The sequence below is a fragment of the Eschrichtius robustus genome, chromosome 15 (assembly GCF_028021215.1).
Source record: "Eschrichtius robustus isolate mEscRob2 chromosome 15, mEscRob2.pri, whole genome shotgun sequence".
NCBI classification, from domain to species: Eukaryota; Metazoa; Chordata; class Mammalia; order Artiodactyla; family Eschrichtiidae; genus Eschrichtius; species Eschrichtius robustus.
In genome coordinates this window covers 25,244,147-25,388,325 of record NC_090838.1, presented here as the reverse complement: position 1 = coordinate 25,388,325, position 144,179 = coordinate 25,244,147, and the positions used below count along the sequence as shown (strand labels likewise).

At 44.9% G+C, this 144,179-nt stretch overlaps 1 protein-coding gene across 1 annotated transcript; it reads left to right on the top strand.

Moving 5' to 3' along the window:
• Positions 1-37,781: 37,781 nt before the first annotated feature.
• On the top strand, positions 37,782-98,994 carry XDH (xanthine dehydrogenase). Its single transcript, XM_068563952.1, has 36 exons — positions 37,782-37,823; positions 44,311-44,368; positions 47,315-47,411; positions 48,715-48,823; positions 51,981-52,107; positions 53,059-53,120; positions 56,394-56,462; positions 56,781-56,867; positions 57,974-58,115; positions 60,325-60,417; positions 60,959-61,110; positions 62,377-62,470; positions 64,138-64,247; positions 66,381-66,565; positions 67,992-68,166; positions 69,563-69,646; positions 71,233-71,402; positions 73,119-73,242; positions 74,931-75,050; positions 75,530-75,626; positions 76,613-76,737; positions 77,463-77,596; positions 78,011-78,098; positions 79,337-79,423; positions 84,429-84,620; positions 84,799-84,944; positions 85,762-85,843; positions 86,352-86,447; positions 87,087-87,215; positions 87,806-87,880; positions 90,041-90,093; positions 91,883-91,997; positions 92,655-92,720; positions 94,180-94,368; positions 95,683-95,859; positions 97,481-98,994. The coding sequence occupies exons 1-36, from the start codon at positions 37,782-37,784 to the stop codon at positions 97,529-97,531; spliced, it is 4,002 nt and encodes a 1,333-aa protein (XP_068420053.1). The 3' UTR covers positions 97,532-98,994.
• Positions 98,995-144,179: the final 45,185 nt, after the last annotated feature.

The following is a 144,179-nucleotide window of genomic DNA, read 5'->3' as shown; positions in this document are numbered from 1 at the left end:
AAAGATTTGCCTCCTAAGTAAAAGGGCAGAGTACAGAAAACCAAAAACCCAAACCCATGCATCAGCACTAAGAGACGATAAGAAAAATAAATAAATAAATAAATAAATAAATAAAATAAAAACACCTATAAATGGCAATGTTCAAGGACAACCATTATAAGAACTGAAATGGAGTGTAAATCTTCCAAACCGGAAAAGAGAAAGAAATGGAATAAGAGAATAAATATGTCACAGGGCTTCCCTGGTGGCGCAGTGGTGAAGAATCCACCTGCCAATGCAGGGGACACGGGTTCGAGCCCTGGTCCAGGAAGATCCCACATGCCACAGAGCACCAAAGCCCGTGCACCACAACTACTGAGCCTGCGCTCTAGAGCCTGTGAGCCACAACTACTGAACCTGTGTGATGCAACTACTGAAGCCCACATGCCTTGAGCCCATGCTCTGCAACAAGAGAAGCCACCACAATGAGAAGCCCATGCACCGCAACTAAGAGTAGCCCCTGCTCCCCGCAGTTAGAGAAAGTCCACGGGCAGCAATGAAGACCCAACACAGCCAAAAATAAATAAATGAATAAATAAAAAGAAAGAAAATAAATATGCCACAAATTCAATATTTTAAAAAAAGAAAAGAGAAAAATATCCTACAAAAGAAAACACAAAGTAAAATGGTAGGAACAAGCCCAAACACTTAATCAACAAAATGTAAATGGCTTAAATATGTTAGTTAATATAGGCTTAGAATGATTTTGAGAACAGTAATACAAAATTCAGCCATGTGCTTTTACAAAAGAGATATCGAAACCTTACAGACATGGTAAGGTTAAAAGTAAAAAGAATAGAAAAAGATGAAACACATAAATCCTAAACAAAAGAAAGCTGGTGAAAATATATTAATTTCAGATAAAATGGACTTTAAGACAAAAAACATCTTTAGGAGCAATGTAGTCTCTACATAATATTTTGAAACCTTTAACACTAGAAAGATGCTTCAACACAGTTTCAAAAACAAAGTAAAAATTTATAAAATTACCTAGAATTACCAAGAGGAAAGGGAGAATTCAGCATCAGAGTGAAATATTTCAATAAAAAATGTGCAATTATTGGGAGGTGAAACAGACAAATGTTAGGGTTGTGGTGAGGGTTAACTGATAAGGTGTATCATTTCACGTGTAAAATTTTGGCTGAGCACCTATTTAGTGTTAGGGCACTATTCTAGACTTTGGGTTAGAGGCATGACACACAGATGTGGTCCCTGATCTCGAGTCAGATTCCAGGACCTGGGGTAGTGTGGAGAAGGTGGTCAGGACACCCCCTCTCCACGGTATGAAATTTGGAGGTATAGTTCACATAGTTGGGACTTAGGTCTTCTTTGGGTCTCATCTGTAGCATTTAGGAACTGCACGTATTGGGACAGTAATTTAATCTCAATCTTTATATAAAATGGGATGCAGTGTGCACCTCCAAGTGTAGGTGGGTGACATGACATAAGGTATTTGAAACTCTTAGCACAATGCTTGGCATAAGTTCTCAGTAATTGATAGCATTTACTATTACTTGTTATTTTTCAAAAAGCTCTGAATCAGCAGTTGCTGCTGAACCTGATGATAAAGTTTTAATAACACTCTGTTTGAAAGCAATGGTACTTTGTGGATGAATATCAGATGGATGAATCTATTTTCCCACAAATCCTAGTTTTCCAGTTTTTTATTCTTTTTAGCTAACTTTATAGTTCTGCACATTTGAGGCCCACAGTAGGCAAACCTGAATGCTATGTTTACTTTTGGCAGTTCTTAGTGTGCTTAGAATTTTAGAGTCAGGGTAATGCAATATGTCTTTTTTAGCATCCTGGTCAGAATGGTCAATGTCTCCTGGCCATGCCTAGACCGTCTAACATGATATTTGCATAAAACTCAGAATCTGAAACCATTAACTCTTTAAAAAAATTCTTTCATCAGTGGTTGCCTGTTTATATGAGCTGCCATTTCATTTTAAGAGATTAGCACCAAATGTGGCAAGGATTCACAACAGAACAGGTCCCAGTGCATTTCTGCTATCTGTCATTTTTAAAATATTTCAATAAATATTTACTAAATTCTTCTTAGATGACAGACACTTTTCTGTGTCAGGCATAGCAGAGAGCACAATCATGAATAAGTCATGATTCCTACTCTGGAGGATCTCACTGTTTAGTGGGAGAAATAAGGCAGATTAAAAAAAAATTACTCTCCCTAAGATCAGGAAAAAGGCAAGGATGTCTACTCTCACCACTTCTACACAACACTGGTCTGGAGATAATAACCAGTGTAATACACAAAAATTTAAAAAGAGAAATAATAACATAAATAATGGAGATGAATAATTAAAACTCTTTATTCTCAGACAACTAAAAACTTCTTTGTATTTTGTCACAGTCTTTGTTTTAAAGTCTAGTTCGTCTGATACAAATATTGCTACCTCAGCTTTCATTTCATTTCCATTTGCATGAAATACCTTTTCCCATCTCCTCACTTTCAGTCTCTGTGTGTCTAGATCTGAAGTGAGTCTCTTGTAGGCAGCATGTACATGGGTCTTGTTTTTGTATCCTTTTGGCCATTCTACCTCTTTGATTGGAACATTTAGTCCACCTATATTTAAAGTAATTATTGATAGGTATGCAATATTGCCATTTTGTTAATTGTTTTGAGGTCGTTTTGTAGTTCTTTCTTGTTCCTTTTTTCTTCTTTTTCTCTCTTCCCTTGTGATTTAATGACTATCTTTAGTATTACGTTTGGATTCCTTTCTTTCGTGTGTGTGTGTGTGTATATCTATTGTAGATTTTTGGCTTGTGGTTACTATAAGGTTTATATATAGCAGTCTCTCTCTCTTCCCATTTATATATATATATACTTATATATATATATATGTATATATGATTATTTTAAGTTGATGACTTCAAGTTCAAATGCATTTTAACAGCCTTGAATTTTTACCACCCCCCATTTAATGTTTTTGAAATCATATTTTACATCTTTTTGTTTTGTCTATCCCTTAACTACTTATTGTAGATATAGATGATTGTACTACTTTTGTTTTTTATCCTTCCTACCAGCTTTATAAATGGTTGATCTACTACCTTTACTCTATGTTTGCCTTACCAATGAGACTTTCCTTTTGTAATTTTTGTATTTCAAGTTGTGGCTTTTCTTTTCTGCTTAGAGAAGTCCCTTTAACATGTCTTGTAAAGCTGGTTTCTTGTTGCTGAACTCTTTTAGCTTTTGCTTGTCTGTAAAACTCTTGGTCTCTTCTTCAGATCTGAATGATGCTCTTGCTGGGTAGAGCATTCTTGGTTGTAGGTTTTTTCCTTCCTTCACTTTAAATATATTGTGCCACTCTTTTCTGGCCTGTAGAGTTTCTGATGAAACTTAAGCTGATAGTCTTATGGGCGTTCCCTTGTATGTAATTAGTTACTTTTCCCTTTCTGCTTTTAGTATTCTCTCTTTATCTTTTGTCTCTGCCATTTTAACTACAGTGTGTCTTGGTGTGATCCTGTTTGGTTTGATCTTGTTTTGGACTCTCTGTGCCTCCTAGACTTGATGCCTTTTTCTTTTCTCAGGTTACAGAAGTTTTCAGCTATTATGTCTTCAAATATGTTCACTGTCCCTTTCTCTCTCTCTTCTCTTTCTGGGACCCCTATGATGCAAATGTTAGTATGTTTGATATTGTACCAGAGGTACCATAAACTGTCCTCATTTTTAATTTTTTTTTTTTTTTTTTTGCTGTTCAGCTTGAGTAATTTCCACTACGCTGACTTCCAATTTACAGATCTTCTCCTTTGTATCATCTAATCTACTCTTGACTTCTTTAGTGTATTTTTAATTTTAGTTATGGTATTCTTCAGCTCTGTTTGGTTCCTCTTTATATTTTCTAATTCTGTTAGAAACTTCTAACTTCTTACTGTGCTCACCCATTCAACTCCCAAGTCCTTTGAGAATCTTTATAATCATTACCTTTATAATCATTATCTTTATAATCATTACTTTATTGGTAGAGTGCTCATTTCCACTTCACTTAGTTCTCCTTCTGGGGCTTTATCTTGTTCCTTCATTTGGAACATATTCCTCTGTTGCCTCATTTTGTCTAACTATCTTTTTTTATTTCTATATATTAGGTGGGTCAGTTATGTTTCCTGATCTTGGAGAAGTGGCCTTATGTAGGAGATGTCCTATGGGGACCTGCAACACACTCCCCTCTGGTCACCAAAGTTATATGTTCTAGGGCTGTGCTCTGTGTGGGTTGTGTGGGCCTTTTATTATAATGGGTTGACTGCTGTGGACACACTGGAAGGCATGGTTGGCCCCCAGCCCAGTTGGTTGCTAGGTCCTGCCTAATGCAGAGGCTGCCAGCTACTGGTGGCCAGGACCAGGTCCTGGCATAGCTGGTTACAAGGCCTGAGGAGTACCATCTTGGTGCTGGCCCACTAGCAGGAGGATCCAGGTATTTAGGTAGCTGCTTGCAATACTGGGGTTTCCAGGGCTCATGCCCACCCACTGGGTGGCAGGGCCAAGTCCTGGGGCTGGGGCTGGCCCACTGGTGGTTGAGGCATGATCCTGAGGTGACTGGCTGAAAGGCCTAAAATGTTCTGGAGCTGGTGTCTGCCTGCTGATGGGTTGGTGGGGTCAGGGCCCAGGGGGTCCAGGAACTAGCACTGGCCCATTTGTGGGTAGAGCTGGGTCCTGGGGTTTCTGGCTCAGGGTCCTGGAGGTCCTAGAGCTGGTGTTGGCCTGCTCTTGGGTGGGTCTGTGTCCCAACAGTGGATAGCTTGGTCCTGAGGGTCCCAGGGCTAGTGCTGGCCCAGTGGTGGGTGGAGCTGGGTTCTGGTCCCTCTGATGGGTGGGGCCATGTCCTGGGGTGGTTGGAGAGCTAATGGGGGCCCATGGTGGCCAGTCTCCTGGCAGGTAGGGCTGTGTCCCCATGCACCCAGTAGCTCATCCTGGGGTGTCCCAGGACTGGTGCTGACTGGCTGGTGGATGGGTCTGGGTCCCAAGGCTAATAAACTAGAGAGAGGATCCCAAAATTGTGCTTACCAGCACTAGTGTCCTCCTGGTAAGATGAACTCCCCAAAATGGCTGCCTCCAGTGTCTATGTATCCAGGGTGAGTCCCAGTTGCCTCCTGCCTCTCCTCTCTGGGAAGCTCTTCAAGGTCAGCAAGTGGGTCTGACCCAGGCTCCTTTCAAATTACTACTTCTGCTCTGGGTCTCAGCGTGTGTGAGATTTTGTGTGCATCCTTTAAGAGTAGAGTCTCTGTTTCCTATAGCTTTCTGGTTTTCTGCAAAGCAAGCTCCTCTGGCCTTCAAAGCCAAACATTTGGGGGGCTCATATTCCCAGGGCAGGAGTCCTGGGCTGGGGAGTCCAATGTGGGGCTCTGACTCCTCACTCCTTGGGGAGAATCTCTGAAATTGTGATTATCCTCCCATTTGTGGGTCACACACCAGGAGGTGTGGGTCTTGACTATACTGCATCTCCCCCCAACTCCTACCCATTTTGTTGTGGTTCCTTCTTTATATCTTAAGTTGTAGAAGATCTTTTGTGCTAGTCTTCCGGTCATTTATATTCATAGTTGTTCTGTAAATAGTTGTGATTTTGGTGTGACTTTGTGAGGAGGTGAGCTCAGGGTCTTCCTACTCTGCCATCTTGGCCACTCTCTCCCACGTATTAACTTTTTAAGAACCCCAAAGGAGAGTATAATACAGACGCTCTACCTGTTTCTCCCCACTACTAAATCCAAACACCTGGTGACATTACCACCAGTTTTCTTCCTCTTCTATGTCTGGGAAGAAGTGTCCCTTCCCCTCCTCTGCAAAGCTAGGTTCCCTATTTGTGCTCTGGATCCCATCCCTTTTTTTTGCCTTATAAGACTGTTTGTTCCTTTATTAGGGATTCTGCCTCCACCTCTCTTTAACCCTTCACTCTCCATTGGATCCACCCAATAAATATTCAACATTTGTATACTACCCTTGTTATTCTCATCTCCTCCAAGAATTGCCCCAATTTTCTGCTTCCTTACTTAACTACACTTCATTCAAGAGCTGTCTGTGTCATGTCCTCACCTCTTATTAATCCTTCAGTGTATTCAGTTTCAGCTTCTGCATCCTCCACTCCATAGAAACCCATTTTCCTAGGTCACTACATGGTGCCAAAGCCAACGGTGTTTTCTCTGTCCTTGTTTTACTGGACCTTTTTGTGGCATTCTAAGCTGTTGGCCACTTCTTCTTTCTTGAAATATATGCTTCCTCTCTTGGCTTCCATGACACCATACTACCCTGGTTTTCTCCTAACTCCCTGGTCTTCTCAGACTTCTTTTCCAGCACCCCTGTTCTTCCTCCCCTCATCTGAACTCTAATACTTTGAGCTCTTCAGGGAGCAGTCCATGGACTTCTTCTCTTCTCCCTTTAAATCCTCATCCCATCCATTCCCATGACTTTTGACATTACTTTATATACTATGACCCTTAAATGAGTATCTGTAGCCCAGACCTTTCTTCTGGGCCTCAGACTCTTATATTTAATGACTTATTTGATATTTCTAATATCAAATGAAATGGCTCACAGGAATCTCAAAATTAACATGTACCAAAGAATCTTTTCATTCCCCTATTCCTGGCCCTTCATCATTCTTCTTCATCTGGGTAAATTTCATTCGGGCAAAACCAGCTCTATCTTTCCTGCTACCTTTCCTCATTCACTGCTCCTCTTCTCCCAACGCACATTCTAATTCATCACAAAATGCTATTGATTTTATATCTAAATCAATAGTCTTGGAATCATTACGGATATGTCCATATCCATCTCCAGAGGGCTACCTCAGGCCACCACCATCTTTTGTTTGATTCCTGCCTAATGTCCAACCTGGTTTTCCTGTTTCAACTCTTGCCTCACTTCAATCCACTCTCCATGTAGCAGTAAAAATGATTTATAAATGGGTGTAGGATAATGTCTCACACTTACACATAAATTGCACCCACCCCCCATGATGGAAAACTATCAATGGCTTATTTCACTTAAAACACAATAAAACCCTTACCATGGTCTCAAGGCCCTGCATGATCTTTCTCCTCACTAACCTCCCCTTGAACTGCTTTTCCACTCACTCACTACACTGATTTCCCTCCTCCCATCAGTACTTCAAGTAACCAATCCCTTTTTCCATCTCAGGGAGTTTTTACAACCTGTGTGCTCTGCCTACAACATTCTTTCCACCACTCTATGCCTGGCTAACTCAGTCAACACTCGGTTCTCTCATCACTTCCTCAGTATGGCCTTCTGTCTGCTTTTCTGTCCCTGACAGCCCAGTGTTTTCCATTGTAACAGCCCAATTTGTAAATATATATTTATTTTTGTGTTTATCGGTTTAATTTCAGTTTTTTTCTAAATATATTTAATCTCTGTGAGGGTAGAGACCAGGCCAGTTTTGTTTGCCACTGTACATCAGTGGGTTCAGTTCCTGGTCCATAGTAGATACTCAATAAGTATTTGTTGAATGAATTTATTGTTGAATATAATATACATAATGATAAGTTCTCCAACTCTAAGCCAGGATCAATCGTCTGTTTTTCTGTGTAACTGTCCCTACTCCCTTAATCTCTAGTACTGGCAGGATGTACCATTTCTTCCTACAAAGTTCTGTTTTAAAGCCCTCTGTATTTGCATTTACAGTGCTACTAATGTCACATGAATGAGAAATAAATCACTGTTCCTATACATTATTGAGATTTGGGGGGCTGCTCATTGCCACCATTTAACCCGAACTACACTGACTGATGGACTCACTTCCTTGAAGTTAGATGTAGCCATTGTTACTAGTTCTGCCAAGAAAATGTGGGCAGAAGTCACATGTATTACATGTATCACTTGGTCGTATCTCTCTAGGCTTCAGAAGTCATACTTCTGGGTCCAAATGCAGTGGGGCGGTAAGGAATCAGGAACAAAATGCAGAGATTAGGTATTTATGACTTGGTGAAGAGAGAATGAGATTGCATGGAAGAAGATATTTTACATCTAATATAAGTGTGCCTTGACTCTCTCATCCAAATCCTTACTTCTGCCTTTGGGCCACCCAGCATTTTCTTGGATAGAAACAGACCTAAGGGTCCTGAAGTCCTGGACGTCAGAGACTTAGTCCCATCTCTGCTTGGCTCCCCACATGTGAAGTGAAGGGACGTTGTGTACTTACTGCAGCCGTGTGGCCTAAGGCAGGCTCTCAGGAGGGGTTCATTCTCCTCATGCCTCCTGGTGGTTGCTGGTGTGTCCCAGTGTGGGATTCAGGAACTCTCCCCTAAGAAGTGCCTAACTGATATCACCAGTTTATTGACAGATGCATCTGGCTGGTAGGTTCTTGGGAGAGTGGCTAAAATACAGTATAAAATACTGCGAAACTCCAACTTCTGCTTCAGGAGACATTTCCTGAATACCTGCTCTATTCCTGGAAATTAACAAACATTTCTCCTTGCAACCACCAGATAAGGAAAGTATTATCTCCATTAGACAGATGGGGATGTTGGTTCAGAGACCATAAGGATCTTATCCATGGGTGCAGAGCTAGTGAGTGAAGAACAAAGGATTTGAACACAAATATTTGAATTTCTCTTTCTCTGTCTCTCTCTGTGTCTGCCTCTCTCTGTATGTTAGTAATGTTGTACATACAACTAAATGTACAACTAAGCTCTTAACATTCCCTTCTCTAAATCTCATCCCTGGAATCTTTTTCTTGAAAGCTCTTCCTACTGGCCTGGTGTTAAAGGACATTTTTCAGTCTCCTGGAAATTATTGCTTTGTGACAAAAATTAGTTCATAGAAGTTTGATGGAAGAGCCCAGAGGGGCAAGCCTTGGGAATCAAAATAGTAAAACCTTCTTTCCTGATTCCTGTTGGTTACTCCAGCACAAGCTGTGCTGGGCTGATGTAGGGAACCAGGGATTCATAGAGCTCCCAGCTGGAGCCACTGGCCCGAGACAGTCCTCTCTGGGTTACTTCATACACGTGAGCCGTCACTGTTGTCCAACTGAATACGGTAACATAATCCAGAAGAAAAGACCAGCTGTGGGGTCCGTCTCCCCAGAACACTTCTCAGAACTAATTGTGGGCTTCCCAAGTTGGAAGGCATGCCATAATTAAGGGGATCTGCTGGGGCAGACACAGGCACCCACAGCTCAGACAGTGCCTCCCATCCCAACTGCTGCTGCCATACATTTTCAGGGATTTTTGTAGGGTAGGAGCAGTCAAGCCTGTGGTCTACCCCTTCCGGTCAGAGCTGACTCGGTTGGGTGCAGTTAGGTTTGCATGATACCATGAGGCCATGGGAGTGGGCAGATGTTCCTGGCTCATCCTCCCTCTGCCTGGGGTTGGCTTTCTTTGAGCTACTTCCTGGTTTCCTTCCTCATCCTCTCCCCAAACCAGTTTCCCCACTTTTCCTTTCTCACTTTCCTTATAATCTTTACTTGTCCATTTCTGGACCACTTCCATCCCTTTAGCAAACACTGTTTCCAAACCCCTTTCAAAATGTTTCTTATAAGAGAGCACCCAGCATTACCCATGACAGATTTCCAGACCATGAGTAACTCCCATTTGACCTGCTGTTTTCTGGAAAGTCCTATTTCACGTAAGCTAGCATTTCTGGTGACTGGGGTTTACTTAAGCCAAACTCACTTCCCAATCCTTGGATTTTCATTGTTGGTTGTTCCTATTTTGTTTTATAAATGTTGAGGGTTTCCTCCCTGACTCCTTATTTGTCCAAATCCAATGTTGATTAGATCTCTGCACTGGTCAGTTACCAGGGTCTACATGAGCTTGTCAGTCATAAGAACAAGGGGGGTGCTTAAGCCGTAATCTCGGGGATCCAGTAGAGAGAAAAGAGCACTGAAACTGGAGTTAAAACCTGGGGTTCAAGTTCAAACTCTGCTGTTCGCTCACTCTCAGATCTATTTCTTCAGATGAAAATGGGGCTTATAACATTATGTAATACTTATGAGGATACCATGAATTGATGTACATGAAAGAGCTGTAGTGCTGTACAAACCGTAGGGCATGATGACGAGTGCAGAGAAGTGTCACGATAAGAATAAGTGTGAGATTATGATGATTTTCTCTCTGGATGGGAGGGAAGCAGACTTAGGTAAAACGTGTGAGAAGAATCAGTGCCTTTCCCTCAGCCCTTTATAGCTGAGCAGAGGTCATTGAGCAAATACTGATTGACCACTACTAGGGATACAAAAAAAGTAACATCTAGTCTGTTTTATGCCGTACTAGAGGTAGACATAAAATACATTGGAAATAGATGAGAGAGCAATGAATTTTCCTTGGTGTGGTTGTGTGTGGAAGTCTGAGGCTATGGCCTTTGGGGAGCTGACTGCATTTAAGCTGAGCTTTCAAGGATTTCATTATAGGGAGAAATGGGGAAAAGGGGTTCTAAGCTGAGGGAGTGAACTGGGAAAAGACATTGAGGTTTGGTGGTGAGTTTAGGGATTGGGGAATAGCCTATTAGCCAAAAGATGGGTTGTGTGGGCTGGGTCCAGATGGGTCCTGATGGCACAACCCTGTATGCTAAGGCAAAGTGGCCTGTGCTGTGGATTCTTGGTCCTTCTCACTGCGCTTGGAATCTTTCTGTTTGCATTGGTTTGAGTTTTAGGAGAGGTTTTCCCTTAGGGTTGTGAGTCTTTGCCACTGCTCACCTACTTTCCCTCCTCTTTAATAATATTTATACAAGCTGTTGGAAGTGCACCACTTTCCAGACTCACTCCCAATATTTGCAGGGAGAGGGTACAAATGGAAGCCCATTTGCTATATGTTTACGTATTTAAAAGTTGTAAACCAACTTAACAAATGTTAAATCAAGAGGTTCTATGCTCCTCACTTGACAAATGCACATTCATAATCACCTTGAAGGCTAGGTTTTAATTTATAGTTTACGGACTCTCCAGCGAACTGCCCTCCCCCGCCTCATAGTGCATCTCCCCTTTCCACCTTGACTTCCCATCCTCAGCTCTGTCCCACCCTGTGATGGTCTTCTCTCAGGCAGATGAGTGGATAAGGCAGCTCACAAATCCAAGCTATGCCCACTGTCCCCAGGAGTCACCCTCCGGGGACCTCAGGTTGTACATATCAGGAGCCAAGGGGTGGTCATACTAAGAGCACAGCTCTCCTTTGCAGGAATAGACCAAGGAAAATGGCCAGATTGGGCCTTGGAGTGAGCTGAGGCCATTTGGTGGGAACCCAGGTACTTAGGGTATGCTATAAAAGGGGGAGTGATATAGGCTATGAGTGGTTACTTTCCTTAGGCCTAAAGGACCTCTCAACCCGTGCGGAGGGGAATAACCACAGGAAAAATGGAGAAGCGTCCTTTAAAGGGCAGGCCCAGGACAGGGCCACCTCTTGCTTGGGCCTCAGGGTGGGGCTGTGATGAGCAGCTCCTATCCTTGGTGAGTCCTACTTTCAGGGTTACTGGGCTGACTTTGTAGGCGCACCCAACCTTGCCGGCAGGAAGACTTCTTGTCACCTCCATCTCCCAATAGATCTTTTAAGGGAGTCAAGTCTATGCATTGGTGGACAAGAGTCTGACAACATATTTCATAATGCCATACAATGTTATGACCATTTCAGAGGCTTACTAAGGAGAGGATTACTCAAGGATACTCTATATTAGGAAATCCTGGTCCAAACAGTTACATGAAAATGATAAGCATAAAATAAACTAAAGCACTTCTATCATCTGATATTATTTTCCTTTCCTTAACACTCTGGCTACACTGATGTTGCACAAGAGTTGGGAGTGTCCTGATAGCAACGCACAACTTGCTCAGAGATGAGTGAGGCTCAGAGGACATGAATATAAAGCACTGCTGCACACTTGAGCAGGCTATGCCATTGGAAAGAAGGATGCAAAAACAAAAAACAAAAAAGTCCAAGTATTATCCCACATCATAATACCCTAGTATGACAGAGCTGGAAGAATACGTGGAGTTTTATAGATAGGAAAGGGTCTTGCTGAAAGTGTCAAGGAGGAACAGATCCTTGGTTGTCACCTGAGTCTCTTGTCTCTTAGACTGAGACTCTTTCCATGGCTTCATCTCAACACAATGTTTGGTTGCCAAAATTCTCTAGATCAGTTGAATGAGGGCTCTGTTTCATAACAAAGGGATGGGAAGCTAGAAGATTTTGCCTTGGAAAAAGATATTCTTTTATTTTTTTGGAACAAGTTCACAAACTCTGCTCACAGACCCACCATTGAGGCACTCTGATTTAGCCTCCAGGCAAGGTGGTTCATGCATTTCCTGGGAGCTGCTACTTCCCTGGCACCCAGACATGGCTACTGGGGCTGTGTGATTCATTCACAAGATCCTTGTCACCGGAAGTAGGAAGTTCCTACTTCCATATGAGATTCTCAGAATAATGGTGATGATTAGATAGCGGTGATGAATAGGGGACATTTAATATCACTGATAGTGATCAAGACTGAAAAATTATAGTTGCCAGGTCACTAAGGACTGTTAACTATTCTGGTCTGGCTAATCATCTGGTTCTAGAAGATGTCCAAGAATCACAGAGGTAGGAAATCAGACTAAGAGGCCATGGAGTGGTCCCTGAGGTAACTTCATCATCCTTGGGAACCACTCTATTTTTCCTCCCTTTGGGTGTTCTGTCTTCCTTCTTGTCTCCTTATGTCCTAAATCTATCAGGCCCACAAGTATCACCTATGGGGGGTTAAAACTTTTCCCGTCCAGGTTCATGTTCCCTTCATGCTCCAGGAAGCTACCAAGCCACCAAAGGATACTGTTTTCCAGAAGCTTCCTTGTTCTCCTAGAGAAAAATGGCCAAGTCCAAGTGTCAGGTAGACCCTGCAAGAAGGCTCCTGCCTTTGCCCTTCTCTGCACATCCTGGGCCTGGGATTCTGGAGGAGTGGTGACAGTAGTCACATGGCCTGTTTCATCTGCTTCTCTCCTGGTAGAGTGAGGCTGGGACCTGGGACCTTTTTCTTGGTCCCCAGCGAGTCAATTGTCAGATGGGTGACAGCTAAGATTGCACTGACTTCTTACTGTCTGTTTCTTCTCTCTCCCTAGAACTTTTTTACACTTTACATTTCCTTTGGGATTATAGAATCCCTTAAGATTCTTGTACTCTGACATCTTGTAGTCTGACAATTTCTGTTCACTGGGTGATCTCTGTCTATGAAGCACTTTATGGGGACTGTAAGAATAAAGACAGAGATATAAACCATCTCTGTGTATTTTCAGAAGACAGACCTGAACGGCCCCAAGCCTGCTTCTGCCATACTGCACACCATTCTCCTTGTTGTTTCATCCCCTACTCTACTCCTCTGATTCTCTCAAGGTCAAAGTTTCTCACTGCTGATACCTCTTCAGTGTTAAGTGAGACTTTTATCAATGAAGCAGTTTCTCCCCTGCCTCCAGCCCCTATAATAGGTGGTGTTGAGCTAGGAAAGCCTAGTCTCTGCTCTCTATTGCTTTCAGAAGATTCTAGAATCAGAGGAACTTGGGTTCAAATCCTGGTTCCCCCTTACCAGCCATGTGAATTACATAACCTCTTTGAGTCCAGACAGCTTTTTCATATAGAAAACAAGAAATGATATCTATCTTATAGGGATATTGTAGAAAGTAATGGAGATCCATATAGAATGCCTAATTTAGGACTTGGCATATATTAGTGGCTTCATAAATCTTTGTCTTCTTCAAAATGTCTCCTACTAGGGAGGTGATTTAACTTTGACCAGTAGACTAGCCTTAGGACTGTAGGCCTTCCGTTGCAGCATTTATAGCAAGAACTATATAGTCTCCTAAAAGACCTTAAGGTTACTTTCTAGATCAGTGAGGAGATGTGGTCGTCTTAATTTCTCCAGTCATCACAAAATGTACTAAAATAAAGCTAACAGTATAAGAAATCTCCTTAACTCACTCAATGAGAATCGCTCAGAGTGCTGTGATGTGGATGCAGCATTATAGCTCATGAGATTACAATTCACGCTTCAGGAAAATGGCAAATATTATGCCATGAAACTTTGGGATTACCCACAAATGGCTAAAATCTCAAATATCAATCCACAAATGCCAAGGATCAACTAGCTTTCAAGACTCTGGAGAGAAGGGTAGACTTCTTCCAAAAGTGCAAGAAAGGATGGAAGGGAAGGTCCCATCAGCAGTGGACAGCATCGGCCAGGCATGGATAAGACCACCAGGAAGGACTCGTGCAGAAGGGAAGACTCTATGCAGCAGATTGCTCCAGTTTCCTTTTCCTCTCCTTGAGCACTGGGAAGACTGAACTTAGTCTCGAGACCAGGTCTGAGGTGGCCAGCTTGCTCTATGTCCCTGATTGCTTCGGGGACTATGCTCCCTTTTTGGGCTGTATGCCTTGGGATGTAAACAGTAGTTTAATGGATTTTTTTTTAAAGCAGGAGAGATGGTGTTCCTTCTTTTTTAAAGGAAAAACAAAGCAAATAGCATCATTAGCAACACTATGTTCCTGTGGAGAGTTCTGGTTCAAGGACTGATTTAGAATGGGAACAGCAGGTGATCTTCCTATACACTCTTGCACCCTGACTTGACTTCCCAGAGGCTACTGCATTAAAACTAGGGAGGCAGCCCTGGGAGGTCTGAAGGAAGTTCTCAAGTTTTCAGATCATAACTATTTAAAAAATATCAATATATATACGGGACTCCCCTGGTGGCGCAGTGGTTAAGAATCCACATGCCAATGCAGGGGACATGGGTTCGAGCCCTGGTCCGGGAAGATCCCACATGTCACGCAGCAGCTAAGCCCGTGCACCACAACTACTGAGCCTGCATGCCACAACTACTGAAGCCCATGCGCCTAGAGCCCATGCTCTGCAACAAGAGAAGCCACCGCAATGAGAAGCCTGCACACTGCAACGAAGAGTAACCCCTGCTCGCCGCAACTAGAGAAAGCCTGCGTGCAGTAACAAAGACCCAACGCAACTAAAAATAAATAAATTTATTTTTTAAAAAATCACTATGTAAGCCTGAAATCTGCATCTTTGCTTTGGGGAATGGTGATATTTAGGAGGGAAGGTAATGTTCTGAAATGTTCAGTTTCTGAAATGTTGGCTCAGAGATCATGGATTACCTATAAGGTAAAATGAGGGTGTTCTTTAAGCCTCTTTGACCCTACCAAAGCCTGTCATAGTGCCTGAGACAGGGCAGAGTCCTATTAAAGTTGATAAATGAATGGGTGTGTGAATATTGCCTTGTGTAGAAGTTGTCCTGAGCCCATCCTTAAAACAGAATTGAGGATGGGGACACTAAAGGCCAAGGATCTGGGAAGGAGACCAAAATTGTTTTCTGCTCAGGTGCCCACAATCCTTGGTGGCCATCATTTACACACGCAGCTTTGCACATGGGTCAAGCCAGACATCTGAGCCGTGCTCCCTTGCCTTTAACTAAAACCAGGTCCCCTCATTGCTCTAATTCATTCGTTTGTTCATTCCGTATTCAAGAAATATTTCTTTCTTTCTTTTTAATCATTTGCTCCATTTACATGAGAGAGACAGATCTGAGCTTATTTATAGAGAATTTGATTACTCTTGGGACTAACAAAAGACTACAAAGAAGAAATTTCAAAATACTTCTTGAACAAATATTGTGTTCACCATGCCCAGGCAGTGTTTTGCACTGACAAAAACACATTAACACATCTGTCTTTGGGGAGCTTATTGTATTAGTGAATGTAATCCTAGATGTTGTAACAGACAAACCCAGAAATCTCAGTGGGTAAATACAATACAAGTTGATTTCTTGATCCTAAAAAGTCAAATAAGCAATAAGGTAGGGGAGGAGAAAGCTCAGATCATTGCAATATTTATTTAAGGACTTTGGCTGACTTGAAGCTCTGTTATACTTAGTGTGAGTCTTCCAAGATTACCCTGGACATTGACATTAGCGATCAGAGAGTGGGAGAGAAAATGGCAATCTGGAGATTGTGAACATCACTTTCATCCATATTTCATTAACCAGAACTCAATAATATAGCTTTATCCACATGTAAAGGGGCTGGGAAATGTCGCACCTGGCTGGCAATTGTTTCCCAGCAGAAACTCTCTATTAGAAAAGGAGGGCATGAATATTTGGTTGGCAGGTAGACACGTCTGCCACACTTACTTCTATTAGGTTCAAGTAGATAGACAATACACATTTAAGTGAGTACATTATATAGTATTTCAGATGATAATAAGAAAAATAAATCAGGGGAGAGGAACAGGGCTGCAAACAATTGTGAAAATAGTTTTCCCTAATGGTACACATTCGGCCATATTGCCTACAGAGTGTATGTGAGTTGATCCTTTGAATGAGCAAAGTAGTAAGGACTCTCCTTCCTGAGTTGTGCTGGAGCAGCTCAGATTGGAAAGAGAGACTTTACTTGGTATCCAGAGAAGCCCACATTTTCATCATCGCAATGATTATGAGATTATAGAGTTTATTGAAAGATATTATTGGAAAACATAATAGGTGCAGACAGATAAAGCAGGTTTACATTTGCTTCTGGGCCTTTTCTACTTTTTGAGCTTTTTGTCAGCAGTATTGACCCAGGCAGAAGTTCAGGTGCTTTTAGTTTTGATTCTGTATCCACTTTTGGATAATACCACCTTGTTGATTCTAAAAGGATCTACTTCGCAGATGTACATAGAAAATCAAGGGTTGATTTTCTCAGTAGTAATAGAGTAATGTGGCCTTTATGCTGAGGAATACTAGCTGGCTACCTAATATCAATGACAGAAGTTTAGTTGGAAAGAAGTTGGTGAGGGACTATAAATGGTTCTAAGAATGTATGGAGTGATGGGAGAGAGTTCCATATTTGGCAAAAGGCAGAGGCTTAGACATTTCTGAAAACTCAGTTCATTCCTTGCATTGTGGGCTTAATTCAATGGGCATTTATTGATCCTTTTTATATACCTGGCCCTATGCTGGGCACCAACAATATAGTAGTAAATGGTTCTGCTCCTGATCTCAGGGGCTCACCATCCAGGCCTGAGAGAAATACTTCAACATCCAGAAGGCTGAATTTCAGCTGGACTGAGAGTACCCATGAGTGCTATGCTAAAAATCTTGGGTTTTATGCTTCCTAGTTAGTGAAGAAGTATCAAAGAGATGCTTTCTCTGCTGGGTAGTGGGTGACAGGTGTAGAAACCGGTACTTGCTTACTGTGAGACAGTTGGCAACTCAACTTATTGGACCACCATTTTCTTTGTCTGGAAAGGGAAGATAATAATAATTTCCCTGCTCATCTTGCAGGGCTTTTATAAGGATGAAAACATATCACATTGTGTGAAAGAAATGTTATTCAGTTGTTAAGAACTATTATTAGGATTGGTTAATAATCTAGACATCTGGGAGAACAAGGGAGGACTTAGGTGCTGGGCAGTGACGCTCTGAGAATATAGCAAAATCTTTCATCTAGAATGGGCGTATGTAAGAGGGAAACCAGTCTTAGCTAAAAAAAACAGAAAACCCAACAACTTAGTAAAAAATAACCTAAACAATGGAATATTTTGAAAGAAAGGTGAATTTTTTCAAGTAAAGTTTGTTGTAAGTGAAGGAAGTGAACAGGGGATGCCTGTCAGACACAGAAAAGATGCATATCTGGATTCAAAGAGAGGGAGTGAGCAGGCCAGAGGCACTGCTGCCCAGGCAGGTTAAGGGCTGGCAGTGAGACTTCTGAAGGGAGCTGGGGATCTGCCAGGGCACAAGCTACCAGAGAATCAACTCAAAAGTAGCAAAGGCTCTACAGCTGTCGACCCAACCCAGCCTAAGCCTTCAGAGAACACGCCAAAGCTTTCCTGAATCGCTCTTCCTCTTTTGCAGGGAGTACTTGGCCCCAAGGGGGCTCACTCTTCCAGACATAATGACTTGGTTCTTGGCAGCATTTTCTCTCTTCTTATCTTTTATGATTTCCTAACAGTGTTGTTCCAAGAGGAAGAGGTCTGTGTCCAGGAGGCCTCAGGGTTTATCTGACTTTTCTGTGGACTTTGGGACCTCACATGCCAATGCAGTGCATATTATAAACCAAGCTGTCCTTAGGAAAATGAAGGAAATTAATGTCATGTAAGTTATAGTTGCCCTATTTCAAGACCATGAAATCCCGTTATTCAGCCCAAATTTGAGAATGCATCCCAACGTTGAAAGCATATACAGAAGGTCTTCAGCATGGGGAAGACCTAATTTACAGCATCTTGAAAAATTGCAGAGAAAGACATGGTCACAAATATTCTTCTGAATTAGAAGTAATCATATTAAGTCAAAGTATCAATATGTCAAAGTTTTGTTACATCTCAGTTTTATAGAAACTAGTTATTACAGAAATAAAATCTGAATGACAACATAAGCCTTTATTGAATTGTTCCATAATAACAGTGGAACTTCTTCTCCAGATAAGAGAAGGAGGCTAATGATTGGCTGAGTGGGAAGTAAATCAGTCCTTACAATCAGTTCTCTGTATCCACCTGTTTCAAATCCACAGATTCAACCAACCAAGGGCAGGACATTTGATCCAAGATTGGTTGAATCCGCATATGCTAAACTGTGATTAGGGATATGAAGAGCTGACTGTATTCATTGTACTCTAGCCATTTTACATAAGGGACTTGAGCATCTGTGGATTTTGGTATCTGGAACCAATCCACCACAGATACTTTGGGACAAAAGTGTATGTTGAGTATTTACTATGGGTAAAACATCTAACCTCTGCCTCATTTAATTCTCACCAGTGTGGATTCCTACACAGCTGGTATAGCTAGCCCCATTTCATAGATAAGGATGTTGAAGCCAAGAGAGTGATTTTTGCCAAAGGTCACACAGAACTGGTGGAGCTAATATTCAAGTTGTCTACCTAACCCCAGACCTGAGCTCTTTACTCAGCCTTCCCCCTTTACCGTGAGAGTGTCCTGGTGCTTTGGTTAGAGACTGGCTAGGAGGAAGTGGAGGTCTTGTAAAGCTGGGTAGATCAGTGAATAGGGGAAAAGCCTCTCCATCACAGAAGTGTGGGCACTGTTGGGAGAATTGACCCATTACAAAACACCTACCCAAGCTTAACTCCTCTACCTCTCCCAAACTCCTTCCCTCTTATTCCTTTTAAGGCAGGATTTCTCCATTGACATTTTAGATCAGATAATTATTGCTTATAGGAGGCTGTCCTATGCATTGTAAGGTGTTTAGTAGCATCCTTGGCCTCTATCAATTAGATACCAGTAGGAACTTTCCCCAGTCATGTCAATAAAACTGATGGAAGAAATGTTCACATATTGAGGTATGGGGAAGTAATTCTGGCTTATATAAGATTTAACTTAAACTTTATGCTAACTAGAACAGCCTGTTTTGTGACTATTAAACTACATTATACATATGCTTTAACCATTAAAGAAAAGAGTGCATTGACCAGAAGTAAAAATGTCTGTTTTAAAGATAAAGATTAAATGCCTCCATTCCTGAGACACCAGTGCTAGTACACTTCAGTGACAAGGATCCTTTCCCAGGCGCCAAGGCTGTACTGACTTTTGGTGTACATGCTGATCTGTCGTCTTTGAAATCTTGAAATAATGTACGCTTGTCATGTTTGATGTTCTTTGTTCTGACAGGATATAAAACTGTGCTGAAAACCATGCTTCTCAGGAACAGTTCCTCAAAGCAATCTGAGAGTCTGAGGCTATAGTCCTCAGTTTAGCTCGAATAAAACTCTCTTCTATTTGTATGGTAGATTGATTATTGATGATTTCCTTTGACGTTACTTTGTGTAGTCAGCAAGTTATCAGAAAAACCCACCTGAGGTCACCTGGAGTCTACTTTGGACTCAGTACCTAGCACAGACCCCTTGAGTCCCCACCGCCCTGGCTTCAGAGAATTCTTCCGATGCTTTGGTGAGTTCTTCCTGATATATGGACCTCCTTATCTTAAGTTTGACGTTCCTGTGACTTTTGTTCAAGTTGTCATCTTAAGCCTTGGAGTTTTATTGCGGAACCGGTACAATTCCTAGGTAGAAAGGATCTAGGAGGAATCCCTAGGCAGGAATAGCCTAGAAGAAATTTTTGTTATATTTCCTAGGTGAAAAGGACCTAGGGAGAATTCCTAAGCAAGGAAAGCCTAGAAGAAACTTTGGAGTGCTTTCCTAGGCAGGGACCTAGAGGTGATTTCTTACCCAGGAACCTAGAGGGAATTCCTAGGCAGGAAAAACCTAGAAGGAAATTTAGAGTTAAATGTGTTGGCTGACCTCTTTTTCAAATTTGGCTTAAATTGGAAAGATTTGTATGTATATATTATGAAGAAGGTGTTTGAGAGCAAAATGAGAGACTGAGTCCATTCAGCTCTCAAAAGAAGGGACACTAGTTCCTTCCAGACCAGAGGCATTCTCAGGCAACTGACAACCTAGAGGAAGTGTCATCATAACGAGTAGTGGTCCCATAGGGAACCCCATCATGACACTTTATGTAGTTTATAGCTGTCCTGGGGATGCACATAAGAATTTGTCATTCAGTGCTCTGAGCCCGCACAGTGGTTTTAGACAACTGGCTGGAGAAACCGAGACACAAAAGAGCTGAACTGACTTGAGGGCAACACCTTGATGAGCTAAGCTCACAAGTAGCACACTTCTTTTTTTTTTTTTTTAAGTTTCAGTTAAAGTTAAAAATTTCTGCCAAGCCAAAACCTCCCTTACTCTGATTTCCCTTGTCCTATAAAAAGCCTGATCCTACTTAAATGCCAGAATCATCTGGTCTTCCAGTAGCCTCGATGCTCACCAGCTGAATAAAGCCTTTAACAAATTTTATTCTGTCATGCAAATCATTTTGTTTTGACAACTAACATATTCACTTTAGACTTTCATTTATCTTTTCTCTCTGGAGTCATGTTTTCTTCTTTTTATTCATTTCTGCTGTTTCATTCTGATTTATAAAAAACTTTTATTCTTCCTTGCCTTCCTCTGCATTTTTTACTTGAATATTTTTTAGATTTTATTTTGCAAATTATACATATTATTCTTTTTCTTTTCTTAGGCAGTTTTAATATTTTAACAAGCATTCTAACTTGAAATATAAAGTTTATCAACACCCCTAATAATACAAAGATTTAGAGCTTTGTAGTTGCAATCACTTTAAAAAATTTGCATTACTAATTTATTATTTATATTTATGTTGTTTTGCTTATACCCACAATTAGATATCGGTGTTGGTGTTTTTGTTATTATTGTTAAATAAAATTAATTATTGCTTGTATTGTGTATTTTTTCATGACATATTTTCTAATATTTCAAATTTCCATCCAGTTAATACTTTCTTTCTTTCTTTCTTTCTTTTCCTTCTTTCTTTCTTTCTTTCTTTCTTTCTTTCTTTCTTTCTTTCTTTCTTTCTTTCTTGTGAGTTGTATAATAAAAAACTGAAATTAGTCACATTTATTGATAACAGTAGAGTCTATCATAAAACCATAATTGTGAGTTACTGAAAAGGGGGGAAATTGAGACCATTGGAGTACACAAAGTCTAGAAATTTAGATGCCAATATGTTGGAGAAATCGTCTAAATGAGTTATAAAAATCACCAAGAATTACAACTGGGATAGCATTGGAAAAAGTGACAATAATCTAGTTGCTAAGACATTCAAGGAACAATGACCAGGGTATGGCAGATGAATATTACAAGGAAAGGTAGCAGTCAGTATGACCTGATGTACTGTCATAGCATTCTTTTTTTTTTTAAACATCTTTATTGGAGTATAATTGCTTTACAATGCTGTGTTAGTTTCTGCTGTATAACAAAGTGAATCAGCTATATGTATACATATATCCCCATATCCCCTTCCCCTTGCGTCTCCCTCCCACCTTCCCTATCCCACGCATCTAGGTGGTCACAAAGCACCGAGCTGACCTCCCTGTGCTATGCAGCTGCTTCCCACTAGCTATTTATTTTACATTTGGTATTGTATATATGTCAGTGCTACTCTATCACTTCGTCCCAGCTTACCTGTCCCCATACTCATGTCCTCAAGTCCATTCTCTGCATCTGTGTCTTTATTCCTGTCCTGGCCCTAGGTTCATCAGAACCAATTTTTTTTTTGTTTAGATTCCATATATAGGTGTTACCATATGGTATTCATTTTTCTCTTTCTGACTTACTTCAGCCTGTATGACAGACTCTATGTCCATCCACCTCACTACAAATAACTCAATTTTGTTTCTTTTTCTGGCAGAGTAATATTCCATTGTTTATATATGTGCCACACCTTCTTTATCCATTCATCTGTGGATGGGCACCAAGGTTGCTTCCATGTCCTGGCTATTGTAAATAGTGCTGCAATGAACATTGTGGTACATGACTGTTTTTGAATTATGGTTTCTCAGGGTATATGCCCAGTAGTGGGATTGCTGGGTCATATGGTGAGGAAACACAAGCTTTAAATGACACATTAAACAATTTGAACTTAATTGATATTTGTAGGACAATCCATCCAAAAACAACAGAATACGCTTTCTTCTCAAGTGCTCATGGAACATTCTGCAGGATAGATCATCTCTTGGGTCACAAATCAAGCCTTGGTAAATTTAAGAAAGTTGAAATTATATCAAGTATCTTTTCCGACCACAATGCTATGAGACTAGGTATCAATTACAGGGAAAAAAACCTGTAAAAAATACAAACACAAGGAGGCTAAACAATATGCCACTAAATAACCAAGAGATCACTGAAGAAATCAAAGAGGAAATCAAAAAATACCTAGAAACAAATGACAATTTTAAAAAAATGACCCAAAACCTATGCGATGCAGCAAAAGCAGTTCTAAGAGGGAAGTTTATAGCACTACAATCTTACCTCAAGAAACAAGAGGCGAAGAGAGAAGATGGCGGAAGAGTAAGACGCGGAGATCACCTTCCTTCCCACAGATAGAGTAGAAATACATCTACACGTGGAACTGCTCCTACAGAACACCCACTGAGCGCTGACAGAAAACGTCCGACCTCTAAACAGCCGTGTGGACGAAAGGCTCTTGGTGCTCCAGCCAGGCATCAGGGCCGTGCCTCTGAGGTGGGAGAGCCAACTTCAGGACACTGGTCCACAAGAGACCTCCCAGCTCCACGTAAAACCAAACGGCGAAAACCTCTCAGAGATCTCCATCTCAACATCAAGACCCAGCTTCACTCAACGACCAGCAAGCTACAGTGCTGGACACCCTATGCCAAACAACTAGCAAGACAGGAACACAGCCCCATCCCTTAGCAGAGAGGCTGCCTAAAATCATACTAAGGCCACAGACACCCCAAAATACACCACCAGACGTGGACGTGCCCACCAGAAAAACAAGATCCAGCCTCATCCACCAGAACTCAGGCACTAGTTCCCTCCACCAGGAAGCCTACACAACCCACTGAACCAACCTTAGCCACTGGGGACAGATACCAAAAACAACGGGAACTACAAACCTGCAGCCTGTGAAAAGGAGACCCCAAACACAGTAAGATAAGCAAAATGAGACGACAGAAAAACACACAGCAGATGAAGGAGCAGGGTCAAAACACTCCAGATTAAACAAATGAAGAGGAAATAGGTAGTCTACCTGAAAAAGAATTCAGAATAATGATAGTAAGGATGATCCAAAATCTTGGAAATAGAATAGACAAAATGCAAGAAACATTTAACAAGGACGTAGAAGAACTAAAGAGGAACCAAGCAATGATGAAAAACACAATAAATGAAATTAAAAATACTCTAGATGGGATCAATAGCAGAATAACTGAGGCAGAAGAAAGGATAAGTGACCTGGAAGATAAAATGGTGGAAATAACTACTGCAGAGCAGGATAAAGAAAAAAGAATGAAAAGAACTGAGGACAGTCTCAGAGACCTCTGGGACAACATTAAACGCACCAACATTCGAATTATAGGGGTCCCAGAAGAAGAAGAGAAAAAGAAAGGGACTGAGAAAATATTTGAAGAGATTCTAGTTGAAAACTTCCCTAATATGGGAAAGGAAATAGTTAATCAAGTCCTGGAAGCACAGAGAGTCCCATACAGGATAAACCCAAGGAGAAACACGCCAAGACACATATTAATCAAACTGTCAAAAATTAAATATAAGGAAAACATATTAAAGGCAGCAAGGGAAAAACAGCAAATAACACACAAGGGAATCCCCATAAGGTTAACATCTGATCTTTCAGCAGAAACTCTGCAAGCCAGAAGGGAGTGGCAGGATATACTTAAAGTGATGAAGGAGAAAAACCTACAACCAAGATTACTCTACCCAGCAAGGATCTCATTCAGATGTGATGGAGAAATTAAAACCTTTACAGACAAGCAAAAGCTGAGAGACTTCAGCACCACCAAACCAGCTTTACAACAAATGCTAAGGGAACTTCTCTAGGCAAGAAACACAAGAGAAGGAAAACACCTACAATAACAAACCCAAAACATTTAAGAAAATGGGAATAGGAACATACATATCGATAATTACCTTGAATGTAAATGGATTAAATGCTCCCACCAAAAGACACAGGCTGGCTGAATGGATACAAAAACAAGACCCATATATATGCTGTCTACAAGAGACCCACTTCAGACCTAGAGACACATATAGACTGAAAGTGAGGGGATGGAAAAAGATATTCCATGCAAATGGAAATCAAAAGAAAGCTGGAGTAGCAATTCTCATATCAGACAAAATAGACTTTAAAATAAAGACTATTACAAGAGACAAAGAAGGACACTATATAATGATCAAGGGATCGATCCAAGAGGAAGGTATAACAATTGTAAATATTTATGCACCCAACATAGGAGCACCGCAATACATAAGGCAAATACTAACAGCCATAAAAGGGGAAATCGACAGCAACACAATCATAGTAGGGGACTTTAACACCCCACTTTCACCAATGGACAGATCATCCAAAATGAAAATAAATAAGGAAACACAAGCTTTAAATGATACATTAAACAAGATGGACTTAATTGATATTTATAGGACATTCCACCCAAAAACAACAGAATACACATTTTTCTCAAGTGCTCATGGAACATTCTCCAGGATAGATCATATCTTGGGTCACAAATCAAGCCTTGGTAAATTTAAGAAAACTGAAATCGTATCAAGTATCTTTTCCGACCACAACGCTATGAGACTAGATATCAATTACAGGAAAAGATCTGTAAAAAATACAAACACATGGAGGATACACAATACACTGCTTAATAACGAAGTGATCACTGAAGAAATCAAAGGGGAAATCAAAAAATACCTAGAAACAAATGACAATGGAGATACGACGACCCAAAACCTATGGGACGCAGCAAAAGCAGTGCTAAGAGGGACGTTTATAGCAATACAAGCCTACCTCAAGAAACAGGAAACATCTCAAATAAACAACCTAACCTTGCACCTAAAGCAATTAGAGAAAGAAGAACAAAAAAATCCCAAAGCCAGCAGAAGGAAAGAAATTATAAAGATCAGATCAGAAATAAATGAAAAAGAAATGAAGGAAACAATAGCAAAAATCAATGAAACTAAAAGCTGGTTCTTTGAGAAGATAAACAAAATTGATAAACCATTAGCCAGACTCATCAAGACAAAAAGGGAGAAGACTCAAATCAATAGAATTAGAAATGAAAAAGGAGAAGTAACCACTGACACTGCAGAAATACAAACGATCATGAGAGATTACTACAAGCAACTCTATGCCAATAAAATGGACAACCTGGAAGAAATGGACAGATTCTTAGAAATGCACAAACTGCCAAGACTGAACCAGGAAGAAATAGAAAATATGAACAGACCAATCACAAGCACTGAAATTGAAACTGTGATTAAAAACCTTCCAACAAACAAGAGCCCAGGACCAGATGGCTTCACAGGTGAATTCTATCAAACATTTAGAGAAGAACTAACACCTATCCTTCTCAAACTCTTCCAAAATATTGCAGAGGGAGGAACACTCCCAAATTCATTCTACGAGGCCACCATCACCCTGATACCAAAACCAGACAAAGATGTCACAAAGAAAGAAAACTACAGGCCAATATCACTGATGAACATAGATGCAAACATCCTCAACAAAATACTAGCAAACAGAATCCAACAGCACATTAAAAGGATCATACACCATGATCAAGTGGGGTTTATCCCAGGAATGCAAGGATTCTTCAACATACGCAAATCAATCAATGTGATACACCATATTAACACATTGAAGGAGAAAAACCATATGATCATCTCAATAGATGCAGAGAAAGCTTTCGACAAAATTCAACACCCATTTATGATAAAAGCCCTGCAGAAAGTAGGCATAGAGGGAACTTTCCTCAACATAATAAAGGCCATATATGACAAACCCACAGCCAACATTGTCCTCAATGGTGAAAAACTGAAACCATTTCCACTAAGATCAGGAACAAGACAAGGTTGCCCACTCTCACCACTATTATTCAACATAGTTTTGGAAGTGTTAGCCACAGCAATCAGAGAAGACAAAGAAATAAAAGGAATCCAAATCGGAAAAGAAGAAGTAAAGCTGTCACTATTTGCAGATGACATGATACTATACATAGAGAATCCTAAAGATGCTACCAGAAAACTCCTAGAGCTAATCAATGAATTTGGTAAAGTAGCAGGATACAAAATAAATGCACAGAAATCTCTTGCATTTCTATACACTAATGACGAAAAATCTGAAAGTGAAATTAAGAAAACACTCCCATTTACCATTGCAACAAAAAGAATAAAATATCTAGGAATAAACCTACCTAAGGAGACAAAAGACCTGTATGCAGAAAATTATAAGACACTGATGAAAGAAATAAAAGATGATACAAATAGATGGAGAGATATACCATGTTCCTGGATTGGAAGAATCAACACTGTGAAAATGACTCTACTACCCAAAGCAATCTACAGATTCAATGCAATCCCTATCAAACTACCACTGGCATTTTTCACAGAACTAGAACAAAAAATTTCACAATGTGTACGGAAACACAAAAGACCCCGAATAGCCAAAGCAATCTTGAGAACGAAAAATGGAGCTGGGGGCATCAGGCTCCCTGACTTCAGACTATATTACAAAGCTTCAGTAATCAAGACAGTTTGGTAGTGGCACAAAAACAGAAATATAGATCAATGGAACAGGATAGAAAGCCCGGAGATAAACCCACACACATATGGTCACCTTATCTTTGATAAAGGAGGCAAGCATATACAGTGGAGAAAAGACAGCCTCTTCAATAAGTGGTGCTGGGAAAATTGGACAGGTACACGTGAAAGTATGAAATTAGAACACTCCCTGACACCATGCACAAAACTAAACTCAAAATGGATTAAAGACCTAAGTGTAAGGGCAGACACTATCAAACTCTTAGAGGAAAACATAGGCAGAACACTCTATGACATACATCACAGCAAGATTCTTTTTGACCCAGCTCCCAGAGAAATGGAAATAAGAACACAAATAAACAAATGGGACCTAATGAAACTTAAAAGCTTTTGCACAGCAAAGGAAACCATAAACAAGACCAAAAGACAACCATCAGAATGGGAGAAAGTATTTGCAAACGAAGCAACTGACAAAGGATTAATCTCCAAGATTTACAAGCAGCTCATGCAGCTCAATAACCAAAAAACCAACAACCCAATCCAAAAATGGGCAGAAGACCTAAATAGACATTTCTCCAAAGAAGATATACAGATTGCCAACAAACACATGAAAGAATGCTCAACATCATTAATCATTAGAGAAATGCAAATCAAAACTACAATGAGATATCATCTCACACCGGTCAGAATGGCCATCATCAAAAAATCTAGAAACAATAAATGCTGGAGAGGGTGTGGAGGAAAGGGAACACTCTTGCGCTGTTGGTGGGAATGTAAATTGATACAGCCACTATGGAGAACAGTATGGAGGTTCCTTAAAAAACTACAAATAGAACTACCATACGACCCAGCAATCCCACTACTGGGCATATACCCTGAGAAAACCATAGTTCAAAAAGAGTCATGTACCAAAATGTTCATTGCAGCTCTATTTACAATAGCCAGGACATGGAAGCAACCTAAATGTCCATCGACAGATGAATGGATAAAGAAGTTGTGGCACATATATACAATGGAATATTACTCAGCCATAAAAAGAAATGAAATGGAGGTATTTGTAATGAGGTGGATGGAGTTAGAGTCTGTCATACAGAGTGAAGTAAGTCAGAAAGAGAAAAACAAATACCGTATGCTAACACATATATACGGAATCTAAGGAAAAAAAAAAAAAGCCATGAAGAACCTAGTGGCAAGACGGGAATAAAGACACAGACCTACTAGAGAATGGACTTGAGGATATGGGGAGGGGGTGGGGTGAGATGTGACAGGGTAAGAGAGTGTCATGGACATATATACACTACCAAATGTAAAATAGATAGCTAGTGGGAAGCAGCCACATAGCACAGGGAGATCAGCTCGGTGCTTTGTGACCACCTAGAGGGGTGGGATGGGGAGGGTGGGAGGGAGGGAGATGCAAGAGGGAAGAGATATGGGAACATATTGTATGTGTATAACTGATTCACTTTGTTATAAAGCAGAAGCTAACACACCATTGTAAGGCAATTATACTTCAATAAAGATGTTTAAAAAAAAAAAAAGAAAAGAAACAAGAAAAATTTCAAATAAACAACCTAACCTTACACTTAAAGCAATTAGAGAAAGAAGAACAACAACAACAACAAAAAAAACCCCAAAGTTAGAAGAAGGAAAGAAATCATAAAGATCAGATCAGAATCAGAAATAAATGAAAAAGAAATGAAGGAAACAATAGCAAAGATCAATAGAACTAAAAACTGGTTCTTTGAGAAGATAAACAAAATTGATAAAACACTAGCCAGATTCATCAAGAAAAAAAGGGAGAAGACTCAAATCAACAGAATTAGAAATGAAAAAGGAGAAGTAACAACTGACACTGCAGAAATACAAAGAATCATGATGGATTATTACAAGCAACGATATGCCAATAAAATGGACAACTTGGAAGAAATGGACAAATTCTTAGAAAAGTACAACCTTCCGAGACTGAACCAGGAAGAAATAGAAAATAGAAACAGACCAATCACAAGCACTGAAATTGAAACTGTGATTAAAAATCTTCCAACAAACAGAAGCCAAGGACCAGGTGGTTTCACAGGTGAATTCTATCAAACATTTAGAGAAGAGCTAACACCTATTCTTCTCAAACTCTCCCAAAATATAGTAGAGGGGGGAAAACTCCCAAACTCATTCTACGAGGCCACCATCACCCTGATACCAAAACCAGACAAAGATGTCACAAAAAAAGAAAACTACAGGCCAATATCACTGATGAACATAGATGCAACAATCCTCAACAAAATACTAGCAAACAGAATCCAACAGCACATTAAAAGGATCATACACCATGATCAAGTGGGGTTTATCCCAGGAACGCAAGGATTCTTCAATATATGCAAATCAATCAATGTGATACACCATATTAACAAACTGAAGGGCAGAAACCATATGATAATAGATGCAGAAAAAGCTTTTGACAAAATTAAACACCTATTTATGATAAAAACTCTCTAGAAAGTAGGCATAGAGGGAACTTACCTCAACATAATAAAGGCTGTATATGATAAACCCACAGCCAATATTGTTCTCAAAGGTGAAAAACTGAAAGCATTTCCTCTAAGATCAGGAATAAGACAAGGATGCCCACTCTCACCACTATTATTCAACATAGTTTTGGAAGTTTTAGCCACAGCAATCAGAGAAGAAAAAGAAATAAAAGGAATCCAAATTGGAAAAAAAGAAGTAAAGTTGCCACTGTTTGCAGATGACATGATACTATACATAGAGAATCCTAAAGATGCTACCAGAAAAATACTGGAGCTAATCAATGCATTTGGTAAAGTAGCAGGATACAAAATTAATGCACCGAAATCTCTTGCATTCCTATACACTAATGATGAAAAATCTGAAAGAGAAATTAAGGAACCACTCCCATTTACCACTGCAACAGAAAGAATAAAATACCTAGGGATAAACCAAACTAGGGAGACAAATGACCTGTATGCAGAAAACTATAAGACAATGATGAAAGAAATTAAAGATGAAACAAACAGATGGAGAGATATACCATGTTCTTGGATTGGAAGAATCAACATTGTGAAAATGAATATACTACCCAAAGCAATCTACAGATTGAATGTAATCCCTATCAAACTACCAATGGCATTTTTTACAGAACTAGAGCAAAAAATTTCACAATTTGTATGGAAACACAAAAGACCCCGAATAGCCAAAGCAATCTTGGAAAAGAAAAATGGAGCTGGGGGAATCAGGCTCCCTGACTTCAGACTATATTACAAAGCTACAGTAATCAAGACAGTATGGTACTGGCACAAAAACAGAAATATAGATCAATGGAACAGGATAGAAAGCCCAGAGATAAACCCACGCACATATGGTCACCTTATCTTTGGTAAAGGGGGCAAGAATATACAATGGAGAAAAGACAGCCTCTTTGATAAGTGGTGCTGGGAAAGCTGGACAGCTACATGTAAAGAATGAAATTAGAACACTTCCTAACACCATACACAAAAATAAACTCAAAATGGATTAAAGACCTAAATGTAAAGCCAGATACTATAAAACCCTTAGAGATAAACATAGGCAGAACACTCTATGACATAAATCACAGCAAGATTCTTTTTGACCCAGCTCCCAGAGAAATGGAAATAAAAGCAAAAATAAACAAATGGGACCTAATGAAACTCAAAAGCTTTTGCACAGCAAAGGAAACCATAAACAAGACGAAAAGACAACCCTCAGAATGGGAGAAAATATTTGCAGACGAAGCAACTGACAAAGGATTAATCTCCAAAATATACAAGCAGCTCATGCAGCTCAATATCAAAAAAACAAACAACCCAATCCAAAAATGGGCAGAAGACCTAAATAGACATTTCTCCAAAGAAGATATACAGATTGCCAACAAACACATGAAAGGATGCTCAACATCACTAATCATTAGAGACATGCAAATCAAAACTACAATGAGGTATCACCTCACAGTGGTCCGAATGGCCATCATCAAAAAATCTACAAACAGTAAATGCTGGAGAAGGTGTGGAGAAAAGGGAACCCTCTTGCACTGTTGGTGGGAATGTAAATTGATACAGCCACTATGGAGAAGAGTACAGAGGTTCCTTAAAAAATTAAAAATGTGGCACACTTCTGATTCCCTACACTGTCCTTTGAAATTGTTAAGACCTTATAAATAAAATGAAAGTAAAAGGTAAACAGTACTTCCAAAGCCTACCATCTCCCAGATGGGCAGCCACCCACTAGAACTCCAGCTGGGTTCATGTACCGTTGGTACTGAACCAATACAGTACTATCAAGTACTTATCTGGCCCTAAAATGACCAGGATGGGGCTCTTTTGACATTTTGAAACTGGTTTTTACATATGCAGCTAGAAAATAAAGCTGGCTTGATATAATATCTTTTCAAAATTCTGACCCATAGGGAACAAAAGTATTTCTAGGAGAAACCTTGAAGTTATAACTTTTACCATGTCTTTGAAATGTAAACATAGCCTACATCTCCTGAGACTATGGCCTTGGCTTAATCAGTAGAACCTAAAACTTGAAACAAACAAACAAACGAGAAAAAAAAAAAAAAAAAAGGGAGAAGAGACCTTTTCAAACTCAAGTAGGAAAACTATGAGATCTCTGTCTGTGTATATCTGGATGTATGTATGTCTATGTATATGTCATAGACATGATATGTCTCTACCTTCAGGTGGTATTATCAAAATTAATTTGTAAAAGATCTCTATTTAAATAGCTTAAACAAATAGGTGTTTATATAAATTCTCAGAAATATAATAGAAATTTACTCAAAGGACTTTTGGGTTCATGAGATCTGGGAAATATTCAATATTAAATCAATATTCAGTATTAAAGTTAGTTTAAGTTGTTGGTATAATTAATACAGACATGTTTTTAGAGTCATCAACATTAGAATAATACTTTAATTGTACCTGGGTTTATGGGAAGTCAATAGACTCCTGTTATCTCTGTTGGAAAATTTGTCAATAAGAAAATTAACTTGGTATGATGTTACTTTCATAAGTAATAAAATAGAAATAAATGGTTTTTAGGTAGATTCTTTAAGAATAATTATGTTCTATGGTATGTTTACTTAAAAATAGTTTCTCCAGATTTTTGTTTACTTGAAACTTTAGAGTTTTGCTAAGTTAAGTTTGATGATGGGAATTCATTTAATATCTAGATCATTTTTAATAAGATAAAATACTGAAACATTAATGCTAAGCAAGTCAATGTTTACCTACTTTTGTCTTTTATTAGAGAAAAACTAAAGATGTTTAGTTTATTGGACACACATCTTGTACCACAGTGAGGAAAGAAATTATGTTGTGAGAATATGTATGTTTCTAGAGGTTATGGAATATGTACATAAGTTTGCCAGTCAGGAAATGCTGGTATACAGACAGTTCGCAATTGTTGCTTCTTGGTTTTTTGCTAGCGATTGAGGTTCTTAACGATTAAAAATTGTAACATATATGTAATTAAACATACTAGAAAAATAAGAGAAACATTTCAATATGCAAGGAAAGTAGGATGTGTGATTCCAGTAAAAAAAGATATGAGGAATGGACGTGCATTTTGTTAAGGTAAAAAGAAAGTGACTTTGTCCTGAATCTGGTTATTTCTAATGGGAAAGAAAATAAGAGACAAATTTGGATATAGAATGTTGTGGGAGGTTTGTGGAAAAGGCACCCTGAGAAAAGTGGTGGTCAGGACTGGCTAAGATGAGATTGAATTTAAAGGTAAGCTGCTGCAAAACTAGAATTTGGTTCTCTCCCTGTTAGGAGGACAAAGTTTTCTTGGAATATTGATCTGTTTTGATAACAGATTGTAAAACTTTCTTTACATTTTAAGCAATCTGTTGTCTTTCTGTATTTGTCTTTGAAATATTTTATTGTCACTTTGGCTAAGTGAATGACTAAACATTTTTTTCACAGTGACTTATTTGACTGTTTTAAAAACATTTTTGATATCTTTGAAAAACTTTCCCAAACTCAAATTCTAAATGAAGTCTTTTGGTTTAGAACTAACTTTGAGATATTTTTCTCTCCTTATAAAAAGAGAGATATTAAACTAATTAGGCATGTTGCCATGGGAAACACTGTCAATAAATAAAATATTCAGCTTTCTTTATGTAGTAATAAAAAGTAATATTCAGCTTTATGTAGTGTTCATACATATGGACACTACATACGCATTATAAGTGTTCCAGACACTTATATGCATTATAAGTGTTCCAGAAATTATGTGAAATTCCTGGAAGTCTTATATGTCCTGACATAAAATGTTATCTGTCATCAAAATTGAGACTCACACTGAAGGGACTGAACTCAAGTATAAGGGAAATGCCCAGCAGACTTTCATGCAAAGGCAAAAACAACAGAATCTGTAAAGACTATGGCATGTATAAAGTCCATTCTACTTCTGCAAAAAATTAACCCCTCACTGTCAGACTTTAGCCATCCTGATGTCCTTGTAACATGGCAACAGCCTGCTCCTAAGTCAGAGAAATTGAGATGAGTAAGGAATAGCTGTAAATTAAATAGTTGGGCCTTGGGAAACCCAAAACGACTGCTTGGCTCTTCCTGGATCCCTGGCAAACTCCATTTTTCATTTGATGGGTTAAAGCCTTCCCTTACTGCAAGGCTGGTGCCCTCACAATGACAACGAAACTGTTAGAAAATGTTTTCTACTTGGGGTATACCTTCCACGGTCTCCAGTGATCAATGCACCCACTTTCCTGCATAAATTGTAGGAGCCTTAACAAAAACCTTGCAAACTTCTTGAAATTATCATTGACACTATTGCCTTCAATCATCAGACAAGATCAACAGAACTAAAGGAAATATTGGACTCAAGAAGAACAAGAATTAGTTACATGGGATTGAATGAACTGATAAATATAATGGTAATTTTAGTGATTTTTTTGTCTGAACTATTACTGACTCATGGATTCACATCTCTCATTTAAAAAAGTCCCCTCCACCCAAGTGGACTTTGACACCTATTTCTGACCTGGCTTTCACTGACTGAGGCAAGTACCATCAAACCAAGATGAGAAGAAGACATCAGTGGTAGGCAACGGACCCAAGTGTCTGGACCAAGCCTGTAAGACCCGCTCTACCAGTTCAATTGAACTGTTTACCAAATGTTTATCTCTCTATCAAATTGAAAATGATTATTTCTAGCTATGCTTTTGCCCCAATGTACAGGATGAAAAGAACATTGTCTAGTAAAGTTGTCACAGCGTATAGCTACTGAGGGCAATTTAACAGATTGTTGGATCTGTCATCAAACTCCTCAGTGAATACAAGACTGATTTAGACCCCTCTTAATACCTGCCACTGACTTTTCTGATGTTCCAAACATTACCACTCATCTAGAATGGCCTTTCTCTGGCCTAACATTTCAGGTTCAAATTCTTCTACATATTAATGTGTCCATCCCTTGTCTGATACTGTCCTCAGTCTTTAGAGACCAGATACAACATACCCTAGGACTGCTTCACTCTGTTCCTAACTTAATTAACAGATGTCTTAAAGAGAAAAACACGAGTAAATTATGCCAGCTACTCTTAAATGTCAAATGCCATACAGATAGTTTTTGGAAAAGCTGCAAGAAAAATGATCCGTGGTTTAATACTATGTTAAGAAAACTTCCAATTAACAAGGCTATCAATGAGACTGCTTGTGCTTCCCCAGGTTTTATCTTAGCATGTGGTATTAGAATTGACCCACTTTCCCAAAGATGGGCATATAGATGTCTTAATAGCTGGCAAATAGAATCATTATGTTTACTGGTACATTATGCTACCCCGTTGTTTCTGTATAAGGCAATAGATGAACCTCCTTTCTCTGTTCATTACAGAGTCAAGAGATCCATTTTAGCAGGATACCAAGATACCTGGTGGGAAAGACTTTTGGGAATCTCGATTCGTGGTGCAGGAGTATATGTAAGCAGAGAGATGATCAGAAATCTATCAGTCACCATTGGCCAAATAGCTGAGGACACTGCAAAAAGCATTGCAGCACAACAGACAGCCCTAAACTCCTTCGCCCAAGTAGTATTTGATAACAAGGTTGCCTTAGATTTTCTGCTGGCTTAACAAGAGTTGTTGTGCTATTGCTCACGTTACTTGTTGCACTTATATCAACACCTGTGGAAAAGGAGGCATACACTTAGAAAAAAAATTCCCAAAAGGCAAAAAGGCTAAAAGATGTGTGGGAAACTAACCCTTTAAATAATCTCTTTGGTTAGCTTCCTTCAGTAATCGGTCTTTTTTTTCCTGCTTTGCTTTATAGATGATTGTCATTGTTGTAGTATGTATTATTATTCTTTTCCTAGCTGTCAAGGTACTCACGACATGTATCACCGTTTGCTCTAAGTTGACTGCTCCAAACACATGTATAAAGTTTGTGCAACAATTTGATATAATTGATAATATAGCCTATGTTTATCCATCGTCCTATACCTCTGTGTTTACTTTGGTTGATTAATTAATTACTCCCCAATGAGAATAATTAGGCAACTCTTTTCCTAGAAAAAAGAAAAAGAGAGGAAGTCCTAGCACTGAGGGCCATGTTGGACAGGCAGCAACCACTCTGGCATCAAGGGACAAATATTTTGGTCATCACTGCTTTCTTTTGAAAGATTTTATTCAATCAAAAAAAGGAAATGATGGAAGAAATGTTCACATATTGAGGTATGGGGAAGTCATTCTGGCATATACATGATTTAACTTTATACTAACTAGAACAGCCTGTTTTGTGACCTATTAAATATACGTTGTACACCTGCTTTAATTGATAAAGAAAAGGCTGCATTGACCAGAAGTAAAACTGTCCAGTTTAAAGATAAATAGTAAATGCCTCCCTTCCTGGGACACCAGTGCTGGTACTCCTTTGATGGTAAGTCTCCTTTCCTAGGTGCCAGGGCTTTACTGACTCGCTGTGTATGTGCTGATCTGTCTTTTCTGAAACCATGAAGGGATGTACTCTTGTCATGTTAGATGTTCTTTTTTCCAACAAGGTATAAAACTGTTCTGAAAACCATGTTTCTCTGGAACTATCGGAGACACTGTCTCCTGGAGTGTAGTCCTCAGTTTGGTTCAAATAAAACTCTCTTCTATGATTATTATTAATTGATTATTGATTATTTCTGTCAACAAAACGTATCCCCAGACATTACCAAAAAGGCTCCTGGGATGAAGATCCCCCTTCCCCATTTAAGAACCAGTGTTTTATGCTGACCAATCATCCTAGTTTGCCTTGGACTGATTTGGATTTGCCAGGGATTTAGTGCTAAAACCAAGACAGTTGGGGACAAATTGGGATGATTAGCTATCCTACAAGTGGAATTTCATCTTCTGCTTAAATAAAGTCTGTTGTGGAGAGGGGCATTGTGTTGATAACATGGTGGTTGTCCTGGCAGTCTTCAGTTTCTCTAGATTATTCCTGTACCAAGCACATCTGCCCAATACTGCTTTCTTCCCCGCTCATATTTTTCAAGGGGTGTAGGGGAGGTGACCTACTTCACAGAGGCTAGCTTAGTAGAAGAAGACCAGAGAGAATGCTGTTGTGTGTGTGTGTGTGTGTGTGTGTGTGTGTCTGTGAGAGAGAGAGAGAGAGTTGGGAGGGGCAGTTCGGCGCTGGACTTTAGAGCCCATTGGTGCTGCCCGGGTAGGTGATATGCATGTGTGTTTACACCAGGAGTTAATGGACACCGGATGGGGGACGGTTTTCAGCTCTGTATTAATTTGGCCTATGCCTATGTGATATGCACATTTTATTTGGTACAGTATTTTGAAATATTTTTATGAGTTATTCTGACAATTTAATCAAGGGTATTTCCCTGAGAGAAACAAAAGGAAAACTTCAAAAGTGGTTTGTTATCAGGATTATTTTTGCTGTGCTGTTGAGAATACATTTGCAATAGTAATAAAAATTTTGGTTGTTTGCTTATTTACGAAGCACTTCCAAAAATACATCATTTGTCACTCAGCCTTTTGCTCTTGATGTCATTCATTTGCCCATTTACAGGATGAAAATAAGTGAGTTCTGAAAGTGATAAGAGACCTGCTGAGGTCAAATGCAAGATTTTGCATCTGAATAACTGGACTCTGCCTCTTATGACTCCAGACCCCTCCAGGCTCTGGGAGAATGAGTCCTGCATGTAAGTTCTGAGTCTGGGTTGCTGTAAACCTCAATGGTAAAATGACAAGTGTAGACGCGGAGGGTGTGAATCATCTCTATTGCCGGGACTGTCACTATGACCATGGTCCTTCCGCCTTCTCCGTCTTCAGCAAGTGGGAAGATGAAGCAGGCTCTGTGAGGGTGGCGCCTAAGACCCACAGTCATCTGGCACCAAGGCACCCTCCTTGCTGATATCTGCCTGTGTCTTCCTCTGTGCTCTTCGACACAGGTGTTGAGGGTGTGATTTGCTGTGTGTGATTGCATTTTCCTTGATTATGTAAACGGGTGGCTTTTGCCAAGAACTGTCCATGCCCCGAAGCTCTGAGCTTGGTCCCTCCCATCGGCTGACTTCATTTCATTTTTTGGGGAGGCATATTTTTCAAGTTGCAGAGCAGTAATAACTGGCAGTGCCTCTTGGGCATACGGTACCTGGAGTTCAGGGACCCCCAACCCGTGACAATGACAGCAGATGAGTTGGTTTTCTTTGTGAATGGCAAAAAGGTAAGCAGAAGCTGACCTTTTCTCTGGTTTCCCTGATCCCCGGGAGGGATGTGTGTCCTCTGGAAAAGACCTGTTCTTGTTCTCTCTCTTTTGTGTTCTCCCTCATTTGTTCGCCTTCTCTCTTTCTCTCTCTTCCTTCAAAGCTGTTGCTGCATTTGGGGTAACACTGGGGAAAGAAGACCTTCTCAGCGTTAGAACACAGTCAAGATACTCACAGGGCAAAGGGGGTGATGGGGAGGGAAGCGAGAAGAAAGGCGTCTGTGAGTTCCACCCGTGCTCCCCGCAACCTCTTCTCGGTAATAGAGACATTGGCAGGAAGCTGAGAAAGGTGGACAGGGTTCTAGGTGAGGTTGGAGGTCACCTCCGTTTCTGTGTTTAATCAAATGTATCCTAAGACTTGTTGCTTTCTTTACCGAGAAAAGGAGCAGGAAGGTGTTTTCTTGCTAATCTCAGGGTATAAGATGTACACAGCTTTGAGTCTGATATTTCATCGGTGTAAATGTAACAGCTAAGTTGTGTGAGGACATATACTGACATCTTGTGGCAAGCCACAATTTTTTATTTCTTAAAGGGCACGCTTCTCTCCCCGTGCCCCTCCAGCCCACACTTAGTTATACATATAAATATTGCAAACCTCTTACTTTGATAAAAATTGCTCACTTGGATTAACTTCATTGGTGCACAGGGACCTAGGGAAGGTGGGGATGGGATAGGGCAGAGGGCGGTCTTATGAAAAGGGTACCAGTCCTTGCAGCACTGGAAGGGTGAGAATCTTTGCAGATTTTAATGCAGGTGCAGGGAGAAGAGGGGGCAAGCACATCACATTGTCTCCACCGTCCACTTGCTCTCCCTACACAGGTGTTGAGGTGCTTGCGTCTGCTTCAGCTCCCTTGTTGGAAAGGAAAGCGACAGTAAAAGGGTAGCCTTGGTTGCACATTGTGAATGGCCGTGTGCACAGTATGAGTGATTATTGTACCCCGTCATAAGAGCAATTTTATTTGTTTTGCAACATTGGCAATTTTGAGATGAGAAACTGGGTGACTTTGGAGGCAACGTTCAAGAACTAAAATGCATCTAGTGCTTAAATTGTCAGAATATATTTGGGTGACTAGCAGGGGAATTCCATGAGCCATCACAATGTCAGTGCTCCCAGGACTGTTGGATTCAGTTTGAGTGGTATCACTGGGTGGCCCTGGGAACTGGGGTCAGCTGTGCTCTTCCAGGTGCAGAGCTGTCTCTCTGTGCCAACTTCTTTTTTTTTTTTTTTTTTAAAGACACATTGACTTTTTTTTTTTTTAATTTTATTTATTTATTTATTTATTTATTTATTTATGGCTGTGTTGGGTCTTCGTTTCTGTGCGAGGGCTTTCTCCAGTTGCGGCAAGCGGGGGCCACTCTTCATCGCAGTGCGTGGGCCTCTCACTATCGCGGCCTCTCTTGTTGCAGAGCACAGGCTCCAGACGTGCAGGCTCGGTAGTTGTGGCGCCACGGGCTTAGTTGCTCCGCGGCATATGGGATCTTCCCCGACCGGGGCTCGAACCCGTGTCCCCTGCATTGGCAGGCAGATTCTCAACCACTGCGCCACCAGGGAAGCCCCCGACTTCTTTTCAGCATTGGTCTCTGGTAGCAAACTAAGAGGCAGGGCAAATCTTCCTTGTTGGTGGCTGTTAGACTTGCAGCCAAGAATTCCAACGACTTTGTCACATTCAGCAATTACATTGTAGAGATTTAAGAAACAGTCGTTGAATTGGCTTTCTCGACCCATTACTTACACAGTGGCATCTTCATGGCATTTTTCTAAGCAATTTTTATATTGGGTGAGCAAACGGATTCAGTGACTTCCAAGGAACAGTCTCACTCTAAGGTTTGATTATTTATTAAGCCAACAGTTCACATGTGACGGTGCAAGCTTCTGTTCTTCTTTGGGGACGGTTTGCTATGATGCACCGGATCTAGAAGCGAGCATTTCAAGGTGAATCTGGTTTGGTGAAAATTGTTTCCCCACGTATTTTATTTTCACCTTAGGAGAGCAATTTAAAATTTGTAGTTAGTATCATTACATCAAACCCTACTATCTCTTGAAGCTTCTACTACTACAGGTTTCTGTGATGAATATCAGTGTTTTTAATTTTATAAACACACAGACTTTTGAGAATCTGCTGGAAAGGTGGTGAGGCAATGCAAGGAGAGATGAGGTGAAAGCAGCGCTATAAAAACTAGACCAAGCAAGGGAATTCCCAGTCAAATAAAGACAGCTGTAAGTTTCTTCCCAATTCGATTCCCAAGATATTCTAGATCTTTTGTTATCAGATATTGTGCAAGGAGGTTACCAAAGAATCTGTTGGTACTTAGTGACTCACTCTTAAATATGAGCTTCCTACTCTCCCTGTTTCAGACCATTGTCCAGGATTCTGTCTTCACTCGCTGTGGTCCTGGAGAGGGTGTAAGATGTAAATGATCAAATACCTCGAGGGCCTTCTGTGGTGGTGACAGGCCTTGGTGACTATGGTTTCCACATCTGATCTAGAGTCAGAGTCGAAGGGAAAGAGCTGCCCAGGATTTTGGTATCACCGTAGTGACCGTCCTCTTGGAGGACAGGATTCTTGTTTTTCTGAACAGTCACTCTCTGGTTAGTGGAGATGGTGGCCCCTAGAGGAGTCTGGGAAGATTCGGCATGTAGGGTGCAGCTGAAGGTGTCCAGGAGTGATCCCCACGAGAAGCAGCAGTCAGTGATGAGAAAACACTCACTCAGTCACTCAACCACCCACCTACCCATGTCGTCAACATTTACAAGCTCCTCCCAGGCCTGAGCCTATGGGACACATATGCGCTGGAGGAATACAATCTCTAAGACCAGGCACTTACCATTCGGGAGTTTATGAACTAGTTGGCAAAGTGGATTGTGAGTAGGTAAGGTACCATATTCCAAAATGTATTTCCAGATACTCTTCTTAGATATTCTTAGACCACTTTGTATAGTGTTGGCACATAGTAGGTGCCCAATTAATGTGGACAGAATGAATGGATGAATATTAAAGCCCTGAGAAACCCTCTACTGAAGAAATTTAGTTTTCAAACTTTGTACTTTAAAGGTATTTTAAATTTACAAGGAAGTTGCAAGAAGAATAAAAAGAAATATTAAATAGACTTAGCCCACATTCAACACCTAACATTTTGCCACATTTGCTTTAACATCCTCTCTTTAAGTATACATACATGTGTGTAGATCTATGCATATAAGTAGATATATAGATATATGAATACATAATTTAATATATATATTTATGCATGTAATTAATTGGAATAAATACATAAAGTATAAAATTTTCTTTCTGAACCATTGAGGATAAATTTCAGATATCAGGGACTTCCCTCATTGTCCAGTGGTTAAGAATCCTCCTTCCAATGCAGGGGATACAGGTTCAATCCCTGGTCAGGGAACTAAGATCCCACATGCTGCAGGGCAATTAAGCCTGTGCACTCTAGAGCCCGTGCACCACAACTAGAGAGCCCGCTTGCCGCAACTACTGAGCCTGCATGCTCTGGAGCCCGCGTGCCACAACTAAGACCCAATGCAACCAAGTGAATAAATAAATAAGTATAAAAAATAAATTTCAGATATCATACTTCTCTATCCCTTAAACTAAGAATAAGTGTATTCTTACATAACCACAATCTAATTATAAAAATCAGGAAATCTAGTGTTAATATAATACTAGTCTAATCTATAAACTTTATGCAGAGCGTTATTCCAAGTTTCCCAGTAAAGTCATTTATGGCTTTCACCCCCCAATCCCAGGATCCAGGTTCATGCCTTGTACTTAGTTGTCATATCTCTTTAGTTTCCCTTAATCTGGAACAGCTCCTTAGCTTTCCTTTGTCTTTTGTGACATTGATGTTTATGAAGAGAACAAGACATTATTTTTTAAAATGTCCCTCATTTTGAGCTTGTGTCGTGCTTTCTTCTAATTAGACTCAGAGTCTGCATTTTGGGCAGGATACCAGAGAAATGACATGTCTTTCTTGGTGGATTATATCAGGAAGCACATGTTATCGGTTTTCCCCATTATTTGTGATGTGAACTTTGATCACTCAGTTAAGGTGGTGTCCACCAGTAGTCTTACAATCTCCACTGTAAGATTACTCTTTTCCCTTTATAATTAATGAATAATCTGTGAGAAGATACTTTGGGACTATGTAAATACCTTGATTATCAAACTTTCATCTGCTAGTTGCAGCATCCATCGATAATTCTTGACCAGATCAGTTATTGTGCTGAATTACAAAATGGCCACCCAAAATGGCCACTAGTTGGTATTCTTCTGTCAGGAAGAACTTTCCTTTCTCTCCTACTTGTTTGTTTATTTATTAATGATCGGTTTGGACTTAAGAGTTTCAATTCTATTTAATGGTTTGTAATCCATTATGGCTATTATTTGTTTTGGTGCTTGAGTTTTACCAGAGCAATCTGTTTAACCCAGCATTTCCTAAGCTCACTTCCCCACAGTGTTTTTCTTTTAGAACACACATTTCCTTTGGGCATCCTGCTGAGAGAGGGTTCTGTGGAGTTTGCTGGGACAAACACTGCAGCCATGCCATGAGAGTGGTATGGTCATTCTCTGAGGAATTCAAGGAAGGTTGGACCACTTGTGGCTGGGGTGATAGGGAAGTGTTTGGGGTCTTCTAATAAGTCAAGATGCAGGTGAAAGAGGAATGGAATGGCCAAAGGCACAGGAGTTAGAAGGTTTAAGTTGTATTATCACTGGAGTATGAAGACCAGCTTGGCAGGGAAGCAGGAGGGGGACAGGCTGAAAATGAAGACTGGGGACACATTGAAAAGGGTCTTGAAAGACAGCCTAAGGAACTTGGATGCTACCTTGAATATGTGGGAGGTCACTGAAGGCACTGAGCAGAGAACTGATGGGATGTGATAAAAGGAGAGCAGCAGGGCAGGAGGAAGGGGAGGCAGGAGCCTCTTAGTAAGCTAAGAGGATCTTATTGCCATCTATGAGAAAGGTAATAAAGATTTTTATTTTGTGCATTTATGATTTCATTTCCAAGAGAAAAGAAACAACTCCTTGTGTGAAATTTGTAACCAGGAAAATTTGAACAAGCTGGACCTGTGGGGTGTAATCATAAAAGAAAATTAATTTCATCTTCTACTTTCCTTTAGACTTTATTCAAGGGTAAATTTTGGTAGTTTCATGACCTTCTGGATTACTCTTAGTGAACAAAAAATCCTATGGGCAATTATAAGTTGCCAAACACAGTTTCATTTCAGGACAGAGAGGAGAGGGTAGTGAGAAAGTTCTTATTTATTAGGTGCTGGTGTAGGATGGCTTCCCACTGCTGGGAACCTTCAATTGCAAGTCTCATGACATGGTGCGGGAGGCTGTTTTCTCAGTCTGGCTGTTCTCCCTCAGCCTCCAGTTTTGGGAGGTCCACTCCACACAGACTCTGACGGAGGTCCCATCACCTCCTGTAGTCAGTCTTTCAGGAATGATTTAAACACCTCCAAGCAAGTTCTCTCTCTCACGTATGGCCTGTGCTAGGTCCATGGCACAACAATTTCACATCCTTTGCTCTTCCAAACTCTGGAAGTGCACATCAATCCTTACACTACAATTCTTCCTCAGCTTGTCTGGTAAGACTTTCTCTAGCTTTTAGCTAAGCCAGACCACCATATGCCCTGCAGCATGTGAGCTTTATATGTAGGGCTATAGAAGCCCCTCATGAAGCTGGAGGGGTGAGGCAGATACCTCCTCCTCCTACTTTAGGAAGATGTGAGACTCATAATGCAGGTCTCTCTAAAGAAACTCTTATCACACATTCGCTCCCCTTAATCATCCCGATCACCCAGACCCTTTTAGGCTTGATGATGCATGAGGAGAAGTGAAACAGGTTTTCATAGATTTCCTTTGATGATTTGCATCTGGAACTGACACCACACCTCGTGGACAACATTTCTGCCTTACTGAACATTCTGTTCGTGGGCCTTTGGTTTGAGATTTCTCCTCCATTTCTAACCTGTGTTAGTGCTGTTGACTGTGATGACCCAACGCATACCACACTCTGCTATGAGCACAGGACGGCAGACTGGCCGTCCACCGCCTGAGTCCACCCTCCAGGATGCAAAGCCAGAGGTCTGCATGCCCCCGCTCCCAGCTGTCCCTGGCGTTCACTAATGTGCTCCAGCAGCTGGAAATGAAATGACTTGTTCAATTTGAAGGGAACTTTGCCTTGGTCAGCCCAGCACAGCCGGCGCCGCACCTAAGTGCTCTGTGGTGGGTGCAGAATTTTAGAATTGCAGCGTGTCCGCAGGTACACGATTTGGCTTGCAGCTAATATGCTCATCTTATAGAATTAAGAAAAGCACCTCCGTTTTCATGATATATGTAGCACATCTCCATTAACTCTACAAATTCTTGGGTGAGACGATGGCTAAGTATACCTCTGATATAGTTTTCTTTGGTGTTTGCTTTTATAGGTGGTGGAGAAAAATGCAGATCCAGAAACAACCCTTTTGGCCTACCTGAGAAGAAAATGTATCCTGACTTTGGAGCCGGGGTGAGGGAGAGGGGGCACTTGGGGACTCATTCTGTGGGCCTTACGCCATTTGCTAGTGAGTGGTCTGGAGGCCGTGAAGTGCAGAGGAAAGAGCACTGGGTCAGGGCTCTGGACCCCTGTGTCTTAGTTGGAACTCTGCCACTTGGCAGCTGTATGACCCTGGGAAGTCATTTGAGCCTGGTGGGTCTGAAATTCTCAGCTGCCGAGTAAGAATATGATTCTTGATGTTCTTCAAGTCTCCTGCATTTAAGGTTCTAGTAATGCCAAGGTTTTATCCTGGGCCTGTAAAACAAGCAGCTCCAAAAGACCCTCCTTAGCTCTGGCAAGCTTCATGGTCATTCCCCTCCCCCCACCCCCAGGAGGAGCAGAGCCTGCCTCAGCAGACATTTGTTAATACATAAATGGGCTTCCCAGGCAGGGTTTCTTGCTCTGCGAAGGTGGAGGGAAAGTCAGGGGAAAGGGTATTTTTTTGGGAAAAGGATGCCTGAGGTGGGAATCGTGTAGAGGTACCATCCACTGTGGGAAGGGCAGGCACTGGGAAGCATGGGGTGGGGGACTCCTGAGCGGGGTTGGGGTGCTGCTCTGCTCCCAGGGTGGGGAGGACTTCTGTAAGATCCCCCATCCCTTTTGTTGTTTCCTAGTAGGAAAGTATTCTGAGGCTCTGGAACAAAACCAGCAGTAAAGCTAGAATAGGAGCCAACATTAATGGGCACTGACTACATATGGGTGGAGTTCAAGGTGATTTATGTAGGCTCTCTCACTGATTCACAGCGATCCCTTTAACAGAGGAGGAAGTGAGGCTGGATGTGTTAAGGGACACACCTCTCCCTCGTGTGTTCTGGGCAAATGCTGGCAGACCTGGACTGAAGCCGGGAGCCATGCTCTGAACTTCCCACCCACACTGGAAACTCTCTAGGGGTCTGTTGTAGAATGACACCCATCCTGACCTCTGTCAATAAACCCTGTGGCTCCCAGAGGCAGGGATGTCTGGTGGCTCCTTGCAGTGACATACTTTGGAACAACAAAGGATCGTTTCAGCACCCACAGAAGCCAGCCTGGAATCCATGGCCTTGCCTCTGGTTCTTTCACCTCCTATCAGATAGCGGCTGGCTCTAGTGTACTTTGCCCTGGATTTTTGACCTGGCGGGGGCAGGTCTGGAGGTTCACAACGCATGGACCTGATGGCGTTCTTTGTAGACCTGGAGTCACTCAGTGGGATCAGGGGACTGCATGGGACTCCATTTCCAGCCCATCTACCTGGGTGGTCTGGAAAGAGAGGCTCACTCTTAGAGATTGTTGACATCAATTTTAGATTTCTAATACAGTTTTGAAGACCTGACAGCCTCAGAAATTCCTGATCATAGCAGTTGGCTGGTTTAAAGGCCAAATCTCAAATGAAATCCAAACCTGAAAGTTGGCACGTAAATATGAAGTCCTCATGGCTTGCTGTTGCCTGTGTTGAGAGTTGATTTGTGGGAGTTCCAGGCAAGAGAGAAGACCCTAGCCTTGACTTCTACCCTGGCTTCCAGAAGGATGCCCAGGTTAGCAGAAGACCTCTAGACTACTTTGAGCTGCTTCCATTTGTCCTCATGTGCCCCTAGAGTGGTCTAAGCTGCTGATCTCATACGTCCAGACTAGTGAAAAGAATAACTTGAGATCTAGAGATCCCTCCCCAGCTGTGCTTTAAAAGAGGCAGCAGCATGGTGGAGGAGGAGTCAGATGGCCGTGTTTGTGCCCTAACACTCAAGGTAACACAAGTGACTGTCACCTTGCAGGGCGCACATTACATCTTGGGTCTCAGTCTTCCTCCCTCCCTTCCTTCCTTCCTTCCCTCCTTCCTTCCTTCCTTTCCTTCTTTCTTTCTCTCTTTCCCTCTCTCTCTCTCTTTCTCTCTCTCTGTCTTCCTTCCTTCCTTCCTCCCTCCCTCCCTCTCTCTCTCTCTCTCTTTCTCTCTTTCTTTCTTTCATCAATTCCTGCCCTACCTGCTAACCACATTATTGTGAAGATCAAACGGGTCCGTGGGTATAGCTGCTTTCCAAGTAGAAGATGCTGTATCATTGTTAGTTATTAATTTTATCTTGAAATTAGGGAAGTGACCAGGGATAATAGCCTCAGCTCCTTCCATCTTCAGTAGGAAGATAGATGGCCTGGAGACCTGTGGACCTGAGGGAAAAGCAGCAATGGAGCCTGTGTGTCCCAGGGAAAGAGGCCACCATAACTGCTGTTCTCCGGAATAGCCTATTAGTAAGGCACTTTTCAAGCACAAAGTATCAGAGATTTTGTTTCCCCCAATATATAAGCGGTGCCTCCAATATTGGTTTCTGACCTCAAAAATATCTTCATTTAAATTTCCATTCACATATCCTATGGGATGGATATTCAGAAGCCCCTGGTCCAGCCTTAATTTTGGTCCCTGGACTTCATCAATCCAAAAGGTTCGGCGGGGGATGAGGGAAGCCGAACTCAGCAAGTCCCATGCTGGCCTGAGTGGCTTCCTTGCACGACCAGCTGGGGTGATGTGAGGGCTGCCCCACGTGCCCAGTCTTTGAGGTGCCTGATTTACCTGCCCAGTGAGACCACAGGGTTGGGGGACTGTTAAGACCACACCTAGAAGACCTTGATCCCGAGAAAATCTCCAGGATTAGAGAGCAGTGGAACTCCAGTCCCAGGGGATGACACATGGGTGCTGGTGCCTTTCCTTTTCTGTACAATGGAACTGGCCTCATTCCCTGCTTCCCCGGGATGCAGGGCAGCCTGTCTGAATGGGAGGCCGTGTGGGTCTGCTGCCTCCCGGGTTGAGAGGCCTGAGCCTGTGTGTGGACGAATGGCTCTTCACTCGAAGCTCAGTCCAGGCATTTCCCAGCAGCCCAACAAAGACTTTTTTTTCCCTCTGAGTTCATATTCTTTAACCCTTGACCATCCAGTGGGGCTGAGAGGGACAAAGCTGGGCTGCGGAGAAGGCGGCTGTGGGGCTTGCACGGTGATGCTTTCCAAGTATGATCGTCTCCAGGACAAGATCATGTATCCTTTGCCTGCTGGCTGCTGGCCTTTGAGGACTATGACGCAGGGGTCAGCTTTTGTGTGAGTGTGCGTGTGTGCGCATGTGTGTAAGCTCTTGCGTTTCTAAGTAGGCTTTGGTCATGAAGAGGGACATTATAGAATGATGTCTTAGGAAGTATCTTCCTGGCTTATAAATATGGACAAGATTCTGAACTGCTGAAAAAAATCATCTTTTTAAAATTCAGACTTATATCACATCCCATGAAATCCTTCAGTAGGCCTCCATTGCCCCCAAATTAAAGTCCAATCTTTTTGTTCAACATGTGAGGTCCTTCAATTTTCCCCACCTTTCCTCTCCAGTTTTCTTTCTCTTCGTGGGTCCAACACTCTGTTCATGCAGAAACAATTGTGAACTACCAATGCTCCATGCCCATTCATTTCTTGGTCTTTGCAGAAGCTGTTTCCCGTCTTGAATGTCCTTTTCTCAAGGACTTCTCTACCTGGCTAATTCTTACTAGCACTTTAGGACTGGGCAAAATATCACCTCCTCTAGGAAGGCTTCCTTGACCTCCCAAGATTGGGTTAGGTGCCCCTTGTCTCTGCTGGTCCCATGGTGCCCTGTGCGTAGCCCTTCTGAAACACTTACTGTAAAATATTTAAATTTCATCTTCACACTGGCTTCTGTTTTCCTGAGTTGAAGGCAAGCTATTAGAGGACAGAGATTCCATCTTATTCACCTTTATTTCCTCAGCCCTCGGCAGGGTGCCTGGCACTTGGTTGGCCTTCAGTAACTGATGTTGTCTGTATGAGTGAATGAGTGATGCATAAAGGGATGGATGTGGGGAAGCTATGTCTAAGGGGTTGGTGTCCCATGTCACCTGGGGATTTCCCCTCCCTCTCCCCACAGAGGAATGGGAGAAATGGAGGTGAGTGAAAGCAGAGAAGCAAAAGTGACAGGACGTTCTGAAATTGAAGTGGCTAAGGACGGGCCCTGCAGAGAGAGGAGCACACTTTGGGCCTGGAAACTGCCAGAAGCTTCCTCTTGACTCAACCTCCAGTGTCGGGCTAAGAGGCAGCTGAAAGAGACCCTGGCTCCCATGCTCCGGCTCAGAGGCCTAGGGCGCACCGATGTCTGACTCCACAGGACGCTGGAGGGGCTCGGGTGCAGAGTCTTGGGTAGAGAGGTGAGGACACCTGTAGAAAAGACAAGAACATAATGTAGTGAAGAGAAGTGACACAGGCATCACAGATCTCCCAGACCCTGCACTCAGGTCTGCTCTGATGACCTGAGTTGTCAATGGAATGACCTTAATCTGGGTTCCAGTCACCTTTCTGCCAATGCCTGCCTGGCCCCCATTTGCTCCTTGCACCATGTTGCCGTGACAACTGTGGAAGGAATCGGAAGTACCAAGACGAGGCTGCATCCTGTGCAGGTAACCAGAGGCTCTTACCAAGGCTGCAGACTTGCTCTGGGTTATTGGGCTGAGTGTCACTGCCCGGGCAAAGGTGACATTCTGGCCCAGCCACCTCCCCAGATCCTCGTGGAGGTGAGGGGGATGGCTGTGAGGCAGAAAGTGGAGGCACCCGAGCCTGAAGCTCCCTCCTGTGTCTGGGTGAATGGTGACATTGCATGCCCCATGGGAACCAAGAGGTCAACTGGATCTGGGGGCTGGTAAGTCCAGCTGTGTCAGAGCTGGAGGGAGGAGGGGCAGGGGAACTTCCTCACCTCGTGCCCGAGTGTGCTTAGGAAGCCCCCTTGCCATCTCAGATTGAAGATTCCAAATGCTCTGTGCCCCTTGATAAAAAACCCACCTACTCCCTGCTCCCTCCAATGGTAATTTCATTGCACCCCTCACCTTCCACCCACGGATCATATAGACGTGGGTTCATTAAAATGGAGGTTAGCAAGGGCTGAGTCAGAGAACAGAGACACATGGGTGTCTGACCAGTGCTTTCTCCCTGATGGTATCAGGCACCTGAGGATGAAGCGAAATTGGGAACACTTTGGGGAAGAGTGGGCAGTAGTCTGAGGGGTTTGCGGAGAGAGAAAGGATGCTCGTAGACAAGGTGGGATGGAGCCCATGTGGGAGCAGAGCACAGTGGGAAGGAAAAGCCACTGCTTCCGGTGCTTATGTTTAGAGAAACTGAGGCAGGAGGTCCTTAGGAGACTGCATCACGGAAGGTGCCTGAGCCAGGCCCTTTTCTTAATCTTCCCTTGACCGTGTCATTCAGATCCTGCCACCCTTGTGCCCCTTATGAGAGTCTGGAGCCAGGGTCGCCGGTTGAGCAAACTAATTACACTCCCTGGTGGGAGCATCCTGGGCCAGTTATGTGGGGTCAGAGCGGGGTGGGGTGGTATTGCTTCACTTCCGTGTCTTTGCTTCCTAGGCAGGAAAAGGGCAGATTACTAAACTTGTCCAACCTGCAGCAGATGTGAGAAGATTAATGAGGGCTTGTAATTTTCTTTGAAACATAGATGAAAGAAAGAATGAACCGTTTAAACACAGGGATCATATGCATACAATCAGGCGAAAACCCTCTCTTTCCAATGGTACAGATCCTTATTCCTGACGTACTTCTTTTGGCTCCAAATAAGCTGTAGATTCCACTTCCCCTTGTCCATTTATGTTTCTCTCTTGGCTTCTACGACACCACACTTTCCTCGTTTTCCTCCTGCCTCCACGCTTGCACCACGTACAGCTCTTCCTCGGCTCAGTCCCTAATTGCTGCAGCACCCTGGGCTCTGGCCTGGGCCCCATCCCTTCTCCACCTTCACACTCTCCCGAGGTGAGTTTAATGCCATCTACATGTGAATGCATCATATTTGTATCTTCAGCTTCGACCTCTCCTCAGAGACCGGACTCCTATTTCCAGCTGCCTACTTGAATCACTAGATGCATGTCTAATCTCAGACTTAACAAAACGCTATTTCCAACCCCCCCCCCCCCACCGCCCAACTTCTTTCTTCCCTGGTCTTCCTCCATCTGAGTCAGTGGCAAAAGCATCCACCCAATTGCTCAAGATAAAAATCTAGGAGTCACCTATGATTCTTTCTCTTATACACCACACCCAATCCATCCAGAAGTAGTAACTACTCTACCTCCAAACTTTACAATGAAATCTTCATCTTTTTTCTCTGTTTCCCCCATTAACGTTTGGTTCAAGTCACTATCCCCTCTTGCCTAGGCCATTTTGGAGTCCTGTTCCCCTGTTTCTTCTCTTGCCCCTACAACTATTCCCTGCCCAGCAGCTAGAGTGATTCTTTAAAAACACAAATTTGATCATATCAATCCCTGCTGAAATTCCCCTTAAAGGCCTCTCATTATCACACCCAGAATAACAATCCGGATCCCTAACCCTGGCTTATGAAGAGCTGCATCGACTGGCTGCTGCCTGTTCCCCCAACTGACATCCCTTGTCCCAGGATTCCACCCACCCTGGCCTTTCAGCAGCTCTAGCACACCAGACTTTGGCACTGTCTGTGCTCAGAGCCTTTGCACTTGCTGTTCCCTCTGCCTGGGATACACTCTTCCCTGCTCCAAATTATGTCATTAAGTTCAACTCAAAGGTCACTTTTTCAGAGTGGCTTTTCTAACCACTCCAAATAGCCACTAGTCACGCTGGGTCATGTCCTCTTGTACTAATTCTCTGCATAGAACTGACCTCCACCTCAAATTTTCTTCTTTGTTTTTGTCAGTATTTCCCCTGCTAGGATATGAGCTTCATGAGACCAGGAACCTCATCTCTCTTCTTCACTCTCTGTCCCCAGTGCCTTTACCACTCCTGGTACATGATAGTTTCTCAGTAAATATTTGTCAAATGAATGGCTATCCATGCTAGGCACTGGGGATACAACATTCTAACAATTTTACTTAATGTAAGTTCCAAGAGAGATCCCCAGAGATTTAAAAATAGTGTAGATGAGGAGAATCTCCTTGTAATAAAAATCTTGCAGGTTTGAATGAAAATTCTGTGACATTCAATGCTTTTAGTGAATTCTATATCACACATTTCCCAATTCTTAAGTCCCCACCCATTGGACTTCAAGGATTGCCTTCACATAAGAATACAGCAGCATTCTAATTTGGAATAAAATGCATTCATTTGGTTGATTTTGGATTGTGGGGTAGTGTAGTTAAAAAAACCTGACACAGCTCTTGCATTCACCATGTGTGATCTTGCATACATCTCTTAAATCTCTGAGCCTGCTTCCTCCTCTCTCTAGTGAAGGGAATGAAGGGTGAGAAGCCGCTCTGGCTCTAACAGTCGTTGTTCTTTGAGGGGGCTGTCCTATTAATAACTCCCATGGGTTGACTCCCTCCTCTATGCCAGGGATGATGTTAAGAGTTTTACGTGAATGATCTCACTGAATCCTCTAAGTGCTAGGATGGTCCTAAACATATAGACAAGGCTTAGTGAGGCTTGGTAACCTGGCCAAGGTCACAGCTGGGAAGTGGCGGCACTACAATTTGACTTCATGCAGTCTGCTACCCTACACTGCCTGTCGAGATGGGCTGGCTCCAGTTGAGTCACAAGGGAGCCTGGGAGGGGTTCTGCAACACAGGTGTCTACGTCATCTGCCCCTTTTAGGAGAGAATCGCCAAAAGCCACGGCTCCCAATGTGGGTTCTGCACACCCGGCATCGTCATGAGCATGTACACGCTGCTTCGGAACCAGCCTGAGCCCACTGTTGAGGAGATCGAGGATGCCTTCCAAGGTATGGGCCTTGAGGCAGGGCCCGGGAGGTGGAGTGGCAAGTGGGGCTCTGAGGAGGGCAGGGCAGGGCCAGAGTGGATGCCAGGAGTGGACCAGGAGTTCCAGGCACTGCCTTTTGAGGGAAAGGCTCAGGCCATCCCACCATGTTGGTTATGATTGACTGGAAGGTTGGTGCTTTCTTAATTTGAAGAACACTTGGGTGGTTTGGAGACCTTCTGGGGTCTCCTGCCTTAGCGTTCACCTTCCTGAGGTGTCTTCCTGCTCCCACCCCGTGCTGGGATGGGATAGCCATGAGTGGCCAGAGTGGGAGGAGATCGTTTGGGAAACTGCACAGAAGCTAATGACATGGCGTCTTCCCTTGCTGCTTCCTCAGAGCAGGATTCTGCAGGGCAAAGGCCACATATGAGGAAGGCCATGACTCTGAGCCTTGAACAGGGACTGGCTTCCCACTTTGCCTTCTGTGAATGGGCCCAGATGGTTGGGTCTGTTATCTGTTCCTCTGAATTGAGTAGAGAAGGCTCCCCACTCATTCAATCCATTTCAATGCATCATTTATTCTGTCATTTATATGAAGTCCTATCATTTGTCAGGCACTATACAGGGTACAGGGGACACAGGGATGAGAGACACAGTCCCTCCTCTCAAGGAGTTCGTACTCTGAAGGGGAAGAGAGCTTATAATGTAGTTTGATAAGCTCACTGATAAAGCTATGACTAGGCACCATGGGAGGACTTAGGAGGAGCACCTGATTCAGTCTAGGCATTCTAGCAAGGCTTCCTGGAAGAAGTGGTAGATGTTTTGAAGTCAGGGATACAAGCAGGAGGAGGGTCATTCCAAGCAAAGAAAATCGAATACGTAAAGAGAGAATTTAACTGAGCTGGGAGCAAAGCCACAAACCCCTTAGCTGCTCCGGGGCCTGCGCTGACACTGCAGCTTTTTCCTTGGCCCACAGGAAACCTGTGCCGTTGTACAGGCTACAGACCCATCCTCCAGGGCTTCCGGACCTTCGCCAAGGTAAGTTGGGGCACTGGGACAGCAACGGCCCTGCTCCTGAAGCAACAACACTCAGGAATCACAGCTGGGAGGGATGCCAGGGGCCTCTGGGTTACAGAGAAAAATGATCAGATGGCCAGCTGGCGGGTCCTTCTGCCGCAGGTACCTGGCAAGGGCATTGGGCTCTGCCGTTCTTATTCTTGGGGGTGGAGGGAGGTGGTGGTTCTCATCAATAGCACGGAGACTTTCCTTCCAGGGAAGGCCTGGAGAACTGGTTACTGGAAGACATGCTGCCTAAGAGCTAATTTCCTCCAGGGCATTCGGGCTTGGCATCCTTCCTTGGTGACTGGCATGCTCAGCCCATGGCACAGGAGCTGAACGTGGCAGTTAATAACAACCCAGCCTGACTCAGCACTCGAGTCCCTCCTCCTTTCCTGTCCCGGCTGCTCTCTGCAGCTGGCACTCTGCTGGGCTTATGAAACTGCTAATTAGATCTTCAGACAGTGTGTGAACCCCTGTAGTGTTCATATAACGCTGAGTGAGAAACCACAGCTGGGGTGCATGAGCATTGATTACATAAATGCAGACACACACCTGTCATCTGGCAAGGAGGACGGAGGGCTAGCTTCTCCTTTCTTGGCTTAATCTCCCCAGATTTTACCTGATTTCCCAGCTGGGTCAAGTTGATCCTGACTCCAATCAAACTGTCTCGTCTCAATTTGATTCTGGGTTGAGGGGAGAGTCACAGACTCCTGTGCCTTTCACTGACTTTTAGAGTTGGCACAGTACAAAAAGGAGTATTGTGTCAAAATAGCCCAAAAGGGTGGAGATGGAGATGGAGCCTCTAAGGATGGAAAATGCCACATCCTGGTGAATGCTGTTGATGATGAGGAACCAGGAGGTACGGATTTAAATGAAAATGATTGAAAGCTTAGATTCAGAATCTGCAGACCTGGGTTCAAATCCCATTCCATCACTTAATTGACGCATGATATTGGGCAAATTTCCTTGTTTCTAAAATGGGGATTGTAACAATACCTACCTTACAGTGCTTGTGGAAAGGACTTCCTGTAAAGCTCTTAGGACGATGCCTGGCACTTCTTACATTTTCAGTAAATGGCAACATAAATTATGATGCTGGTACATTTTTTCCATTACCCATATTTGATCTTCATGTATTGCTTAGGCTTCCCTGAGAACCAGGGATTGTTAATCTTGTGCATGTACTTATTTCATAGGAGGCTTCTCAAAGAAATACAATCTGCCCAGCTCTCCTAGTTTCTCCAGAGAGAAGGGCTTTTGAGTGTAGCTGACAATTATACTCCTTCTGTGGGTCAGAGTTTTATCATCATTTACACAGTTCCTGAGTCTATTGTGACACCATGGGAGGAGGTGAGCCGCACCCCCTTCACTCCAGCTGCCTGGCAGTGTACGGCAGAGCAGAGTAGAGCTGGATGCTCCAAGCAGGCAAAGTGACTGACGCACAGAATGTGCTCAAAAGCTCATGCATGTTACTCATTGGAGGCCCCCAAGGCCTTTATTCAGAGCCTTTTAATTGTTACCTTACACACAGTTCTAAAAAGCTCATCGATCTAGTTTTCATGGCCATAGCACACACCGGAAGAGGGTGAGGAGAGCATGCTATAGCGAGGCAGCCTGTTCACAGCAGGAAATGACAACGTTCATCTAGCAGCAAGGAAGGAGATGGGGGAACCATAAAAATAAGCCCAGTAGTTTTAGCCTACTGAGAAAAGTGGAAATCTCACTGGGGAAAATCCCTAGCCTCATCCAACCGCAGTAGACCTTGAGGGCAGTGACATATTATTGTACGTTACAGTAATTTATGTCATAAACACATCAATGAATTATCGAGGAAAAAGATCTAAGTAAGAAAGTGCTGGCACTTTCATTATCTGAATAATCCACTTTTGCGAAATACATCCTTCCCCACAAGGACCAGGTGAGGGAGGCTGTTGTCTTACTGTAAGCAGGGCCTGGTAATTCTCCACATCACTCCTCCAAAAAGAGAGACGTGAAGAGACCCTCTCCTTTCTGTCCAAAGACAGAGGGGAAGGGCAAGGTGGAGGTGTGGCAGTATAAGATAGACCGAGCCGCTCTGAGATCCAGTGGCAAAGCAGTGAATGCAGGAGGGGTCTGCACGCAGGGCAGCATGTGCAGGGGGGTTGAGGCAAGTCTGACAGCGCTTGCACGTTCTCAGAGGCTACACCTTCGGCCTCCCTGGCCCTCTGAGAACTTCCTCGGGGACGCTGGTAGGTGGTGACTCACCCTTTGGGAAACGTCGGCGTGAATGGTGTCTTCCGCAATTCACGTTCGGAAGGGCTACTCCCAGCCTGCTCCCCCAGGAACAGCTGCCCTGGAAATGTGTCCCAGGTCTATGCCTGGGAGTTCCCCCACTTTTGCCTCTTAGCACAACTCCACGATTCTGTAGTGTCTTCTGGGGCCCTGAGCTGAGACTCCTGCCTCCTTGGGCTAGATCAGTCAGGTGAACACACCCTTTCCCACCTTCAGTGCATTGGTTTTGGGAGGTAGCAATCCGGGCTCTATTCTGTGCTCCGCCATTGGCACCCCAAGAGGTTCTGAGCAAGTCCTTTCCCTGTAGGTGATGAGTCATCAGACCTGTACACATCCTCCAGAACAGGCCTGCAGTGAGGGGTAAAGAGTGGGAGCTTTCTGGCGAGAAGTGCCTGATAAGGAGTGGGAAGGCCATCAGGCACACTGGCCGGGCACACCTCTGGTCCTGAACGTCTTTGGCAGGAGCCCCACAAAGACTCCAGTCTGGGAGGCGCCCAGCCAATTCCCATAGAACTTGATGGTTTAGAAGTAGAGGCATGAGGGGCTTCCCTAGTGGTCCAGTGGTTAAGACTCTGTGCTTCCCCTGCAGGGGAGGCAGGTTCGATCCCTGGTCAGGGAACTAAGGCCTCCTCAGGAAGCAGTACTGAAGAGGAAAGTGGGCACAAAGAGATGATTTGATAAAATAGGACTAGCTTTTATGGAGACATTTTCTCATAAGTAAATATCCCTGCTGCTTCCAGGAGAGGTCCTGTTTGTTTACTCTCAAGTTATTTAATCGACATTAACCAAGTGAATGTAGTTAAAGCAGAGGCCTTGCCTCTGTGCAGAGGCAAGTGGGATGGGGTCGGGCATCTGCTGCTCCTTTTGATGCTGGAATAGGTATCACACCCAGATTTCATTTGATAGTAATACTCTAGCTTCTTTAGCTTCTGTGAAAACTCTTTGCAAATATCTTTGTGTGAATGTTGGTCATCTCTCTAGGATGGTGGATGCTGTGGGGGAAATGGGAACAACCCAAACTGCTGCATGAACCAGAAGAAAGACCACAAGGTAAGTGGGTCCTTTTCAGCCTGGAAGCCTGAGGGCCAACCTCAGATCAAAGGAGCCAGTGGGCTCTCTCCACACTCTGGGCGGTGGTGGCTGGAAGAGGAAACAGTTACGCCCCAACCATGAGGGTGGTAAATGTATACATTAGCCCTGGATCCTCTGTCAAGACCTCCTTGTCCCTTCTTCCCAGGAGATACCAGCTCCTCCACCAGCCTGCTGGGGTCTGTGGATGAGCTCGCTTGGACAGAGGGCTAGGCCAGCCCTATGGGGCATTTTAAAGGAGGGGACAGTGTATCACTCATCTGTCCCCTTTTCCAGCAGGTCACTCTCTCTCCATCTTTATTCAACCCAGAGGAGTTCATGCCCCTGGATCCCACGCAGGAACCCATCTTCCCCCCAGAGTTGCTGGTAGGTGATGGCCCATGAGCCCCTGGAGACCTGTTGGGTCCCACTCGTACCCACTGGGGCCTTTGTGTCCTCCTTGTCCTGTAGGTTTCAGCCTGAATTTCCCTTCCTTTCTCTGACACCCAAACATCAAGTCCCTGAGCCACATACTCCCACAGGGACCCACACTTCTCTCCTTCTCACACGTGTCACTCTGAGGGAGTGGATCTCTTTGGCACACTGTGTACAGTAACAGGAGCTCCAGGAGTATTTGGTGACCTCCTGGCTAAATCTCATGGATAAGCCCTCAAGCAATCCATTCTTCTTTCTGTTAGCAGTCCATTTATATACGAAACAAACAAACAAAGAGAGCTGTGTTCAAAGGACACAATCCATGGCCTGCAGCCACGTCTTAAGGACACCTCTCATGCCTACTTTCTCACCTTGATGATTCTGCTCCTTCACTCCAACATTCATGACCAAAATAATAATAGTAATAATAATCAAGCCACTCTCAACGTTTCTCAAGTGCAGATTTCTCAGGCGGTGGTGAGCTCATGAAGCTCACCAGGAGCTCATGAATTCATGCTTTATGAATTCAACAGGCCAGAAAGAACGGCTTTGCAGCAGACCGTCAGCATATCTTTCTCTGGATTGTGAAACCTTGAAAAACCATCCGTTTGATTTGGGGGTTTTCTCTCTCAGCCCCGCATCACCCCTCATGCTCTAGAGCCAACCTTCCATTGCATTCCCTTCTGATCCCCCGCCCCGTACCTCCTGGAGACAGTGTGGGACAGTTCAAGTCACCTTGTGGCAGTGACCTTCAGTAGGTCCCATAACCTTGATCCTCAGGTTCCTCCTTCACCTGTAAAAGATGAGACTAACAGTGCCTCCTTCACTGAGATCTTCTGAAGACTAAGTGACATAATGTCTATAAAAGAGCTGCAACGTAATTCCTGCCTCAGTACCTGGTGTTCTCCCTCTCTTCTCCCCTGACGTGCATTTTCCGTCTGAATTCAGTATTAAACAAATCCATAGAAGAGTTGATCCCCTTGCAAACTTAAAGCAATGGCCCTGGGAATGGCAGTGGGGAGGAAGAGGCAGCACAGTAAGAAAACTTCATTTTCCAGAGGCTGAAAGACATTCCGCAGAAGCAGCTGCGTTTTGAAGGGGAGCGTGTGACCTGGATCCAGGCCTCGGCCCTGAAGGAGCTGCTGGACCTCAAAGCGCAGCACCCCGAGGCCAAGCTGGTGGTGGGGAACACGGAGATTGGTAAGGGCGCGGGGTGGCCCTGGGCCAGTCTGCCCAGTTCAGCCCCTGTGGCTGTGTGTCCTCTGTGTGTCCTCTTCCGCCCTTACTTCCCCATTTCATATGTGGAGTAATGACACCTCCTGTAAGGGTTGTTCTGAGTATTAACCGAGCTCCTTGCTGACTGTTCTCCGTAAACACTGACAGAGAGCCGGCTCTGCGCTGGGTACTCTGGGAGAGCCAGGGGTACCCAGATCACCTGGACCAGACCCCTTCCCTTCAGTGTCTCCCAGTCTAAAGGCGGAGGGAGCAACGTAGCTCACATGTCTGGGCCGGTGCCTGACGGACACTAGGGGTTCCATAAAGGTCACTCCCTTGCCCTCCCTTTTCTGGGGGTGATGTGGTAAGGCTAGGGAGAGGAGATGTCCACGTGTGACTGTGCTGGGTTGCCCATGACTGTGGCCACCTGCCGTGTGGTGCCACCACCTGGGACATGAGGCCCACAGTACGTGAACAGGTCAAGGAGACACCAGATGTGCAGCTCTCAGGCTTGGTGCTTGAAGACACAGGAGCAGAGGTGCCCAGGTCCCTGCTCGTCTCCATCCATTTATAAACCTGGCTTGGCCCGTTTCCACTTGGCTGGGACCCAAGCCCAGTGAGGATCCAAGGAGAGGATGGTGGCACAGCCGAGGTCTGCCTCAGAGGAACCCTGGTTTGGGGGGACTTGACATGCTTTTAAGCAACCAAGTCCAGCTTGTGGGGGACTCCTGGCTCTGGCTCTGGAGGGACCCCCAGAGCCCTGGGTTCCGGTTGGTTCTTCAGCCACAGAGAGGAGGGCCTGGCTCAGGTCTGTGCTGGTGAAGTGCTGAACTGGGCCACCCTTGTGAGCACAGGTGCTGTACAGAGTCCCCTGCTGCCATAATGTGACACATCAGGATGGCAGGGTGGCCTGTGAGACGTGCCTCAGGTGATATGACCACAATGGCTGGCCTGTGTAGCCATGACCCAAGGGCCCAGGGTCCCATGAGTTAAGGTGGAGAATGAGGGGCTGGAAGAATATTTGGGGTCCTTGGGTATATGACATGTTCCTCGCCACGAGTCACACAATGTCCTGGGTTCAGTTAGATTCTGAGAGAAAGGCATTCACAAAGATATGATAAGCTCCAAGTTAGAAATAATTGCTTAAGACCATGCCCAGCTCCACCCCGGCCTCCCTCACACACAGTCCTCACAGCGTAACCACCTACAACCACGATGTCGGGGGAAGTGGGTCATAGAGAGCCCCTCCTCAAAATGAGCCACTTAGTGCCTCCCTCTGCATTCTTCGTCCTACGAGCTGATATTCAAACAGGCCAGACTCCTCAAAGCCTGCGTCTGCCTTCAGAGACCCTCAACAGCACCGGAAAGTGGGGGGGGAGGGTTGATGCACAGACATTTCCTTCTTACCCTTTTCCATCTACAGCCCTGTGCGCGGGGCTGGGAGAGGTGCTGTGCTAACTGGGTCTGAGGAACAGAAGCAGGTCTGTTCGCAGAGGTTTCTTACTTGACTCACCGGAAGGACAGAATCCAGACACAGACATTCGGTCCCACCAAGCCGTGCACCTTAAGAACTCAGACAGCTATTGGGAACTGGGAGGCCAATTTGAAGTTTTCTCTCTCAGTCAGTTTTCCTGTTTTGTCTGAATGTTAGACTTTCATATCATATTACTATTACATCCCAATTCTAATAATTGCTCCGGTACTGAGATATGCCCGTTCTTAGCTGTGTAATTTGGGCAAGAAATTTTACCTCCCTGTGCCTCAGTTTCTTCATCTATAAACAGAGAAAATCACAGTGTTTCATAGGGTTATTGTGAGGATTAAATGAGTTAAAATATGTAAAGTGCTTAGAAGCATTCCTGACTTATTTTCATGCCCTTTTTCTAATATTGTGATTAAACACACATGCACATATGCACACACGCACACACACACCACACACACGAATTCAAGTTCATCTTATTTGAATTCCGATGGGGTTTTTTGAGAGGGAGAGAAAGACATAGCTTTCAGGCTGATTGTGCGGAAACTGCACTTAATCCCACATCTTGTCCACTGCACCCCCTCATCCCAAGACACCCACGGAGCATGTTATGATCGTGAATATGTCCTCCGCCCTGTGTGCAGTGGTGGGAAAAAATGCGCTGGTGATAAACAACAGACCTATAACTTGAGGCTTCTCGTTTGTCTTGAGGCATTGAGATGAAGTTTAAGAATCAGCTGTTTCCTGTGATCATCTGCCCAGCCTGGATCCCTGAGCTGAATTCAGTGGAGCACGGACTGGAGGGTAAGGGGAAGTTTGCCTGAGCCCACAGAGGGGCTGGGATGCTGGAGGTGGGTCATGCGGGGGGATGGCGAGTGCCAGGAAAGACTCCTCTTTGGCTCCCGCTGCCACCTGCTTTTTTGGGAGCCGCCCTGCATGGGGGAAGCGGGCACCCTCAGTGCCCTCCTCCACAGAGCATCCATGGTAGGGTGCCAGCGGGCAAGGGGCTTGGGATTCTCCGTAGTTGTTCTCTATCCTGGCTGCATGCTAGAATCGCTCATGGAAATAGGGGGTAGGTGGGGGGAATTTTTGGGGTGCTTTTTTTAAAAACATGCCAAGACTTCACGCTCAGAGATCTGATTTTATTGAGTTGAGGCCTGGGGTTGAGTCCTGGCTCTTTTATTAGCTGTGTGGCATTGGGCAGGTCACTTGACCTCTCTGGGCCTTAATTTCCTCATCCATATAAGGATGTGCGTCCTGGCTTAGCCTTACTGGGGTTGCTGTGTATGGAAGTGCTTTCCGAGCTGTGACGGGGGCTGCTGTCATTCCGAGCGTGTGTTCCCAGGTATCTCCTTTGGAGCCGCTTGCTCCCTGAACTCTGTGGAAAAGACCCTGCTCGATGCGGTTGCTAAGCTTCCCACCCAGAAAACAGAGGTGTTCAGAGGCGTCCTGCAGCAGCTGCGCTGGTTTGCCGGGAAGCAGGTCAAGTCTGTGGCGGTGAGTCCCTATTTAGGGGCCCAGGATGCACATTTTCATCGCAAGGCGAGGGGGGCTAGTCTGGACTCTGCTGCAGACCCAATGGGTGTCAAACTTAAGTGCTTAGAATTGCCTGGGGTGTTTGTTGAAAATGCAGATTCCTGGGCCCCACCCTCAGAGAGTCTGACGGCAGGTCTGGAGTGGAGCCCAGGGGTCAGGTTTTAACAAGCCCCACAGGTGTTTCTGATGAAGGTGGCCTGCGGGCCACCCTTGGAAGCACCCACGCTGTGACTCAGTCTTTACCCCTGAGGTTGGAGCCACCTGCCCCCCTCTTCCTGGACTTGGCCGAGGCTGCCAGCAGGTGGATGAGAGATAAGTTAGGGAGAAGCCGAAATAGGAAGGGAGACTGCCTTTCAGAGCTGGGGAGAGAACCAGAGGTAGATGCCCTGAGAGGAGGGAGAGGCCCACCTGTTGACTGTTTGTAATAAGTCTTCAGCCTAGCCCCCAAATTCTGGGTTTGCAGACGGCGTTCTCACACCTGGCGCCATTTCAGTCTCACAGTGGTTGATGGAGTTGGGAGAAAAGCTGGCCCTTCCATTCCACTGCTGTTGTTGTTTTAAATTAGAACAAAAAACAAAGCAAAACAGCCTACTCCCATTCTCATCACCCTACCCCAGGCACCTGCCTCCTTTGATTACAGTTAAGGAGACATAAACCCAGAAAACTCTACTGAGTTCCCAAGCTCAGATGCAATCTACTTCTGGGAAGGAGTTTTTTTTTTTTTTTTTTTTCCCCTGGAGCAACTGGTTTTCTTCCTCTTTTCTAATAATAGGAATCCTGTGTCTGATTCTCCTTACATTCTTTGCCAAGGAAGCTCAGTTAGAACACACTGTTCATCCTTAAGGCTTCCTCCTCATTTTCCTTGATCTTTATCTTTTGTTTCTCTTTTACTAAATCTCTATGGCCTCTGTGATAAACCACCTCAACCCTTTCAGAAAAAGTTTGAGTGAAATCGATCAAACAAACAAACAATTTAAAGGGGCTGATCCCGGTTTACCGACGGGTAAACTTCAGAGCTGAGCGCCAACCCCAGGCACTGGAATCTCTTGCATGTTGCCCGAATGCCCGAGCTCTTACTGTGCTGATCCTGTGTCTCCACAGGGGTGGAGAACCTCAGGGCTCTCCGTTCAGAAGGTGTCCCCCACCTTCTGCGTGTTTGGGAGCCAGCTGTGTGAGCAGGGCTTCCCTGGGGTGGGCTCTCTCACGCGCTCTCTCTGCTTGTCCTAGTGCATTGGAGGGAACATCATCACAGCCAGCCCCATCTCCGACCTCAACCCTGTGTTCATGGCCAGTGGGACCAAGCTGACCATCGTGTCCAGAGGTGAGCTGCCTCACGCAGTGGTCAGGAAAGAGGGCTGGGGATGGGGTGGAGTCTCACAAGATAGGTCACTTTCTGGAGAAGCAGAGCCCAAAGTTCAATGATGCAGCTTTCCTAAAGTTTGGATCCCTGGCAACTGCAAAGGGAGATGTACCCAGGTTGGGGGCCAGGAGAGCTGGACCATCACTTTATTAAGAATTCACAACAGGACCTGTCAACCAGATGCCTTACTTCGCGGTGTGTGCTGGGGCCAGAGTACACTGCTCACCACAGCTGATTGCTGGGTTTTCAGAGAGTCTGAGCATTTGTTAAACATGGCAGCGATTAAAACTTAAACTATATAACCTTACAATGAAATAAAGTATATGAACAAAGTATTAATAAAGTATAATAAACAAAGGTAATGGACTTATATACACTATCAAATGTAAAATAGGTAGCTAGTGGGAAGCAGCCGCATAGCACAGGGAGATCAGCTCGGTGCTTTTTGACCACCTAGTCACAAAGCTATACATATACATATATCCCTAGTGGGATAGGGATGGTGGGAGGGAGATGCAAGAGGGAGGAGATATGGAGATATGTGTATATGTATAGCTGATTTCACTTTGTAATAAAGCAGAAACTAACATACCATTGTAAAGCAATTATACTCCAATAAAGATGTTAAAAAAAAACCAAAGGCAATAAGTACTCAAAATTCACCACTTCCTAATTATTTTATTTCATTTTACAGTTGTCTATGCCCTTGAGGTTATTTCCATTTATTATATTTGTAGAGTGGAAATGCTACATAATGGTGTACTCCTGTCCATCTTTCCTCGTTGGAGGGTCCCCAAGACCACCTCTAGGTTTGATGACTCTTAGGAGGTCAAGGAAGACTCACAGGACCCAGCATAGAGTCTTACTCATGGCTATGACTTATTACAGCAGGAGGATAGAAAGCAAAATCAGCAAAGGGGAAGGATGCATGGGGCAGAGGAAACCAGGCACAAGCTTCCAGGGCCTCCTCCCAAGGGAGTCACACAGGACATACTCAATCTCCCCAGTAATAAGTTGAGCTGTGACAACACATGTGAAGGGTAATCTACCAGGGATGCTTGTTAGAGACTCAGCACCCAGGGCTTTTACTGGGGGCTGGTCATGTAACCCTGCCTGGCACATACCAGAAGTCCAGACTCCCAGAAGGAAAGTCAGGTGTTCAGCATAAACCATATGATGTGTACAAACATTTCAGGCCCAGTGAGCCGTTCTTATCAGGGAATGGTGGGAACTCTCCTGAAATCCAAAGTCCCACAGGATAGCTAGTGGCCAACCTTGCAAGCAGGACTTTCAGAGGAGGGCAGGTCTGCTGTGTCAACTCTTTGCTACCCGCCTTCCAACATCACACTGAGCGATGTTGCTCTTTTAGCTTTACATTGGCCGTGGTAGCAGTATTTATACCACAAAAACTAGCAAATACTTTGAATCAGGGCTTTTTCTCAAAGAACTGATTGTTAAACAGTCACCAGCACACCAGTGCTTAAGGATTTCAGATGGAGCACCTTGGCCCCCGTTGTGCCAGCCACTGCCTCTGACTGTGGGCATCAGAGACCAGAATGGAGAATTCCACTGGTGGTCTGTCCTATGCTTTCCTCACATTGGTCCCTCTCTATCTTGCCTCTGTACAGGCACCAGAAGAACAGTTCCGATGGATCACACCTTCTTCCCTGGCTACAGAAAGACCCTGCTAGGTCCAGAGGAGATACTGCTCTCCATTGAGATCCCCTACAGCAGGGAGGTGAGATGCTGTCAGAAACATCCTGAATCACCCCTACTCCTGCCAGGCTCCAGACAGGGAGACCAGAGCCTGCCTCGGGAACCAAACTTAGCATATCTTCACTTTAACATTGATGTTCTTGTCTCTGAACCTTGCCTTTAACCAACCGTATTACCCTCTGGACAATGAGGAGTTTCAGGGTAGGGGGCACAGGGCATAGTCAATGAAACCAGACAGGAGATGTGTGATCCTGAGTGAGTCATTCATCTTTCTGAGCCCCAATTTCCTCATCTGTAAAATGGGCCCATATTAGTGACTGTGTGGGTTATTGCGAAGACTGAAAAGAAGGAATTCATAAGGTTCCTGGCAGATATCCAGGAGCTGGTGGAGATCACCAGCTAGTGCTAGCGACATAATTCCAAGAACACATCTAGTTGTGGAGTATCCCTGCCCCAGTTTTCGTATGATGAAGTGTGGAGTTTGCGTGCTGGGTAGAGAAGCTACCTGTGAGTCAGGTCCTCACATGCTGACCTTGGGCTTGACAAGGTGCTTTTTCACTGACCTTGCCCTGTGTTGTCTTGGATGGATTTCTGCTTCACGAGATGGTTTTCTGGCTTGTTGGGGCAGGTCTGGGTTCCTCTGGCTGCCTTGCTCTTGTTCCTTGGGGCCTGTGGTGTCTTGAGCTGGTGTGGTTTTGTCCTATACATTCCTCAGTGGGCCTTTTAGAAAAGTGATCTGTGAGAGCCAGGAACCAGCTGTAAAGGAGAGTATTAAGGGTTTACCAGAGCTTGTGCTTTAGCGAGTGTTACAAGGCATGTTTTGCCCTTGCTGATTTTGACCTCCTTAATGAGAATACTAATTAAATTAAAGCAGTTATATCCCTGTAGTGGTTTCTTAATGATTTTCCAGCTTGTCCTTATAGACCATTTTGAACAGGGATTCCCAGAGTTTTTGTATTTCACAGATCAGTAGATTTTTTTTTTTTTTTTAATTATGAGGTGGGGAAAGGAGGAGGAAACAGGCGTAGCACTGCCCAGTTTTTATTTTGCCAGGTAGGGACGTTAACAAAAAACATTTTATAAATGAAAAGAGGTTTTAATACCCAGAATTAGGTCTTTCTCAAGAAAGAACAGCTGATGACCTGATGCTGACACTGCATGAACCCCGGGAAGAATGTTGCCGTGGGCGAGCACAGTCCTGGAAGTGAGTGGCTGGAACCTGTTCCAGAACCGAGCTCAAGCTCTGGGCTCATTGCCCCAGGGCCATGTTAGACATCAGAAATCTAGACAAGCTTTCTCATTAGGAGGGGTCTCCGTGGCTTCTTCAACGAAAGTCTGGGGCCATTTTGAACCTGAACAGTGGGGCTCCTTGTTTCTCCAATAAACCTTTCCTTAAACCTCCCACCTTTGACATTCATCAGAACTTGTGGTGCCAGGGTGAGCTCAGACCTCGAGCAGAACATGAAACAGATGGTTCTTACCTGGAAAGTAACTCACGCTCTCCTCCTATTGCCAATGACAGAGATTGGCTTGGATCTGGGGGAGATGTATGTTCAAAGCACAAAGGCAGCTACTGTTTCATAGTGAGTCTTTCTTTCAGGAAACAAGATTTCTAACCATAGCCAGTAGACTGGTAGGAGACACAAGTCAGGGAGAGCATCTGCAGAAGCCACAAACACCTCCATCTGATGCTGGGTTTCAAACACCCTTTGGCATCGCACTGTACCTGCTTGAGAGGTGGTCAGGCCATTGGAGCCTTCAGAACAGCTCTGGGGAGGCCGGGTGGACATGATACTGGGCACCAGGATGGGGAAGCCGTGGTGGGGCTGAGCCAGTCTCTCAGGAGCCTTCGTGGAAGCACCTTGCCTCCTCCTGCTCTTTGGTTGAGAGCACCCAGTTCTCCTGTGTCCCTGATTTCCCATTTTCCAGACTGATAGGCAGAAATCCTGGCCCTGTCCCAGCTTCCAGGAACATTATCTGGAACTTCTCCTGAAAAGGTGGTAGTTATGTCCCGATCTTTGACCTCTACCACCAGCTCTTGGCTGCTCTGTGATGGTCTTACCACCTCACCCCATCTTGTATCCCTGCTTCAGGCTCACCATTTGCAGTCCTTGCAAAACAAGGTAGGAAACAGGTATTTTCCCGTTATTTTTAGGGTGAGTTTTTCTCAGCATTCAAGCAGGCCTCCCGGAGAGAAGATGACATAGCCAAGGTGACCTGTGGCATGAGAGTCCTGCTCCAGCCAGGAACCACGCAGGTAAAGGAGCTGGCCCTTTGCTATGGTGGAATGGCGGACAGAACCATCTCAGCCCTCAAGACCACGCAGAAACAGCTATCGAAGTAAGAGCTAACAACAAAATAAAATCGCTCCTGCTGCTACTAATATTATCACTGCTGCTGCTACTACTATGACTACCAGCAGTATTACCATTGCTGCTACTACTGTTACTACTGTAGCTGCTTCTACTACTACTACTGTGATTACTGCTGCCACTAGTGGTATTACTGTTAATAGTGTTGCTGCTGCTGTACTACTATTAGCATTGCTACTACTGCTGCTTTACTAATACTATTACTACTTATTGCCGCAGCTACAACTACCGTTACTATTGCTACTACTGCTGCTGCTTCTACTACTCCAATTGCTACAGCTAGTGCTACTCATGTTATTTCTGCTACTATTATTACTACTGTTCTACTACTACCATTACTGTTATTCCTATTGCTATCACTACTATGACTAATATTACTATTGTGGCTACTGCCACTATTATAGCTGCTACTACTACTGCTGTCTCTTCTACTACTAATATATTATTATTGCTGTTACTCCTAGTATTACTACTACTGGTGTTACTGCTGCTGCTACTTTTAAAGATGCTACTATTAATGCTATTATTATTGCTATTACTACTACTGTTACTGCTACTACAACTATTACTATTGCAACTAGCATTGCTGCCGCCACTATTACTACTAATAGTATCACTACTGCTGCTGCTGCTACTTCTACTACCAGTAGTATTACTGGTGCTATTGCTATTACTACTGGTTCTTCTCCTATTTCTATTATTACTTCTGCTTCTACTATTACTATTGCTTACACTACTACTACTATTACTGCTTCTGTCATTGTTAGTATTACTGCTACTAGTATTGCTGCTGCTACTATTGCTATTGCTACTATTACTGTTACTGCTGCTACACTATTATTATAGCAACTACTATTACTATGGCTACTATATGGCAGCAGTTGTACCAAGCACTTTGCTGACACTGTCCAATGTAATCCTTACAATAACCATATGGATAGATAAAGCTTAACTTTGGAGTTTGCTTCCTTGGTTCCAATTCCTGGCTCCAATACTTAACAGATGGGTAATATAAGTCAAGTTACTTAATTTTTCCATGTCTCAGTTTTCTCATTGGTAAAATGAGTATAAAAATTTTCCCGACTATACCTTTTAATTTAAATTAAAAACGACGTTTCATATAAAGCACTTGGGACATTATCTAGTACATTATAGGAACTCAATAGATTTACCTATTATTATTTTTGTGGTCTTTAAAAAATTGTATCTATTTTTAAAGAAGAGAAAACTGAGGCTCAAGGAGGTTAAGTGACTTGCCTAAAGTCACTTAACTATAAGTGTCTGAGCCACATTTTGAGCTGAGGTTCATGACTCTAAGGCCCTGTGCAAACCACTCACACAGTGGATTCTGAGAGCTGGGTGGGAGCGCTCTCCCACAGCCTGCTCTCTGTCAGGTTCTGGAATGAGGAGCTGCTGCAGGACGTGTGTGCAGGCCTGGTGGAGGAGTTGCCCTTGTCCCCAGATGCCCCAGGTGGCATGATTGAGTTCCGGCGCACCCTCACCCTCAGCTTCTTCTTCAAGTTCTACCTGACAGTGTTGCAGAAGCTGGGCAAAGAGGACTCAGAAGATGTGAGTGTGGGGCCTGGGCAAGGCAAAGACTTCCTGCAGCACTTGTGTTTAGGGATCTGGGAAGTTGGCCGGGATAGGAGAGTGCCGTGGACCAGGTGGTAAACGTTCCTCTCCTCTGGATGTCTAAGGACAGAGGAGCAGGGACCAGGGATACAGCCTAAAGAGCCACATGGAGATGGGAGCCAACTGGGTGGCTGAGAGGCAGAGCGCTGGGCTGGGAGTCGGGGGTGTGGGTTCTTGTCCTGGCTGTGTCATTACCTCAGGTGAGAACTTGAGTAGGTCACCACTGTTTCTATGTCTTAGCTATAAAATCTGGGGGGCGGGTAGACCAGATGATCCTTCCAGCAGTGTAGCTGATACAACTGTGGTTGAGTAGTTAGAATGGGAATGTGATGTGATGAGAACGTGAGGTGGGGCTGCTAGAGCCAGGGGAGATGTGCATCCAGGAGAGGATGCTAGTTGAGGTAGAGTCCAGCTCCTGAGATGGGTTTGCCAGCAAGTATTTATTTTGCACCTATTACATCATAAGATTCTACTGTGTGCACTAGGGGTGGCAGGGGGGAGCCTAGTGTGGGAGAGAACGGGATCAATAAAGGTCAGCCTGGTGTGACAACTGACGAGACGGAATGGGGGGTGGGGCACAAAGGAGAGAAGGCTTCACAGCTGTGGGTGCAGCGGAGTGAGATCCCTTTTTATAAACATTTGTAATACTTAATTTTTTCTGATTATGTAAGTAAGAAATTTGTGGAAAACTTGAGAAATTCAGAAATGTATAAAGAAAAAATTAAAATTACTCTCAGATCTTAGATAAAGCCACTGCTAATATTTTTCCTTATTTCTCTCATCTTTTTCCTATGTTTATCTGTCCATCTGTCTGTCATCCTATTTGTCTGCTCCATCTCTCTCTCTCTTTCTATCTGTCCTTCCATCTGTCTATCTATATATCTATCATCTTCCTATCTTTTGATCTGGATATATCATTTTCTAAATAGATTTGGTGTCATGCTGCATACAGAACTTCACGTTCCCCTTAATCTCGTTGAGATGATACTATGAGAATTTCCCCTACCACTAAATATTTCCCACAGAATTGAGGAGAAAAAGGATGACTTTTCCAGGAAGACTGAGGGAGAAGGATATTCCCAACAGAGAACGCAACATGCATAAATGCAGGAAGGAGGGAAACTTTGGTTTGGTGTGTCAGAGGAAGTAGGGTGCAGGGGTGGGGGAAGAGAAGCTGTCAGAGCCCACGTTTGGATGTTGAGATAGATACAGCCAGTACCAGGAGTGTAAATGAGGAGATGAGAAAGTTGTTACTTTTACCACTTGGGAACAACCAAGGATGGGACCAATGATGGAAATAGTCATGATCACCTCTGTTATCTTGTCTCCACAGAAATGTGGTAAACTGGACCCCACCTATTCCAGCGCCACCTTACTCTTTCACAAAGACCCTCCAGCCAACATCCAGCTCTTCCAAGTGAGTACAGACGGTATGTAGCTAATATCAGTGGCCCTTGCAGGGCAACTTAGATGATGCTGACCATTGGTGAATGACCGACTCACATTGTATGTGGGTGCTTAAAGGTCCTTACCGTGTGCATGAATGTCTAGTGAAGGAAATGGGAATTATATTAATGTGAATGAAGCCATTTACCCCCTTGCTCACCTAAATTTCTCTCTTGGGATTCCTCTCATCTTCACCTGCTCCTTAAAAAGCTTTTTTTCCCCATTTTGTTTTTTTCTAGTTCCTCTGTAGGGCTAATGTGCAAAGCTAGGAGTTCTCTTGAGCATGTAAACTAAACAAAATTTAAAAAACCCAATTTCTATCAACAGTAATTTTTTGAGAGGTATTAGTTAAAGGGTAAATGTTTTGGATTTTTGTGGGCCACATAGTCTCTGCTGCAATTCCTCAACTCCATCATTGCAGCACAAAAGGAGCAAGATGCAACACACAAATGAATGCGTGTGGCTATGCACCAATAAAACTTTATTTGTAAAAACAGGGAGTGGGCCAGATTTGGCCCATTGTCAATGATTTGTAGACCCCTTCTAGAGAGTGTAGTGGTCCAAAGCATGAACTCTGGGCCTGACTGCCAGCACTTGAATCCAAACTCTGCCATCACATAACTGTGTAACCTTGGACAAGTTACTTTCTCTCTGTGCCTCTTGGGCAAGTTAATTATGCCCAGCTGCAAATGTGGCTAATGAGGGCCCCTGTTTCACAGCATGGTTTTGAGGATTCAATGGGTTAATAAAAGCGAATAGCTTAGGTTGTTCCTGGTATATAGTAAACTCTCAATAAATACTAGCCATCATTATTATTACTTTGAAAAAACACACAAAACAGAGTTTTATTATAAACTGAATACATTTTAGAACATTTTGAAAAATATAGAAAAACATAAGAAAATAAAAATCACCCCAAATCTCACCTCCAAGAGAAAATCATTATTATATGTTTGTATACTTCTTTCCATTTTTTCCTATGCATATATGGACATATTTGTACTATATTTATAACATTTTTCCACAGAATTTTGAGTCATTACACACACACACAATGTTGTATGCCCTGCTTTTACACTTAGCATGAGCATTCTTTCCCTCTAATTAAAATTCTTCAAAACTGTCTTTTAACAGTTGTATGTTATTCCATCCTGTGAGCATAGCATAGTTTATTTACCCAACCCTCAAAAACATTTGGTTTCCTTGTTTTGTTTGCTCCTGCATACAGTCAGCCCTCATCTGTGGATGTGGAACCCATGGATACAGAGGGCCAACTGTACTGCCCCATTTTATATAAGAGACTTGAGCATCTGCAGATTTGGGTATACATGGGGGGTCCTGGGCGGATGCCCATGGATGACTGTATAGTGATACTGTGACCACTCTTCTCAATGCCTTCTTACCTGCCTTCTGTCTCTTTCACCCTGTTCCCCGCCTGCCTCCTCCATTCTCACTCCTCACATTTGCTTTGGCCTGAAGCTCTCCATGGCTCCCTGGGGCCTCTAGGGGAACTGTGTCCTCTGCAGCTCAGCCTGATTGGTGGCCATGTTGTTCCAGGAGGTGCCCAAGGGTCAGTCTGAGGAGGACATGGTGGGCCGGCCCCTGCCCCACCTGGCCGCGGCCCTGCAGGCCTCTGGGGAGGCTGTGTACTGTGATGACATCCCTCGCTACGAGAATGAGCTGTTCCTCCGGCTGGTCATCAGCACCCGGGCCCACGCCAAGATCAAGTGCGTGCAGTAAAAACACTTGGGAAGGGGGGTGCAGGGAGCACCTGCCAGGCCCTGGAGATGCCACGACGACAAGCCTCCTCCAGGGCCTCCTGGTCCAGAGAGGAACATGGGAACTCTTGTTAAAACCAGTCTGGAGAGGAGCAGGAGACGTGAGGGGCTCAGGGGTGCTGGGAAGGTGGGGGGATGACATTGGAGAGATAGGCAGGGGCCAGATCAGGAAAGCCCTGGGGTGTTGAACAGGGACGTTACACTTGGCCGGAAAAGCAATGAGGAGCTGCTGAAAGGCCTTTCTTAGATCTGCACTGTGGATATTGGGCTAAACTTCAGTGTAAGTCTTCAGGAGAACTTGAGTCAGCACCAAAGGGAAGAAGGAGGCTTCAGCGTGCCTGGCATTGACTTCCTATTCCAGTGCTTAGCAACTTGACCTTGGCTTGTGTGCTTAAGCTCTCATTTTCTCCGTAGGGTACTTTTGTGAGGATCAGTGATAGTGTCCACGAAGGACCCAGCAGAGAACAGTCACTTGTAGCCATTTGTTGAACTTTGAGAGCCCAAATGGCAAGAATTGCTACCTCGATGATGATGATAAAAACACTCACATCACACAGTATTTGCTGCAGCCTGGTTTAAAGCATTTTACACACGTGGCCTTATCTCTTCCCCACCACAACCCTACAGGCAGGTCATATTATTATCCCCATGTTCCAGATGAGGAAACTGAGTGGTACAGCAAGGGCCCTAATGTGCTGAATCTGGATAGGTATTAGTTGCGATGTGGGTGTTGGAGCTCTCCAGAGTAAATGCTTTTCAGTTCTCTTATACTTGGAGACCAAAACAGGGCATTGTACAAGGTCCATGGGGACAAACATGTCCTATTCATCTTATAACTCTCACAGCACTCAGCACGGTGGCCTCCACGTGGTAAGCATTTAATCAGCATTTGCAAAATAGGATAGGATAGGATAGGATAGGATAGAAGGTAGAAAAGGGAAGCGTTAGGGTGGAGGAAAAACTGTCAAACAGAAGACAAGGTTAGGGCTTCCCTGGTGGCGCAGTGGTTGAGGATCTGCCTGCCAATGCAGGGGACGTGGGTTCGAGCCCTGGTCTGGGAAGATCCCACATGCCGCGGAGCAACTAAGCCCGTGCGCCACAACTACTGAGCCTGCGCGTCTGGAGCCTGTGCTCCGCAACAAGAGAGGCCGCGATAGTGAGAGGCCCGCGCACCGCGATGAAGAATGATGCCCGCTCGCCGCAACTAGACAAAGCCCTCGCACAGAAACAAAGACCCAACACAGCCAAAAACAAATTAATTAATTAATTAATTAATTAAAAAAATATATATATATATTAAAAAAAAAAAGACAAGGTTATCCAATTGGGTAATGGGTCTTTTTTTTTTTTCCCATTTAAGTTCTTGGATCCCTGAATTCAATCAATAGACCCTTTGAGGGTATAGATCCCTGTTCTAGATGATAGTATCTGTTCTCCCTACGGAGGGATGGATGGGATTGGATGGGGAACTACAAGGAGCAAGATTTATAAGATATAAAAATATAGCTGAAGATATTTTAGAAATTTTCTCTATTATACAACCTTTTGGGAAAAAATTATTGATACACAGGTAGAAGAACAGCATAGTTCATCATTGTGTCAGGTGACAGGTCTTCCGCTTCAGTTTTCCTCCCTGGCTCCTCACATTCCTCCTCCTTCTTGCAGGTCCATTGATATTTCAGAAGCTCAGAAGGTGCCAGGGTTTGTTTGCTTTCTCTCCGCTGATGATATTCCTGGGAGTAACGAAACTGGACTTTTTAATGATGAGACAGTCTTTGCAAAGGATGAGGTACGTCTTGGATTTTTTTAAAAAAAAATATGAAGTTAGTGGAATGAGTATTTAAGTTTTAATTTGTGTTTTTTCCTCCAAATCCCTGATCTTGAAAAGATTATACATTTGCACATATCACGGCCATCATCCAATTAGCCAGTATCCAGGACAATCAGTAAAGGGATAGAATATGCCTGGTAGCACTTTTACTTTTAACTTAATGTTTATTTATTTATTTAATTGATGGCTGCAGCTTGTACATAGTATAAGACATAGTAGGATGACTCCATGCCAAAGTGGCATTAAAAAAAGGCTGGTGACTGTATTTTAACTAACAATCAGGTTCTTAAGTGTACAATATTAAGCTCCTTTATTAAAAGAAAATAAAAATACATTAAACAAACCAACCAGAATAGAAATTACAATTACAATACCACCACTATGTGTATTGATAATTCACTTACATGAAAGTTTACCTATTGATTTCAACCATATATGGAGTTCTGCCAAAAAAAAAAAAAAAATTCCAAACATTCAAGGCAGCTGCTACAAAAACCTATATACTCATAGGACAGTTGTCAGTCATTTTATAATTCCAGTACAGATCAAATGTTGCAAATTGGAGGTTGATAGGTGTTGCTGAAGGACAAATTCAACTTATTATTAAGGTAAAAGTGAAGGAGAGAATGAAAAACTATAACCCTGAGACACAAGGACTCCAAAAGGAGAGCATTTGACAGAAGACAAATTGCTTTACAAACTTCAAGAGCCTCTAAGACCATAACTAGCATTATGGTTAGTGAGAATCAGCCAGGTTCAACAACCACTAGGCTAACCAATTAAGTCAAGAGCTTAATTGGGTTCTGAAGAGGTAATTATCAGAGACAGACATGTTAAGTATTGGTTTCTATTGTCAGAAATCTCATATTCCAAAGTGATGAGTTGGACAATTTTTTTGTTTATTTTTGGAGGGATGTTGGAAAAAAATTATCCCTGAAGGAGATCCATAAAGTTTCTATAGGAACTGAATTTATTAAATGAAAAGAAAACAATAACCATTAATTATTTTATAAATCTAACAACCAAAAAAACTGGTTTATAGGCCATAATGTTTAAGAACCAGTATTGGGGAGTGACCACTTTGGGGCATCTAGGTGAAATATAACACATGATTGCTGCCTTTGAGAAACTTTTGGTATAAATCTGAGAAACAGAAGATAAACGAGAGTAGAGTGGTAGAAAGAAAATAAAACTGGAAGTCAGAGGTTAAGATTTAGTCATGGTCTAGTAATGAGGCAATTGTGATCTTGCTATCTGGGTCTCCATCTCTTCATATGAAGAACAAGGGTGTTGGGGTAGATCTGAGTTGACAGATATACTTTATGGTGCCATGCTTTCCATTCTGCTGCTCATGGCAGACATCACTAATCAATCACCACATTTTATCCTGGGCAGCTTCTCAACAGGCTGCCATCAGATACTAGTTATCCCCAAGTCCTATTCCAGTCCTACTGATTCTAAACACTTATGAAGAAGCACGTAACCCCAAATAGTAGGATAAGAACATGAAGAGGCCCCAGGACATTCCTTAAATGTACCTTAAAAAATTATGGGGGCAGGACTTCCTTTGCTTTTTTGAACAATCAGAAATAATTTGCTTCATGAGGAGCACGTTATGTTCTTTAACCATCTGGCTCTGCTCCTAGGTGACTTGTGTTGGGCACGTCATTGGTGCTGTGGTCGCCGACACCCCAGAACACGCACAGAGAGCCGCCCATGGAGTGAAAGTCACCTATGAGGATCTTCCAGCCATTATCACGATTGAGGTAACTGGAGAATGGGCTGCCTGGAGAGGGGAGAGCTACCTGTCCCTGGAGGCACCTTTATTAGGATCCTCTAGAGGAGATTCGAACAGCAGGTGGAATCTGACCAGATATGTTTTTAAATCTCCTCCCGCCTGCAATTGTGGGGTCCTATGAATCCTTCCCCATCATGATCCTAGACTCAGTCCATAAATGCCAAGCTGAGTTCTTCCTTCCCAATTTCAGCTCCAGCTGGTTCCTTGAGGGATTCTTTGCTGTTCCTCAAGATCCAGGGTTGTATGTCTATATCTAATGAAATAGAGAAATAGGACACCCTGGGCTACAATTGAGCTTTAAGTCTATATAAGAAACTTACAGAGATGGCTGTGTGACTTACGTGGGAAGAGAGAGGTAATAATTCCAAGAGCTTCTCTTCTCCAATCCCTTAAATCCACCTTCCGTCCTTTAAAGCCAAGTCACTGAAGCTTCGTTTTAATCCTCAGGATGCTATAAAAAACAATTCCTTTTATGGATCTGAGCTGAAGATTGAGAAAGGAGACCTCAAGAAGGGGTTTTCGGAAGCAGATAATGTTGTTTCAGGTATGGCTGCACGATGCAGCAGTGGGAATGGGGTGGCCCTGGTTTATGAGTTAAATTCAAGAGCTGTACCTGAGCCCTGGAGCAAGGGAGTGATTTCCTGACATTTCCTAACAGAAGAGTCTCTCTGTTGTTTGAAACAAAATACTAGACAGGTGGCTGGGAAAGAACTTCAGCATCTTAGTCTCTACTCTCCTGTCTCTAGACTGGACATACCTAAGTGATTCTGGAGACATTATAATGTGTTGGATTTGGAAGACTGTCTAGGGAAGATAAGGGCCACAGATGTCTCTAACACAATATTGTAAAGCAATTATACTCCAATAAAGATTATATTAAAAAAAAAAAAAAAGGGTCACAGATGTCTGACTAGTCTTGGGTCTGCCCAGCCTCTGGCTACACAGACTTCTGGTCCTCCCCATCTGCCTGAAGGCAGTCTTCACCCATCTCCAGCTAGTGCTCTCTCCTCTCCTCCCCCTTTCCCTCCTGCACTGTGAAATTAGGTCCAGAGCTCTCACCTCAGAGCAAGGCTGCCTATCAGCCCCCTTTGGGGATGGTTTTCTACATTGGTTTCTGTGCATCGCTAAGTTACTAGTAAGCCAGCTATCCAGCTGGACTGACAGCTTTGGGTCTGGAAGATGCTGTTTATTTTCAGCTTCTGAATCACACCTGTTAATTCTTTTTTTACTTTTTCCAAAATTTTACAATGATAGTCTAAAAATCTTTCATTTCCACTGGCTGCAGCAAGAAGGGAGCTTCACACCTGATGCATTTCAGTGTCGTTCAGATTTCTTTGTTAGGGTGCGGGGGTTCAGCCCCCAGATGGCTAAGACTTGGAGACCCTTTTCCATCTCAGTTGGGGAACTGAAAGGTTACCTGTGAACAGCTGGTAACTGCACAGGGCCCTGGATGAGTACATTCTCTCCTTAAGCAAACTCACCATCTCTGTAGCATTGGGCTCACTGTGAGGAGTCTTGTTGCTTCCCCAGGCGAGTTGTACATCGGTGGCCAAGAGCACTTCTATCTGGAGACTCACTGTGCCATTGCTGTCCCAAAAGGCGAGGCAGGGGAGATGGAGCTCTTTGCGTCCACACAGAATATCATGAGTACCCAGGTAGGTGTCCAGTGGGTCAACAAAGGGCCAGGGAAGAGGGAGACATGAGCTGATCCAGGAGGGGATGTGAGGGTAGTGGTTCGAAGCCAGGCCCTGTCACCAACAAGCTGGTGTCATTGAGCTTGTTATATAACTTTCTCATCTATAAAATGGGGCCTGTCCAGGACGTTGTAACGATTAGATGAGTTTTAAAACTTGGATGGAGCCTAGAAAATGTTAGCTTTTATCATTCCAATGCTATATTGCCTTGGTCAGATCATATCTGGCCTCAGTTTCCTCATCTGTTAAATTAAGGGGTTATGCTAAGTGAGAGCCATGGGGACCACTACATTATCTGCAGTGGCTCAAATATTCCTAATTTCTCTATTGCGTGTAATAGGACAGTGGTTGCCAGTGTTTTGGGCAACTGGTCTTACCCTCATGACCCACCAGTTCCTGGCCAAATGGAATGAGTTTTGGCTCTGAAAGTATGCTGTGAACAGCTGCTCACCCCTCTGGTTAAACACGAGTGTCTGAATTCAGTGTGCAGTGACTGATGCGCGCTAGACCCTGGCACCACTACCCAAAGGCTGCCCTGGGACAGGAGGGGGATTCTCGAATCAAGGAATTTCAGAGTTCATAGCAGTAATTAGGCTTCTGTGTGTCGGGTAGGCTCTGGGTCAGGCCTGAAGTAAGTCCAGGTGGCATATGCATTCACTGGGAGTATTTTGTTCCTTTGCCCACAGTCCTTTGTTGCAAAAATGTTGGGGGTTCCAATAAACCGGATTCTGGTCCGAGTGAAGAGAATGGGAGGAGGCTTTGGAGGGAAGGAGACCCGGGGCATCATGATGACTGTGGCTGTGGCCCTGGCTGCATACAAGTGAGTTCCCCCCGTGGGCTCTGGGAAGAGGAATAAGGCTGCCTCTGCCAGGAAGGCTTCCTGGATTTCCTCCTTTGGGAAATAGATTCCCCCTGCTTCAAATTTTCACAGCCCTCGGTTATTAGAACTCGTGGGCATAAGGGTGAGGGCAATGTCACCTGGTTCATTGTATTCAGATGCATGTGTCCATGTCCTATCTCTCCTACCTGGCTGTGAGGACTCCAATGGCAAGGACACACTCCACACCCCATACCCCACACCTGCATGTCCCCCACCTTGTCCAGCACAGTGTCTAGACAGCGAAGCAGCCCAGTGTACCAGGTGGAGAAAGAAGGCTTCCTTGCTGTTTTTATCCCTGAGACTCACAGGGCTGGGCTGTTGCAGAGGTTTCTCACGCTCTGGTGCCTCCCCCAGGACTGGCTACCCGGTGCGCTGCATGCTGGATCGTGATGAGGACATGCTGATAACTGGCGGCAGACACCCCTTCTTGGCCAGATACAAGGTTCTAGATGTCGGGGGCTGTGCCGGGTGGGCAGTGCCCTCTGCTTAGGAAACTGGGGATAAAGATTCAGGGATCCTGGGATATACTCTGACTTTTGTCATGACTACCTGTAGAAATTCAAAGAAGGGATAACAAGGAGAGAAATTCAAATCAACCAACAGCAACATAGGAGGGTGATCCTGGGGGAGGCTGGCAGGCCACTTCCCAAGAGATGCCACAGGACGCTGTGCATGACTTTTGTGAACTTGCTGTGGTCCAAATCTGGTCTTTGTCCACTCAGGCTCGGAAACATGATTTGTCAGCGGATCTGGGGTAAATCCATCCCACAGGATGGCCTGATGTTAATGTGTTTACAGCCTGATGTCAAAGTCAGAATGACCACTTAGTAATTTCCAATGAGAAATACAACTTTCCAGGGGCCTGGTCAGGTATAAGCCGTTAGGGTGCCTGCTCGGCCAGACCATGTATGGCTGGGCCCTACCCAAGTGCCCTGTGAGACTGTCCCTTTTCTGGGCTTCTGTGGGTGACCAACTACTGTTCTGACCATGCATCCTCCCCTCTACACACCAGTAGAGCCTTACAGGTCCCAGTCTAGTGCTATAAACCTGGGAGCCCTCTGTCTCCACAGGTTGGCTTTGAATATCTCCTCTTTAGCCTCTTCTGACTTTATTCCATGATTTAACTCACCAAAAGGGATTGTGTTTCTCTTATTCCCAAATTCTTGTGGGCTCCAAGAAAGTAACTTGGTCTTTTGGGGTTTCAGGTTCCTCACTCATGAAATGACCTGTCAGGGTTTGTTTAGATAGTTTACACGAGGTTGGGGATGTGAAAGCACATTCATGCTTGTGCAAGGTGTAACTTTTGCTGTCTTCTGGCCAAAAGCTGTGAGGGAGTCTCCAGTTTCTCTCCTAGTTTCTCTTCCCGGCCCTCCCCTCCCTGACCTATCATGACCAATGTTCTTTCTTCTACCTCCTCACTTCCGCTGGTAGAAAGAGAAGCCAGGAGTAGGGAGGAAGAAGGAGGAGTGTAGGGAGAAGGGGTGTCCAGGGTCCATCACTGGGGAGGTGTTAGTTCCTCTCTTCTTCACCTGTGAAGTCTGGTGATCTCTTAAGTTCTACTTTGTTTTGTGGTGGGATGTCTTATTCTTTCTGTTTCTCCAGGTAGCATAAGCTGGGAGGAGATGGTTAGAGACAGACAAAGGAAGGGGACAGTTGAGAACTCACTCTCCTTTTTTTCAGGTTGGCTTCATGAAGACGGGGAAGATTGTGGCTCTGGAGGTGGATCACTACAGCAATGTCGGGAACAGCCAGGACCTCTCTCTCGGTGTATGTAGGAAGTGCCCCTGCATCCGGGGTGACTGGGAGGTCATGGGTGTGCCCCATAGCCTGTTTGCGCACGCGGGAATAGGCCTCCTCAATTCTTGCCTATTGTTGCAATAGCCTCCTACTTGGTCCCCACCTTCAGGTTCTCCATCCTTGGTTATTCTCTAGATCATGGAAGTGATCATACTACTTATCTGACTAGAAACTCATTCTTCTGGTGCAAGATATTTTGCCAAGCAACAAGTAAAGTTAGTTACAAAACTTTGTGTACAGTATGGTGACATTTAGTGCAAGTTAGTTACAAAACTTTATGTATAGTATGGTGACATTGAGTGCGTGAATGTAATACTAATTTGTGTGTGTGTGTGTGTGTGTGTGTGTGTGTGTGTGTATAATGATGTGCATGACAAAAGTCTGATAGACCATACTCCAAACAGTGACTGGGTGGGATTAAGGGGGGTACTAACTGTCATTTTCTATATTATGCATTTCTGTGATGTTTGAATTTTAAATAATGACTTGATTTACCTTTTTAAGAATAATTTAATTGAAATATAGTTTACATAACATAAAGTTTACCCATTTGAAGGACAGTTGACTTTTGAACAACGCAGGCATTAGGGGCTCCACCCCCCAACCCCACAGTCAAAAATCTGTGTATAACTTTTGACTCCCCCAAAACTTACCAACCAATAGCCTACTGTTGACTGGAAACCTAACCAATCACATAAACAGTCCAATAACACATATTTTATATGTTATATGTATTATATATGTATTTTTACAATGAAGCAAGTTAGAGGAAAGGAAATGTTCTTAAGAAAATCATAAGGAAAAGAAAATACAGTACTGTACTATATTTATCAATACTATAAATTTACATAATCTGTTTATAAGATGAACCGTCTGTCTGTAAGTACCTACATCAATATTATCTTATATGATACAAAACACTGTAGATGTTATATGAATTACCAACACTAGACATCAACAATGAAAAGATAATGTGAAAGAGAAATTCATGTTTATTTACAGATACAGTGATTCATGCATTGATAACGAAGCAGCAGCAGTATGATTGCTTTATGGTAGCCCAGTGTAATCAATACGATTGCTTCAGGATAGCCTAGCCTATACACTAATGAATGAATCGTTATAAAATTTTTATGGCATACAGTAATTTTTATGGCATATAGTATATGATTACAGTCATAGACATAATATAGTACTGGAAACATTGTAACATTTTTAAAAACCCACTTCCCTGTGATGATAGGCTGATAGGCAGTTTCTCCAATTACAAGAGAGGGGCGTACTGAACAGTAATGTAATTCTTTGAAAGCAAAGTTATAAAACAGTAAGAAAACTAACATGTTATTTTATATTTAAGATCACTTATGTTATACCTATGTAAGGATAGACTAATATCTACATATATCCTATGCCTTCACGTCATACCTTTTTCTTAATTTTTTGATATTTCTAGCCTATTCAGTTCATCTTGAGATTTTTCAAATTGTTGCAAATCTCCAAAAAAATTTCCAATGTTTTTATTGAAAAAGTATGCTTAGAAGTGGACCCACACAGTTAAAACCATATTTTTCAAAGGTCAACTGTTTTACAATTTAATGGTTTTAGTACATTTAAGGAGTCAGGTAACCATTATTGCAATCCAGTTTTTTTAACACTTCAGTCACCTCAAAATTATCTCTTATGCCCACTTGCAGTCACTCCTGTTCCTACCCCTCAGGCTCAGACAACTGCTAATCTACTTTCTGTCTTTATAGATTTTCCTTTTGTGGCCAATTAATATAAACGGAATCATATACTATGTAGTCTTTCATGTCTGGCTTCTTTTCTCTCAGAATAATGTTTTTGAGGTTCACCCGTGTTTTAGCATGAATCATTCCTTCATTCCTTTTTATTGATGAAGAATATTCCATTGTATGAATAGACCATTTTTTGTTTTCCATTCACCACTTTAAGGACATTTGGGTTGTTTCCAGTCTTTAGCTTTTATGGATAACGCTGCTTTGAACCTTCTCATATGACATATACTTTTGTCATTTTGCAAATTAACCAAGTTACCTTGGTGGTACTACATTTTAAGTTTTTTAAATCTTAATTTTATAACCATATTAGTTATATATGCATAGATTCTTATTAAAAAAAAAAGTCAAACATTTCAGGAGAAGCAGAAGTTCCCCATTATTCCCACTTTGAATGTGCCAAGGGCTTCTCTAATTGGCTCAATTAGGAAACATTATACTTCAGATCTAATGTAGGAAACTGTTCAAAAAAGAAAACATTTCTGGTAGTCTCACCGAATATAACACTTGCTTCTTGAAAATCAGGTTGAAAAAGATATAGGACTTGTCCCCAAAGATTTTACGAGTGTTAAAATTCAATCCAGCAAATATTTATCGACCCCCTAGGGTGATGACGTATAGAAGAATATGGCATTGTTTCTGCCCTCAAGAAGGTCACAGTATGGTGGGGGAGACAGATAATCAAAGATAAAATGAAGTGCAATTGACAAAGTGCTAAGGGAAAGCAAAAATGGAATTGAGACATATAAAAATCATCTAGGATGACTAAGACTGAAAAAATCAAAGACCCCCAAAAGCAACCTGTGGGAAAGAGGCTATAAATGGGGAAGTAAACTAAAGCCAAAATGAAACAAACAAACAAAAGCTACCATTTAGCTCATCAGAGAGATGAGTTATTACACTTTAAAGAAAGAACAGGATGCTATAAAAATGAGGCAGTCTAAGAATAAAAATGAAGCCTTGTGAATTGAAACTGTGAAAACAGAAGGGTTGAAAGAAACTTGAGGTGCTCTCTTAAAAAAAGAGAAAACAATGGGGAAAAATAGCAAGAAAATACAAGAAAATTTGAGGACCAGTCCAGGAGATCCAAATAATAGAAGTTTCAGAAAGAAAGAATAGAAAAAAGAGAGAGAAGGAAAACTACTAAGAAATAATTCAAGAAATTTCCCAAAACTGATGGGCATATATTTTGAGATTAAGAGAGCCTATCCAGTAACCAGCACAATAAAGGAAGATAGACTTATGCTAATTTACATTATTGTGAAATTTTAGAAACCCGGGGACAAAGGAGATATTACAATTTTCAGGGAGGAAAAAAAAACGGAACTCATTCCAAGAGTTGGAAAGGTATTGGTTGGATTTCTCAATACTGGGGAGCTAGAATGCATTAGTAAAATGCCTTCAAAAATGCTGAGGGTAAATGGGAAACTTATTGCCAGCCTAGAATTCTGTATACAGCCAAATCATGAATTAAGGGTGAGAGTAGAATAAAGACTTTTCAGACATGCAAGTTCTCAAAAATGTACCTCTAGATATACACTTTTTGGGAAGATATTGACGGTTGTACTCCAATAATATAAGGGTGTAAAACTAAGAAAAGGGAAGACATGGGATCTAGAAACAGGAGATTCAATGTGGAGAGAGGCAGAGGGAATCCTTGGGATGAATGTGAGGGGAAAACCCCTGGGTGACAGCTGAACAGAAGCCTAGGGGCTGCCAATTTAAATTGAAGCTGGCCAGAAGGCTCCAGAAACAATTTCTTCAAAAAGATGAGACTGATAGAAAATCAAATGTGTTTGAACATATTGAAAACAAATTTGTAGTAATATGTGCATAGAAAATGAAGCAAATGAAAAAAATAAAGATAATTGTTAACTCCAAGGGGGAAAATATTATCCCCCAAGAAAGAGAAGTAAACCTAGTATAACTACATGGTTCAACTGTAAGTGATGTTTACAGAATGATTAAATGGACGGTTGATGAGAAGAAAGTATAACTATACAAGGACGAGGGGAGACAGGAAGCTGGTGTATATGTAGAGAAAGGGGGTTGGGCGGGAACTAAATCCTCGTTTTCCATGATGGGAAAACAGTATAAAAAGTCTAAAACCGAACAAGTCAAGAAATGGCAATATAAACACATTATTTAGAGATGTGGAAGACAATGTAAATAGCTGACAAAGAGTAAGTGGTTGCTTCTGGGGAGTGGAAGGAAGAAAGTGGAGGCGGCTGCTGTTTTGCATAACATGGCTTATGGAAGTATTTGATTCTTTAAACTATTTGCAGTACAAGTTTAATGGGAATAAAGTCACCAATTTTTTAAAAGAGGCAAGTGATCAATTCCAACTAGAAGATCTGGGAGGGGCTCCTCCATGTGGGAGCTGAATGGGGATTTTAGCAGGTGGATATGGTGGGGAGGGGCCTCACGGGTGAGAGTAACATGCAGTCAGAAAAGAGGATCAAAAGTATATTGGGGGGACTTCCCTGGTGGCGCAGTGGTTAAGAATCCGCCTACCAATGCAGGGGATGTGGGTTCGAGCCCTGGTCCGGGAAGATCCCACATGTTGGGGAGCAACTAAACCCGTGCACCACAACTACTGAGCCTGCGCTCTAGAGCCCAAGAGCCACAACTACTGAGCCCGCGTGCCACAACTACTGAAGCCCACACGCCTAGAGCCCATGCTCTGCAACAAGAGAAGCCACCGCAATGAGAAGCCCACGCACGGCAACAAAGAGTAGCCCCCTCTTGCCGCAACTAGAGAAAGCCCGTGGGCAGCGATGAAGACCCAACGTAGCCAAAATAAATAAATAAATAAATTTATTTATTTTTTTAAAAAAAAGTGTATTGGGGAAAGGTCAGTAAGTGTCTTGAATTCCATGCTTAAAGATATACAGACTTCACTCTGGAGATAGTAAGTGCCACTTTGAAGCAAGTGCTTGACCTGCAATGACCTTATATTTCAGAATGAGGCATAAATTAGAAGGAGGAGACACAGGAGGCCAGGAGTGCACTAAGGAGGTTTGCAATACCCCAGGAAAGCAATAACTTGGGCCTGAGGAAGGACAGTTGACTGTGGGCCTGGCAGAGGTGGGGATGGGCACAGCCCTTGAAACTCCTTTTTTGAGGAGCCAATGAAATCCATGCATTGTTCTCTCCCATTTTGGTTTCTTCTGCTTCAGATAATGGAACGAGCTCTATTCCACATGGACAACAGCTATAAAATCCCCAATGTCCGGGGCACTGGGCGGCTGTGCAAGACCAACCTGCCCTCCAACACGGCCTTCCGGGGCTTTGGGGGCCCCCAGGCATTGTTCATTGCCGAGCACTGGATGAGTGACGTCGCGGTGACCTGTGGGCTGCCTGCAGAGGAAGTAAGCGGGGAATCTGGGGGCACAAGTCAGAGGGGGTTAGCCTGCTTTGTATCTTGGACATCTTCCGTGGGGGTAGAGGATGGGCAGGTGCTGGTGAGGGGCGGGAAGCTCAACTTCCAGTTATGCCCCCCTGGTCTCTTGCCACCGACCAGGCCTCAGTGTCTCTCTCCTTGGGAAGGTACGGAGGAAGAACCTGTACAGAGAAGGGGACCTGACACACTTCAACCAGAGGCTTGAGGGTTTCAACTTGCCCAGGTGCTGGGATGAATGCCTGAAGAGCTCTCAGTATCACGACCGGAAGACTGAGGTTGACAAGTTCAACAAGTAAGCGCCAGGAGGGGAGGCGCCTGACGTTGTGGGGCTCTCTGGGTTTCAGATTCTATAGCCTTCTTGCTGAACTCAAAATAAGAATAATAACTTAATAGGTAACTTAGGAGGCTGCTGTGTTTGCTAACTCAGTCACAGCCATCTCTTTGAGATCCTGAAATGGTCTTCAGCCCTGGGGCTCGGGGCTCACAGCACTCAGCGTCATAGCACGTCAGCGTGGTCCATCTTTATACGTTTGTGTGCCTTCTGGGCAGACAATGTTCTAGAGAACACCGGCCTGGGACTAAGAACACCACGTTATGTGCCTACCTCTGACACTAATCTATAAATGTGACCTTGGCAGTCACTCCGTCTCCTTGGGTCTCAGTTTCATCATCTGTAGAGTGGGGATAATTGTGCTGGCTCTGTCTTTCTGACAGAGTTACTTGGATAAGCAAATATACAGCACAAAGAAAGTATTATCATTATCATCAGCGAGCCACAGTTCCTCCTTGGGGCGAGTACAGTCCAAGATCACCAGAGCACTCTGACCCAATCCGAATCCCACTCAGGGAAGCAGAGCGGTGACACTTTAAAGTCAAGACTTTCAAGGGTGGGCCCTGTTTCAGCTCCACTGGAGGATCTAGAACCCAAATTTCCACTGTTCTCATTTTGTCTACACAATTGAAGCACAACTCAGTTATGACAGAGACTAAGTGGGCAATTCCAAGGATGCTTTGTCCCAATTTTACAAAGATAGTGACCTAAGATATGTCCAATCTGACATGAATATAGTGGAGAAGCTGCTATGAGAATTTTTTTTTTTTTCCTTCAGGGAGAATTGTTGGAAAAAGAGAGGATTGTGCATAATTCCTACCAAATTTGGAATAAGCTTCACAGTTCCTTTTCTGAATCAGGTAATTGCTTTATATAATTTTGTCCATCTCCACTGCACTGGGGCCCCATTTCCCCCTCTGCTTGCAGTGTTGCAAGGGAAAGCCCATTGTCACGGGAACAGAGCTGACCAGAGGAACTCTTTGCTGTTTAAATGAAAGTTGAACTTGCACATCCCTATTTGATCTGGGGTCAATGTCTAGTTCTTATCTTCCTGCCTATAGGACTATGGACATCTGTTCTGCCTTTCTGATCCCATTTCTTCGTCAAGAGAATCAGGACAAAGACCTACCTCCCTCTTAGGATGGGTGACAGAGAGATATGAAAAAAAAAAAGTAGTTTTGCAAACTACTGAAAGACTATATAATTAGATCATGAGATTTATACTGCTTTGATTTTTCTGTCTGAGGTTTCTATCCAAATTTCTACTGCTGGTTTTCTTTTTCCTGGGCTCCAGTACTTTTGGTCCCAGGCCTTAAACTGAGTTAGGATTTGCTGAATTTTCTGTTTGGTATCGTTCTCTTCCCTTAGGCAGGAGCCCTGATCCATGTGTACACAGATGGCTCTGTGCTGGTGAGCCACGGGGGCACAGAGATGGGCCAAGGCCTTCACACCAAGATGGTCCAGGTGAGCAGTCTGGAGCCCGTGGGCATCCGCCCCAGCACTGTGGTGTCTGCGTGAGGGAAGATGCTGTGAAAAAGAGAGCAGTGCCACATACCAGAAGCAGAGGCGGGCCTAGGCTCTGGCCCTAGCCCTGCTGCTCATTTACATGTGACCCTGGGCAAGTCTGCTCCTCCTCTTGGCCTCAGTTTCCCCATCTGTGCGAAGGGGTTGGCCAGGTGATGATTCAGGCCACTTCCATCACCAGCCCTCTAGGGCTCTGTGACTGTGTGTAAGGTGTGTGTGTTATGCGTATTAAGGTAGCTGGCTACCCTCACTCACACGGCACTCCTCCCAGGGGCGCTGAGTTAGAGTTGGCATACATGCTTGGCCTGTGGGCATGGGCCAAACTGGATTTTTTTAAAAGCCAGGGTTAGTTTAAAAAGGCATTGTTCATCACCATTACATTTATGACTTTTTTTTAATCCAACCAAACCACTCCATAAAGTACTGCTTCAGATTCAGACAGATGTGAGAGCATCCGAGTCTCAGTAGAATTATGGTTTACGAGATGATTTTCTTTCCTGTAACAGTGAATCTGAATCCCATCTTGGGGAGAAGGTAGCCAAGTGCTTCCCTAGGGGGTGACGTCCTCTCTGTTCGCAGGTGGCCAGCAGAGCTCTGAAGATCCCCACCTCTAAGATCTACATCAGCGAAACAAGTACTAACACTGTGCCTAACAGCTCTCCCACGGCTGCCTCTGTCAGCACCGACATCTACGGACAGGCCGTCTACGTAAGGAGCCTCAGGGGCCACCGCGCTGAGGGCCAGCCCAAGGCGGGGGGCCTGGAGAGTCCCCGGGCTGGGGGCTGGAGTGGTTCCTTGCAGGCTCGCGGCTGTGGCCATGCCTCTGGCTCTCTTCTCCAGGGGACACCAAGCTAAAAGAGGGGCTCAAGACCCACGACCACTTCCATCAAGGCCAGGAAGGATGAACGTGGGAGGGCAAGGGCAGCTGGAGGGAAAGCAGGGGATTCTGGGAGGACACAAGACAATGGAGCGAAATTGAAATTCGATTGTGGGGTCAGCCAGGTCAGACCACGTGCTTTGTTTGATGTCATCCAACAAAGGCGTTTGATGGGAGAAGGCACCTCCTTAGGGATCCCTCAACATCTCCCCCTCTGTCAGCCTCAGGACTGGGTCAGGAAGTGTTCTCCAAGCAAGGGCCAACGGCTTCTACCCGGGGACTCAGACATTCCCAAGAGGGTGGCAAGGGCTATCTGAGTGGCACTCTGGGCACAGCATCGCTTGGAGGACCTCGGGGTTTTGTTTGGGTCTGGGAACGCAGAGGACTGATGTGTCTGCCATGCGGGGCATGTGTTCTTCAGGAAGCCTGCCAGACCATCCTGAAAAGGCTGGAACCCTTCAAGAGAAAGAATCCCAGTGGCTCCTGGGAAGACTGGGTAAGTCTGAGCTGATTCGAGTCGTTTTTGCAAATTAAAGTGAAGTTAAGAGCAGGGCTTTGTCCCTGATCCTGGGCAGGAATAAGAAGTTGGGATCTAGTCACACACGCAAAGAGAAGTTGAGGTGCTCTGTGTGCTTTCACAGGACAAGTCAGTGCTCAGCCATACTGGGCCCCTCTCTACAGTGTTCATAGTTGAGGGAAGTCACTTGAGGAGAGTTTTTGATCCAGAATCTTGACAGCCCTGTGGGAACTAGGGGTTTGGCTACCCTGAGCCTCAGAAGATGGGGTGAGTGCTACCTCTGCCTCACTGAGAAGTCTTGGTCCCTTGGGGCTGGTCCCTCGCCCCACTTGTTTGCAGTCTTGATGAGCCTCGTTTTCTCCAAACCTCCATCTCTCGGAGGGCTGCCCCAGGAGCCTCTCCCCTTGCCCAGCTCTGGGGTCCGGAGACTCTATCTGTGAGGGGGCAGGGAAAAAGATACTGCCCACGAGTTTATATCGTCTCTCTGATTTTAAGAGTGACACAACAAGCACTCATGATAAGAATGAGCCCGGTTCTCTGATTTCTGGTTCAGAAGCCTGCATGTCAAAAACCCTCAGAGGGAGCTGCAAGGAAGTGTCTCTCAGGTGGGAGACCTCAGCTGCTCCCATGAGCAGAAATAGCAATGGTGGCCCTGCCTCACCTTCCCCTAATGTTGGAGTGAAAGGACTGGATATAATAGTAACACATAAAAGGTGACCACACGTGAACCAGCACAGATAGTACAAGTCTCCCTCAATAGAGTCAAAGAAAATAAGCTATTTCTCTCTGACTCACTCACCTTACTATGCCTCATACAACCTGTACTTCCCTGCCCACACTCATAGATACCACATGAATGTGGGTTGATTTTGGTAGTTTGAATTTTAGTATGGATTTGTAAGGCAACGTAATTGTTTTTAATAATGCCTTTCCGATCCGTTGACCTGGGCTTTGTCCTCAACTATCGGCCATGTAGTCCAGTGTTCCTTATAGGCAGATAACCCCCAAAAGGCCATTATCAGAAGGGTGTGATCAGGAGATGACAGGCATCAAAGCTCTTTAGTGTTTGTACTGTACTGAAAAACAAGCCATTACTGCCACCACTATGATCTATGTATATATTTGATATCACACACATATAGTAAGGATCCTAGAGAAATTTTTTCTCTAAACCTTAGTTTTCTCATCTGTAAAATGAAGATAATAATCTTCATAAATGCTGATCTTATAGGATTGCACTGAATATTAAGTAAGACGGTATCTGTAAAGGACTCAATAGCATCTGGTATATAGTAAAGTGCTTGGTAATTGACAATGATTATGATGCAAACTATATCAGTAACAAATTAAATCTTAGAGCTGTGGATATTGAAAGAAAGAGAGAGAGAGGAAGGAAGGAAGGAAGGAAAATTTATTATGTAGCTAAAGAGACAGAATGGGTGGAGAGATGGATAGCTTTATTAATAGGAAAGTATAAATAAGAACACAAGGCTAACATGTTAAGTATCAAATGAGCAGTGTACAGAGCTGCTGTTGTAATGCCCAGATTAGGGAGTAATCACAGGAGAAGTGGATGAAGAGGCAAGCTTGAGCTGGTTGCTGAGGGAAGAAAAGGATTTGGGCAGATATAGCAGAGGACCCACATAAACAAAGGTGCAGACGTGTGGGGACATGAAGGATTGGGAGAGACTTAACACTTGATTTAGGCTGGAGTAGCAATGGCGTGTGTGTTACATAAAGCCAGAGAGAAGACTGGGGTCCTGAATGTCAGGCATTTGGTCTATTGCTCTGTAGGCAATGGGGAGGCGTGGAAAGCTCTAGAGTAGGGAAGTGACATGGGTAGTGTGGTGTGTTAAGATGATCCCTCTGACTTGGCTGGGCTACACGGCAGGGCGAGGAGGCGACTTGAAGCAGGAAGACCAGTTAAGAGGCTACTGCAGTGCTCCAGGCTTCAGATGAGGAGGACCTAGTGCAGGGGGTACGGTGAGAAGGGGAGGTAAGGTATGGAAGTGAGAATCAGTAGTAAAAAGAGTTGATCAGCTTCCAGATGAGGAGGACGAGCTCCTGAAAGTTTAGTGCTGGGCCAGGGTTTCTGGAAACCATGGTTCCCCCTTCCTGATGGCCATTTCCTCTCCTCAGGTCATGGCTGCCTACCGGGGTACAGTGAGCTTGTCTGCTACTGGATTTTACAGGTAAGTAAGGCACTGATCTCGCCCATCTTACAGTGTGTTGTCATCCTAACCTCTGCAGGGCCCTCCAGCACTGAACTCTGTCAGCCTATGGTCAGGAGAGAGCAGTTCCACCAAAATGCTTGTCTCTCCAATGGACTTCCACTAGCTTCAATTTAAAGATCCTCTAAAATACGTGGGCTTACCCAACTCTGTGCCAAAAGCATGAGCTGCATATCGGAAGACCTCTGTTCTAGTTCTGGTCTTAAAGTATACTATTCCACTTGGGGGAATCACTGGTTCTCTCTGAACCTGTCTCCTCATTTATTGACATAGTGCATCAATTACCAGCCACTCCCGCCTCAGCGTTCTCCTCAGCAAGAACCAAAGGCGTCTGGTGTTCCGAGTTACCCGTGTGTTTTACTTTGTGCTACGCGTCAGATTTCTTTAAGGAGGCTTTCCTTCAAAAGAATGAGAGGAGGATTTAGAGCACGTAGTCCTGTTACAAAATACAGAATTCAGGGGACTTAAAGTGAGTTTTAGAAAAAGAGCACGTATCTTCCGCAACTTTAAAATTCAGTAGCAGAGACCCTGTCCAACAGCTTTAGAAGCTGTAAAAAGATATGATCGTATTTACTGTCAGCCATAATGTTTTAGCTTTCTCTGGGAAATTTAACTAGGACCTTTTCTTTCACAGATCAGTGGATTTGGAAAATAGTTCAACGTTTGCTTTAAAAGGTCTTGTGTGAATTTATGAATATATATAATATACGTGTAATATAAATGTATATATATACTTTTAGGGCAAAGTAATGTTTTGCCAGTGCTCCTTGGGTTATGTAATATTTGACCTACACAAACACAAACTAATGCAAATTTTCTCATAAGTTCCTCTTTCATTTTTAGAGTTGATAAAACTGGGGTTATATCAGGGAACACCCAGATGAAGATGGTGAGGTCAGAGGTCAAAGAAGGTGATGATCTCCTGGGAGAAGCCTTTTCCCTCAGCCCTGTATTGGTTTTGTTTTCATGCAGATTCTGATCACATCAGCTCACATCATTATTTCTGTGTAGTGAATAGAATAACACAGATACAGTGTTATAAACAGAGAACACACACACATACGTTCGTATATGTTGACTCATGCAAAATTGGAATCTTATAAGATATTCAGGATTGAAAAAGAAAAAAAAATTATAAAAGAGCATCTGTTTTTATTAACAACCCTCTGCTCAAATCATTTGTTGAAACTTAGAAGGGGTCTGTAGATGAGGAGTAATACCAGGCAAGGTGGCTGCTTTAAGAGGCACCCAAGTTGGCACGAGGTACTGATCTTACTACCTTTCACCTTGAGAAAGGTGAGCAGCCCCATGAGCAGGTGAACTTGTATGAACAGCTCACAAGCTGGCCCAGAAAGAACCTTTGGTTCTGAGATCTTGAATTCCTATTCAGTAGATCATTTGGAGTGTAGCTTACATGTCCTTCATGAGCTCAGGCAGATCTGTCACCTCTCTTTCTACCATGTAGAGGCCAGCATGCTGGGACCCTCCACTGCTCTGCTCTGCAGAATGATTCATATAAAGGCCATTGGCAAAATAGAGCAGAGACAAGGGACAAAGTGCTCCGGAGTGCCTGGGTTTCATGAACAGGTTCAAAATGTTCAAAACTCATGGACTTTTTTGAAGAACAGCTGAATAAAAAATAAAACCTTTAGGGTCTTAAGATTTTATGGGACAAGCTATTTGTGTTTGTATGAGTGGGGGAGCATGTTCCTCTTAATACATGTGCAGTATTTTCTCTTCTCTCCCCCAGGACACCCAACCTTGGCTACAGCTTTGAGACAAACTCAGGGAATGCTTTCCACTACTTCACCTATGGGGTGGCTTGCTCTGAAGTGGAAATTGACTGCTTAACAGGGGATCATAAGGTAAGAAGTTTACAAAACTTTAGTACTAAAGGGAAAAAGAGAAACGTCTGAAATTGCAATACAAAGAGCTGATAGGAATGAACTTTCTGGTTGGGAAAACAATGTGTTGAATCATGCCTTGGCAAACTTCCTATAAAGGACCAGAGAGTAAATATTTTAGGTTTTCTGGGCCACAGAGGCTCTGCCTCAATTATTTCACTCTGTCTTGTGGTGTGAAAACAGACATGAACGTGTGTCAACAGATGCTCATGGATGTGTTCCCATAAAATGTAATCTATGCACACTGAATGTGAATTTCGTATAGTTTTCATGTGTCACAACATATTCTTTTTATTTTTGTCATCATTTAAAAATGTGACAACCATTTGTAGCTCACAGGCCCTAGAAAAACAGGGGATAGGCTGGGTTCAGCCTGTGGAATGTAATTTGTGAACCCCTTCCTTACATGATCAACCCAGACACAGACAGGTTCAAAGCCTCAGGAACCTGGGGACCTGCCCTTCCTACTCACACTCCTGCCTGAGTGTGCCCGGAGTGCTCTGCTTGTGAAAGTACTACTCAGGTTGGCACTTAATAACCTAAGGGTCACCAAGACCCATCTATCATTCCACACATCCCTTTCTTTTCAAACTGCTTTTATTTTGCTGTCTGCACTAGAACCTCCGCACAGACATCGTCATGGATGTTGGCTCCAGTCTGAACCCTGCCATCGACATTGGACAGGTAAGACTCCTGGGGGGTCAGAGTGGTGACAGACTTGGCCACTGATGTGCCCCACCACCTCCTAGGGTCCCCAGACACAGCATGTTGTCCACTGTCATTTTTAAGCAGGTCTGAGCACGGTACCAAGTGAGTCTCCCTGAGTGGGATTTAGGTAGATGAGAGCCCACCCACCTCTCGGGGCGGAAGACAAATCCACGTGGTTAAACCTGGAAAGGGCACTCATACATCAGAAAACAAGATGATGGGTGGTGGGAACACTGGGTGTGCACACACTCAAACGCACGCACACATGCACACACACGCACACGTGCGTAGTCTGAGCGGGAGCATGAGGGGGAGTGGAGATTGAGTTTGGGATCAATGTGCAGGCCGCGGGGTCTCGGGTCAGAGGCATCTTCTCCCTCCTCATTCCTCTTCCACCGAGGACAGCTGTTGCACACTAGGAAGTAAATGCTACCAAGCACGGGGTGGTGGAGGGTCCTGGGAGCAAAAGACATGGGTTCCAGCAAGAGGAATAAAGGGATGGCTGGAAGAAAATCACTTTTGGAAAATAGGAGAGTATTAAGCAGAGCAGCAGAACAGAAAAAGACAGAGGGAGGAATCAAGAACTGAGGTATTGAACATCTGGCAGAAAATGTTCATGGTGTTTCTCAAAACTGGACAGTTACTGAGTATAGAGAAACTTAGTCATAAATCTGTTTATTAACTCACTGAACAGTTGTGGTGAGGAGCCCCTCCTACAGGCAGGCGCAGGGCTCAGCATGGCAGACACAGATGCTCAGCCCCCGGTCTCCCCCAAACACACTTGTTTAGCTACAATGGTGCCACATATCACGACTCTGAGCAGTGAGGCTGGGAGAGCAGACGTGTGGGCCAGCAGAGCATGGCAGTGCCCTTTAAGAGATCTGTAAGCTACAGCAGAGGCGCTCTTCTCCCGGAGGGCAGGCAGGGCTGGGAGTTCAAAAAGCCTCAATTCTACTATCCAGGAAAGTCCTCCTCTCTTGTGGGGCTGCCCCAAAGCGCATGGTCCCACTCAGCACACAGGAGGGGCGTGGGCCCCTGTGGGACGCTCAGCCACCATCAGCTCACGAGCTTGCTTCTCAGCTCGGGGTCGCCATTTCTCCCCTGGCAACGTGGAAGGAACATCTCCATCTGCCACGCGGCAGGTTCTAATGGGAAATTACGCCTACAGCTGCGTGTCCCTCCTGGAATGGCCGACAAGTTCTGAAACTGATTTCAACCTCAGTGCCTTTGCTCTGCCTACACTGATGCCTGGCAAAGGCCCAGATCAGTTATCCTGGGCTGGGGAGGGAGCCAGGGAAGCAGTGGGGGGCTGTTTTCAGCTTCTTTCCAGGCTCCACTGCAGGTGGGGCTTGGTGCCCGCTGTGGGAAGCAACACCTGTCTTTGGGTGAGGGGGGCGGGAAGGCAGGGTAGCCACGGTCTCTGCCTGCCCTGCAGGTGGAAGGGGCATTTGTCCAGGGCCTGGGCCTCTTCACCCTGGAGGAGCTCCACTACTCCCCTGAGGGCAGCCTGCACACCCGCGGCCCCAGCACCTACAAGATCCCTGCGTTCGGCAGCATCCCCACGGAGTTCAGAGTGTCCCTGCTCCGCGACTGTCCCAACAGGAAGGCCATCTATGCATCCAAGGTACTGTTGCCCTGGGTCTGTGCTACCTTCCCGTCTACACTGTGGGAAACCACGGGTGGTGATGAGGGCCTCCAGCCACCCGCCATGTGGGTCTGTGGGGGGCTCGTGTGGAAGAGAGAGGAGAGCCTGACACGAGCCTTGGTGAGGGCGATGGAGGGGTGGGCAGTCCTGCCTGGGAACATGGGGAACTGGGTCAAGGATGACATCACCTCTGTGTGGTCCAAGCCAGCTCTTGCGGGTACGCTCAGAGGGATTCCTTAGTTCAGTCCTGTAGGTCGAACCCTGACCTACACCCCCGTCTCAGGTGTGCATTCCCGATGCTTGATCTTAGAGATGACCTCACAGGTCCAGCACCCATGTTGTCTCATGAGAATCAGCCTATTCACTGCACATGGGGCAGTGCCTCTGTGCACACACTTTCACCTCCTTCAGGGTCCACCACTACACCTTAATTCTTGATCAGCACTCCTGGATGGTTATAACCATTCTCTATTTCCTCCATGCCCTGAATAAGTATGAAAAAATGGTTGAAAATCAATCAAGCTGATTGATACAGTCGTTGGTCTAGGAAGGAAGACAGATAATTACTTGTAACCAATGAGACACAGCCCTTTGCTCATCTCACGGTTTACTTTACTGTGGGAGGGCCTGGGATACTTTGTGATCCTTGCCATTGGCTCTTACACTTTACTTCACATCAGATCACTGGGCGGTGGAGCTCATGATAAAAATGCAGCTCCACTGGGCTCACCCTTAGAAATTTTAATTCGGTAGGTCTGGGGTACAGCCCTGGAAACTGCATTTTTAGCAAGTGTCCCTAGTGATTCTGATACAGGCAGTCTGTGATCTATGCTTTGGGGGGATAAAACAACCTCTGCTAGAAAATAGTTTAATTCCTATTTGTCATGATGCCTCTATTTCAGCAAAATTGTAAGAATAATTATGATGCCTGTAAATGTTGGTGACAGAGCTGCAGGTGGATTATTCCCCTAGGCTTATTGCTGTGAGGAAAGGGTCAGATTTTTTTTTTTGTCTGTAAAATATAGTTACTTAATATAACTTTCAACGGTCCATTGTATTTGCATGGTGTCATCAGAGAAAATCACATAGTAAGAGTTAGAAGAAATAGACCCACAAGGTTGAGTCATTTACTAGACTGATTGTTCTCAGCCTCTGATTAATTTTGACCGTCCCTCCTGTCTTGCTCGATGCAGCCACTATTGCTGGCTGGGCCACCCGGCATCCCCAGCCCTGCAGATGTGGAAGCTGGGCCCTCCCCTGACTCCCCGCCTATACTCTGCTCTGCCCACTCAGGCTGTTGGGGAGCCGCCCCTCTTTCTGGGCGCCTCCATCTTCTTTGCCATCAAGGATGCCATCCGCGCAGCTCGGGCTCAGCACACAGATAATAATACGAAGGAGCTTTTCCGGCTAGACAGCCCCGCCACCCCGGAGAAAATCCGTAATGCCTGCGTGGACAAGTTCACCACCCTGGTATGATGCCCGCTCAGTCTGGGGAGGCGGGGCATAGGCTGGGGAAGGTTCTCTTGCAGAGAGAGGGGTGAGACGGTAGGCTCTCTCTCAACTGGGAAGCCTTGGGTCCACCCCCGCCCTCTGCTATGCAGTTGAGGTACCTCCTCCAACCTGCAGGAAAATAACAAGAAACCCCTTAAAGCTGCAGCTTGCAGCTAGGCCTCCTGAGAGGAAGGAGGGCTGTTTGATGCACATTTATCACCCACAGATTTCATTATTTTCCATAAAGTTGAGGGTGATGGATAAAACTCCAGAAGAACCTAATCTTTTGTGCCCATCCCTGGCATTTTTGAGACCCTTCTCTGTTAAACACGCTGTGTGAGGTACTAAGGAGATGGAGAGAAAAAGAAGAATTAATTAATGAATGAGATGGACCACATTTGTTCTGTGATTACCCTGTGCCATGCTGATACTGGGGACACATAAGTGTCCTTGAAGAATTTGCAGCCTTTTAGGAAACCAGATGATTGCACTACGTGGTGATCGGTTACTACCTTGGAGGCGTGTGTAGCAGTGAACTCCACAGTCACTGGAATCATTTTGGGGAAGCCCCTATGTGATGCCTGTGGAGACAATGCCTGGCAAAAGGAGGCTGTGCCGGGACAGTTTCATCCACTGTTGGAGCCTCAGAAGCAGCGCATTCTCTGAGTTGGGCTGAAGTGGGCCCTGCATACACAGGACTCTCCAACTGCCTTTGCAGCCTCTGTTGAGTTAGCAGAACTGGATTCTTCCTGATACCCAAGTTGGATTTCCTCTTGGGTATTTGATAGGAAATTCGATAGGCCTTTTGGGTTTCAAGATGAAGTGGGTACTCATGAACCCAGTGTTCCAGGGATGGGAAGGGTACAGGAGAAGCCCTGGGGGCAGGCAAATCTGCCGTCAGTACTGAGGGTGAGGAAGGCAGATGGGTCCCCAGTCAGGCTGCCCTTTAGGTTTTCCAGTAGATTTAGCTTCAGCTTGAGGACCACACAGCTCATGTGCGGGGCTCCCAGGCAGTGAGATGCCCACACCTGGGCAGCAACCTTCCCATAGCCCAGAACCTTCCCACCGTGGCCCCAGTGCTGACCGTTACCCAAACCCCATTCTCACAGGGCAGAGGTGCTGCATGGCCCCCAGTAAGCGCACACAGATTGCAAAGTTAGCTCCTTGTAAACAGTCTGATGCAGAACTCAATGATTTGATGAGCCCCTCCCTCTGAGGCCCTAGACCTAAAGCAAAGATTCTAACCTAAGCCCCTTCCTTTGTGATGCTACAACACACCGGTGATTTAAAATCCCTGCAATGGATTTGCATGAGCAGCTGATCCATGAGCCAACTGTGCTTTTGAAGGACTGTGTCACATGACAAAGGACCACTTCTGTATTTGGTCATCCCTGGATCTCCACAGCCTGCCACAGTGCTTACCACATGGACCGTGCTTAATAAAAATAAACGAATGACTAGGAAATTAAGGGGTCCTGCCCTGGGGGCACTCCCACCAGCTGGGACTGCAGAGTGGTGTCTGGTCTTGGAATGGTGGTTGGCACTGGTGTCCCGAGCTATGTGAAGACCCTGCAATAAGTTCTCTATTGTTCCTTCCTAGTGTGTCACTGATGTACCAGAAAATTGTAAACCCTGGTCTCTGAAGGTCTGAAGAAAAAAGCCCCATTGGAGTCTTCTTATCCTACACTGGGGATTCCATGGAAGATGGAACTTGCCCTGCAGAACATGAATTTATAAAAGTTGCAGGATGACAACGGTGTGATTCATCAGGATGGTGTTTGGAAGAACAGTGAATGCATTGGAAGATTTTGATCAAAAATATGATTTATAAACACAATGATAAGCAAATTCGGAAATGTTAGGCCCAAGTGGCTAATAGGCAATTAGCATCATTTCATGTCTGTTGTAATCATGTATTTGAAATAATAGGTTTAGGAAGTGTTTGTGCTATGTTCCAACTCACTGGACAGCCTGTATAACCTCGTGTTGACAGCGTCTGTCCTTCAAAGAGGATTTCCACAAACCTCCAGAAGCGTAAACCAAAGTAACTCTAAATCTGTGTGCCTTCCTCCGAAAGCTTTTCCTTCAAACCAATGAGCGTCATATTATAACCTCATATCCACACTCAGATTTGCAATGGGACAGTGGGGTGAGATTCAAACCTCTAAGCACTTCATTGGAGAGAATAAAGAATGAAACAAATTCAAGGTTAATTGGATTTAATCTTCTTAAGCTGCATAAAGTAAGATTATTCTATAACACCAAAAGCCAACAAACCCAGTTATTGAGTATCTACAATGCATTAGCTTCTTCCTCTTCTCCTTTGTGCATTAAAAAAAGATCAGGTTTAAAAATCTTCAACTGAAGCCAGTAGTTCCCATCTACAAATGAGGCTACTCGAATCAAGATAGGCCAGAGAAAAAACAGTCAAGGAGCCTGGGTTCTCTTCCCAGCCATGTCTCTAACTATCTTTGTGACCTTAGACTGTCACTTCCCTTTTCTGTGCTTCATTTTACTGCAAAATGAAAGGATTGGACTGGAATAATCTCTTAAGGTCTTCTCTGGATCTAAACGTCTATAAATATATGACCTAAAAACTCCAGTTACATAAGGGAACTGCAGCGCTCAGAGGCTTGTTTCCCTTACTGTGATGTGCTATCTGGGCTTCATGAACTTGACTTAAATCCCCCCAAGTGTCTGAGGTTGGAAAAGACAATAGGAGAAAGGCAAGGATCCCCTCTGCTTGCTCTGACGGGTGATTTCATCACTACCTGGTGCTAGGTGGACAGTGTGACCTTGTCATGTGCCTTCACTGTATAAAATATCCAACATTCTGCTGGATGGGATCCACGGTTCTGGCCACAGAAGGAGGACAGTGTAAACCACGCAGCTGAGCCCGGTGCTTGATGTCACTAAGAAATGAAACTGTCAGCTGGTTGGCATGTGAGAAATGCTTATTAATCACCATAATCACACCAAATGCTGACATCTGCCATATATTAGCCAGCCTTCATTGCTAGAGAATGCACACACCAAACACTCACATGTACACACACACACACACTTTCTTACAAAATTCCTTTCTTCAGAATATTCTAGACTGTTTTACAGCATGATGAAAACTGAAGAGCTTTAGAAATAAAACCGGTATTTGCACTGAGATCCACACAGGCCCGTTTCATTGATCTTCTGGAATGTTCTAGGACATGGCCTGAAACTGAGATGTGTCTGTCAGCTGTTATTAGTCTATCAGGGCTGAGCAATGACTGAATTCCCTTCTGAGCTTAGGAACAGAGGCAAGGCAGGGTGGTCGTGAAAATCAAACAGGCAAGTGCTTTGTGAGCTGTAAATCACCCTGCTATTCCGAGGTGTTACCTTCCTCGGACACCTGGCCTTGCCTTGTCGTCTTATCTGTAAACTGCTTCAACTCTGTAAAGTGAGGGTCCTTGGGCTTGGTGTCGCACAGGCGATGCCAGCATTGACTGCAGTATCTCACTGCAACCTGAAGAGGGCAGTGGAAGACTGGACATGAGACCATAGTCTCCAGCTGGCCCGGCAGCTTCGCGTCTGCTGTAGGTTAGTTACCGGGGAGTTGCTTTAGTGCCTCAGGATAGACCAGGTATCTTCAAAGGTCTCTTCAAGAGCCGGATTTGAAGCTGATTTAGCGTTTCAGACTGACAAAAATCTCCTCAAAGGAGCTCTCAGAAGACATGGGTCAGCTGTGGGAGTCCGAACTCCTGGTGAATGGCTGGCAGGGGAAGGCAGGTCTTACTTTCTCAGCATCTACAACTTGCCAGGTGCCAATTTTCGTGTTTCACATACGGGGTCTCATTTAATCATCCCAGTACCCTTAAGAGGTAGTACTTTAATCTCTGTAATGACATGAAGAAGAAACCCTGCCCACAGCCATGCAGAAGGGTTACTCACGGGCATTTACTCCTGGAAAACAGGCTGCGACTGAGCCATGCAGGCAGGGAAACCTGGCATATACTGGGAGTCCATCTGCCTGTCAGAGTGGACCCGTGCTATGCAGGCTCCCAGAGGTTGGAGGAGGCCCCGATCGCCTATCTGTTCGCCTGTGTGCAGGTTAGGATTCTCACAGGGGCGTGACTAAGCCGTGGACTGTGGTCCGAGGGCAGCTGATGAACTTCAACCTACTGCAGCTAGAAGGTGGCTGGGGAGCCCGGACGGGGAGGGCAGGATGGATGGAGGTCGTAGGAGGAACCGTGGGCAAGGGATAAGGACAGAAATAGTCCCAGCGGATTGATTTACGACTGGGAACATCCCCAGGCCCATGGTATTTTTATCTTTAGCGGAGGGGGAGCCTGGAAACCATTCCTTTTGCTGCCTATTTTAGATCCTGGGACAAGGCTGTTCGGAACATGCAGCTTCCTTGACCTGCTGAGGCTTGACGTCACCCTGGGGCCCCCCAGACCCAGGGACCTGTCCTTTTGTTTTGTCTCTATCCTGGACTGGGGGAGTACATGTCCCCAAGGCAGGAGACAGATCCTGTGACAATCTCATCACCTGAAACAAAGCAGCCCACCGATGGGAATGGAAATGTCAGGAACTGCCCAAAGGGTTTTTGGCATCATCTCTGTCCTTGAACTGGCCTGGCCCTGACCTTGTCCAATCTTCTAGACCGACTCAGCATCCTAGAACTGGAAAGAACTTGGGAACCATCAAACTCAAGCTATTTGTTTAAGAGCCAAGAATCGTAAGCCCAGAGAGGGTAACTGACTTGTCTACTGTCCCACAGCCCTTTAGTGGGAGAGACAGGCTTATGACAAGGCTGCCTGACTCCTGGTCCAGATGCTTTAAACTAAATCACACATCCACTAGTCAAGCGAGCCTTCTCTTAGGCAACCTTTGGGTCAAATTGCGGGGAAAATGATAGAATTCTAGTCAGGTGGGGTGGGAAGAAGATATGGACAGCTTGGAGCCCAGGACAAACACTGTGCCCTACTGTCGCCTGTGATCTAGGACAGGATTCTGCAATTGGAATCCTTCTGAAGCTCCACAGGTGGGAACAAAATAGTAAGTGCAAAACATCCCCTTGTTCCAAGTGATGGGCTAGGTCATCTATGCGAGACTTGCATAGGGGCTTGGCTGCCTTTAGCTCATCACCTACCTCAGGGAATAAAGAAATGAAATATAGAGTTTGAGATATTGGAGAGAGAGTATATCTTTGAAGACAGCAAGATGTATATCCTCCCTGTTAAAGAGAAAGGAGGGAGGGAGGAAGGGATGGAGGGAGAGAGAGAGAGACTGTGTATGGGGCAGCGTTTTCCCCCACGAGGTCAGGGGAGGGGGAGCTTCAGGGGTCCACTCAGAGACCCACATCCTGAGAGCTTCTTGAGTGGCTGTGGTTGGATCAGCCTGAGGCAGCAGAGCAGCAAGAGGAAGTGGGTGAGAGCGAGTTACCCATCCTCCAGTGTCAGGGCAAGGATACCAGTGTGGCCACACTGGAGGAAGCCACCCAGGAGGACTGCCTGGAGGGGGCGATGTAATCCCAACAGAGGGAGAGACCATTTTGTGCCTAGGGATCAAACTAGCCTCTGGTCAGCTTGCTCCAGCGTGGCCCACTGGAGCACCTTTCCGAGTGCTCTACTGTGCCTTTGTGACGGCCCGAGCCTGAGACCGGAGATTTCTCACTCAGAAATCTTTCCTGAGATTGAGCCCTGAATGTTGGGGGAGGGGCCTTAAGAACAGCAGTGCCCAGGCTGCTCCCACTGTTTTGATGTACTCAGAACACCAGCCCTAGAAGCACAGAGTGCGTTTCTGAGAGTCTGGGCAGCGTGTGGCTTGCTGCCTTCTCCTCCTGCCTGCCCATCCCCATCACATCCTAGCTGGGCTGGAGACCAGGGCCCTTCCTCTGTGCAGCCAATTGTCCTCACCCATCAACAGTGTTGAACTGACCCATGCGTGTGCCCTGTGTTCTTCCTCCCATGAGATGTGTATTTCCTGGGGTCCTCCTGTCCATGTGATGTACTGGAGGGAGGCTGCCTTTCCTTGCTTCCCACCAAGGCTGGAGTGAACACCTGCCCTGGGCAGTGGCACCAGCATGCCTCAGGCAGTGCTTGGCTATTTAGGAACTGAGTGTGGGCGGGCCAAGCTCCTCTGCTTCTCCTCTTCTTCCTCTCTCTTGGGCAAGTCACTTAGTTCCTCTGAACCTCAGTCTTTTCATCTGTAAAATCGGCTTGAATAATCATACCAACCCTGCAAGAAATTTTTATTTCTAAATGGACACGCATGAGGTATCCACCGCAGCATGGGGAATTGCCCTTCCTGCAAAAAGATTATAAATGGAGATACTCGACTTTGGTACTTGCTTCTAGTCCTTTATCAGACCCACATAATTGTTTTGTACTATAGTTTCTTAAAGCATTTCTATGTACTGAAACAATTATACACAGAAGTGGAACATCTTGTCTATTACTCATGTTTTGAGTATTGTGTTTATAACCAGATACACTGTGAATGTTTGTTTCCCTGTGGAGGGTCTGTTTTTCCTTTAAGAACTTTTTTCTTGAATAAATTCAATTACAATGTATATCAAATATAAGTAATATGGAGAAAAATAAAAGACATGTATATACTTCCCACCCAGTTCTAAAAATGTTTGTTTGCCCATATTTGTTTCTCATGCTTAAAAATGAATAAGTACAGTTGAAGCCTTCCATTTCATTCCACCCCCGCCCTCAGACTTGCCTCTCTGCCTTAAGGTAGTCAATATTCTAAGGTTGGTGTATATCCTCCCCCTTCATGTTTTTATATTACATGTATATTCATTCACAGGCAACGTACAGTAGTTGTGCATGAATGTGTTTCAAAAGTCATACCCATCAACCACCAGAATGACTAAAATTAAAGAGACTAAAAACTCAAGTGTGAATAAGATGCAGAGTAAGTGGAACTCTCACACACAGCTAGGAAAGTAAATTGGTAAAACCCTTGGGGAGAACTACTGAGAGTCTCTACTTAAAGCTGAAAGTCTGCATACCTCCGACCCAGGAATTGCTGAGCTTATACCTAAGAGAAATGCATGCACATATGCACCAAAAAAAAAGTCCAAGACTGATCATAAGAGCACTGCTTGTAATACCTCCAAACTAAAAACATCCCAAATGTAGATCACCAATGAAAGACATAAATTATCGTGGCACATTCCTACAATGGAATCCTAGCATAGCAAAGAGAATGAATAAACTATAGCTACATGCTTCAACAAGGACGCGTCTCCCAAACGTAATATGGAATTAAAGAAGCCAGACAAGAAACAAGTACACACTTTGTATGTGTATGATCCCATGTATATAAATTTCAAAAATAGGCAAAACCAATCTATAGGATTAGAGGTTACGAGGGTAGTTACCTTTGGGCAGGGGTAGCAACTAGAGTAGAGCAAGGTGGAGGAGACATCTTCTGGGATGCTTGGTAACGTTCTATTTCTTAACCTGAGTGTTGGTTACAAGGGTGTGCCACTTGGTGAAAATTCATTGAATGGTTCATTATGATGTGTACATTTTTATGTATGTATATTGCTCTTCAATAAAGTTTCTTTTGAAAAAAAACCCACATCCATGATATCATATGGTGAAATCCTTCTGCAACTTGCTTTTCCACTCAACCTTACGCTTTTAATATGTATTCATTTGATCTAGTTCAGCCATTTATCTGTTATGTAGTGTTTTATTGTATGTATATGCCAAATTTTATTTTTTCATCCTCATACTAGCGGATGTTCATGCTGTTTCCAATCTTTCATTGTTACAAACAACACTGTGGGAAACATCCTCGAACATACCTCCTTCTGCAATGGGTGAGAATTTTCCTCCACGGCCCATACTCCAACTTGGCATTTCTGGGTATGTCTACTTTGTTCCTTTATTTCTGACTGTTCACGTTATGTTTTAGTTGAGTCTCTTATAAATAGTATATAAGATGAGGGTGTGTGTGTGTGTTTAAATGCAATTTGAGAATCTTTCTAACTGGCAAAATAGGGTATTTACAGGAATTGTGATTAATAATGTATTTTGATTGATTTCTGTCATTTCATTTGGTGTTTCTCTAATGACCGTGTTTACTCTCTTTTTCCCATTGTCTTCCACTGGCTTAATCAAGCTATTTCTTTCCTTCCCGCCCTGCTCTCTCTACTAGTTTTTTGGTTCTACAATCTATTTCTACTCTTTTAGAGATAATCTTTAAATTTTTAACATGCACACTGTATTTAGAAAAGCCTATGTTTAATTAAATATATATGCTGCCACGAAACAGGTTAAGAACCTTAAAATGCATGAACTCTGATCATCCCCTCTCTTCCTCCATCTCTGTAACTGAGTGGTTTCACCTTGTTCTAACACTTTCTTTAGTCACTGTTGTGTTATCCTTGAAAAGTTTAGTTGTATTCATATGTTTGCCTTTGTTTTCTCATCATTGCTTTTATATCCCACTCTTTCTTCTGGGTTCAATTTCCTTCATTAAGAAACACATCTTTTAGTAGTTTTTCAGTCAGAGTTTGTGAATGGTAAACTCAGTCTTTTTTGTAAAAATGTCTTTATTTTGCCCTCATCCTCAAATCATGATTTAGTTGGGTATTGAATTCTAGGAAGCAGCTATTTTCTCTCAGTCCTTGCCATATATTTTTCTGATGTCAGTCAAATTGTCATTCTTTTGCAGGTAATATATCTCTCACTGGCTGCTTTTCTTCTGTTAAGGTATTTTAAGATATTCCATTATCTAGGTATGTGTTAACTCTTTATTTATTATGCTTGGGATTCTCTCTGCTTCTTCATTCCTATGTCAGTGTCAAAGGATATTGGTGGGGATCTACTCTGCTCAGTCCCTCAGGGACCAAGTGCAACAGAGGCTCCATCATCTGGTAGTTGCACCAACGGGGCTGTGAGGTCTCTTTGGAGCTCTTACTCTTGACCTTCTGACTTCAAGCTCCCTCTTCTTTTTGGAACGTAGGGGTCTCCCTTTCTTTTTTTTTTTTTTTTTTGAGCTCAGCTGGGTGTTATGTTACATTTTCTTCTACATTTCTATCCCTTTGAAGCAGAAGAAGAACATTCATTTAATTAAAACTTCATGTTGCCAAGAAGTTGACTCTTTTAAGAGGTTATATTCTAAAACACTTTAGATAACTTTCAATCCTATTTATTTTGCATATGAATTTACATCTCAGAGCCAACTGCCGGAGCATGATTCCAAGCATCTCCATATTCATATATCCTTCTGTTGCCCATTCTAGTTTTCCTTAGGCTGTCAGAATCCATCATCAATCAGCTATTCCTTTCTATATTTGCAAATATTTCTAGGGTCCATCTTTCAATTCCTAATTGCCACAGCAATTCATCTTATTAAAATAACCATCCGTACAGGCTGTGAAACATACTTCCAAGAAAAATTTAGCACTGACTACACATGAGGTGCTGTGCCCTGGAAGGAAAATAAAGATGAATAAGCCTCAGATGCTGCCCCGAGTAGCACATCATCTAGTAGGATAAATATGACATGTACATAAATAACCCTAATTATATAACCCAGCGGGACCATGGCAATGGCTGAAGAGGCTCAGGGGCAGAATGCTTTGAGACTTCAGAGGGGACACACCAATAGATGGATAAACTGGAGAAGGCTTCATGGAAGTGGCATTTGTACTGAATGATGGTGCTGAAGGATGGTGTGTTAATTTTCTATTGCTGCCATAACAAATTACCACAAATTTAGTGCATTAAAACTACACCTTGTAATGTACAGCATGGTGACTATAGTTAATAATACTGTACTACATATTTGAAAGTTGCCAGGAGAGTTATTATCCCACAGTTCTGTAGGTCAGATACGTGGGTACCATGTGGCTCTGCTGGGTCCTTTGCTTAGAGTTTCACAAGGTCAAAATCAAGGTGTTGGCAGGGCTGCATTCCTTTCTGGAGGCTCTGCAGATGAATCTGCTTCCAAGCTCATTCAAGTCTTTGGCCGGATTCACTTCCTCGTGGTGGTAGGACTGAGGTCCTGATTCCATACTGGCTGTCAGCTGGGGCCTCTCTTTGCTCCTAGGGGGACATTCACGTTCCTCCTCATGCTTTCCATGTGCCCCACCCCTGCCCCCAGCAGTGAGGGTGAAACCTCTCATGCTTTGAATATCTGTGATTTCTTCTTCTTGTCTCTTCTGACCCCAGCCGGGGAAATTGATTAGATTGGGCCCCACCTGGATAATCAACCTATTTTCAGGTCTGTAACCTAATTTACATCTGCAAGGTTCCTTTTGCCTTGCAAGGTAAGGTATTTACAGGATCCAGGGATTAAGGCATGGACTTCTTTGGAGAGCCATTATCCTGCCTACCTTTGATGGGTAGAATTTACATAGGCTGAGCCTGGCCAGAGGGCTCTTCAGGCAGAGGAAATGGAAAGAATGAACTTTGGAGACAGGAGACCTGCTGCAAGGAGCAGTGAACAGCCGGGTGTCCCCCTAAAGAGCAAAGACAGGCTCCCAGCTGACATGTCTATTAATATTCTTCCTCCATGTTATTTTTAATGGATACATAGTTTCCTATTGTATGGATGGCACCGTGGTTTATTTAATGAATCCCCCAATGTTGACATTTGGCTCATTCCCAAGTGGTTTCACCGTCATAAACAATGCTGAGATGAGCATAACAAAGGTTGTTTTTATGGACACAGCAGACAGGATGTGCTCAGACTCCCAGCAGGAATGCAGAGGGGAGCCTGGGTGCAGTGGCAGCTGCTGGGGTGAATGCGTTCTTGCCCGTGTCCTCAGCGGGGCCTCTTGGCTGTTCCCATGTGTGTCTTGTTTTGCAGTTAACTTGATCCAGTTGCACCCAGGGCTCCAGTTGGGACCCTGGAACTGTGGCGTGACGTGAGGAGGGGGTGTCGGAGCAGCGGTTGAGCGCTGCCGCAGACGGTGGGCGCTCAGGGTGCGAAGGCAGTAAAAAGGAGTGACGGTAGCTGTGTGCAGTGCAGGGCGGGTTAAATGACTGCCCGCAGCCGGCTGACCCTGCCCTTTATACTGCCGCATGGAAAACCAAACTGATTACAAAAAGCTATCGTTCTAAAGCAAATTTTGGAGGGATTAGTTATATATATACACACAGGTCTGCTTTAGCTTTAAGATTACTCATATTTTAACAGCAAGCTACATGTCTTAAAGTCTAGTTATTGGGAATGTTCAGGCCCCACTTGTGTTGGTATCATTCTGCACCCTACATACTATAGGGCTCACCATATAATCCATAATCAACTAAATCAACAATGACAAACCCACGGTAAGTTATCATTAAAGACCAAGAAGAGCAGCAATTCAGAATCATGACCAACTCAAGACAGTGAGGGGCCTCTGACTACAGTGAGTCCCCCTAAACTTCTGTGGGCACTTCAGTGTCTTTGTGGACATGTGCCCCTGGAAGTCCACAGAATGGCCACATGGCTGCCTTCCTCCCGGGGAGAACAGTGAGTTGGGGTCCACTGTAAACCTGACTAAATTTTTAATGTGAGTTTATAGATCCCAAATAATAGTAGTAATTCACTTGATGACTCACTTGTTAGGTGTTTGGTAAATAATCTTTTGATATAGAAATAAAATTTTATACAAATTAAAGGGACGATCAGTGAGGGACTTATCAGAAGAATCTTCCCAGTGCTTGATGGGGTAAATATTATACACTGAGAAGCCTTAATCTAGAGCAACAGAATCACCTGAGCTGGTTACTGAAAATGCAGCTTCCAGGGACCCCCCACAGAGATTCTGGTTAAATGGGTCAGGAGTGGGAGCCCAGGAATCTGCATTTTAAACAAGCAGGGAATACTGATGTAGGTGGTTCACAGACACAAATTGATCAAAAACACCTAGAAAAGGAGTGGGCCCACTCTAGGCCAGATGCTTGCGTACCTGCTATTCTGAGAGAATTTCCAGGGCTGGAGTCTGCCTTTATGAGTTGGGGGTGGGTAGGTGGGTCAGGCTCGTTTATACAGCCAGAGACAGGGAGGGCAGTGAGGAAGGGCCCAAGCAAGGTGGGCTCTCTATGTTGGAGAAATCTTCTGGTTTGATTCTTGAGTTGTGGCAGCTGAGAGAAAACTAAAGTCCTCTTAGAGGGAATGGGACCAAGGAATGAGAGACTCAGAAGCCAAGGCTGGAGATGCAATGTGAGAGGGAGAAGACCACAGAGAGGGCTGCAAGGACATAGGGGAAGTGATAAAGGAAAAAGAATGTACATCCACACAGCACTGACTGTGGACCAAGGGCTTTACCTATCCATCTCACTCACTGCTCACCACAATGCTCCGAGCTGGCAATAGCATTCCCTCCTACATGCGCAGAGAGGGTGGCTCGGAAAGGTTAACCAACGGGCTAAAAAAAGGATGGCAGTCAGGATTTCATTCCAGGGCCATATGGTTCCTGAGCTCTGGCTCTTTACCTAGCGCTTTGAAAGATGAGTAAATTACGTGCCACCACTCTATCCATCTATGCATTTATTCATTATTTCATTTATCCACCCAACATGAATGAGCTGCTACTAAGTCTCAGGCACTGAGATAGCGTCCAGGGATTGACTGGTAAACAAAACAGACATTATCCTAGATTTTAATAGACGCATACATTAGACAACCACACAGGTTAACTATAACTTTGCAAACAGTTGTAAGAACGAAAAAAGAAAATTGCAGGCTCTATACGAAAGAAAGCAGGGACTCTTATTTTAGGCTGGAGGATCAGAAAAGGCCTCTGTGGGAATGTGACATTTAGGCTGAGACTTGAAGGATAGGTTGGAGTTAGCCAAGCTTGAGTGTAGGGAAGACTGTCCCAGAACTTCTGTGATGATGGGAATATCCCATATCTGTGCTGTCCGGTGTGGTACCAATGAGCCACATGTGACTCTTGAGCCCTTGAAATGTGTTTCATGTGACTGAGGAACTGAATTCTAAGTTTTATTTAATTTCAATTAGTGTAAGTGTATATATAAAAAAGCCACGTGTGGCTAGCAGCCATTGTATTGGACAGCCCAGCTCTAGAACAAAGGGAAAGTTTGTGCAAAGGACCTGAGGTGGAAAAGGATTTGGTGGCTTCCAGGAGCCTAGTGTTGGGCTGCAAGGGGGGAGACGGAGCAAGGTGTCCAGGCCTCAGGGGGGTTTTCGAGTTTACTGCGATGGGGAAGTTGTTGAAGGATTTTCAGAAGAGGAGTATCTTGGGCAATTTTACTTTTTAAGAAGCTCACTCTGTGCTATGCCAAAAGGATCATAGAGGGTGAAAGTAGGAGAAAAGAAACCAGGGAGGAGGGGATGGTGATGGTTCAGCCTAGGGCGGAAACTGGAAATGAGGAGAAGAGGACAGTTTTGTGCTACCATTTTCAGGTAGAATCGACAGAACATGCAGTTCTAGGGAGATGCATCCATCTCCCTAGACCTGTGTTGACTAATATGGTAGTCACCAGCCCCTTGTGGCTACTTAAATTTAAAGTAATTAAAATTAGGGACTTCCCTGGTGGTCCAGCGGTTAAGACTCCATGCTCCTAATGCAGGGGACCCAGGTTCGATCCCTGGTCAGGGAACTAGATCCCGCATGCTGCAACTAAAAGCCCACATGCTGCAACTAAAAGATCCCACACACGGCAGCGAAGATCCCACATGCTGCAACAAAGACCCGGTGCAGCCAAATAAATTAATTAATTTAAATAAATAAATTATTTAAAATTAAATGAAATAAAAAATGTTGCTTGCCCACACAAGGCACATTTCAAGTGTTCAATGGCCACGCCTGGCTACCGGCTGCCATTATTGGACAGTGTAGCTTTAGTGAACATGTCCATCATGGCAGTAACGTCTACTGGCTAGTGCTAAGATCATTTGGAAAAGTATTTACAAATGGGTCTATAAGAGATCAAAGAGGTCATTAAGTCCAACACCCTCATTTTAGAGGTGACCTGTTGGAGGACGCCCAGGTGATGTCACTAGAGGGGTACCCACGCAGGCTCTCCTATGGCAGCCCCCTACGCTCGCTTGCTTTGTAAGCATCATTGGCAGAAACTCCAGCTTTCCGGCTCCTGGAAGGCTCAGGCCTGATCCTGACTCAGACCACTTAATCATTCCATAGCAGCCTGGAAGGAGAAGGAAGGGTGAGATATAAACAAAACATAAGCACCATTATTGTTTCCAGCTAACATGGCCCAGGGCTGGAGGCCCGGAGGACATGTCTTTAGTCCTTTCAGCAGGAAAGGATGCATTGCCTCTGAAAACCACACACCACATGGGGAGCCTCATTTTGTCATTCAGTCCCATCTCCTCACTCAGCCTCTCCAAAGATACCAAAGAAGTGGGTTCCAAAGAAATACTACCCGCTCACACTTTACACTCAAGTCTAGATCCCAAGTAGATCTTGTCATCAGAGAAGCAACAAGAAAAAGAAAAAAGAAAAAAGAAAGGAAAAAACTCAACTAGCGAAGCTTCCTGGTGACCTGGTAATTCTGGGAACAATTAAGTGAGTTCACAGGAAGGAGGTGAAACGAGAAGAGAGCCTGTTTTCATCGCCTCTGAGCTTCTGGTTATGGGCAGGGCTTAGCTTCGGATGAGTCAAGTGGAGGAAAGGGTGGGGGAAACTGTGTGAGGAGCAGACTTGGGAAGGAGACGGTGGAGGACAGCAGACGTCTAAGGGTTCATGATACCCCCCAACACCCTGATTTGCTCAACCTTGGACAAACTTTACTATGGGACAGAGGGTTCATCTCCACCTCCCCTCCCACAGCGCAGGCTGCTCAGGAGACCACCACATCCCTCCTCAGTGGAGGCAGCGGTGCCCTGACAGCCTTCCAGCATTCCTTGTTGCCCTGTGCCCTCTTGGACTGCAGAGAGATGATTCATGACTATGACGTACCCGTATGTCATCCCCCTCAGACAATGCTTGGCTTCACATCCCTTACATTAGTGTTTTCACTAACATTTGAGTAGGCTAACGAGCAGAGCTCCCATTAGTTGAGCCCCATCTATGTGCTGGATGCTGTGCAAAGTGCTTCACGTGCAGTAGCTCAATCAAACATCATGAAGAAAGTGAGGCTCAGGGAAGTTACAGTAACCATATGATCCAGCACTTGTACTCTTTGGTATTTACTCAGATGAAAACTTTACTCCATACACAAACCTGCACGTGGACGTTTATAGCAGCTTATTCATAATTGCCCAAACTTGGAAGCAACCAAGATGTCCTTCAGTAGATGGGCTGAGAAATAAATTGTGGTACCTTGGGACAATGGATTATTATTCAGTGCTAAAAACAAATGAGCTATCGAGCCATGAAAAGACATGGAGGAAACTTAAATGCACATTACTAAGTGAAGAAGCCTATCTGAGAAGGCTCCGTAGGATATAAATCCAACTATATGACATTCTGAAAAAGGCAAAACTATGGAGACAGTAAAAAGACCAATGGTTGTCAGGGCTGGAAGGAGGGAGGGATGAATAGTCAGAGCACAGAGGATTTTGAGGACAGTGAAAATATTCTGCGTGATACTAGAATGGTGGATACATGTCACCATACATTTGTCAAAACCCACAGAATGTACACCACCAAGGGTGAACCTTAATGTAAACTAAAGACTTTGAGTGATAATGTCTTTGGGTGACAATGTAGGTTCATCAGTTGTAACATCAGGGCAGGATGTTGATGGTGGGGAAGCTCTGGATTGGGGAGATGGGGAGATGGAAGTCTCTGTAATTTCTGCTCAGCCTTGCTGTGAACCTAAGACTGCTCTAAAAAATAATCTACATTAAAAAGTTTTAGTGCCTGTCCAAGGTCCAGCCTGAGTGGAGAGTGGAACTGGGACCCAGTGCAGAGCTTTTTAACCCCAAATACCCTGATCTTCACCTTCACCCTATCCCACCTCAGTGTAACCTTTCATATTATACTTCACAAATACTTTTGTTTTTAATTCACAGTGACTCTATGATGTGGGCGTTAATCCTATTTTCTAGGTAAGGAAATAGGCTTCAAGAGGTTAGCTAACTTAAGTTACGAGTTGGGTGGGTGAGCAGCTGAGTCAGAACTTGAATTTAGGTCAGCTGACTTGCAACTCTGTACTCTCAGATAACACCTTGACCCCCCTGATCCAGAAACTCATCTGACCTAGAAACACACAGAGTGGTGTCCGCGCTGATTGCCTCCACCTCCCAGCTACTACGTGACGTTCGCAAGATGTTGAGTTATTCCATGAGCTGCTAGCGGTGGATGGATCCCTGTGTGTCACGGGACTTGGGTCATTCTCCACCAAGGCAGGATGCCATTGGTCCACACCTAGAATAAAGGGGTGTGTGCTACATGGAGAGAGAAGGGACAAGAGAGGTGACTGGGCTTGTGTGCCGGGAAATTGAGATGCAGGCCCAACACCTCCCGCCTCACCCCAGAGGGCTCGGCTCCTCTTCCCACTGACGTAATGGGCTTCTGGGCCGCCACGTGGGTGGCCAGACCTCCTGGCTGCAGGGGAAAGCTCGCAGTAGGAATGGAGAGGCCCTTTGGAAACACTGGGAACATTCAGAACTCCCTTCTCCCTAGGTCCCCTCCCTAACGGGAAGTTTGACAATGCCCTCTTCTCCTCTGTACGCTGAGAACTTCCCTGATTGAAATCCTGACCACATGCTGGGCTCCCCTCTCCTCTTTCTTTCCTCTGATTCCAGGCCACACTCCTTTCCCTGTTCTCTCCTAGGAAAGGAGGAGATGAAGGGTGCCACACCCTGTCTGTCTGACAGGTTGGTGCCTTCTTTCTTGACCAGTCTACACTCTGGCCCACCGATTTCACTGCTCTACGAGGGGACAGCCTTCGAAATAGTGAAATGTTGAGCACACAGCTGCCCTGCTGCAGAAAAACAACTCAAAACTTAAGGTGATAAACACAGGGGTTGCCAACGTGGAGTCGGGCAGTTTGGACACTGCCCAAGGGTGCCTGGCACCGGGGGTGAGTGCTGAGTGGGGTCTGAAATAGAAACCTTGGTATCTTCACCAGGCTGTACTCCCTCAGCCCAGAGGGGCATCTAATGAACACAGACGTGCCAAGCTGCCTGAGGTATTTTAAAGGCGGTGGTGATCACTGTTGTAATCGGCATTGCTGTCGTTATTTTTAGTCCTAATACTTGACCCAGCGTGGAAAGAGGCTGAGAGATTGGGAGTCAAGGCCCTGGGTTCCGTGTAACTTCTCCACTTATAGGAGGTAAGGACTTTGTAAGTCTCTTGGCCTCAATTTACCGAAAATGCTTCCAAATACATATTTTCATTGACTTTCAGAAAAGAAAAAGAAAAAAAATTTTAAAACTCTGTAAAGAAAGCAAAGCTTGAACTACCAGTCCCATTTCACAGAGGCAAAGTTAGGTGATTTGCCCAAGGCCACCAAGTTAGTAAGTGGCGGAGAAAGCATGGGACCTGGGTCTTCTTTTTTGGTTCCAGCCTACTTCTCTCCAGCACACACCCACCCCTGCTCCAAACCCGCCACAGTTTAGCAAACCTATACACACTAATATGACATTTGAAGCACTCTCACATTTGTTATCTTATTTGAGTCTTAAAATGAACCAGACAAAGAAGACAGTGGATGTGTTTAGGGCAGGTTCTGCTGATATCTTGTTTAATCCAACACTAGGGGGATGAGTGTCCAGAATTAGCCACGAACACAGTGAATGAACACAATTCACTGGCCGTTCGCTAAATGATATTCTCTTATTTTTGCATAGCCCTTTGCAGTTTAAAATGTCCTTCCAAACATAATATTTGAAGCTCTCATTTGCTCTCCCACACAAGCCAGGGAGGAGCCGGGGCAGATCAGACCGATGAGGGTGTGGCAGTGAGAGGAGTGGGCTGACAGGGGCAGAAGCTCGGGGCAGAATCAGACATTCTGGTGCTGAGCCAGTGCCCCGCCCAGGACTCCCTTCTGCCTGGAGCCATGCCCTAACCTATTGGTTTTCAGAACTCTTGAGGGCTTCCTGGAGGTGACTCCAGGGCTTCCCCCTGAGGTTTGTGTATATGGGGGTGGGGGAGGGGATCATTTGCATCTGCTCTAATAACATTATTTAAGTTTTTAGTAGATAATGCATACACAGTGAACAGACTTCAGAAGATGTGTTTATTTGGCCAAACACACGTGTGGGTGCTTGGCCCTGCGCCAGCATGCCAGACAGAGGCAGGATCGGCGTGCGGTGTGGAAGCTTGATTAGAGAGTGCTCTCGGGATGGACATCTGTGGAAGGAAGGGAAGGAGGAAGCAGCACTGAAGTGAGGGGAAAGCTGCGGGCTGGTGCAGCGGCAACAGACAAAGGCCTCCGCCAACACCGTGGGGAGCCCGGAAGCTGGGGTGGACCTTCAGAGTCGGATTGAGTGGTGGGGATGGTACAGGGCTTTTACACCTCCGCATCCACCAGTCACTGGATGCAGGTTGCCCTGGGAAGAGGGTGTCATTTGGGGCGAGGCAACTCTCTACCACCAAGGCAATTCTGAAGGGGGTTCTCAGCTGGCAGCACTTCCAGCCCCTGAGGGAGTAAGTTCTTTAGTCCTGAAGAAGCGGCCTCTGGGCTGCTCAGCACAGCATCTTCCGTGGTCTATCTTTTGTGCCACTCAGACCCACTTCTTCTTAGAAGTTCTGGAAGCAGCTCCTCCAGGATTCTGGTGGTCTCTTTTCCTGGGAGACACTTACAAGAGGAAATGAGACAAACCCCAGCTGGTCTCAGGGCCACATCTATGTTCATATCTCCATCCTTGTTGCCCACACCCTCATCCAGCCCTTCTACTGGTCTCAACAGCTTCCCTGGTGGTGTGACCCAGATAGACCCTCATCCCTGAGGTGTTTGAGTCTCTTCAATGCTTTTCTAAGCCCATGACTGCTTCATTTTCCATATACTGTCAAGACTGGGGCAAAGAGTAGCAAGGGCACCCAAAGGAGTGGCCTGGTGCCCTTACTTCTCCCTCCTCCCACCGGGTAACAGCAGCCTGACCTCCTCCTGCGACCATGTCAATCACCCCTGCCAGGACGGTGAGTCTGCTTCTTACTTTCCAGCCTCATGACACACACGCACACACTCAAACTCAACATGTGCAGGTGGCAGCTGTAGCTTATCATTCAATGGACCTCCTTGATCCCAGGTAGAAGCTCCCCTTTAGAAAACCCATTGGATGATAACAACAGGTTTTTCTACTTTTTATTTCATTACAATTTTGAACTACAAGGAAAAACATGACAGACCTTAGTTGGGTTTCTTTCTAAGTAAGCATCAGCAGGCCTCCTCTATCATTTTCTTCTAGGCCCTTCCAGTCTCCAGAGACACTTCTGCTCTCAACTCTCTTAGCCAGAGCCCCTCAGAGCAGAGGCCCCCAGGCCCCCAGGCCCCCACTGGAGGCGACTGCTTTCGCGGCCAGGGGCTGCTCTTGCCTGTATCAGAGCCTGTGGCCTCACCCTTGGGTCCTGGTGCGGAAGGCATTCTTTCAAGGGCTCCAAGTATTTTTAATCATCCGTGTTTATGGGACCTGGAATGGGGCAGGGCTCAGTGGGCGCTCTGTGGTTTTTTTCTTTTTCCTGGACAATCAGCTGGGATTGTCAGGAATTCCAGGCTGTGTGTATTTACGGAAGGCCATGGGGTCCTGAGAGAGGAAAGTGACATGCTGACCTCCCTTCCCATGAGCCCCTGGGAGCCTAGAGCCTTCTCCTTTCTGCTCCCCAGAGCCTGTGGCCCCAAACCCAGGACACCATCCGGGGCGGGGGGGGGTCACTGAGATGTGCAAGGAAGCCAGGGGAACTTGGCCGCAGAGCCTCTAACCTGGGGTGTCACCCACCTCTGCCCCTGCCCAGTCGGCAAGTATTTCCAGAATGTCTCTCGTGGGCACGCAATGCTTTCCTCAGCCTGGGGAAACTGCTCAACTCAGGGCCACTTAAGGAGGGAACCAAGAGACAGAGAAACCGGTACAGCCCTGACGGCCAGAAGCTCCCAGTAAATGCTCATGACGGGAGCGATTATTCCCGGCCCGTATCCATAGCCTATTGCTGACTCTCTATGTGAGCTTCTTTCATTCCAGCCCCACCTGCAGCTCCCCCGGGCCACAGGGCAGCCCCCCCAGAAATGTCAGTGAGTTGCAGCATGGGTCTGAGAAGCACGTGGCTGACCACCACCTCCCTCCCCGCCAGCCCCAGGATATTTTTGCAGGGTGCTTACCAGTCTGGGCCCAGCCGAGATCTTCTTTTACCCAGTAATCCTGCTGGCAGACAGGTGTGAAAGGAACCGAAAGCAGACAGCACGGTCTGTTGATTGAATTATTGCTCTTCGGAGCAGCTGAGTTTTGGTCTGGAAAGCTCCTAATGGCAGGTCTGTCTGTGGAACAAGAGCAGACATTGTGAACTTCAAATAGGGGCTTGACAAGCCACAGCTGACGACACTGGGCAGCCAGTCCGGGCAGCCGGTCCGGGCAGACTCCTGTGGCTTTGGCACCCTTTCCCTGCGCCTCAGGTGTGGGCCGTGGCGCTCAGATGAGCTCCCGTGCTGGCCAGAAGGAGCCTGCAGCCAGGACGGGGAGGACGAGGTGGGGACACCCCTCGGGGGACGCTGAGCCGTACGTTGCACGGTCCAAGAGGTGCGTGTCCTTTTCTTTATTCACTCAACAAGCATTTGTTAAGCACCTATATCCTTTGCCAAACGTTGTTCTTCCCTGGGGATACAATGGTGAGCAGGGAGTCACAATGGTGAGTGGTCAAATGCCTCGTCTTCCTGGAACTTTTGTCCTCTGTTGCCCTTCGTCTGGTGCCCCTGTCTGGCCGTGAGTTTGCAGATAAGAGGAAAGCTTTTCAGGTGCAGAGTCTCCGAGAACAAGCGTCTTGCAGAACGTGGCCCCAGGCCTGAGGTTATGCCAGTGTGGGCCCTGGAAGACCCCAGTGAAGTGTGGTCCTGTCAGCATGCTTCAGGCAAATCCTGGCTCCTCAGACAGCCTCAGGCGCCAGGTGAACGGCCGGCTTTTCGTGCTGCCCCAGGTGGCCATTTCTGATGTCCTGTGTTTGGTGGGGGAAGGGCAAACCACGTATCAGTAAGGACTAGCCATTATTTCAGATATTCTCGGGGGTACGGGCGGAAAACCGTGGGCGAGCGAGGCCATGTCCCAGGGTGTTTGTGCAGAATGAACGGACAGGAGTAGCGACCTATCCATCTGTCTTTGAGCTGTTCGGAGACCGCGGGTCAAGGTCTTTGTCGGGGTCTCTGCTGGCACCGTAGTGCTCCAGCCCGGGCCACCGTAACCCTCACCTTCCACCCGAGCCCACGTGAAACAGCCACACCACCTCCGCGTGACCTGTTCTGGGCATGCTTGACAGCCCGCGGCCCTGACGGCGTTGCCCTCGCCTCCTCAAACCCGCAGCCTAGTGTGGCTGGGTGGCGAAGGGCTGTGAAACAAGGGCATTTTCAGCAGCGAAAGGATTCAGACGGGGCACTCGAACACTGAAGGATCAGTCAGCCTATGCCTTTCCTCTCTGGTATCTCAATTTACAATCCTATTTTCTTCCGTCACAGGCATTTATTTAAAGCCAATATCAAGGGTCCCACTCTGTGTCAGGCATTGTGTTTACATGAATTGTTTCATTTAATCTTCCAGACAGTCTTGTGAAGAAGCATGATGAAACCTTATCTTACAGAAGAGGGAACTGAAACTTAACAAGGAAGGAAGTTTGCCCAGCATCCCTCAGATAGTTACGGGGTTTGACCCTCATGGGCTGGCCTTGGAGCTCCTGCCCTTAACCTGCACTCTGCGGACCCTCCAGGCCAAATGATGCCCGTGTCATGCTTGTCTCATTCATGGCCAAGGCTGAGGTTCAGCCTTGAACCTGTCATTCAGTTAGTTCTGGAAGGTGGCTGATTTTCTTGTCTCTTCCTTTCAAGACCTAGGGCTCTGCCTCTCCATGCCTGAGGGTGAAATCTGCCCAGGCCCATAACCCAGCAGTCCCATGGGAGTCACCTGCCGCTCCTATGTCCACCATCCTAGGTACCCTCCAAGGGGACCACAGAGATGGGGGAGGGGTGGTGGTATCTATATCCACCCATGGAGCTCTGCTCCCATGCTCACTCTCTGTGTGATCTTGAGCAAGTTGCTAACCTCTTTAAGCTTCAGTTTCCTCATCTGTGAAATGGAAGTAAAATGAGAATTTACCTCTTAGTCTGTTGGCGGATTATATGAGTTAACTCACAGTAGGCATTTAGCAGAGTCTGGCGTATAATAAGCACTCAATAATTATTATCTACTAGAGGTCCACATTCTGTTATCTACGATTCTGAAGTCAAAACTCTGAAAATTGTGTGGTTGGTGTTGAAACTCATTTGGAAGTAAAACCTCTCCTGATGTGGAATGCAGCTATATTTAGAAATACTAATGAGGTGCTGCTTTGGACACTGCTGGGGTTGTTACAGAATATATTGTATATGCACCACATCACTTTTCTGAAATCTGAAGAATTCTGAATTCTGAAACACACCTGGTTCTGAGAGTTTAGGATAAGGGGTTGTGAACCTGTATTGCTTTTAAAAGCAGAGTCTGTATGGCCCTTAAATGAGTCTCAGTAGTGGTGACTGTCAACCCTGGAACGCTGAGAGCCAAAACCCTGGAAGGAATGGAATTAACTCTCTTTTCTCCTAGAAGAATTTTTTTTTTAACAGCTTTATTGGAGTATAATTGCTTTACAATGTTGTGTTGGTTGCCGCTGTATAACAAGGTGAATCAGCTATATATATACATATATCCCCATATCCCCTCCCTCTTGCGTCTCCCTCCCACCCTCCCTATCCCACCCCTCTAGGTGGTCACAAAGCATCGAGCTCATCTCCCTGTGCTAATGCGGCTGCTTCCCACTAGCTATCTATTTATTTTTGTCTTCTTTCTCCTAGAAGAAATTTTGGATTTCTATTTAAGGGCAAAAAGAACTAGAGGTAGTGAAGTCAGTTGAAACAATGTTCTTTTCTTCATTTGCTCGTGTGATCATTGAGGAGTTTCTAGAGTGGTCTGGTCCTGGGTGAGAACAACCTTTTTTTGTTTATTTGTTTGGTTTTTTTTTTTTTTTTTTGGTGTGTTTTTTTTTTGGCTGCGTTGGGTCTTCGTTGCTACGTGCAGGCTTTCTCTATTTGTGGTGAGTGGGGTCTAGTCTTTGCTGCAGTGCGTGGCCTTCTCATTGTGGTGGCTTCTCTTGTTGCGGAACACAGGCTCTAGGCACGCGGGCTTCAGTAGTTGCAGCATGTGGGCTCTGTAGTTGTGGCACACGGGCTTTATTGCTCCGCGGCATGTGGGATCTTCCCAGACCAGGACTCGAACCTGTGTCCCCTGCATTGGCAGGCAGATTCTTAACCACTGCGCCACCAGGGAAGCCCGAGAACAATCTTTAAGGACCATTTAATTTCCCAGATCCCAGGACATGGTGGTCACTTCCTGCTTACTTAGCATCTTTCTAGGCAAGGATGAGGAGAGGGGAGCAGAGCAGTCATCCTCTCTCAAGGAATCTATGCTTTTATCGAGGATACAAGCTATGCATGCTTGAAAGAAACAGTCATATGTTAGTGCTGTAGGAAAAAATGTGGCGAGAGGATGGTCACGTCCCAGGCCTTGGGTGAGTCCCTGGGATGGGCCGCCAAGTGAGGATCCTTAGCTTCATGCTGGAAAGAATTCAAGAGTGAGTCATAGTAAAGTGAAAGCGGGTTTATTGAGAGAGATACACATTCCATAGACAGAATGCGGTCCATCTCAGAAAGCAAGAGCCGCCCCGAAATATGGGGTGGTTAGTTTTTATGGGATGGGTAATTTCATAGGCTAATGAGTGGAAGGATTATTCCAACTGTTTTGGGGAAGAGACAGGGATTTCCAGGAATTGGGACACTGCTCACTTTTTGGCCCTTTATGGTCAGCCTCATAACTGTCGTGGGTGTGTCATTTAGATGCTAATGTATCACAATGAGCATATGATGAGGCTCAGGGTCTACTGGAAGTTGATCCTCTGCTATCTTGGACCTTGTTGGCTCTAACCAGTTTATGTCCTGTCCTGTCCTTGACAGTTGTGTCATTCTTTTAAAGGTTGTGCCCTGCCTCCTTCCTTCCTGTCTCATTAGGAGACTCAGTTAGATTAGAATATATTAGACGATTATGAAATCAACATTCAAGTGAGTAACATAGCTCGTATGCACAGTAGGAGTCCAGAAAAGAGACCCCACAGGTGGGAGAGCTAATCTAAGGCCAGCTCATTCATAGCGAGAAGAGCCCCAAGGAATGACTAAGAATGGAGAGAAGAGGGGAACTGACATTGGAGTGCAGGGAAAAGCAGAGACTTTGGAATTCAGTCCACGCTCCACGGGTACTAGCTTTGTGGCTTGGCTAACCTTCTGAGTCTGTTGCCTCACCTCTAATGTGGAGACAGTTCTATCTCTGTCTAGCTACAATTATTATAAATATTACACAAAACAGTGAATGTAAAGTGTTGCCGGAACACCCTTTCTTCTTTTGGGGGCCATGTCCCTGCAATTTGGCTCTCAGAATCTTAGCGCTTCTACTACAAGATGCCTGTTGACCCTGGGCTGGGCAGCTCACAGCCTTGCTCAAAGGTGTGTGTTTGAAAGGCATATAAATCAGGAGGAAACCAACACAAACAGCCATTCAACCAGCTAAAACCTCAAACAAATAATCCGTGCCCCCATGGCAATATTTGACAACAGGCTCCATTCAGCCCCTCCCGAGCTCTAATTAAGGTAACTAACGTAGCACTGGAGAGGGGAAACCAGCCCATCCACGCAACTTTGCCCACAAGTCAAAGATGTTTGTTCTCAAAGATCTCATTTTATCTTCTTCTTCTTAGGACCTCTTGGCCTGTTAACACACAGCACCACCCCATGGGAAGGTTCTTGATAGATAGCAATTGTCCTGGTATCTTGGCTCCAATGCCATCGTCAGGCTCAATAGGTCATACAAATACCAAATTCTACATATCAACCCAGGGAGAGGTTAAGGGGAAATGTAAAACGAAAGGGGGGAAATGTAAAACGAAAGGAAGTAGATGTTATCATGGTAGAAATGCAGAGTGAGAGAAAGCTGCACCATATCTAATACAGAAGAAAGAGTCACCAGAACACTTAACACCAGAGCCTACCCCACAAACAGGGAGCTTAGGAAAACCGTCTCAATTTGATGGGAAGCATCCTTACCCCACTATAAACACCTAGGAGAGCTGGGGCATATGAGGTTTTGGATGAATGGAAGCTATTATTAATAGTAGCAGCAGTGGTTTGGTAATATCATCGTCATCACCCACCTTTATAGAGGGTGAAGGTTCATGAAGATCATCTCTCTTAGGAGGGCTGGGCTCAGGAAGAGCACACGTACCTCAGTGACCAGTGACGGGGGGAGAACAGTCTGGCTAAAGTAGAGGGGATGCTGGCAGTTTAGATGTAGAGATTGGAAGACTTTGAACACCCAGCTGAAACTTCATCTCTAGTCACTGGGATGTCATTGGGCATTGCTGACAGAGCAGATGTCGTGAGTGAAAATGGTGTGAGGAAGCCCTGAGGTGACAGTTGACCGTGAATGTTTGACGGAGGAGGAGAAAGGAGTCAGGGAGACTAATAGGAATTAAAACGAAAGGATGAGTCCCAATGATATTCTTGTTTTGTTCAAATTAGTTTTATTGTTATTTTATCAACAAAAGTATTTATACCATTTATTGAGATAAAATTCACATAACATAAAATTAACCATTTTAGAGTGAATAATCCAGTGGCATTTAGAACATTCATAATATTGTGCAACCACCACTTTTATCTAGTTCCAAAACTTTTCTGTCATTCAAAGTAAAAGTCTGTACCCATTAAGCAGTTTCTCCCCATTCCCCTCTCCTCCAGCCCCCGGTAGCCACCAGCTGTCTTCTGTCTCTATGGATTTATCTCTTCTTAGTATTACGTATACGTGGAATCATATGATATGTGACCTTTCGTGCCTGGTTTCTTTCACTTAGTATATTTTCATGGTTCACCCACACTGTAGCATACACTATTATATACTTTATTCTTTTTAATGGCTGAATAATGTTCCATTGTATGGATATACCAAAATTTGTGTATCCATTCATCCATTAATGGACATTTGGACTATTCCACATTTTGGCTATTGTGAAGCGTCAACAGAAACACGCACGTACAACCCCGATGACATTTTAAAGGTGACTTTAAAATGTGTTTTGATGGCTTCTCTGCTTGGATGCAAGTCAGACTTTGTGAAATATATCTCAGAGGCTAGTTTCCCAACTTTAGTTACTGCTGAGCCAGGACATGGGCATCAATAGGCAGAAGAGGCTAAAGATCAAATAACCCCCATCCTGGGGAAACAGCTCCAATTCAGCTCAAGAGGTCTGGTAGAGAACGTCCTAGGTTGGGGTCAGGAGACAGAGAGCTGTTTACATGATGGTTCTGCCATCCCCAGGCTGTGTAGCAGCTGGGCAGGTCTCTGGACCTCAGCCTCCTCCTTTCTCAAAAGGTGCTATGATTGCTGCTTGCCTTCCTCACGGAGCTGTTAGAAGGCCGAGGAGCTGTCTGATGTCAGGGTGCCCCTCAGCCAGTCCAGGATCACACATTTGTGCTGAGACTATTACTTTCCTGTTAGAAGACACACCATGTGACACCTCTGACTCACCATCAGTACATTGTTGCGTTCATCACAGTGCTTTATTTATAAGTATTAGAAAATGGAGATCTTCAGAAGGCACCTGGGTAGCCCACAGAATTGGAGAAATGAATAATCAGACTCAAAAGGGGCAGGGACCAGACAAGGTCCGGGCTCCTGGGGTCAGAGGCTGACTGCTGGGGTGAATGGGTGATGGTCATTTTTCTGTCTTTACATCCCTCCACTCAAGGTTCCAAATCCCAGGACAGGGTCTGATTGATGGGCTACTTGACCAGGGGAGGGTGAGAATCCTTGACTGACAGTTCCATCAAGCCGGCGCATTGAGTGGAAGAGGTGATTCTCCAAATGGAAATGGGGGAGCCATTAACAGAAGGAATGGGAGCTGGATGCTGGGAGACCCCAAAGCCTCAAATGTCCACTAGAGACAAACTCTTTGAACTGTTTATGCAGAAGCAAGCACAGCGGGGACTGCTGAGCCAAAGGCTCTGAGCTACCCTAGAAGCAGAGCACAAGTTGGGGTGACCAGGGATTTGTGGTGAAGGCTGAGGCCTGGCACCTGCACACCCCTTGCAAGGTGCCACCCTGATATGCCACGTTCCATGTGTGAGGTTCAACATCTCAGCCTGAGAATCTAGACCAAACTGCATCTGGCAACTAAAAATATCCAGGCCCCAGGGAACTAGCAGAAAGAGCTTTCCAAAGCTGGCCAAGGTCTTCAATGTATGTAGGAAATTATTCATCACACCCTGTGATTCTTCTTGGTATGAGCTGTCTTTACACTTTAAGAATAAGTAAATGTGGACCAGGGCCCCCCGGGCCCCTCCTTTCTGTAATCATCCATCTCGGAAGTAGTTGGTAAACCCTGTTGTCCATGCCCCCCGATAGTCTTCCCTGCTCCCTGGAAAAACAGGAATTTCTTATCAGATCAACAGGAAATTCTATTTTTACTTGATGTTAGAATTAGAAATACCACAGGGAGAGAGAGGCACTCCCATATCCAAGCTGGGCACTAAGTTTATCCCCCACCCCCCCACTGGGGAGTTCCCCTCCCAAACTTTGGTCGGGGGTTCACTCCCAGGGTTGACTCCCTCTGAGACTGGCCCCAGATAGCACAGATGGACAGAGGGCTGTGACATCCCAGCTTGGTTTTCTTCCTAACCCCAGGTAGCAGTGTTGCCAGGAGGATCACCTGTGACTCTAGGAGGGCGAAGTTCCATGCACGTCATGGTTGGGCCTAGAAGGGTGCTCCAGAGACGTCCATTAAGACACTGAGACAGGTCCAGCTAGCAGCACTCCGCAGCTGACTAAGTAGCCCTGGCTAAGAGTGGCCCTTAAGCCAGAGAACCCCTTTCCCTAAAGCAGTTAGGAGAATGGCATTGATTTGCTATGAGAAACCAGCCTCAGGAACATCAGGGAAGGAAAGGCGAAGTTTACTAGGGCCTGGCTGTGTGCCAAGGACCCACTAGCGGGACCAGGCCATTCAGTGTCCCCCGCAGCCATCAGTGGAAATTATCATCAGCGTCTTCCCCAATTTACAGAATGCAGAAGCTCACAGAGGTGGTCAGGGATTGGAATTCGGGTCAACTTGATTCCTGAACTCTATCTCTTTTCTCTTTACCAGCGATATTTAGTTCAATGTCTTGCTGCAGGTCAGAAGTTAGGCTAATGGATCCAGTGGCCACTAGTGTGGGCACAGCCAGCTGGATGGGTGGCAGCCCTCCAGGACTCCTTTCTCCTGAAAGGAGTATCTGTTTAGCAGCGTAGCTGCTTTTGCTTGGCTTTAACTGGAGCACAAATAACTACCCCACTCGGAGAGCAGAAGAAATTCCCTCAATGCCCAACTTGCTTGAACTTGAAAGTCACATCACTTCTTGTACTCTGCTAAAGTACCTTCAGCATTTTTGTCTGGGGTTCGTATAAACCAAATACCTTATTTGCTGCTGAGTGGTATTTTTGTTTTGTTCTGGTTTGGGGTATTTTAGTGGTACCACTAAAACGGTATCACAGACACCTAGGCTTTAACCTGCCTCTGAAGTGGGGATCTTGATGTCATTCATTTCTCATCTCAGGGCCTCAGTTTCCTCATCTCTAATGATAAGAGGCTTCACTAGACCTGTGATCTCAATACAGAGGCCACTAGTCACAAACGACTAGTGAGCACTCGAGCTGTGACTGGTCCAAATGGGGTGTGCTGTAAGCGTAAAATACACACTGGATTTTTTTTTTTTTTAACATCTTTAATGGAGTATAATTGCTTTACAATGGTGTGTTAGTTTCTGCTTTATAACAGAGTGAATCAGTTATACATATACATATGTTCCCATATCTCTTCCCTCTTGCATCTCTTCCCTCCCGCCCTCCCTATCCCACCCCTCTAGGTGGTCACAAAGCACCGAGCTGATCTCCCTGTGCTATGCGGCTGCTTCCCACTAGCTATCTATTTTACGTTTGGTAGTGTATATATGTCCATGCCACTCTCTCTCTTTGTCACAGCTTACCCTTCCCCCTCCCCATATCCTCAGGTCCATTCTCTAGTAGGTCTGTGTCTTTATTCCCCTCTTGCCACTAGGTTCTTCATGACTTTTTTTTTTTTTTCTTAGATTCCATATATATGTGTTAGCATACGGTATTTGTTTTTCTCTTTCTGACTTACTTCACTCTGTATGACAGACTCTAACTCCATCCACCTCACTACAAATACCTCCACTTCGTTTCTTTTTATGGCTGAGTAATATTCCATTGCATACATGTGCCACATCTTCTTTATCCATTCATCCGATGATGGACACTTAGGTTGCTTCCATGTCCTGGCTATTGTAAATAGAGCTGCAATGAACATTTTGGTACATGACTCTTTTTGAATTATGGTTTTCTCAGGGTATACGCCCAGTAGTGGGATTGCTGGGTCGTATGGTAGTTCTATTTGTAGTTTTTTAAGGAACCTCCATACTGTTCTCCATAGTGGCTGTATCAATTTACATTCCCACCAACAGTGCAAGAGCGTTCCCTTTTCTCCACACCCTCTCCAGCATTTATTGTTTCTAGATTTTTTGATGATGGCCATTCTGACTGGTGTGAGATGATATCTCATTGTAGTTTTTATTTGCATTTCTCTAATGATTAATGATGTTGAGCATTCTTTCATGTGTTTGTTGGCAATCTGTATATCTTCTTTGGAGAAATGTCTACTTAGGTCTTCTGCCCATTTTTGGATTGGGTTGTTTGTTTTTTGGTTATTGAGCTGCTTGTAAATCTTGGAGATTAATCCTTTGTCAGTTGCTTCATTTGCAAATATTTTCTCCCATTCTGAGGGTTGTCTTTTGGTCTTGTTTATGGTTTCCTTTGCTTACACACTGGATTTTGAAAACAGTTTCAAAGAGAGAATGTAAACTTTCTCATTAATAATAATTATATTGATTACACATTGAACTGACAATTTTTGGATATACTGGGGTAAATAAAAAGGTATCATTAAAATTAATTTCACCTACCTCTTGTTTTTTTACTAATGTGGCTATTAGAAGATTTAAAATATAGATGTGATTTGTAGTATGTTTCTCATGGACAGGTTAGGCTAGACTTTCTGGGTTCCTTTCCATTTTTGGTCTGGTTGGTTAACTAGCCTGGGGTTAGGTGAAAGGGGGTCTTAATGGAAGACTCGAGGTGGCTGCAAGGACACTGCCTCTGGCTGCTCCTGGGTCATTTGCTCTAATGTCCCTCACAGAGTTGGCCAAAGCAGAAAGGGGAAACCCAAGACTGCCAGTGTCCTTGTGAACAACATACTCCTGTGGCAAAATATTTGCTCTGAAAGGAGCTGCTCCAGGGCATGGCCTGTCCTCTCTGCCACCAGTATGAGGAAGAAGTCACCCAGGCTCTGAGATCCTTCCTGCTCTGGGTTGACCAACTCCTTAAGAATGTCAGGCATGTGACTGATGGCTGAAGGGCAGCCTTGACTTTTGACACCATGTCCAGGAATACATGATGGTCTGCCATGTTTTAAGAACTTCCTGTCTTAACTTCCAAAGAACTGGTTCTTTTCTTGTCGAGGCAGCTTAAGGAAAGGAGATCAAAAGACAAAGAAAAGGAATTAAGAGTATGTCCTGGACAGAAACCTGATGACCTGATTAAAAGGCTGACAGCACTTAGAATACTCAAGAACTGAGGTGTGATAAGAAAAAACAAAAGAAACAAACACACACGAAAAAACAAGCTCACACCTCATGGACTCTATTGTCAAAGGCCAGGTGCTTGTGTGGAGTTGGTTAAGGACCGTACATGGTAGTTGAATAAATACCAATTAAAGGCAGGGCCTGGTAGATGAGAGTCAAGCATAAACTCACAGCTGTGGGCAGCTGGATGAGGAACTAGGAGATGGGAAGGGTGATTCAAGAGTGAGTCAGTGCACGTGGTCTGACCTTTGCCCCACCTGGAGAAGTCCTGGTTACTCCCAGGGAGAGATGAGATAAGCCCTTGAGATAGCTGGTTGGTCCTCCACATACACAGGGCACCATCATGAGCACAGAGGGGTACAGGACAAGACAGCCTAGAAGGGTTTTTATCCCATATTCTCATTCTAGAAGTGGGGAAACAGGTCTGTGAGCAGGAGTGACTTACCCAGGATCACACAGCTAAGTAGTGGAGGGCCGGTGCTGAGATCCCAGACTCCTGCTGTTAGGTCCTTGGTCTCAAGGATCCTACAGGATGGTGCCATGGAAGCAGCATTGGACTGGATGTTAGGGGAACTTGGCCCTAGACTTGAGTCACTACTAATGATGTGACCTTGGGCAAGTCATTCCACCTCTTCTAAGCCTTAGTTTCCTTGCCTGTAAAGCAGGAGATGGGCTAGTTGTTCTCTTAGATTTCATATCATAGCAGTCAGGATAAGCCAGATTTTGCTGTGATAACAAACAACCTCCAAATCTCAGTGGCTTATGATGCAAAGACATTTCTCACTCCCACTATATGATCATAGCAGGTCAGCAAGGTCTCAGGCTGATGGAAGCCTCACCTTGACACATGTTTCATGGGGAAGAAAAAGTGGCAAAGTATACACTGGCTTTTCAAGCTTCTGGCCAAAAATGACACCGATCACTTTCATTTACATTTGTTGGCCAAAGCAAGTCACGAGGTTGTCCACCAAATGCCCAGCAGAAGAGACTGGGAATATTTGGCAACAGTCCTACCAGCCGTATCGTCCCTGCATTGTGACAGAACAATACGGAGAGCTGTGTGGGGCAGTGGGGATGGGAGCGCTGGCCCTGAGCAGCCTTGATGGGGAGACTTCATGGAGAAGGCTGCACTCTGAGAGGCAGGGGTTGGAGAGCACAGGATCTAGAAGGGTTGGCGGGGGCAGAGGCAGGGCTGTGGCAAAGGACAAGAAATGTGAACTTAATGGGGAACTACCTAGTCTGGCTGAAGTGTAGGTGCACGAGGGGAGGAATAATAAGAGAGAAATCTGAGACCGGATCACGCGGGGCTTTGAGTGCCAGGAGAAGGGGCGTGTGCCTTGTTTGCTAGGCTCTGCGATTTCTGAGCAGGTTTGTGAACGTATTGAGTGGTGTGTGGATGGTACCAGCAGCTCTAGAGAAGTAGGGATAAGAGTAGCACAGGGTAGGGGGAGACCAGGTAAGAGGCCACTGCTGTCCTTGGGGCTGGAGGTGATGAGACCCTAACTAAGGTCCTGAGGCTTTATTCTAGGCTGGGTGCAGCAGGGGAAATGGGACAAATGCAAGTGAGACTACCTGTGAAGGAACCTAGCACAGGTCTTGGCCGCCTAGACCTTGGCTGTACAGCCTGTGTTCTCTGAGCATGTGTGGATACCCACACGGGAGCAAGTATAATTAGTCTGGGAGTTACCTGGAGCTGCCCCGAGAGGTTCATGCTTCTAAGGGCACCTGGGACCTTCTCGGGAGGGAAAGGGGATAACCCTGAGGGCTTGTGGGAGCTCCCTCCTGAACTCTAAGGGGAGAATCAGGCTGAGCGACAGTGTGGACACTCCTGCCTGGTCTGGAGTCATGGGCAAAGTCATGGGTAAAGTCCAGCGCCAAACAAAGGGGACCCCACGCGTCAGCTGTCCTTCTCTCTCATTCCAACTGGCCGTTTTGTGCATTTTGTCCCTATCTCAACGTGACATTTCTAAAGTGGCTGCAATCGTCTGGAGTTAATCCAGAAAAGACGCTGATGCACCCTCTCAGCCCCTGCTGCTATGATCCTCCAAGACTCTGAATATGATTATTTAAAGTAATAATGAAAAGCAAAACAGGAAATTCTTATCCATTTTGGCAGGAAATTCTTTAGCTGCGTGGAAGGTACTGCTCCGGGGGTTTGTGCCCTCCAGGAACCATTTGGAAATGATTTATGGTCCAAGATGGCGCCAGTCCCTCCTCAACCCCCCGCGTTGGAAGAGGGAGGGATGAGCTGGGCCATGGGAAGCGGGACCTGCATTATCTCGGAATGTGCCTTTCTGTTGATAACATGTTCATTGTCTCCACTAATAAGTTATGGTCCTGTTTTCGTCTTGCCCTGGGATGGGAAGTACCAAATTTAGGCAAATTAAAGATGTTCCATTTCAAGTTTGAAAAGTTTAATTCCTCAATATGTATTATTTTATGTGGAATCCTAAGTAATAGGACTTAGGGGAGAAGGTTTACGTTGATTAAGGACACGAGTTCCACATGTTGTGATAGACCTTCTCTGTGTGTCATGTTACCTTCTCTAATTATGGGTATTATTTTCTTCATCTCACAGATGTAAAAACTGAGGCTCACTGAGGTTAAGCAACCTTGTCTAAGACATATAAGTAGTAAAGGGTAGAACCAGAAGAAATGTTTTCAATAGACTCTGAAGTTACCTGAGGGCCCAGGCCAGGTCAGCTTTGCTCACCAAATGTGTCCCCAGCACCTGGCAGAGTGCCTGGAATACAGTATGTTTAACCCACTCCCCCCCCCCAAAAAAAGTTCTCCAATGAAAGAATTAAAGTGTCTAGGAAGTGGAGAGGCTGATTATCAGAGCTTTGCTGCAGTGTTATATGACGAGGACCCCTTGTTCTGTTCCCGTGAGGTCTTTTGATTATTTCTAGTATACACAGTGCCAGAGAGGACAGATGTCATTAAAATGTTGAAGGATTGTTGATTTCTACCAAAAACCAGTGATATGGGCTGAATTGTGTCCCCCTCAAATTCATATGAAGTCCTAACCTCCAGTACCTCAGAATGTGACTGTGGTTTGGAGATACGATTTTAAGGAGGTAATTAAGGTTAAATGAGGTCATTAGGATGGGCCCTAATTCAATATGACCAATGTCCTTACAAAAAGAGGCAATCGGGACACAGACACACACAGAGGAAAGACCATGTAAAGATACATGGAGACGACAAGCCAAGGAGAGCGGCCTCAGAAGAAACTAACATGCCCTTGATCTTGGACTTGTAGCCTCCAGGACTGTGAGGAGATAAATTTCTGTTGGTTAGACCACCCAGTCCGTGGCACTATATTATGGCAGCCCAAGCAGACTAATACAGCCAGCCTCCCTCTGTGTCTCCTTACCAGTGGGAATCACGTCCTTATGTTGGCTTCTGGCACATTCCTTATTGCACTTTTATCTCGGAACCTCCATCAGGGCAAGGCCAGTGCTGAAAGCAGTCTGAAGCTCAGCTTAGGCTGAGGGTCAGGGGCAGAAGATCTGTGTTTGAACCTGCCAGGTCCACAGACCCTCTTCTCTCCCCTGGGGTCTTGACGATGTAATGTTTGCAGTTGGAAGATAGAGATTGCAGTCATCAGGCTGCCACAAGCGGGCAGGCTCTTCCACTCTCTGAGCCGGTTTCTTCATCTGTATTTGTGAGGCTGACAAAGGTTTTGTTTTTAACCGATTTTTAAAGGCCTCCGTTGAAAAGGGCATACGTTCTCCGGTTCACCACCGCCCAGCACCCTGCTGTCGTGTACCTGTCTGCTTTACTCGCTTGCATTTGGGTTGGAAGCTCTTCTGGCTCCGGCAGCCTCTGTGTGTGTGTTGCTAGGACAGCTGAGCATGTGGCTGAGCCTGTGCGTGGCCCCGAACTACGGAGGCTTCTCACGGCAAGGCCGGTCCCCTCTGCTGCGAGGCCTCTTCTGTGGCTTGTGTTTACACCTGGTGTCCTGCCAGCTTGTCTGTCTTCGTACTGCCGACTTACTTCAAATTCCACCTCCGTGAACTTGGGACTGCCCCCTCCTTGTTTCATACTTAGGTTAGCACTGTTTTTGGGTTCTCCCCAGGTCTGATCATGTCAGCAATCCTATATTCACTCATTCATCTATTCATTCATTCAACAGATATTTATTGCTGGCTTTCCAGGATGTCTTTTCAGCTCATCGTTACCTCTGGTGCTGCTAGCTTATTTATAGTGTGGCTAAGGATTGGCAAACTGTTTTTGTTTATCCCTTCTAGGTGAATTAGGCTGACACTGGGAGGTAGGCATTTATAGACCCATTTTACAGATGAGGGAATGGAGGCTTGGAGAGCTTACTCACCCAGAGTCACGTGGCTAATAGCAGCAGAGCCAGCAGCTACTCTGGTTCTATATTTTCAGGATACCCTGTTTGATTCTAACCCCTGACAAATATGAAGGGGAGAGGTTTGTCAGCTTGGAGAATTTCCTAAATTCTAAGAAAAGATACACTAATAAGGAATTGTGTACCTAAACCCTGCTCCTGAGAAAGCACTGTTAAAAGAAGTGGACCCAGGCTGGGGGAGGCTGGGGGAGATGAGGTGTCAAAGAGGGACTTGAGGATGTGGGCTCTGCAGGGCTGTGGCCAGACGGGAGCAGGAGAAGGTCGGGGGACGTTCTAGCAAGCCCACCCATACGCTGCAGGCCTGAGCACTTCCTGGCCATGAAGCCCTTGGAAGAATGTTTTGATCCAAAGCAGAGACCCGGCCTGGGACCTTGGCTGTAAGGAGCTTTATTTGTCAGGGGCTGAGGACTAACAGTGAAAGCTTGACTTTGATTTAGAGGGCAGAGAGCTAGAATGTCAGTGACCAGAAGGTTCTAGATAGTTGAAACGAGTTAACCAAGAGCTTGAATGGGGAGTAGCAGGAGACACCAAGACTTCAGCCCTGAGCCAAGCTAACTGAGCAACTGAGAATGTGTTTCTATAATCCGTAAACCCAAATGTTCTTTGTGCACCAAGAGACTTCCCAGTGGAATAAAAATTGGTGTATAGAAAGCCTCCCTTTTCAGGTCAGCCTTTCTACCTTTCCCAGGATCCTGTAATTCCCTCTCTCCATCCCCACTCTGTCCCCTTTGCATTTTGTAGGATGACCAACTCCTTCCGGTTTACTTGGGACTTTACCAGTTTTGATGCTACAAGCCTCATATCCCAGGAAATGGCTCAGTTACAGGCAAGCCGGGAGTGTAGGTTACCCTAAAGATCTTTTCCTCCACTGACTCCTTCCTAACCTAACATATGCTCATGACTCCTCTTTGTTAAAAAAATTCCACTTCCTTTTGAGCTCCTATTCCATTCTTTGTCATCTATGGATGGCTAAACCTCTCCCACATGTAGTCCATCAACTCACTATGTCCCTGCCCCCTTCCGGATGACTCCTGAACCTCCCCTATCAGACTTCACCAGCTTTCGTTCTTGGTAGCTTTTCCATTGCATTTAGTACCACTGGGTTCTGAGATCCCATTTTCTGCTTCCAGCTCTGAAGTGGCTGGTGCTCTGTCTCAGGTCTAAGGAGTGACTGTCCCCTCTGCTCTCTCTGCCTGTTTGGGACACCCCTCAAGGCTCAGGTCTTAGTCCTGTGCTCTCGCTGATCTACAAAATGCCTAAAAGAGTAGGTGGGTGATGCGATCTGTTAGGCAGACTGAGTAGGGATGGCGTGAAGCGGAGAGTCTGTGCCCCATCTAGAGAGGTTTTCTCTTTAGAAGGTTTTCAAGAGTTGGCCACCCTTGGTTTGAGTGTTTTTGGAGTTCAGCTGTTATATGAAGTCAATTTGATTCAACCTGGGAATGGGACATTTCCACCCAAAAGCATGGAAACAAACCTGGATATACCTTAGGCAAGAATTCAGAGTTTTGGGAAATATCCTATCCTTGACTTGGGAGAAGAGTTCTTGTCCTTGCATTGGGGTGAGAAGGCTCTCTCCTCACCTGACTTCTTACCTTTCCTCCTCCCAAGCAGGTAATCAAGTTCTTAGTCACAAGGCTCTCACAGTACAGTCAGGACCTTGGTGCAGAGAAACGAGGGCCAGCTTGTCAAGTCCTGGGAGCATTGTTAACGTGGAAAAAATGCTCCTATCTGATGAAAGTCTTTTCACTCATCAGAGACTTATTATTCTTTCCATTGCAATTAAGGGATAGAACGTGGCAATATCATGAGTGCATGATGGTCAGCAACTAAGGATCAGATAGATCATGAGACATTTCAGACATGAACAAGGTCAACAGCTTGACTATTTAAGCTATTTTAGTATCCAATGTCACAAGTCTAGAAACAACTTTGAAGAATAATTTGTCTATTCTTCTGGTCCCTAGTGGGGCTGTGTGTAAATAATCTCAGATTTTCTATATTCTAATTCTTATTATTTCCCTAAAGAGTTTGTGCCCTTTGCTCCTTTTTTAAAAACAATTCCTTCATTCCTTTATTAAGCATTTTTTTAAGGCAATATAGTTGGATATAAAAAGTAGAAGAAGGTGTATCTCTCTCCTTGAAAAGTGTCCAGTTATAGAGGGGAAGACGAAATATACATAAATCCTTGGAAAGACTTCCCGTTGCTAATCCAATCCTGCCACTTCATGGATGTCAAGCTGGGGCAAGTTAACAATCAAGTCTCATCTGAGTCCATGCAAGGCTGGAGGCTTCTCTGACTGCAGCCCTCAAGGGACTCCATTCACTGGGCCTGAGACAATCTGTCCAACACCAAATACCAGCAGATTGCCCCTGGCTCGTCCAGGCAGTTTGGGAGGAAGCAACAGGAACAGGAAACTCAAGCCTGCCCGTGGAAGCTTGGAGTGTGGTCAACAGGCAAAATAAAGACACTTGAGACCCTTAATAAACAGCTCAGTCTTACGTTATTAGGTGCTGAGTGTGTGAGTGCATCCAATTCAGGAAAGGGAGAGGCCACTGTGGACTTGTGACCAGGGCTGAAAAGAGGGGAAAGTGGTGACAAGGAGAGAGGGCATATTCCCGAGCTGCCTTCTGTGGAAGGGTGTTGGCAGGCAGCACCGGGAGGAAAGGGTGCAGAGCCCTTACATTTTACAGATGTGGTTCAAAGAAGGGTTCAACTACCTGCCCAGATGATGGGCTGCAGAGGACCTGGTAATGGGCTTGGTGGCCTGCAGACCTGACTGTTTCATAATAGGTCAACATTGTCCTGAGTCTTCTAATTGCTCAGCTGCAAGCACTTTTCCATGTTGTCTTTCCAAAGCTGGAATTGCTTAAGAGAAACAGGATAGGAACGTTCCGGTAAGGTGTTTTGCAAAGTTGTTCTCAGGTACTCTCCAAAACCATTGTACCACTAGAGAAACAGGACAGAAGTAGTTATCAACACACACACGCAGCCACACACACAAATACCCACACACAAGGCACACATAAATGCTCACAGACACTTTCTCTGTCTCTCTGTCTCTCTCTTTCTCTCTCTCATACACACACACACGAATGTTGAAGCCCTGTAGACACTGCACTACTCCTAACACATACTTCGGCAAAATTGTTGAATTAGGGCCAAAACCTACAGTAACTGAAATAGCTTTGTATGAAATCTTTTTGGGCAGTGGGAAGAGTCAGGGGAAGGGCATTGGAAGGATTACCTTACTTTTCATCCTTATTTGATTAATTCTCACAGAGAAAGGGCACGTGATGAAATTGATCATATTCACCACACCCCCAATCTGCCTTTTTTATTGAACAAAAAAATGATTCTGGTTTGAGACATATAAATGATACATTTGGTTTTCAAGGGAAATTTTATTTTTGCATTGGAAGAAAATTAAAGAGTTCATTTTTAAAAAAAACTTATCTAGTGAGTTGCATTTCCTGAGCTGCAAAGAAAAAAAAAATTCTTTCCCTTCTCGTGACTTATCTCCTTTTCTCTCAGCAATAAGTCATCTTGGGTTATTTTTTTCCGTGCCTGGATCAAATGAGACCAACAACGGAGGGAAATGATGGGACATGACGGTCTCAAAGCTTGGCCACAGTGGAAGGCAGGCCCTCAATAGTAGAACTGAAATGGGGAGCTGAAAAGGGGTATGAGGACAAGGGGACCAAGTGCTCCTGAGATAAGCTGCAGCTGCAAAGATGAGAATATTGCAGAGTTAATTAAATGATCACCTATTTAAATCTTCTTTCTTTTCTAGACCCCAGTTCCCCCAACTCAAAACTCAACCCCTCACAACACCCAGCAGTCATTTGAATTTATTTTGTCTCAGTGAAACGGGAAAGGAGCCGGAGGACCCAATCCCATTGACCCCAGAGTTCATGCCAGACAACACGTCCTTCACTGTGACATACAGCTACAGAGCTCCACGTGTGCAGACAGGGCCCTGATTTCTTTCTTTCTTTTTCACTAATAGGCTTTATTTTTCGAGCAGTTTTAGGTTCATGGAAAACTGAGCAGAAAGTACGGAGAGTTCCCACACATGCACAGCCTCCCTAACTCTCAATATCCCCCGCCAGAACGGTACACTCGTTACAGTGGATGAACCTACACTGACGCATCACATCACTCAAAGCCCGTAGTTTACGTGAGAGCTCACTCTCAGTGTTGTACATTCTATGGGTTTTGACAAGTGTATTTTGGCCCTGCATTCTTTTCAGATGCAGTTCCATGTGCCTGTTGATAAGGCAAAGTGTTGTGATAATGAGATAGTGACTGCTGAAAGATATCGCATCCAGAAGAAATTGGTCTGGACACGTGGGTGGCCAGGGACAGTCATCAGGTTACAGAGCTCCATTGGTGGGTGTCTGAGGCTGGGTGGACATGATGATTTCCAAGGTCCCGTTCAACTCCTAGACCTGTGGTTCTATGACCTAGGCCAGACACAATCAGGAATTGGCCTTATGAAGGCATATAAAGGGTGCTGTTACCCATCCTGCCCACTCTGGCCAACAGGGGATTTACCACAATGATTCACTGGGGTTCACCGTGTCCAGGCTTCTATCTGCTTAAAAGTGTCAGAAGAGGATCCTTTTTCTCAAGACTTTTCAAAGACGATAAAATGATTGAGACTATGAAATAAGATTGATATGGTTCATTAAACTATTAACTATGTCTAGCATAAAATTGTTTATATAATATACTATATATAATATACAATATGGCTCTGGTATTAAATTTGATTCCTCTTCACTGAGGAACTGGTGACATTTTAGTCTAGGAGGAATGTGCCACCATTCCCCATTTCTGTGCCAGCAAAGCCATAGCTGGCTGGTCACGGAAGGCACCCTGAGTCCTCCCATCAGTGTTCCCGGCAGCTGCTACGCGTCCATGGCTGCTGGGATGTGGAAACCAGCCGTGAGGATCCTCATCCCCATCAGATCTTCTTTTGTTGCCCCAGTTCTTTTTCATCCACTGATCTATTATATCCTACAAGTCTGCAATTAAAAAAAAAAAATCTCATCCTTATCAGCAAGGCTTTTATGGCAAATGCAGAAAAGTCTCCCAATGCAGTGGTTCTAGATTTCTGCTTAAGGACAGAATCTTCACCAATTCCGCTCCTAAGGAAGTGTCCTTCCCTCTAATGTTTACTTTTTGAAAGGATGTTCTCTCCGTCATCTATGGACCTCTGTCTCTCTCTGAGCTGCAGTACGTCCAAGAACAGGAGAGACTGGCTGTCAGTAAGAAAAGAAGAAATGGCAGATTGAGAGTGATTTGAAAAAATGGTCTCATTCTGCAAAGAAGAAGAGTCCTATGGTCCTTCCCCTCATTTACTAATAAACAACCCTTTGGCTGGAGCTGCCTGAGGTGTAACTCTGGAACAAGTTTGCCTTTTTTCCTGTGTTCCATGGTGCCAGCTTCTCCCAGTAATTCAAAGTGACCTGCCAAGTAGGTTTGGTGCCACGTGGCACTTACCTTGCCTCTCCTATTTGCATGGTCAACTAAGTAGTCCCCATGAGGCCAACCTCTGATTGGATTTATCACTGAGCAACTAACTGTTCAACTGTGCCAACCAGTATCTATTGAGCAGCTTCTATCTGCCAGACCCTCTCTTTTATTGCAGGGTGGGATCTCTGGGAAGCAGACCCTGGGATGGAGTTTAGCATGCAACAAGTTTATCGGAGGGTGCTCTTGGAAAGGGGAAGGGAAAGATGCAGGAGGGGGCGGAGGGAGGTGTTGGGCTGCAATGCAGTCAGGAGGGCTGGGCTGAGCCCATGTGGAGTTCTAAAATGAGAGGGTGCTTCAGAACCGTTCCAGGTGGGGCAAGGGGCCAGGCCTTTGTAGCCTCTCACTAACCCCTCATTGGGTGCAGCTGTTCCTGGGGAGACGGTGTGGCACCAGGGGGAGGTGAGGATAATTTCTGGAGACGGCTTGAAGTTGAGGGCGGGCAGCTGGCAGCACTACCTGCAGCTCGGGAAATAAGCACTCGAGGACAATCCAGGTGACAGAGCGAGGCGCCCCTGCACTGGGCTAAGCGTGTTCCATGCCCTGAAGGAGTTCATTATCTGGATGGTGAAATTCGACACGTATGCCAGTGACATTGATCCATTTGAATTAGGTCTTGGAAAATCCCAGCTTGTGGATTTTTGTCGTTATCCAGTCGAGGCAGCCCAGCTGAAATCCTTGGTGCATGAAGTGGCCCTTCTTGTACACAGACCACTAGACCTGGATTCCAAACCAGACATTAAGTTAATCCCCAGGACTGAGGAGTGACATCTGGCCGAGCACTGCAGCTCAGAGTCAGTTTGCTTGTTTTCTCTTCTTCTCAAGAAGTTCCAGGAAATGTCACTACAGAGTTCAGGGCTACTATTATCTCAGGCCTCGCTTCCTGTGGTCCCTGGACGTGCCAGAGGATCAAGAGGACAAGCTGCATCTGCTCTGGGGCCTGGATGGTTACTCTGTTCAGGGCAAGAAGCACCAGCTGACTTCCTTGCAGTTATATCTTTTCATGCCATGGCCTATTCCTGAGGAGTAGAATTTTCTGGAATTGGGGAATTGCTGTGTACTGCCGAGAAAGCTGTGGAGGTATTTAGGAAGTAGATAAGATCCAGAGGGGAAGCCTGCATAGAAGCAGGTGCCTGCATGGTGGTGTGTCCCAACACCCGCCTGATCCTGAATCTCCTGCCTTCTTCTTTGATGGATTGACTGGGACCTTTCCCACTGGGCCATCCTGCTAGACTCATACCTGTGACCAGAGCCACGGCCACAGCCTCTGACCCCATGGTCACACATGCAGACTCTTGGTTCCTCAGATCAGCCAGTGGTCCCATGGCAGTACCCAGCTCCATGGGAGGGAACAGTCACGGCTACTGGGAGTGGGGTGTGTGTGTGTGTATCACTGGTCTGGAAAGGGCAGAATGCCCAGCTGGGGAGAAGTGGTCCTCTGGCACCCTGGATGGGGGTGGGAAGAAGAGCAGGAGAAAGAGGAAAGAGAGGAAGTGGGCTGTGAGAAGGGAGACGTGGACTGAAGTCAGATTTCACTGGCATCATCATTACACCAGTAAGTGAGATTCTCGCGAAGGCGAACCAAATCCCAGTCCCATCCCGCAATGGGGTTGGGATGCAATGAGGGTCATCTCCTTTCTACTCTGATCTGGCATTTGCTACTCTCTTAGCTCCTTGTCTCAAACAAGGATTAAGAAATGCTATTTCAAAACAAACAAATAAACAAAACACAGGCTGGTAGAAAAGGAGACTTCACCTTACGTAATAGTGTGATTCTGGAACTTTGTGAATGAAGATAAACCTTTGATATTTGGGTTGTGTATTCAATATCCTGGAGGATCTGCTCTGACCTGTGACATCCGTAGGTGGCCTGTGTTGGAGCCAGGCTGTCATGCTGCTCCTCCAGCCCACCCAGTGAGTGCACCTTGCTTGTTCACAGCCCTCTGCCAGCACCAGAGCGTGGTGGCTGGGAGGCCAGGCAGGGGTGCCAAGCAGAGATGCAGGGCTATGCATTTACCCAGGTGGCCGGGGCCCTGGTGGTCTAGGGCCTGCAGGTACCCGCAGGTAGTCTCCAGCCCACCCAGTGAGTGCACCTTGCTTGTTCACAGCCCTCTGCCAGCACCAGAGCGTGGTGGCTGGGAGGCCAGGCAGGGGTGCCAAGCAGAGATGCAGGTGGTGGCCGGGGCCCTGGTGGTCTAGGGCCTGCAGGTACCCGCAGGTAGTCTCCAGCCCCCGGGCACATTTCAAGAATTCAAGCACTGCAAGCCTGCTCTTCCCAGATCCTCCACACCTCCTCTTCCGTTCTTCTTTCTCTCTGTGCCTTTTTGGGGCTTGGCTGCTTTCCTTCCCTCCCGTATGTAGGATTCTTGCCTCTTCCCTGAATCGTGCCTCTTCCAGCGCATGCCAACAAAACTCACATGTGCAGCATTTATGTTACTGGTGAGCTTTCCCACCTATTGTCTCTTTGTATTTTCACAATACCTCCAAAAAATTGAAATGATCCCTACTTAGGGGAAAAATAAACGGAGGCACAGAGAGGCCGCATGGCTTATCCTGATGCTGGAGTTCAGGTAGCCTGAGCCCCAGTCCTTGCACTTTCCATGTCTTCTCTGGGTAATGAGGTGTGTACATGCTGACCAGCCCTCAGGCCATGGTTGCCGCTATTATGCTTTAGTGACGTTTCCTGGGAAGGGGTTGGGGGAAACTCTCCCTATGAAATTCTAAGGGAGGAGATAGAACTGCAATTTTTTTATTTTTTATTTTTTTTTACCATTTCCTTATTTTATAGTCTCAAGTATTCTAAGTACACACATTCGTACCCTCTGGATTCTTAGAAAGGGATTATTACTTTGAAAATTCCCCAGTCATCACTCTCTCCGGAAAGCCCCACCATCCCCTCCCTTCCTCACTTATCCTGCAAGAACCACTTCAGGGTATCCTCCCAGCACACACATACACACACACACCCACACACCCCTCCAGGAAGCCTGCCCTGTTGCAGGCTGGGTCCCCTCTGCACATCTCAGCAGTGCCCAGGCCCTCTGGTTAGGTGGCATATGATCACTTGCTGTGCTGTCACTAGTGCAGGCCACTGCTTCATCTGACCTCACAAGCAAGGCCTCTAGCTTCTTGAGCATAAAAAGGAAGCTGTGAAGTCAGGAAGCTTCTGTGTTAGCTGCTGGGTCCACCTCTGGCATGAGCTGCTTCAGTAAACTCTCTCACGAGTACATCTGGTTGGCAGACCTAAACCACATCCTGAGCCTGTCTGCAAGGGAGTGTGGGGATTGTAGCTCTTCTCTTTCCAACCTGTGCACTCTCTGTTTAGCTCTAGGCAGACAAATGCCCATTCAATCCCCAGAATCTATATTATCAGAGAAAGAAGACAGGGTCTATCAGCATTTGCCTCCATTAGTGCAAAGTTCTCCGGCTTAAAAAGTGATATAGAAGGGCCGGGGCTGGGACATTGCAGAATATGGCTCAGACACTAAAAGACTTTGTGTAAATCACCTAAGCCTTCAGCTTCAGGTGAACTTGGTTCTGCAGAAAGCAGAAACTCAATCTCCTAGAAGACTTTCCTTTACACTTACTCAATGGACTAAACTTCTGGAAGAACTTAGCAGGTATTTTGGCTGTGATAGTCTAGGTGATGCTGGGTGATAAATAGCCCATGACTGTCAGCAGCTTAAAATTAAAATGACTAGAGTTCCCATTTTGCTCATGCCACCTGTCCAATGCAGACTGGCAAGGGATTTCAGAGTTACCCAGGGACTTGGGCTCACTAAGGCTCCCACGTGCATTCCTGGCTAGGCAAGAGAAGCAGAATGTAGCAAACTGCATGCTTGTTTCTGCCAGGGGGGGACATGTCGCCGACCACCATATCTCGCGAGCCAAAGCAAGTCACGCAGCTCACCTTCTTTCTTTTTTTTTAACATTTTTACTGGAGTATAATTGCTTTACAATGGTGTGTTAGTTTCTGCTTTATAACAAAGTGAATCAGCTATACATATGCATATATCCCCATATCTCCTCCCCCTTGCGTCTCCCTCCCACCCTCCCTACCCCACCCCTCTAGGTGGTCACAGAGCACCAAGCTGATCTCCCTGTGCTATGCGCTGCTTCCCACTAGCTATCTGTTTGGTAGTGTATATATGTCTATGCCACTCTCTCACTTCGTCCCAGCTTACCCTTCCCCCTCCCCGTGTCCTCAAGTTTATTCCTGTCCTGCCCCTAGGTTCTTCAGAACCATTTTTTTTCTTTAGATTCCATATTTATGTGTTAGCATATGGTATTTGTTTTTCTGACTTACTTCACTCTGTATGACAGACTCTAGGTCCATCCACCTCACTACAAATAACTCAATTTTGTTTCTTTTTATGGCTGAGTAATATTCCATTGAATATATGTGCCACATCTTCTTTATCCATTCATCTGTCGATGGACACTTAGGTTGATTCCATGTCTTGGCTACTGTAAATAGAGCTACAATGAACATTGTGGTACATGGCTCCTTTTGAATTATGGTTTCTCAGGGTATATGCCCAGTAGTGGGATTGCTGGGTCATATGGTAGTTCTATTTTTACTTTTTTAAGGAACCTCCATACTCTTCTCCATAGTGGCTGTATCAATTTACATTCCTACCAACAGTGCAGGAGGGTTCTCTTTTCTCCACACCCTCTCCAGCATTTATTGTTTGTAGATTTTTTGATGATGGCCATTCTGACTAGTGTGAGGTGATACCTCATTGTAGTTTTGATTTACATTTCTCTAATGATTAGTGATGTTGAGCATCCTTTCATGTGTTTGTTGGCAATCTGTATATCTTCTTTGGAGAAACGTCTATGTAGGTCTTCTACCCATTTTTGGATTGGGTTGTTTGTTTTTTTGATATTGAGCTGCATGAGCTGCTTGTAAATTTTGGAGATTAATCCTTTGTCAGTTGCTTCATTTGCAAATATTTTCTCCCATTCTAAGGGTTGTCTTTTCGTCTTATTTATGTTTTCCTTAACTTTAAGGGAGTAGAAAGTTCGGTCCTCCCTGTGCCAGAAGGACCTGAGAACCACACTGTGGGGAACAGCACTAATTACCTCCAGGGGGAGGTCGAGCAGAGAGCCGTGTCCCTTACAACCTCCATTTCCCTCATGGCTCCAGCTGGAATAACTTACGATCCCTGTTACCATTTTTCTTTTTCTCCAAGCACTGAAAATTTCAACTTGAAAGATACTGATAAAATTTTTACTTGAAATGGCCTGTGAAAAACCAGCACAGTCCCCAGGGACAAAATTCTCATCATGCTTTTCCTCAAATACATCAGCGGTTCCGAGTCTGTCATGATTTTGTGGACTGGGAATGCTGTGTGTTTACTTTTGTATAAAAATCCTGTCTTCCTTGGATTAGAGAAGAGAGATGATGGGCACAAGAGGCAGACTCCAGAAGGTTTCGGGCTCAGCTCAAGTGCCCCACCCTTGCCCCAGGCTTTCTCTGACCACCTTCTCTCCAGTTGGAAGCCATTTCTGACTCTCATGAGCCTCCACTTTCCTGCACTCCCCCATCTCAGGACCTGTCATGGTCGCTCACTGTATTATCGATGTTTGTATAAACGTCTCACTTCCCCAACTAGGCTGTGAGCTCTTTGAGAGCTGGAACCTGATTGGCTCCATCTAGGACTTTCCCCCTGCACAGGTGGCATTTATTAAGTATTTTTGAATGGCTCAATGGATGTACGAATCTCATCTTAGGGCCTTTTCTGCAGGAGATTCTCAGTGTCTTCTGAATGAAAGGATGACTGGATGGATAAATGGATGGATGGACAAATTAAAGAATAAAAGATTGAATATGTATAGAGGCTAGTTAACATCTCATAGGGAAAACAAGACTATTCCCCCCACATGGCTGTGCTAATTCTGACCAGCTAACACATAAATGTAGATTCTTGGAACAGAAGGGACAAATGGGAGTGGGGTGACTCAGGGAAACCTCTTCCCACCCTGCAAACGGAGGCCAGGCCCTGCTGTGGCAGCAGTGTCCCCCGTACATGACTGCGCTTTGGTCATGACTTAGTCCTCAGGTGCCAGGGGCAGGCTTTCTGGACACAGGGGCACAGGGCGTGGCTCTTCCTGTCTGAGCATTTCTGTGGCCCAGGCTGAGTTTGGGGGAAGGAGCGACAGGCCAGCGGAGCCCCTAGGGATTCTTGCCGGCGAGACTGCTGTGACGTGGTTCTGCTCTCCACGTTAAATGTTTTCGAGGCTGAGGCAGGGGATCTCTGCAGGCCCCCAGAGCCCACAAGAGGTCAGTAGGTCGAGGCGGCAGGGGCAGAGGGACAGCCCCAGAGAAAGTGTTCCTCATCTGTCCCATCACCCGTGGGGAGGAGCCTCAAGCACAATTTCCTCTTTCTCAGGAGATGCCAACATGAATTCCCATGTCTCCCAGATCTCTCCGGGGTGGAGCCTTGAGGAAGGGAGGGGAGACAGGCAGGGAGAGGAAGGGCAGGAAGGTGGCACATGTGTCCAAGAGGTGGTGGGGTGAGGGGACAAACGGACACCCCCTTTTATCTAAAATAAAGACAGAAACCTCCCCTCCCTCTGCTGTCTCCTTCCCATTTCTCCTTCAGCTCAAGTAAAGGCATAGAGGTGAGAAATGGTCCCTTTGCTGGGCTTGGCACTTGAGTTAGAGGAGGTTAGACCTCTCTGCCTTGGTCTTCCTTTGGTCTTCATTTCATGAGAAAGAGAAATGTACGGATGCAGAAGGACGCCCAGGAGTTGGGGACCATCTTCCCTCCAGAGTGTCAGGGTGGTTCCACCAGGGCAACGGGCCTGGAGAGGCACCAGGCCAATGGGATGCTACTTGTGGATGCTGGCTATGGGCGGCCCCGATCCTCTGCCAAAGATGCCCGAGTAAGAGTCCAGCTCCTCTCCTCAGCCTCCCACGGAATGATGCTCTGTGGCCAAGCAGGTACCAAAGGATAAATGTGCTATATTAACATGAACCTAAAGACAAATGCACTGCAGTAGTGAGCACATCGTAGATACACAGAATATTCTCTATATAGTCTGAACATAGATACAAAATAAGTTATACTTGTTTTTGTTTTCCATCACAGTAGGAGCATAGCATACAAAGTGACTGAGTCAGTGGCCGCAAAGCAAGCCAAGGGAGAGACCATGAGGGAGTCTGTAGGGCACCGAGAACGGTGGGGATTTGCCAAGGACACCGCAGACTCCTGGGGGTCCTTCAGGGAACACGACCTTAGACCTCTCAAACTAGCCTTCAGAGAATCAGCAGGAGGTCCCACTTGATAAGAGTGGGTGGCTGCATTTGAGCTGGGATGATTCAGGCTACTGGGTGGGAAGCAGAGCAGAGACAGAGGCGAACAGCACCCAACAGGCCAGCCCACTCTCCCGCTGGTGCTGTTGGGCTTCTGCGATTTTAGGAACATGGGGAGCATCGCCAGAAGCCACGGTTTGCTTCTGTGCTGTGACAGATGGCCAGACTGATGGCCCACCAAATGCTGGCTGGCCCTTCTCCCTCGCCAGCCTGCTCTGGGAGGCCATGAGGGGG

What these genes read in the sequence shown, in the direction of transcription:
- XDH (XM_068563952.1), top strand. Translation starts at nt 37,782, where the DNA reads ATGACAGCAGATGAGTTGGTTTTCTTTGTGAATGGCAAAAAG. An exon ending in CGAGGCTGCATCCTGTGCAG is followed by an intron (nt 48,824 to 51,980) that starts GTAACCAGAGGC and finishes TGCCCCTTTTAG; the next exon opens with GAGAGAATCGCCAAAAGCCA. An exon ending in AGTGGAGCACGGACTGGAGG is followed by an intron (nt 60,418 to 60,958) that starts GTAAGGGGAAGT and finishes GTGTGTTCCCAG; the next exon opens with GTATCTCCTTTGGAGCCGCT.